The sequence below is a fragment of the Pseudophryne corroboree genome, chromosome 1 (assembly GCF_028390025.1).
Source record: "Pseudophryne corroboree isolate aPseCor3 chromosome 1, aPseCor3.hap2, whole genome shotgun sequence".
In the NCBI taxonomy this organism is placed as follows: domain Eukaryota; kingdom Metazoa; phylum Chordata; class Amphibia; order Anura; family Myobatrachidae; genus Pseudophryne; species Pseudophryne corroboree.
This window is the reverse complement of record NC_086444.1, coordinates 357,567,662-357,711,840: the sequence shown is the minus strand read 5'-3', so window position 1 is coordinate 357,711,840 and position 144,179 is coordinate 357,567,662. Positions and strand designations below refer to the sequence as shown.

Sequence of the window (144,179 nt, the reverse complement as noted above, 5' to 3'; positions counted from 1 at the left end):
CGCACACAGGACGGCTTTGAGCCGTGTGTAATGCTGTGCGCATGCGCAGCATCAGACACGGCTTGAGAAAAAAACGTTGTGTGTGAAAGCTCCCCTTCACACACACGGTTCACTGGCTGCAAAGACGGCCCGGCGACCGCCCGGCCGCCGGACCTTCCAGTGGTGAGACCCGGCTGCAACCCGGCAGCCGGGCCGGGGCCGTGCAGTGTGAAGGGACCCTAGCCCTCACACTGTTAACTACAATGCCGGCACGGGAAAAAGCCGTCCGGCTTTTCCCGGCCGCCGGACCTTCCAGTGGTGAGACCCGGCTGCAACCCGGCAGCCGGGCCGGGGCCGTGCAGTGTGAAGGGACCCTAGCCCTCACACTGTTAACTACAATGCCGGCACGTGAAAAAGCCGTCCGGCTTTTTCCCGGCCGGCAAAAACCGGGTAGTGTGTTTTAGCCCTTAGAAGACAGAGCTTCAATCAAGAAAGTGACGCCTAAAGGTACCGCGCGGCTGGCGGGAGCACAGCGCGCCATGTTGCCCACACATACACAGGCACTGCAGGGCGCGGGGGTGTGTGCCCTGGGCAGCATGAAACCTATGGAAACTGGCATAAATAAGGGGCATAAGTTGCTGAGGCACAGTCCTACCCCCGCCAGTATAAAAAATTACCTCATAAAAGCTAAGGAGAAACACACCATTGAAGAGTGGAGCTTCCTCCTCAGTCAACAAGCACACTGCTCAGCGCCATTTTCTCTCTCTCCTCAGGCTGCAGAGACAACGCTGGTCCTCCTCCACTACTGAACAAGTATCAGGGTGCAAAACAGGGGGGGCCACAGTGAATTTGGTGCTATATAATTGTGTGATTAGCATTATAAAAGCGCTGCATGTCAGTGGGCATTTTGTGTTCACAGACATTGTCTTACTGGTGCTGGGTTGTGAACTGGCAAATCCTATCTGTGTCCCTCTGACAGATTTTACTGTGGGTCTGTCCCCTATAAGTCCCGGAGTGTCTGTGGTGTGGTTGTGCACGTGTGTGACATGTCTGTAGCAGGGAACTCTTTCTGCGTGGGAGCCATGTTAGAAACACAGAGGTGTAATATGACACCAAGAGCATGACTGAGTGAAAGGTTACATGATAGTGTGAATCCTATCAGTAAGAGGTTGGATTGAATCTCATACAGAAAACTGAATAATCTGTTTAAGATGTGATTTTTAATAGTTCTGCCTTTCATCCACAGAGACCCCTCTGGGTCACATACAAACAAGTAGTACAAACTAATACCAACACGGACTCTGATTCCTGTGTCGACACTAGCGATTCCAGGGGAATAGGTCCTAAGTTAGCAAAAAGCATTCAAAACATGTTTTAGCTATAAAGGAGGTGTTAGAAGTTACGAAGCCCCCTCTTTTACCTCAAGGAGAGGGTTTACTTTAGTAAAGAAGTAATGTAATTTTCCCTCCACTTCAGGAGTTGAACAGTCTCTTGGAGGGAGTCTGATTTAACCTGAAAATAAATTTCAAATTCCCAAAAGGAATTCAGGCAGCTTACCTTTTTTCCAAAAAAGGTGGGAGTCGCCCCGCATTTTAGACAGGGCCCTGTCATAAGAGAAAAGGTGTTTCTCCCTGTGCCTGGAATGGCTTCACTTAAGGAGCCGACAGACCGCAAGTGAGTGAGGTGATCTATTGATGTGGCCAATGGGACACTACTCAGGCCTACCATTGTCTGTGAGTGGGTGAGTAGTGCTATTGAAAAGTGGTCAGAAAACTTGTCATTAGACATTGACACAATAGATGGAGACGAGATACTCCTAACATTAGGTCATATCAAAGACGCTGCTGCGTACGTACTAGAAACCATGAAATATATTGGTTTCTTGGGATCAAGGACCGCTACCATGGCAGTATCGGCTCGGAGGGCGTTGTGGATTCGCCAGTGGAATGCTGATGCAGATTCCAAAAGAAATATGGAGGCTCTCCCGTATAAAGGTGAGGCCTTGTTTGGTGATGGGCTGGATGCGTTAGTCTCGGCGGCTACCGCAGGTAAGTCGACATTCTTGCCTTATGCTCCTACACCGGCGAAAAAAGACACATCACTCTCGCATACAGTCCTTTCGGCCCAACAAATACAAAAAGGCCAAAGGTTCCCCCCTTTTTTTGCAGGTAGGGGAAGGAGAAAAGGAAAGAAATCTGCAGCGTCTCCCGCGCAGGAGCAGAAGTCCACCACTGCTTCTGCCAAATCTGCAGCATAACGCTGGGGCTCCCTTGCGGGAGTCCGATCAGGTGGGAGTACGTGTGAAACTTTTCAGACAAATATGGATTCAATCTGGCCTGGACCAATGGGTCTTACAAATAGTGTCCCATGGGTACAAACTAGAGTTTCAAGACGTCCCCCCATGCCGATTTTTCAAATCGACCTTGCCAGCTTCTCTTCCGGGAAGAGAGGCAGTAACAAAGGCAATTCAAAAATTATGTCAGGATCAGGTCATTGTCCTGGTACCCTTGGAACAGTAAGGAGAAGTTTTATTCAAGCCTCTTCGTAGTTCCGAAGCCGGACGGCTCGGTCAGACCGATTTTAAACCTGAAAAATCTGAATCTCTACCTGAAAAGGTTCAAGTTCAAGATGGAATCCCTGAGGGTAGTGATTTCCAGTCTGGAAGAGGGGGACTTCATGGTGTCAGTAGACATAAAAGATGCTTACTTGCATGTTCCCATTTATCCTCCTCACCAAGCTTATCTGAGATTCGCAGTACAGGATTGCCATTACCAGTTTCAGACGTTGCTGTTCGGATTCTCAATGAGGTAGAGAAGGCTGTTTTCACCTTAGCAGCTTCTGTTAACGGAATGTTCCAATAACCTTTTGTCAAATCAAGTGTAGTGAGATGTTGACTATTGGCTACATTTTCTACCAACTCATCAACCCGGGGTATAGGGTAAGAATCAAACCGGGACACTTGATTTAATTTATGGAAGTCATTGCAGAACCGTAAGGTACCTGAAGGCTTCGGTACCAGGACAATTGGATTATTCCACTCACTGGTGGATTCCTCTATCACCCCTAGACGTAACATCTCTTCCACCTCCTGCTTTACCGATGCCCGCTTCGCTTCGGGTATGTGATATGGCCTGTTTAATTACCACCCCGGGTGGAGTCACAACATCATGTTGGATGATCTGTATCTTTCCCAGAATGGCAGAAAACACATCTTGGTAGCGTTTCGTCAAGTTCACCACTTCCCATTTCTGTTCAGGAGTAAGCGTGACTTCCATGGGTACCTGGCATTCTGAAATCTTCTTAGCTACCAAAGTGGACTGATTGGCAGTTCCTTCCAGGGTTTTAATAGGTTTACATGGTAGACTTGTACCTCCCTCCTTCTACCCTCTTGTCGGACCCTGTAATTGACCGGTCCCACTGCCTCGATGATCTCATAGGAGCCTCACCATTGTGCATATATCTTGCTTTCTGTGGTGGGCACCAGCACTAACACTGTATCTCCCGGATTAAAGGACCAGTTAACTGAGGTGACGTCATACCTCTGTTTCTGATGTTGTTGTGCCCTTTCCATGTGTTCGTTCAGTAGTGGCGCAATCTCCCTTAGTCGGCCGTATAACTGGGCCACAAACTGCACGACGTTAGGGTCCTGGCATTATTGTTCTTCCCACCCTTCTTTTAAGAGATCTAGAATTCCTCTGGGCTGTCTCCCATAGAGGAGCTCAAAGGGACTAAACCCTGTAGAGGATTGGGGTACCTCTCTGACCGCAAACATCAAGGTAGGAGCAGATCCCAATCTCGTTTTTCTTGTGACATTGCCTTCTTTACCATTTGCTTAAGGGTTTTATTAAATCTTTCTACCAGGCCATCTGTCTACAGGTGGTACACCGAGGTGGTAATCCTGTCTACGTTTAGCAACCGACATAAATCTTTCATGAGTTTAGACACGAAAGGTGTACCTTGATCCGTTAGGACCTCTTTCTGTATTCCTAACCGGGTATACAGTACATGGTTAGTAGTTCTCTGGCAATAGTGCTAGATTTCATATTGCGCAGGGGTATAGCCTCTGGGTACCTGGTAGCATAATCAACTACCACCAATATGTATTGGTGCCCTCTAGCAGATTTTACCACTGGCCCTATCAGATCCATACCAATCCGCTCAAAAGGTACGGAAATGATAGGGAGGGGTACCAGTGGAGCTCTAAACTCTGGCCGAGGGGCTGTCCTCTGGCAGACTGGGCATTCCTGACAATACCTCCTAACAGAAGCATAGATTCCGGGCCAAAAGAACCTTAACTGGATGCATTGGAGTGTTTTCTCTTCCCCTAGATGGCCACCCCACAAATGCGTATGGGCAGCTTCTAACACCAACCGCTCCAGTTTTCAGGGAACCAAGAGCTGATCTACCGGTTCCCCTTGTAAAGTAGCAACACGATACAGCAAATCATTTTTCAACACAAAATATGGTACACCCTCTGATGGTAAAGCATCAACTACAACTACCCTGCCGTTAACTACTTCAACAGTCTCAAAGGCGTGTGCCAAATTGCTGTCATCACGTTGATCTCTCCCAAAGTCCTGCAGTGATATTTTCTCACTGACTGGGTTCCGATGGGTCTCGGACTCAGTCTCTCGGTCTCTTGGGGTGGTATGGGACCGGCAGCCTCTCTCCCAGATGCTAAACTTTGGAAGTCTCTGGTCTCTGGCTTCTGAGTTGTTTCGGTGGTTGATGGTTTGTGGGTAGTATGCCAGGTAACCAGCTCCTGCAGCAATGGAAAGTCCCGGCCCAGGATCAGCGGATTCGGGGGTCTGTAGGTCACTGCCGCCACCACCTTTAATGACCAACCTTGAATGACCAGAGGTAAGTAGACACGTGGGCACTCCTCCACATCACAATTGATGCACAACACCCTGACAGGAGGCTGGACCTTGTCAGCTCCCAGGGGAACCACACTGGCCGCGACAATGGTGAGCTCACTGCCGGGATCCACCAGGGCCCAAATATTCCGGTTTCCAACCTGTACCTGCACCCGGAACAGGGAGGACTCTGCTTGGGATACCCCCGGCGCCGCCATGCTGACCAACGGCCAAGCCGTTTTCCCCACACTGCAATCCATCAGCTCGCCTTGTTTCAGGCAGTCCCGCCGTACATGACCAGGCTTGCCGCACTCAAAGCACACCAAGGGAGGTGGAGCCTTTGGTTTAACTACTGGGACCTGAGTCCTGGGTTTAGGTGTTTGCCCGTATCCTGACCTGGCTTTATTCAGCTTTCCCAGGTCAGGTGCTGCTCAATCACATCCGCCTACATCTTCAAATGTCTAGGGGTCAGCTTGAAGGGCCCACTGCTGCACCGAGCGGTCTAACAGTCGCATAGCCTGGTACAGTGCAACTACTTCCTCAATCTGTACTGCAGAGTTTTTATCCGGCTTCAACCAGGCCCTTGTCAGTCAGGCTAGTCTGGCCAGCTGATTCCTGGGAGGCTCAGAGCCCTCCAGCTGCCAGTCATGGAATTCGTGGGCTTTGCTGGGCCCCATCACTCCAATCCTATCCAGTATAGCCTTTTTCAGGCCAGGATAGGAGGGTGCCTCATAGTGATGAGCGAGTTCGGTTTCTCGGAATCCGAACCCGCCGAACTTCAGCTTTTTTTACACGGGGCCGAGCTGGCTCGGATCCTCCCGCCTTGCTCGGTTAACCCGAGCGCGCCCGAACGTCATCATCCCGCTGTCGGATTCTCGCGAGGCTCGGATTCTATCGCGAGACTCGGATTCTATATAAGGAGCCGCGCGTCGCCGCCATTTTCACACGTGCATTGAGATTGATAGGGAGAGGACGTGGCTGGCGTCCTCTCCGTTTATAAAGAAGAGAGTAGAGAGTTAGAGACACTATTTACTAATTTTGGGGAGCATATTAGGACTGGAGTACTACTACTTGCTGATAGTGTGACCAGTGACCATTGACCACCAGTTTAATTAATCTGTTCTCTGCCTGAAAAAAAACGATACACAGTGTGACACAGTCACATACCATATCTGTGCTCAGCCTCAGTGTGCTGCATCATCATATGTATTGTAATACTGTATATCTGACTGTGCTGAGTGCTCACTGCTCACACAGCTTAATTGTGGGGGAGACTGGGGAGCAGTTAGAGCAGGAGTACATAAATAATATATTTTAAGTACAGTGCACACTTTTGCTGCCAGAGTGCCACACTGCCAGTGTGACTGACCAGTGACCACACTGACCACCAGTATATTGTGATTGTCTGCTTAGGACGGAGTACTACTTGCTGATAATGTGACCACCACCAGTTTAATTAATCCGTTCTCTGCCTGAAAAAAAACGATACACAGTGTGACACAGTCACATACCATATCTGTGCTCAGCCCAGTGTGCTGCATCATATGTAATACTGTATATCATTATCTGACTGTGCTGAGTGCTCACTGCTCACACAGCTTAATTGTGGGGGAGACTGGGGAGCAGTTATAGCAGGAGTACATATTTTAAGTACAGTGCACACTTTTGCTGCCAGAGTGCCACTGCCAGTGTGACTGACCAGTGACCACTGACCACCAGTATATTGTGATTGTCTGCTGACCACCAGTATATTGTGATTGTCTGCCTGAAAAAGTTAAACACTCGTCGTGTGGTGTTTTTATAAACGCATTCTGCAGACAGTGTCCAGCAGGTCCGTCATTACATAATATATACCTGTCCGGCTGCAGTACTAGTGTGATATATATATATTTTAATTTTATCTCATTATCATCCAGTCTATATTAGCAGCAGACACAGTACGGTAGTCCACGGCTGTAGCTACCTCTGTGTCGGCAGTCGCTCGTCCATCCATAATTGTATACCACCTACCCGTGGTTTTTTTTTTTCTATCTTCTTGATACTAGTAGCTTACTTTAGGAGTCTGCAGTGCTGACAGACAGTGTCCAGCAGGTCCGTCATTACATAATATATACCTGTCTGGCTGCAGTACTAGTGTGATATATATATATATATTTTAATTTTATCTCATTATCATCCAGTCTATATTAGCAGCAGACACAGTACGGTAGTCCACGGCTGTAGCTACCTCTGTGTCGGCAGTCGCTCGTCCATCCATAATTGTATACCACCTACCCGTGTTTTTTTTTTTTCTATCTTCTTGATACTAGTAGCTTACTTTAGGAGTCTGCAGTGCTGACAGACAGTGTCCAGCAGGTCCGTCATTACATAATATATACCTGTCCGGCTGCAGTACTAGTGTGATATATATATATTTTAATTTTATCTCATTATCATCCAGTCTATATTAGCAGCAGACACAGTACGGTAGTCCACGGCTGTAGCTACCTCTGTGTCGGCAGTCGCTCGTCATCCATAAGTATACTAGTATCCATCCATCTCCATTGTTTACCTGAGGTGCCTTTTAGTTGTGCCTATTAAAATATGGAGAACAAAAATGTTGAGGTTCCAAAAATAGGGAAAGATCAAGATCGACTTCCACCTCGTGCTGAAGCTGCTGCCACTAGTCATGGCCGAGACGATGAAATTCCATCAACGTCGTCTGCCAAGGCCGATGCCCAATGTCATAGTACAGAGCATGTAAAATCCAAAACACCAAATATCAGTAAAAAAAGGACTCAAAAATCTAAAATAAAATTGTTGGAGGAGAAGCGTAAACTTGCCAATATGCCATTTACCACACGGAGTGGCAAGGAACGGCTGAGGCCCTAGCCTATGTTCATGGCTAGTGGTTCAGCTTCACATGAGGATGGAAGCACTCAGCCTCTCGCTAGAAAAATGAAAAGACTCAACCTGGCAAAAGCACAGCAAAGAACTGTGCGTTCTTCGAAATCCCAAATCCACAAGGAGAGTCCAATTGTGTCGGTTGCGATGCCTGACCTTCCCAACACTGGACGTGAAGAGCATGCGCCTTCCACCATTTGCACGCCCCCTGCAAGTGCTGGAAGGAGCACCCGCAGTCCAGTTCCTGATAGTCAGATTGAAGATGTCAGTGTTGAAGTACACCAGGATGAGGAGGATATGGGTGTTGCTGGCGCTGGGGAGTAAATTGACAAGGAGGATTCTGATGGTGAGGTGGTTTGTTTAAGTCAGGCACCCGGGGAGACACCTGTTGTCCGTGGGAGGAATATGGCCATTGACATGCCTGGTGAAAATACCAAAAAAATCAGCTCTTCGGTGTGGAAGTATTTCAACAGAAATGCGGACAACATTTGTCAAGCCGTGTGTTGCCTTTGTCAAGCTGTAATAAGTAGGGGTAAGGACGTTAACCACCTCGGAACATCCTCCCTTATACGTCACCTGCAGCGCATTCATAATAAGTCAGTGACAAGTTCAAAAACTTTGGGCGACAGCGGAAGCAGTCCACTGACCAGTAAATCCCTTCCTCTTGTAACCAAGCTCACGCAAACCACCCCACCAACTCCCTCAGTGTCAATTTCCTCCTTCCCCAGGAATGCCAATAGTCCTGCAGGCCATGTCAATAGTCCTGCAGGCGATACCGAAAATGTACACAGACCTCAGAAAAAGAGTCACCAGTGTCCTAAAAAATGCAGCTGTACCCAATGTCCACTTAACCACGGACATGTGGACAAGTGGAGCAGAGCAGGGTCAGGACTATATGACTGTGACAGCCCACTGGGTAGATGTATGGACTCCCGCCGCAAGAACAGCAGCGGCGGCACCAGTAGCAGCATCTCGCAAACGCCAACTCTTTCCTAGGCAGGCTACGCTTTGTATCACCGGTTTCCAGAATACGCACACAGCTGAAAACCTCTTACGGCAACTGAGGAAGATCATCGCGGAATGGCTTACCCCAATTGGACTCTCCTGTGGATTTTTGGCATCGGACAACGCCAACAATATTGTGTGTGCATTAAATCTGGGCAAATTCCAGCACGTCCCATGTTTTGCACATACCTTGAATTTGGTGGTGCAGAATTATTTAAAAAACGACAGGGGCGTGCAAGAGATGTTGTCGGTGGCCAGAAGAATTGCGGGACACTTTCGGCGTACAGGCACCACGTACAGAAGACTGGAGCACCACCAAAAACGCCTGAACCTGCCCTGCCATCATCTGAAGCAAGAAGTGGTAACGAGGTGGAATTCAACCCTCTATATGCTTCAGAGGTTGGAGGAGCAGCAAAAGGCCATTCAAGCCTATACAACTGAGCACGATATAGGAGGTGGAATGCACCTGTCTCAAGCGCAGTGGAGAATGATTTCAACGTTGTGCAAGGTTCTGCTGCCCTTTGAACTTGCCACACGTGAAGTCAGTTCAGACACTGCCAGCCTGAGTCAGGTCATTCCCCTCATCAGGCTTTTGCAGAAGAAGCTGGAGACATTGAAGGAGGAGCTAAGACAGAGCGATTCCGCTAGGCATGTGGGACTTGTGGATGGAGCCCTTAATTCGCTTAACAAGGATTCACGGGTGGTCAATCTGTTGAAATCAGAGCACTACATTTTGGCCACCGTGCTCGATCCTAGATTTAAAACCTACCTTGGATCTCTCTTTCCGGCAGACACAAGTCTGCTGGGGTTCAAAGACCTGCTGGTGAGAAAATTGTCAAGTCAAGCGGAACGCGACCTGTCAACATCTCCTCCTTCACATTCTCCCGCAACTGGGGGTGCGAGGAAAAGGCTCAGAATTCCGAGCCCACCCGCTGGCGGTGATGCAGGGCAGTCTGGAGCGACTGCTGATGCTGACATCTGGTCCGGACTGAAGGACCTGACAACGATTATGGACATGTAGTCTACTGGCACTGCATATGATTCTCTCCCCATTGAAAGAATGGTGGAGGATTATATGAGTGACCGCATCCAAGTAGGCACGTCAGACAGTCCGTACTTATACTGGCAGGAAAAAGAGGCAATTTGGAGGCCATTGCACAAACTGGCTTTATTCTACCTAAGTTGCCCTCCCACAAGTGTGTACTCCGAAAGAGTGTTTAGTGCCGCCGCTCACCTTGTCAGCAATCGGCGTACGAGGTTACTTCCAGAAAATGTGGAGAAGATGATGTTCATTAAAATGAATTATAATCAATTCCTCCGTGGAGACATTGACCAGCAGCAATTGCCTCCACAAAGTACACAGGGAGCTGAGATGGTGAATTCCAGTGGGGACGAATTGATAATCTGTGAGGAGGGGGATGTACACGGTGATATATCGGAGGATGATGATGAGGTGGACATCTTGCCTCTGTAGAGCCAGTTTGTGCAAGGAGAGATTAATTGCTTCTTTTTTGGTGGGGGTCCAAACCAACCCGTCATTTCAGTCACAGTCGTGTGGCAGACCCTGTCACTGAAATGATGGGTTGGTTAAAGTGTGCATGTCCTGTTTATACAACATAAGGGTGGGTGGGAGGGCCCAAGGACAATTCCATCTTGCACCTCTTTTTTCTTTAATTTTTCTTTGCGTCATGTGCTGTTTGGGGAGTATTTTTTTGAAGGGCCATCCTGCGTGACACTGCAGTGCCACTCCTAGATGGGCCAGGTGTTTGTGTCAGCCACTAGGGTCGCTTAGCTTACTCACACAGCTACCTCATTGCGCCTCTTTTTTTCTTTGCGTCATGTGCTGTTTGGGGAGTAGTTTTTTGAAGGGCCAGCCTGCGTGACACTGCAGTGCCACTCCTAGATGGGCCAGGTGTTTGTGTCGGCCACTAGGGTCGCTTAGCTTACTCACACAGCTACCTCATTGTGCCTCTTTTTTTCTTTGCGTCATGTGCTGTTTGGGGGGTGTTTTTTGGAAGGGCCATCCTGCGTGACACTGCAGTGCCACTCCTAGATGGGCCAGGTGTTTGTGTCGGCCACTTGGGTCGTTGAGCTTAGTCACACAGCTACCTCATTGCGCCTCTTTTTTTCTTTGCATCATGTGCTGTTTGGGGAGTGTTTTTTGGAAGGGCCATCCTGCGTGACACTGCAGTGCCACTCCTAGATGGGCCAGGTGTTTGTGTCGGCCACTTGGGTCGTTGAGCTTAGTCACACAGCTACCTCATTGCGCCTCTTTTTTTCTTTGCGTCATGTGCTGTTTGGGGAGTGTTTTTTGGAAGGGCCATCCTGCGTGACACTGCAGTGCCACTCCTAGATGGGCCAGGTGTTTGTGTCGGCCACTTGGGTCGCTTAGCTTAGTCATCCAGCGACCTCGGTGCAAATTTTAGGACTAAAAATAATATTGTGAGGTGTGAGGTGTTCAGAATAGACTGAAAATGAGTGGAAATTATGGTTTTTGAGGTTAATAATACTTTGGGATCAAAATGACCCCCAAATTCTATGATTTAAGCTGTTTTTTAGGGTTTTTTAAAAAAAAACACCCGAATCCAAAACACACCCGAATCCGACAAAAAAAATTCGGTGAGGTTTTGCCAAAACGCGTTCGAACCCAAAACACGGCCGCGGAACCGAACCCAAAACCAAAACACAAAACCCGAAAAATTTCAAGTGCACATCCCTAGTGCCTCAGCTACAGTCATGTTCACATATGCCTGCTGTGCCTCCCCTGTTAAACAGGGAGACAGCCTGTCAGACCATTCCTCAGCAGGCCATCCCAAGTGCATGGCCATGCGCTCAAATATACAAAGGAATGCCTCTATATCATCTGCTGGGGTGAGCATTGGTAGCCTTTCCCGCTCTGGCTCAGATTTTTTAAGCGCTTTTAACTCATCACACAACATTTGAATTTGAGTTTGCTGTCTATCAGCCTGGGTTCGTTGCCCCTCATGTAACATTTGAATCTGGGTTTGTTGCCCAGCTGCAAGTTCAGCAAATTGTTTTAGTAACTCCTCCATATTGCCCTGCGTGGCCCTTTTAAGGACAAACCTTGGAGGTTTAATATAATGTGCCAGGCTTATCAAACAGTCCAAGCCAACACCCGCCTGTTTTGCTGGCTATTTAACACATAACAGCAAACAGTCTGCCTATAATGCTATGGTCCTTTAAGGCTGCTAGTTGCACTGCATAACCAGAGAGGAAAAAAAGAAAAAGGAAAAACTTGCAGTTTAAACACCGGTATGCTTACCGACAGTTTCTGCTGTACACCGTGTCCTTGCAGTGGCGGTTCTTGCCACGGGCAAGCAGTACTTTTGCCCGGGGCGCCGCCTTCCGGAGAGCGCCGGCGCCATCCGGATGGCGCCGCACCAGGGCAAGATCCGCCACTGTGCCCCCCGCAGTGCCCTGCTGTGCCCCCCCGCATTGAAGGGAACTAGACGCGTAGCGTCTAATTTCCCTTCATTGAGAGGACCTTAGTTGTGCGGTGCGCGATGACGTCATCGCGCACCGCACAGCAAAGGTCCTCTCCATGAAGGGAAACTAGACGCTTCGGTCTAGTTTCCCTTCGTCTAGAGGACCTTTGCTGTGCGATGCGCGATGACTTCATCGCGCACCGCACAGCATAGTGGCACAGACACTAGGGGTCAGAATTGACCTCTAGTGTCTATGCTGTTCTATGGGAGAGACGTAATAACGTCTCTCCCATAGATCGAAGAGAGGAGAGGAGAAGAGCGGCGGCGCCGCCGGCGGAGGGGGTCTGGATCAGGAACAGGGATGGTAAGTATACTTTTTATTTATTTTTATTTTTTCATTTAGCGTGTTGACCACGCCCCCAATTGAAGCCACGCCCCCATATTTTGCCCGGGGCGCCACAAATCTTAGAACCGGCCCTGTGTCCTTGCTCGCATTCCCCACCACTTGTGACAAGGATCACACACACGGGGACTTAGATGAACACTTTCGGTGTTTATTTTCCACAGCAGGTCACCACATAGCAAGTTGATTCCATACAGTCAGTATTACAGGCTGTAGCATACAGGTAATCACAGCATAGCAGACTCTTGATAGGCTCCAGTGGTCCCTAGTCTAGCCCACACAACCCAGCCTATCACTCGGGTAGCTATTCCATCATTGAGAGCAAGGTGTCTCTGTCCTGGAAACCCTAATATCAGAAAATCCCAGGTGCTGCTGATCCCACACCTGGGAGTCTGCTACTGCTTCTAAAACCTGGTCTGGATCCTCCACATTACTTTCACATGGAAAACTGCTGTCTCTGCCACAATATATATAAAACATTGGATAGGTTAATTCCTAAAAAATATCTAAAAATTAATTACAAAGTCACATATGTGTAGACCCACCGCTGGCAAACTAAATGAAGTACCCAGATGAGTTAACAGGTAACTGTATGGAGTCTCATATTAACAGGAGCTGAAGCTCTTGCGTTATGCTACCACCTTAACTCACCGCTCCGTGAAGCTTTCACATTAAGTTGCAGTCTATAGTGTTATAAGTTGTGTGGCTGCAGAGGGATGTATCCCATCGGTAAGCGTAAGGGAGGACGCAGCTGATACTGGCTTGATACAGCGGCTTCAAATAGCTGCTCTATAAAGCAGCTCCTTATACAGGCTGGCAGCTAATGTTAGCGGCTGATGGTGTCTCCTTATTGAGGCTCCTTAGAAAAGCTCCGTTTAACAGCTCCTATTGAGGGCTGGCTGTCCGGCACAATAGCAGCGTAGAGGCAGCGGCTGATGATGTCTCTTTACAGCGGCTTCTTTAAACGGCTATAATATTTATTTGATGGTTATTTGTATTTATTGCTAATAATAGCAAAAACAAAACAAAATAATCCTTTTATAACCATCTTTATATAAAGGATTAAAAACTTGTATTTCTGGATAGGGTAATCACCAGGTGGATCTCTAATTTAAGAGATCACACCTGTGTTACAATTAGTAGCTGTTTCATGATTGGATACTTGTTATTTAAATACCTGTCCTTGTGAACACTGAGAATGCCTTCTGAGGAAACCGCATATTTTTTTAGCAGAGAAACGCGTCAAGATTCTCCTACTCATCTATTTCTGATGTGCTGATCCTGACCGCTATACCCATTGCTGTGCTAAGCAAATACTAACTTTACAGCCGACAACGGAGCTCCACCACAGTTTGTGAGTCTTTCACTACCCAAGCACTGCACTGGTTCTGAGTAGCCCGTCTCACACAGGAGCCGGTCAAACAGAGCCATTTAAAGAAGCTGCTGTAAGGAGCCATCATCAGCTGCTGCCTCTACGCTGCTATTGTGCCGGACAGCCAGCCCTCAATAGGAGCTGTTAAATGGAGCTTTTCTAAGGAGCCTCAATAAGGAGATACCATCAGCCGCTAACATCAGCTGCCAGCCCGTATAAGGAGCCGCTGTATCAAGCCAGTATCAGCTGCGTCCTCCCTTACTCTCACAGACGGGATTGCAACTTAACGTGAAAGCTTCACGGAGCGGTAAGTTAAGGTGGTAGCATAACGCAAGAGCTTCAGCTCCTGTTAATATGAGACTCCATACAGTTACCTGTTAACTCATCTGGGTACTTCATTTATATCGCCAGCGGTGGATCTACACAGCTGTGACTTTTTAATTAATTTTTAGATATTTTTTAGGAATTCACTCTTCCAATGTTTTATATATGTGCCATTATAATAGTAACTGTTGCTACGAATACATTTCTATCTATATATGACAAAATAGCGCTCTCTATGTATTATATTTTTGTCTAATTTAAATAATTGCAGATTATTTTGTTGGGAGCAGCTTTACTTGTCCTTTATAGAGAAATATTCCTTATCCAGAATATTATAATATAATACTATATTGCGCCTGATTGGTTCTCTAAAAAATTGCTTTTTAGAGTTACTATATATATTTATCTGTCAAATTATCTCAATCTTTTATCCACTATTAAAACAGAGATATTGTCTTGGAATGAACAATTCATATATTGGATTAGGCAAGAAAACGTCATTAAAATGAAAGTCCTTCAAAGATATCCATATTCCTTTCAAGCCCATACAGTTTGAGTTTCCCCCCAAACCTTCAAATATTTTCAACATATTAACTCTGTACTTATTTGGGTGTCACACTCCGGAGTGTTAAAGCTGTTTTTTTATCACTGCGGTGTCTGTCATGGCTGGCGCTGAGGTCTGGGTGCGCTGCTTCCACACATCGCTCCCGGTTTATGCAGCGGTCCGTTGGGGCTATGCCCACATGACGCCTCCAGCAGCTTGCTGCTGACTCTGAATCTAATGCTGCACAGAACTTGCTGCCGCTGCCCACTGTCTCAGGATTGATCCTCCATAGTGCTCCGCCATCTTGGTCTCAGACAGCTGACTCTCCACTGACCAATCCTGGAGCTTCTCTAACCCAGCTGTCCACAGCTTCAAATTGCTAAGTACTCTGTGCTATAAAGATGACTTCCTGCTGACACCAAATGGCCAATACAACTGTCACTTCCGCTGAAGTTACAGCTCTGTGCTGAGCGCACAGGTACTATGTGCTTGTACAGTTCCGCTCCGTCCAATCCAGTTCCAGTCTGGTGTAATCCAAGTCTCTTCTAGCTTCAAGTGCTTTTAGTTATTTCTCCAGGGGACTTCACAGTGTCATCATTCTGGATCCAGCCCGGTCAGCACTTCAGCTCCCATCAGTGTTATCATTCAGGGTCTAGTCTGGTCAGCACTTCAGCTCCCATCAGTGTTATCATTCAGGATCCAGCGTGGTCAGCACTTCAGGTTCATTCAGAACTATTATTCTGGTTCCAGTCCGGCCAGTATTGCGGTTCCAGTCCTGTCAGCACTCCGGTTAGCATTCCAGTTCTAGTAAGGGCAGCATTACAGTTCCAGTCCAGTTATCATACAGTTCCAGTTCTCAATCAGTTATCCACAGTTCGAGATCTCAAACTGTTATCAACAGTGCCAGTTCTCAAATAGTTATCCACAGTTCCAATTCTCAGTTATCCACAGTTACAGTTCTCAAGCAGTATTCCGTTCCAGTACAGCAAAGTTATTTCTTTTTCTTTCATGCCTTTGGGCTAGCTACTGCTAGAGCACCAATGGTTCTTCACAAAGTCCAATACCCACAGTTCCTATCCTCCCTGCTAATTTCTTTCTTATATGAGAAGAAGCTGGAGCAAGCCTCCTCGCCTTGTTTAATCCTCCCCCTCCTCTGCTCCACCCACACATGCCTACCCAAGCCTAACCCAATCCTTAGGTGTGACAGTGGGCCAACAAATATACTAGGGGTATATTTACTAAAGTGCAGGTTTATAAAAGTGCAGATGTTGCCCATAGCAACCAATCAGATTCTAGCTGTTATCTTCTAAAAGGTGTTATTTAAATAAGTTTAATCTAATTGGTTGCTATGGGCAACATCACCACTTCTATAAACCCTGCACTTTAGTAAATATACCCTCTAGAGACCTTCTTAAGATCTTGTGGAGAGGGGGGAGACCAGCGAGGATACAGGGGACAGCCGCGGGCAGACGGGGGATAGCAGCGCTGCAGGAGGAGGTGGCACAGCCGCCAGACCTCACAGCAACGTCCACTTGGCTCCAGCAAGCGGGACCTCACTTGCTGTAGCCAGGTGGACGCTGCAGTGAGTGGCAGCTGTGCCACATCCTCCTGCAGCGCAGTGCTGTAGCGCTGCTGTCCCCTGTCTGTCCGCGGCTCTCCCCCCTCTCCTCCTCCTCTCAGGTCCCTCATCTCAGTCCGACTTTTTTTATTTATTTTTATTTATTTCTTTTTTTATTGAAGCAATGCATATATTAGCAAACATAATACAAGTATCATTAGTGAAGTTGTACATTTTACATGTTTATCACAATAAACTATTAACCATTAGTACCGTCAAGTTGATTGTTGTTTGTATAGTCTGAGATCAGAGACAAATAAATACAAACACTACAGATATTGTACTTAAACTCCGTAGCACAGTAGAGTGTCAACACAACAGTACAGTAAAACAATAATGTCCATAAAATAACTGGATTACCCAAAATATAAAACAATCCATAAGAAAAAAGGAATAAAAATCAGAAAAAATAACGTCTGCACCAGTCCCCCAACCCCCCAGGACCGAGAACGAAGGGTAGTCCGACTTTTTTTAAAGTCGGACTGAGATGGTCGGAAACGGGGCCAAAACCGGTTGAATTTGGCCCCGTTTCCCTCAGAAGCACGTGAATCGGCAGCTATACCGCTGATTTACGTACTATTCGACAAGTTGAATTCCCCGACTTGTCAAATAAAAAAGCTGGGGACTGAATAGGTCAGAACCCCTTCCGACCTGAAAAGGTCAGAAACTGCCGTCTTTTCGACAAGACGGCAGTTTCGACCTTAACTGAATATACCCCCATATCTCCCTGCACATGTTATATCTTCCCCACCTGCAGTGCACATGGTATTGCCCATTGGAGGAAAATTTTGTTTTGCAATCAACCTCAGTGGCGCACCCAGGGGGGGTTTCCGAGTACCCAGAAACCCCCCTCCACAAAAAAAAAAAAAAAAATTTTTTTTTTTTTTTTTTTTTTTTGCTGCAGTCCTCTGCAGCCTGCTTTCTTCCTGGTGGCACTTGCAAGTGCAATAAAAGTTTACTTTATTTTAATTATAGTACATATATATATCCATGTGCATACATATATACACATGTATATACATACATACATATAAACACACACACACATATGATATATATATACATGTGTATATATATATGTGTACTGTATGTGTGTGTACATATATATATATATATATATATATATATGCATGTTTAATTACCCAAAATGCCTACACCAATCCTGTATTATGCTTTCTGTGTGCTTAAGGTTTTCTTTTATGTCTGTGTGGCTTATCTATTGCTGTATTGCTTAAGTCCTCTGTATCATGTGTATTGTTTTTGATGTCTGTAAAGCGCCTTGAGTCCTGTTGGAGAAAGAGCGCTATATAAATAAAATTATTATTATTATTATTAATATGCTATGTATATGTGTATATGTATGTGTGTGTGTGTGTGTGTGTGTGTATGTATATATATATATATATATATATATATATATATGTGTATATATATATATATATATATATATATGTGTGTGTAGATATGTGTGTGTGTGTATATATATATATATGTATATATATATATATATATACACACACAGACACACTAGTTTTACGGACCCAGCATATACTGGGTCATCTCAGTCCCCACCCCCGTGATTGGCTCCGCCCAGTTCTGGAAACCCCCCCATGCAAATCCTGCGTTTGCCACTGAACCTTGAATTAGGCCCTATGTCACATAAAGACTTGGGGGTAAATTTACTAAGATCGGAGTTCTATTTAAGATAGGATGTTGCCAATAGCAACCAATCAGATTTCAGGTATTACCTTTTAGAAGGTGCTATTTAAATGAGAAGTAAAATCTGATTGGTTGCTAAGGGCAACATCCCATCTTAAATAGAACTCCCATCTTAGTAAATTTACCCCCTGGTTTCCAAATACCCAACCTCTGGCATTTGCTTACATATCTGGAGGGCTTGTCTGAAACTGGATATTGGTCAGCCTTGACATACCTGATACTGTCCACCATACTTGTAATAAATCTTTTAAATACTATTGCTGCCCCTGAAACCACCAGATAGGACTAAACACCAACTAAACTTATTCATCACATAAAACTAACTGACACCTGTCTATAGCATACTGGAAATCTCAAAACTCCCTTGTATTATGGTTGTTAATTTGTTGACTATGGTACTATACTTCTACTGTATGGAACACGTACAGCAAATTGACAAAGGCATTTACTAAGACCTGGGAACCATAGGGAATGTACTATAATGTTTCCCTGCCTTTCTTGCCTAAAGCTGGGTACACAATCATAGGTCTGCAAACTCGGTCCTCATTACCCCACACAGTGCATATTTTGCAGGTAACCCAGCAGGTGCACAGGTGTATTAATTACTCACAGACACATTTTAAAAAGGTCCACAGGTGGAGCTAATTATTTCACTTGTGATTCTGTGAGGAGACCTGCAAAACATGCACTGTGTGGGGTCCTGAGGACCGAGTTTGAGAAACTGTGCACTAGATGATATATCACTCAATCCCGTGGATCGGAGCAACATATCGGGTACATTGTCTAGTGTGTACCCATGATATGTATGCTCCCATCGGTCAACATTGACATCCCCATCAACCCTGCAGCAGGGCCGACGGTGGATATTGCTAACGTTGATGTGGCTACCCCTGTCGGACCCAGCATGTACCTAGCTGATCTGATGGGCGATGGGACCTGGCATGCAGCAATTGCATACACACTTACCACATGCCGGGTTCCATCGCCCATCGGATCGGCTAGGTACACACACATCTAGTGTGTACCCAGCTTTAATCTCTTCAAACCTCTTGTTCATTTCACCACTACTAAACTAATGAAGGAGGTGGTCTTAAAACATATGTAGATGCGGCATGATAATAAGGGGTGGGGTCTTTGATGACACAAATCTCCATGAACTAGTCCATCCATTCCCCCAGCTCACGTCACTTGGGAAGTGGTCTGGAGTCAGGAGGGTTCCCTGCTATCTTGGAGTCAGGAAAAACTCCCCGAAATTCAGGCGTATCTTAGACATTTAAAGAGAGGAAATATAGTCCACCCTCAGGCAGTAGCGGAACTAGCGAGCGGTGGGCCCAGGTGCGACAAAATGCTTTGCCCCCCCACCCCCCTTCCCCCCATCCCATCCAAGTCCACCCCCTCACCCCTGGAAAGGATCTGGTGAGGGGGACCTGCTCAGGGCCAGAGAAATGGATACCTAGCAACAGTGCCGTAACTAGACATTTTAGCACTGTGTGCAAGAAACGGCATCGGAGCCCCACCCCTGCATGCAAAACAGGGGCAGTGCGCGCCGTAGGAGCGCGCAAAAATACATAGTGGCGTGGCTTCGTGGGGAAGGGGTGTGGCCACAAAATAATACCAATTCATAAAGCGGTGCACAGTAGTCTCCATTATTTAAATTACGCCGCACAGTAGCACCACTACACCAGGTAGAGACCCTTTTACACCTTACGGCGGACAGATTCCTCTTTTTACACATTACGGCAGACAGCGTCCCCTTTTTACACATTACGGCAGACAGCGTCCCCTTTTTACACATTACGGCAGACAGCGTGCACTTTTTACACATAACGGCAGACAGCGTGCCCTTGTTACACATAGCGGCAGACAGCGTACACTTTTTACACATAACAGCAGATAGTGTCCCCTTTTTACACATTACGGCAGAGAGCGTGCCCTTGTTACACATTACGGCAGACAGCGTCCCCCTTTTTACACCTCACGTCAGGCAGATTCCTCCTTTTTACACATTGCGGCAAAGATTCCCCCTTTTTACACATTACGGCAAAGATTCCCCCTTTTTACACATTACATCAGGCAGATTCCCCATTTTTACACATTGCGGCAGGCAGATTCCCCCTATTTACACATTGCGGCAGGCAGATTCCCCCTTTTTACACATTGCGGCAAGCAGATTCCCCATTTTTACACATTGCGGCAGGCAGATTCCCCATTTTTACACATTGCGGCAGGCATATTCCCCATTTTTACACATTGCGGCAGGCAGATTCCCCCTTTTTACACATTGCGGCAGGCAGATTCCCCATTTTTACACATTGCGGCAGGCAGATTCCCCATTTTTACACATTGCGGCAGGCAGATTCACCCTTTTTGCACATTGCGGCAGACAGTCGAAAGAAAGAAAGAAAGAATTATACTTACCCTCTCCGCTGGCTCAGGCTCTTCGGTGCAGCTTCTGACGATTCCCGGGCAGGAGAGAAGGAGGAGGACGGAGGTGAAGGAGGGAGCCGCAGCAGCGCTGTGTCATTGGTGGAGGAGCTGCTGCTGCTGCCCCTCTACTTCACTATAGGCTGTTCTCGGAAGACAGCCTATAGTAAAGCAGAGGGACGGCAGCAGCAGCGCCTCAACCAGTAACAAAGCGCTGCTGCGGCTCCCTCCTCCTCCTTCTCCCCCGTGCCGCTGCAGTGCGCTCCTCTCCTCTCTGGGCGGCTGTGTGCTGCGTGCAGCGGTTGCCCGCAGCACACAGAGGCATGTAATTAGTCAGTTTGACTCATTACATGCTTTGGGCCCCTGGACAGAGGCGGGCCCCAGTGCAACGCACTGGTTGCACTGGCGGTAGTTCCGCCTCTGCTCTCAGGGCTTTTTCATAGGAACATTCTTAAAACCTTGTAAATGCTGATAGTCCATTCAACTATATTATTCTTGGGACTATCTGTTAAGTGTTCTTTTTTGGTTTGCTTTCACAGCGCAACAATGTGGTACACTGACTGATTCATGTTTGTAAGTAAAGCAACAAGCAAGCAGCTGGGCAAAACCATGTTGCACTGCAGGTGGGGCAGATGTAACGTGCAGAGAGAGTTAGATAATAGATTTGGGTGGGTGTGTTCTAACTGAAATTTAAATTGCAGTGCAAAAATAAAGCAGCCAGTATGTACCCTGCACAGAAAAAATATATAAATGTTTTTGACCCCCTTGGATGGCAACATGGTTATTTCTAGATACAAAGTTACTTGCTTTTCTGCTTTACTTACAAACATGAATAATGCCCACTGTACTGGATGCTACACAGAGGCATTGAGAACATGCAATAAATGCTCTGTTAAAAGTCTGAACAAATTCTTGCTTTTAATAGGCCTTGTTTTTCTATACTAATGTCTATAAAATCCTTAGACTATGCTCAGATAGATGCTTCTTTACTTGTGGTTTGAAAATATCAAACCCTGGCATCCCACAGTGCATGCCTCATTTACAAATGCAAGAGAAATGTGGTACCACATGTATGTGAGTTGTTGTTTTTTCCAAGCCAGTGTTGGAGCTTGGAAAATTATGCAGCCATGGTGTTCCATTCTCTAATGTGGCATCGGAAACAGTAGTCAAAACCACAAAAGCACATTTATACAGTGCTTTCCTATGGGAAGTAAAACCTTTACATGAAACATTCCTTGCAGGAAAATGAAGAATGTATGTGTACAAAAAAAAGCTCATAAGTGTAAATGTCATTTGTAACAATGTGACAGGACACAGTAAATATGCAGATTATTTTATTGAGAAGTGTAGAATGTTAATGTAACCGAAAAAAAAACTTTTTAGACTCCGCTTTAACCAGACTGGAGGTTTTTTTTTTCCTTCCCTCTAGAACCAAACCAATCAGTAAAGGGTAGCTTTACAAAGAAGAAGAGGGTTGTCAGAACAGCTGATCATCAGTGGCTTTGGCTGATAGTTTTAAAACAGCGATAGAAATAAATGCTAAACAAGAGTGGTTTAGCTTTTATTCATATTAGCGTTTAAAAACTAACGGTTAAAGCCACTGATGATTGGCATCTTTGATAATCCACACCTTAATAAATCTACCCGCAAGTGTGATTCTGTAGCAGGCAGACAAACCTTTCTGGAGCAAATTAACAATTGTGTTCAGTTAAGAATGTACTGTACATCAGAATACAGAGCTAACAGTTATGGAAAGAGAAGGAAAGACTTTAATAAAGCTACTGGAGACATTTATGAGAGCCATTTTAAAGAACTTGTGAAGAAAAGCTGATGGGTGCTGTACAGTAACTCACAGTAGGGTTGTCCATCAAGGCACACTCCATCAAAAGTCAATTTTTTTTTTACCTAAGGCAGAAAATAATCAATGATGGAACCATTGATGGCTGGACCTCATGGATGCAAACACCTCAGCCGCGTATGCAAACACCTCTGCCATTGGACCTAAGCCGCTGATGTGCAACATCGAATGTCCCCCATTGATGCGAAACCATTCATCATCAGCCAATAACAATTGATGGTCACTGACCAACCCTAACTCATAGTAAATAGATATTTGCTTTTGTCTTCTAAACTATACTAGAAATGTTAAAATCTGATTGGGAAGTGCAGTTGGCGTAGTGGTTAGAAGTTCTGCCTCACAGCACTCATTCTTTGGATTTGATTCCCACAAATGCCATATCTGTGTAGAGTTTGTATCCCCCCATATTTGCATGGGTTTCTCCTGGATACTCCTGTTTCCTGCTAAAATCCAAAAACATAATGGTATATTAATTGGTTTCTGACCATAAAATAGCCCTAGAGCTATAAAGACTGTAAACTCCACTGAGGCATGGGCAAAATATTTAATGAATATGTGTGCTATATAAATAACTGTTAATTAATAAATAAATCATTGGCAACTTCACAATCATACACACAAAATATAGTTATTTCTGGCTAAACCAACGCAGGAAGAAAACACAAAAATACTGTTGATCAGTATGGTGCTAACTGCATCTCTAGCCATTAAGGAAATAAAACTACTTTTGTGTGTATGATTGTGAAGTTGCCAATGATTTATTTATTAATTAACAGATATTTATATAGCACACATATTCATTAAAATATTTTGCCCATGCCTCAGTGGAGCTTACAGTCTTTATAGCTCTGGGGCTCTTCAAAATGATACAGCCATACACTCTACGCTGTGGTACAGCATCTATGGGGGGAGCCCGAAACTCCCAACCTGATCTCATCTCCCAGCGCCACCTCTCCCCTCCGATGCCGGTTCCGCCCCCCCCCCCCCCCTGCCTGCGATGGCAAGCGATGTAAGGGTCCAATACCGGGTCCCACCCAGGATGGACCCATTTCAAATTCCCGGGTTGGACCTGGGATTGTGATCTGAGAGCGATATTAGTGATTTTTTCCCCACTAGAAATATGGCTTTTAACCTACTAACTAACTAACTAACTAACCAACCTACAATTAAACTATCAGCCAAAAGGGGTAATTTTTAAACAGGGTCATTTATAGATACATTCATAGATCTTTACCTGCATACTGTGCATAGCAACACATAGGCCCTCATTCCGAGTTGTTCGCTCGCTAGCTGCTTTTAGCAGCATTGCACACGCTAGGCCGCCGCCCTCTGGGAGTGTATCTTAGCTTAGCAGAATTGCGAATAGAAATTTCTTAGCAGTTTCTGAGTAGCTCCAGACTTACTCCTACATTGCGATCAGTTCAGTCAGTTTCGTTCCTGGTTTGATGTCACAAACACACCCAGCGTTCGCCCAGACACTCCCCCGTTTCTTCAGACACTCCCGCGTTTTTCCCAGAAACGCCAGCGTTTTTTCGCACACTCCCAGAAAACGGCCAGTTTCCGCCCAGAAACACCCACTTCCTGTCAATCACAGTACGATCACCAGAACGATGAAAAAGCTTTGGTATGCCGTGAGTAAAATACCTAACTTTTGTGTAAAATAACTAAGCGCATGCGCTCTGCGAACCTTGCGCATGCGCAGTAAGCGACTAATCGCAGTATAGCGAAAATCGGCAACGAGCGAACAACTCGGAATGACCCCCATAGCTCCTCTCCTCAGCAACTACAATTGCTCAGAGGGCAGGTATGCTAGTAACATGTTTTTTTTTTTTGTGGGGGGGGGGGGGGGGGTAATGAACTTATACTGTATGCTATTGCCCTGTAGCTATGATTAGATATGGCTGTGTGTGATTCTTTGTCAGGTTCGGCCACAGCAGCCCCTTGCCCTTTGTCTCCACCCTTGTTCGGCACATCTAACTGTTAATACACTGTTCATGGAGCCCTAAAATGCTGCCCCACTGTATATGTTTTACATACTGGCTGTCTGACATATTGAGCAGAAACAATTAAAGTACACAATAATTATGATCATTGTCTACCCACCCATCAGTAATAATATAATAGTCTTGGGACGAGGCTGAAGTTAGCTTCTTATTCGGCCAGCTTCTTATTCACTTCTTATTCGGCTCCAGCTTCTTATTCACTTCTTATTCGGCTCCAGCTTCTTATTCAGAAATTATTATATTAAAATAATTTAAATAAGGATAGATCACTAAGTTAACATTGAATAAACTTCAAATAGTGTCCCTTACACCAATTTACATGACATTTTGCAATAAACAAAAATGATTTAGGCATGAAAATGGTGGTAAAGCGGGCACAGACACCAGATTTCATCATTTTGAATAAGAAGCTGTAGCTGTGCAAGGGTTAAACAGCGTTGGTCAAAAGATTTGATACTTGAAACTCACACAGGGTGGTCACTTACATATCACCCACTTGCAAGTTGCCTTGACCAATAAGCATTTGGGCATGAAAATGGTGGTAAAGCGGGCACAGACACCAGATTTCATCATTTTGAATAAGAAGCTGTAGCTGTGCAAGGGTTAAACAGCGTTGGTCAAAAGATTTGACACTTGAACCTCACACAGGGTGGTCACTTACATATCACCCACTTGCAGTTTGTCTTGACCAACAAGCATTTGGGCATGAAAATGGTGGTAAAGCGGGCACAGACACCAGATTTCATCATTTTGAATTAGAAGCTGTAGTTGTGCAAGGGTTAAACAGCGTTGGTCAAAAGATTTGACACTTGAAACTCACACAGGGTGGTCACTTACATATCACCCACTTGCAGTTTGTCTTGACCAACAAGCATTTGGGCATGAAAATGGTGGTAAAGCGGGCACAGACACCAGATTTCATCATTTTGAATAAGAAGCTGTAGCTGTGCAAGGGTTAAACAGCATTGGTCAAAAGATTTGATACTTGAAACTCACACAGGGTGGTCACTTACATATCACCCACTTGCAATTTGCCTTGACCAACAAGCATTTGGGCATGAAAATGGTGGCAAGGCGGGCACAGACACCAGATTTCATCATTTTGAATAAGAAGCTGTAGTTGTGCAAGGGTTAAACAGCGTTGGTCAACAGATTTGACACTTGAAACTCACACAGGGTGGTCACTTACATATCACCCACTTGCAGTTTGTCTTGACCAACAAGCATTTGGGCATGAAAATGGTGGTAAAGCGGGCACAGACACCAGATTTCATCATTTTGAATAAGAAGCTGTAGCTGTGCAAGGGTTAAACAGCGTTGGTCAAAAGATTTGATACTTGAAACTCACACAGGGTGGTCACTTACATATCACCCACTTGTAATTTGCCTTGACCAACAAGAATTTGGGCATGAAAATGGTGGTAAAGCGGGCACAAACACCAGATTCATCATTTTGAATAAGAAGCTGAAGTTGTGCAAGGGTTAAACAGCGTTGGTCAACAGATTTGACACTTGAAACTCACACAGGGTGGTCACTTACATATCACCCACTTGCAATTTGCCTTGACCAACAAGCATTTGGGCATGAAAATGGTGGTAAAGCGGGCAAAGACACCAGATTTCATCATTTTGAATAAGAAGCTGTAGCTGTGCAAGGGTTAAACAGCATTGGTCAAAAGATTTGACACTTGAAACTCACACAGGGTGGTCACTTACATATCACCCAATTGCAGTTTGTCTTGACCAACAAGCATTTGGGCATGAAAATGGTGGTAAAGCGGGCACAGACACCAGATTTCATCATTTTGAATAAGAAGCTGTAGCTGTGCAAGGGTTAAATAGCGTTGGTCAACAGATTTGATACTTGAAACTCACACAGGGTGGTCACTTACATATCACCCACTTGCAGTTTGTCTTGACCAACAAGCATTTGGGCATGAAAATGGTGGTAAAGCGGGCACAGACACCAGATTTCATCATTTTGAATAAGAAGCTGTAGCTGTGCAAGGGTTAAACAGCGTTGGTCAAAAGATTTGACACTTGAACCTCACACAGGGTGGTCACTTACATATCACCCACTTGCAGTTTGTCTTGACCAACAAGCATTTGGGCATGAAAATGGTGGTAAAGCGGGCACAGACACCAGATTTCATCATTTTGAATAAGTAGCTGTAGCTGTGCAAGGGTTAAACAGCATTGGTCAAAAGATTTGACACTTGAACCTCACACAGGGTGGTCACTTACATATCACCCACTTGCAGTTTGTCTTGACCAACAAGCATTTGGGCATGAAAATGGTGGTAAAGCGGGCACAGACACCAGATTTCATCATTTTGAATTAGAAGCTGTAGTTGTGCAAGGGTTAAACAGCGTTGGTCAAAAGATTTGACACTTGAAACTCACACAGGGTGGTCACTTACATATCACCCACTTGCAGTTTGTCTTGACCAACAAGCATTTGGGCATGAAAATGGTGGTAAAGCGGGCACAGACACCAGATTTCATCATTTTGAATAAGAAGCTGTAGCTGTGCAAGGGTTAAACAGCATTGGTCAAAAGATTTGACACTTGAAACTCACACAGGGTGGTCACTTACATATCACCCACTTGCAATTTGCCTTGACCAACAAGCATTTGGGCATGAAAATGGTGGCAAGGCGGGCACAGACACCAGATTTCATCATTTTGAATAAGAAGCTGTAGTTGTGCAAGGGTTAAACAGCGTTGGTCAACAGATTTGACACTTGAAACTCACACAGGGTGGTCACTTACATATCACCCACTTGCAGTTTGTCTTGACCAACAAGCATTTGGGCATGAAAATGGTGGTAAAGCGGGCACAGACACCAGATTTCATCATTTTGAATAAGAAGCTGTAGCTGTGCAAGGGTTAAACAGCATTGGTCAAAAGATTTGACACTTGAACCTCACACAGGGTGGTCACTTACATATCACCCACTTGCAAGTTGCCTTGACCAACAAGCATTTGGGCATGAAAATGGTGGTAAAGCGGGCAAAGACACCAGATTTCATCATTTTGAATAAGAAGCTGTGACTGTGCAAGGGTTAAACAGCATTGGTCAAAAGATTTGACACTTGAAACTCACACAGGGTGGTCACTTACATATCACCCACTTGCAATTTGCCTTGACCAACAAGCATTTGGGCATGAAAATGGTGGTAAAGCGGGCACAGACACCAGATTTCATCATTTTGAATAAGAAGCTGTAGTTGTGCAAGGGTTAAACAGCGTTGGTCAACAGATTTGACACTTGAAACTCACACAGGGTGGTCACTTACATATCACCCACTTGCAGTTTGTCTTGACCAACAAGCATTTGGGCATGAAAATGGTGGTAAAGTGGGCACAGACACCAGATTTCATCATTTTGAATAAGAAGCTGTAGCTGTGCAAGGGTTAAACAGCGTTGGTCAAAAGATTTGATACTTGAAACTCACACAGGGTGGTCACTTACATATCACCCACTTGCAATTTGCCTTGACCAACAAGCATTTGGGCATGAAAATGGTGGTAAAGCGGGCACAGACACCAGATTCATCATTTTGAATAAGAAGCTGAAGTTGTGCAAGGGTTAAACAGCGTTGGTCAACAGATTTGACACTTGAAACTCACACAGGGTGGTCACTTACATATCAACCACTTGCAGTTTGTCTTGACCAACAAGCATTTGGGCATGAAAATGGTGGTAAAGCGGGCACAGACACCAGATTTCATCATTTTGAATAAGAAGCTGTAGTTGTGCAAGGGTTAAACAGCATTGGTCAACAGATTTAACACTTGAAAATCACACAGGGTGGTCACTTACATATCACCCACTTGCAGTTTGTCTTGACCAACAAGCATTTGGGCATGAAAATGGTGGTAAAGCGGGCACAGACACCAGATTTCATCATTTTGAATAAGAAGCTGTAGCTGTGCAAGGGTTAAACAGAGTTGGTCAAAAGATTTGACACTTGAACCTCACACAGGGTGGTCACTTACATATCACCCAATTGCAGTTTGTCTTGACCAACAAGCATTTGGGCATGAAAATGGTGGTAAAGCGGGCACAGACACCAGATTTCATCATTTTAAATAAGAAGCTGTAGCTGTGCAAGGGTTAAACAGCGTTGATCAAAAGATTTGATACTTGAAACTCACACAGGGTGGTCACTTACATATCACCCACTTGCAGTTTGTCTTGACCAACAAGCATTTGGGCATGAAAATGGTGGTAAAGCGGGCACAGACACCAGATTTCATCATTTTGAATAAGAAGCTGTAGCTGTGCAAGGGTTAAACAGCGTTGGTCAAAAGATTTGACACTTGAACCTCACACAGGGTGGTCACTTACATATCACCCAATTGCAGTTTGTCTTGACCAACAAGCATTTGGGCATGAAAATGGTGGTAAAGCGGGCACAGACACCAGATTTCATCATTTTGAATAAGAAGCTGTAGCTGTGCAAGGGTTAAACTGCGTTGGTCAACAGATTTGATACTTGAAACTCACACAGGGTGGTCACTTACATATCACACACTTGCAGTTTGTCTTGACCAACAAGCATTTGGGCATGAAAATGGTGGTAAAGCGGGCACAGACACCAGATTTCATCATTTTGAATAAGAAGCTGTAGCTGTGCAAGGGTTAAACAGCGTTGGTCAAAAGATTTGACACTTGAACCTCACACAGGGTGGTCACTTACATATCACCCACTTGCAGTTTGTCTTGACCAACAAGCATTTGGGCATGAAAATGGTGGTAAAGCGGGCACAGACACCAGATTTCATCATTTTGAATAAGTAGCTGTAGCTGTGCAAGGGTTAAACAGCGTTGGTCAAAAGATTTGACACTTGAACCTCACACAGGGTGGTCACTTACATATCACCCACTTGCAGTTTGTCTTGACCAACAAGCATTTGGGCATGAAAATGGTGGTAAAGCGGGCACAGACACCAGATTTCATCATTTTGAATTAGAAGCTGTAGTTGTGCAAGGGTTAAACAGCGTTGGTCAAAAGATTTGACACTTGAAACTCACACAGGGTGGTCACTTACATATCACCCACTTGCAGTTTGTCTTGACCAACAAGCATTTGGGCATGAAAATGGTGGTAAAGCGGGCACAGACACCAGATTTCATAATTTTGAATAAGAAGCTGTAGCTGTGCAAGGGTTAAACAGCGTTGGTCAAAAGATTTGATACTTGAAACTCACACAGGGTGGTCACTTACATATCACCCACTTGTAATTTGCCTTGACCAACAAGAATTTGGGCATGAAAATGGTGGTAAAGCGGGCACAAACACCAGATTCATCATTTTGAATAAGAAGCTGAAGTTGTGCAAGGGTTAAACAGCGTTGGTCAACAGATTTGACACTTGAAACTCACACAGGGTGGTCACTTACATATCACCCACTTGCAATTTGCCTTGACCAACAAGCATTTGGGCATGAAAATGGTGGTAAAGCGGGCAAAGACACCAGATTTCATCATTTTGAATAAGAAGCTGTAGCTGTGCAAGGGTTAAACAGCATTGGTCAAAAGATTTGACACTTGAAACTCACACAGGGTGGTCACTTACATATCACCCAATTGCAGTTTGTCTTGACCAACAAGCATTTGGGCATGAAAATGGTGGTAAAGCGGGCACAGACACCAGATTTCATCATTTTGAATAAGAAGCTGTAGCTGTGCAAGGGTTAAATAGCGTTGGTCAACAGATTTGATACTTGAAACTCACACAGGGTGGTCACTTACATATCACCCACTTGCAGTTTGTCTTGACCAACAAGCATTTGGGCATGAAAATGGTGGTAAAGCGGGCACAGACACCAGATTTCATCATTTTGAATAAGAAGCTGTAGCTGTGCAAGGGTTAAACAGCGTTGGTCAAAAGATTTGACACTTGAACCTCACACAGGGTGGTCACTTACATATCACCCACTTGCAGTTTGTCTTGACCAACAAGCATTTGGGCATGAAAATGGTGGTAAAGCGGGCACAGACACCAGATTTCATCATTTTGAATAAGTAGCTGTAGCTGTGCAAGGCTTAAACAGCATTGGTCAAAAGATTTGACACTTGAACCTCACACAGGGTGGTCACTTACATATCACCCACTTGCAGTTTGTCTTGACCAACAAGCATTTGGGCATGAAAATGGTGGTAAAGCGGGCACAGACACCAGATTTCATCATTTTGAATTAGAAGCTGTAGTTGTGCAAGGGTTAAACAGCGTTGGTCAAAAGATTTGACACTTGAAACTCACACAGGGTGGTCACTTACATATCACCCACTTGCAGTTTGTCTTGACCAACAAGCATTTGGGCATGAAAATGGTGGTAAAGCGGGCACAGACACCAGATTTCATCATTTTGAATAAGAAGCTGTAGCTGTGCAAGGGTTAAACAGCATTGGTCAAAAGATTTGACACTTGAAACTCACACAGGGTGGTCACTTACATATCACCCACTTGCAATTTGCCTTGACCAACAAGCATTTGGGCATGAAAATGGTGGCAAGGCGGGCACAGACACCAGATTTCATCATTTTGAATAAGAAGCTGTAGTTGTGCAAGGGTTAAACAGCGTTGGTCAACAGATTTGACACTTGAAACTCACACAGGGTGGTCACTTACATATCACCCACTTGCAGTTTGTCTTGACCAACAAGCATTTGGGCATGAAAATGGTGGTAAAGCGGGCACAGACACCAGATTTCATCATTTTGAATAAGAAGCTGTAGCTGTGCAAGGGTTAAACAGCATTGGTCAAAAGATTTGACACTTGAACCTCACACAGGGTGGTCACTTACATATCACCCACTTGCAAGTTGCCTTGACCAACAAGCATTTGGGCATGAAAATGGTGGTAAAGCGGGCAAAGACACCAGATTTCATCATTTTGAATAAGAAGCTGTGACTGTGCAAGGGTTAAACAGCATTGGTCAAAAGATTTGACACTTGAAACTCACACAGGGTGGTCACTTACATATCACCCACTTGCAATTTGCCTTGACCAACAAGCATTTGGGCATGAAAATGGTGGTAAAGCGGGCACAGACACCAGATTTCATCATTTTGAATAAGAAGCTGTAGTTGTGCAAGGGTTAAACAGCGTTGGTCAACAGATTTGACACTTGAAACTCACACAGGGTGGTCACTTACATATCACCCACTTGCAGTTTGTCTTGACCAACAAGCATTTGGGCATGAAAATGGTGGTAAAGTGGGCACAGACACCAGATTTCATCATTTTGAATAAGAAGCTGTAGCTGTGCAAGGGTTAAACAGCGTTGGTCAAAAGATTTGATACTTGAAACTCACACAGGGTGGTCACTTACATATCACCCACTTGCAATTTGCCTTGACCAACAAGCATTTGGGCATGAAAATGGTGGTAAAGCGGGCACAGACACCAGATTCATCATTTTGAATAAGAAGCTGAAGTTGTGCAAGGGTTAAACAGCGTTGGTCAACAGATTTGACACTTGAAACTCACACAGGGTGGTCACTTACATATCAACCACTTGCAGTTTGTCTTGACCAACAAGCATTTGGGCATGAAAATGGTGGTAAAGCGGGCACAGACACCAGATTTCATCATTTTGAATAAGAAGCTGTAGTTGTGCAAGGGTTAAACAGCATTGGTCAACAGATTTAACACTTGAAAATCACACAGGGTGGTCACTTACATATCACCCACTTGCAGTTTGTCTTGACCAACAAGCATTTGGGCATGAAAATGGTGGTAAAGCGGGCACAGACACCAGATTTCATCATTTTGAATAAGAAGCTGTAGCTGTGCAAGGGTTAAACAGAGTTGGTCAAAAGATTTGACACTTGAACCTCACACAGGGTGGTCACTTACATATCACCCAATTGCAGTTTGTCTTGACCAACAAGCATTTGGGCATGAAAATGGTGGTAAAGCGGGCACAGACACCAGATTTCATCATTTTGAATAAGAAGCTGTAGCTGTGCAAGGGTTAAACAGCGTTGATCAAAAGATTTGATACTTGAAACTCACACAGGGTGGTCACTTACATATCACCCACTTGCAGTTTGTCTTGACCAACAAGCATTTGGGCATGAAAATGGTGGTAAAGCGGGCACAGACACCAGATTTCATCATTTTGAATAAGAAGCTGTAGCTGTGCAAGGGTTAAACAGCGTTGGTCAAAAGATTTGACACTTGAACCTCACACAGGGTGGTCACTTACATATCACCCAATTGCAGTTTGTCTTGACCAACAAGCATTTGGGCATGAAAATGGTGGTAAAGCGGGCACAGACACCAGATTTCATCATTTTGAATAAGAAGCTGTAGCTGTGCAAGGGTTAAACTGCGTTGGTCAACAGATTTGATACTTGAAACTCACACAGGGTGGTCACTTACATATCACACACTTGCAGTTTGTCTTGACCAACAAGCATTTGGGCATGAAAATGGTGGTAAAGCGGGCACAGACACCAGATTTCATCATTTTGAATAAGAAGCTGTAGCTGTGCAAGGGTTAAACAGCGTTGGTCAAAAGATTTGACACTTGAACCTCACACAGGGTGGTCACTTACATATCACCCACTTGCAGTTTGTCTTGACCAACAAGCATTTGGGCATGAAAATGGTGGTAAAGCGGGCACAGACACCAGATTTCATCATTTTGAATAAGTAGCTGTAGCTGTGCAAGGGTTAAACAGCGTTGGTCAAAAGATTTGACACTTGAACCTCACACAGGGTGGTCACTTACATATCACCCACTTGCAGTTTGTCTTGACCAACAAGCATTTGGGCATGAAAATGGTGGTAAAGCGGGCACAGACACCAGATTTCATCATTTTGAATTAGAAGCTGTAGTTGTGCAAGGGTTAAACAGCGTTGGTCAAAAGATTTGACACTTGAAACTCACACAGGGTGGTCACTTACATATCACCCACTTGCAGTTTGTCTTGACCAACAAGCATTTGGGCATGAAAATGGTGGTAAAGCGGGCACAGACACCAGATTTCATCATTTTGAATAAGAAGCTGTAGCTGTGCAAGGGTTAAACAGCATTGGTCAAAAGATTTGATACTTGAAACTCACACAGGGTGGTCACTTACATATCACCCACTTGCAATTTGCCTTGACCAGCAAGCATTTGGGCATGAAAATGGTGGCAAGGCGGGCACAGACACCAGATTTCATCATTTTGAATAAGAAGCTGTAGTTGTGCAAGGGTTAAACAGCGTTGGTCAACAGATTTGACACTTGAAACTCACACAGGGTGGTCACTTACATATCACCCACTTGCAGTTTGTCTTGACCAACAAGCATTTGGGCATGAAAATGGTGGTAAAGCGGGCACAGACACCAGATTTCATCATTTTGAATAAGAAGCTGTAGCTGTGCAAGGGTTAAACAGCGTTGATCAAAAGATTTGACACTTGAACCTCACACAGGGTGGTCACTTACATATCACCCACTTGCAGTTTGTCTTGACCAACAAGCATTTGGGCATGAAAATGGTGGTAAAGCGGGCACAGACACCAGATTTCATCATTTTGAATAAGAAGCTGTAGTTGTGCAAGGGTTAAACAGCGTTGGTCAAAATATTTGACACTTGAAACTCACACAGGGTGGTCACTTACATATCACCCACTTGCAGTTTGTCTTGACCAACAAGCATTTGGGCATGAAAATGGTGGTAAAGCGGGCACAGACACCAGATTTCATAATTTTGAATAAGAAGCTGTAGCTGTGCAAGGGTTAAACAGCGTTGGTCAAAAGATTTGATACTTGAAACTCACACAGGGTGGTCACTTACATATCACACACTTGTAATTTGCCTTGACCAACAAGAATTTGGGCATGAAAATGGTGGTAAAGCGGGCACAAACACCAGATTCATCATTTTGAATAAGAAGCTGAAGTTGTGCAAGGGTTAAACAGCGTTGGTCAACAGATTTGACACTTGAAACTCACACAGGGTGGTCACTTACATATCACCCACTTGCAATTTGCCTTGACCAACAAGCATTTGGGCATGAAAATGGTGGTAAAGCGGGCAAAGACACCAGATTTCATCATTTTGAATAAGAAGCTGTAGCTGTGCAAGGGTTAAACAGCATTGGTCAAAAGATTTGACACTTGAAACTCACACAGGGTGGTCACTTACATATCACCCAATTGCAGTTTGTCTTGACCAACAAGCATTTGGGCATGAAAATGGTGGTAAAGCGGGCACAGACACCAGATTTCATCATTTTGAATAAGAAGCTGTAGCTGTGCAAGGGTTAAATAGCGTTGGTCAACAGATTTGATACTTGAAACTCACACAGGGTGGTCACTTACATATCACCCACTTGCAGTTTGTCTTGACCAACAAGCATTTGGGCATGAAAATGGTGGTAAAGCGGGCACAGACACCAGATTTCATCATTTTGAATAAGAAGCTGTAGCTGTGCAAGGGTTAAACAGCGTTGGTCAAAAGATTTGACACTTGAACCTCACACAGGGTGGTCACTTACATATCACCCACTTGCAGTTTGTCTTGACCAACAAGCATTTGGGCATGAAAATGGTGGTAAAGCGGGCACAGACACCAGATTTCATCATTTTGAATAAGTAGCTGTAGCTGTGCAAGGGTTAAACAGCATTGGTCAAAAGATTTGACACTTGAACCTCACACAGGGTGGTCACTTACATATCACCCACTTGCAGTTTGTCTTGACCAACAAGCATTTGGGCATGAAAATGGTGGTAAAGCGGGCACAGACACCAGATTTCATCATTTTGAATTAGAAGCTGTAGTTGTGCAAGGGTTAAACAGCGTTGGTCAAAAGATTTGACACTTGAAACTCACACAGGGTGGTCACTTACATATCACCCACTTGCAGTTTGTCTTGACCAACAAGCATTTGGGCATGAAAATGGTGGTAAAGCGGGCACAGACACCAGATTTCATCATTTTGAATAAGAAGCTGTAGCTGTGCAAGGGTTAAACAGCATTGGTCAAAAGATTTGATACTTGAAACTCACACAGGGTGGTCACTTACATATCACCCACTTGCAATTTGCCTTGACCAACAAGCATTTGGGCATGAAAATGGTGGCAAGGCGGGCACAGACACCAGATTTCATCATTTTGAATAAGAAGCTGTAGTTGTGCAAGGGTTAAACAGCGTTGGTCAACAGATTTGACACTTGAAACTCACACAGGGTGGTCACTTACATATCACCCACTTGCAGTTTGTCTTGACCAACAAGCATTTGGGCATGAAAATGGTGGTAAAGCGGGCACAGACACCAGATTTCATCATTTTGAATAAGAAGCTGTAGCTGTGCAAGGGTTAAACAGCATTGGTCAAAAGATTTGACACTTGAACCTCACACAGGGTGGTCACTTACATATCACCCACTTGCAAGTTGCCTTGACCAACAAGCATTTGGGCATGAAAATGGTGGTAAAGCGGGCAAAGACACCAGATTTCATCATTTTGAATAAGAAGCTGTGACTGTGCAAGGGTTAAACAGCATTGGTCAAAAGATTTGACACTTGAAACTCACACAGGGTGGTCACTTACATATCACCCACTTGCAATTTGCCTTGACCAACAAGCATTTGGGCATGAAAATGGTGGTAAAGCGGGCACAGACACCAGATTTCATCATTTTGAATAAGAAGCTGTAGTTGTGCAAGGGTTAAACAGCGTTGGTCAACAGATTTGACACTTGAAACTCACACAGGGTGGTCACTTACATATCACCCACTTGCAGTTTGTCTTGACCAACAAGCATTTGGGCATGAAAATGGTGGTAAAGTGGGCACAGACACCAGATTTCATAATTTTGAATAAGAAGCTGTAGCTGTGCAAGGGTTAAACAGCGTTGGTCAAAAGATTTGATACTTGAAACTCACACAGGGTGGTCACTTACATATCACCCACTTGCAATTTGCCTTGACCAACAAGCATTTGGGCATGAAAATGGTGGTAAAGCGGGCACAGACACCAGATTCATCATTTTGAATAAGAAGCTGAAGTTGTGCAAGGGTTAAACAGCGTTGGTCAACAGATTTGACACTTGAAACTCACACAGGGTGGTCACTTACATATCAACCACTTGCAGTTTGTCTTGACCAACAAGCATTTGGGCATGAAAATGGTGGTAAAGCGGGCACAGACACCAGATTTCATCATTTTGAATAAGAAGCTGTAGTTGTGCAAGGGTTAAACAGCATTGGTCAACAGATTTAACACTTGAAAATCACACAGGGTGGTCACTTACATATCACCCACTTGCAGTTTGTCTTGACCAACAAGCATTTGGGCATGAAAATGGTGGTAAAGCGGGCACAGACACCAGATTTCATCATTTTGAATAAGAAGCTGTAGCTGTGCAAGGGTTAAACAGAGTTGGTCAAAAGATTTGACACTTGAACCTCACACAGGGTGGTCACTTACATATCACCCAATTGCAGTTTGTCTTGACCAACAAGCATTTGGGCATGAAAATGGTGGTAAAGCGGGCACAGACACCAGATTTCATCATTTTGAATAAGAAGCTGTAGCTGTGCAAGGGTTAAACAGCGTTGATCAAAAGATTTGATACTTGAAACTCACACAGGGTGGTCACTTACATATCACCCACTTGCAGTTTGTCTTGACCAACAAGCATTTGGGCATGAAAATGGTGGTAAAGCGGGCACAGACACCAGATTTCATCATTTTGAATAAGAAGCTGTAGCTGTGCAAGGGTTAAACAGCGTAGGTCAAAAGATTTGACACTTGAACCTCACACAGGGTGGTCACTTACATATCACCCAATTGCAGTTTGTCTTGACCAACAAGCATTTGGGCATGAAAATGGTGGTAAAGCGGGCACAGACACCAGATTTCATCATTTTGAATAAGAAGCTGTAGCTGTGCAAGGGTTAAACTGCGTTGGTCAACAGATTTGATACTTGAAACTCACACAGGGTGGTCACTTACATATCACACACTTGCAGTTTGTCTTGACCAACAAGCATTTGGGCATGAAAATGGTGGTAAAGCGGGCACAGACACCAGATTTCATCATTTTGAATAAGAAGCTGTAGCTGTGCAAGGGTTAAACAGCGTTGGTCAAAAGATTTGACACTTGAACCTCACACAGGGTGGTCACTTACATATCACCCACTTGCAGTTTGTCTTGACCAACAAGCATTTGGGCATGAAAATGGTGGTAAAGCGGGCACAGACACCAGATTTCATCATTTTGAATAAGTAGCTGTAGCTGTGCAAGGGTTAAACAGCGTTGGTCAAAAGATTTGACACTTGAACCTCACACAGGGTGGTCACTTACATATCACCCACTTGCAGTTTGTCTTGACCAACAAGCATTTGGGCATGAAAATGGTGGTAAAGCGGGCACAGACACCAGATTTCATCATTTTGAATTAGAAGCTGTAGTTGTGCAAGGGTTAAACAGCGTTGGTCAACAGATTTGACACTTGAAACTCACACAGGGTGGTCACTTACATATCACCCACTTGCAGTTTGTCTTGACCAACAAGCATTTGGGCATGAAAATGGTGGTAAAGCGGGCACAGACACCAGATTTCATCATTTTGAATAAGAAGCTGTAGCTGTGCAAGGGTTAAACAGCATTGGTCAAAAGATTTGATACTTGAAACTCACACAGGGTGGTCACTTACATATCACCCACTTGCAATTTGCCTTGACCAACAAGCATTTGGGCATGAAAATGGTGGCAAGGCGGGCACAGACACCAGATTTCATCATTTTGAATAAGAAGCTGTAGTTGTGCAAGGGTTAAACAGCGTTGGTCAACAGATTTGACACTTGAAACTCACACAGGGTGGTCACTTACATATCACCCACTTGCAGTTTGTCTTGACCAACAAGCATTTGGGCATGAAAATGGTGGTAAAGCGGGCACAGACACCAGATTTCATAATTTTGAATAAGAAGCTGTAGCTGTGCAAGGGTTAAACAGCGTTGATCAAAAGATTTGACACTTGAACCTCACACAGGGTGGTCACTTACATATCACCCACTTGCAGTTTGTCTTGACCAACAAGCATTTGGGCATGAAAATGGTGGTAAAGCGGGCACAGACACCAGATTTCATCATTTTGAATAAGAAGCTGTAGTTGTGCAAGGGTTAAACAGCGTTGGTCAAAAGATTTGACACTTGAAACTCACACAGGGTGGTCACTTACATATCACCCACTTGCAGTTTGTCTTGACCAACAAGCATTTGGGCATGAAAATGGTGGTAAAGCGGGCACAGACACCAGATTTCATAATTTTGAATAAGTAGCTGTAGCTGTGCAAGGGTTAAACAGCATTGGTCAAAAGATTTGACACTTGAAACTCACACAGGGTGGTCACTTACATATCACCCACTTGCAGTTTGTCTTGACCAACAAGCATTTGGGCATGAAAATGGTGGTAAAGCGGGCACAGACACCAGATTTCATCATTTTGAATTAGAAGCTGTAGTTGTGCAAGGGTTAAACAGCGTTGGTCAAAAGATTTGACACTTGAAACTCACACAGGGTGGTCACTTACATATCACCCACTTGCAGTTTGTCTTGACCAACAAGCATTTGGGCATGAAAATGGTGGTAAAGCGGGCACAGACACCAGATTTCATCATTTTGAATAAGAAGCTGTAGCTGTGCAAGGGTTAAACAGCATTGGTCAAAAGATTTGATACTTGAAACTCACACAGGGTGGTCACTTACATATCACCCACTTGCAATTTGCCTTGACCAACAAGCATTTGGGCATGAAAATGGTGGCAAGGCGGGCACAGACACCAGATTTCATCATTTTGAATAAGAAGCTGTAGTTGTGCAAGGGTTAAACAGCGTTGGTCAACAGATTTGACACTTGAAACTCACACAGGGTGGTCACTTACATATCACCCACTTGCAGTTTGTCTTGACCAACAAGCATTTGGGCATGAAAATGGTGGTAAAGCGGGCACAGACACCAGATTTCATCATTTTGAATAAGAAGCTGTAGCTGTGCAAGGGTTAAACAGCGTTAGTCAAAAGATTTGACACTTGAACCTCACACAGGGTGGTCACTTACATATCACCCACTTGCAAGTTGCCTTGACCAACAAGCATTTGGGCATGAAAATGGTGGTAAAGCGGGCAAAGACACCAGATTTCATCATTTTGAATAAGAAGCTGTGACTGTGCAAGGGTTAAACAGCATTGGTCAAAAGATTTGACACTTGAAACTCACACAGGGTGGTCACTTACATATCACCCACTTGCAATTTGCCTTGACCAACAAGCATTTGGGCATGAAAATGGTGGTAAAGCGGGCACAGACACCAGATTTCATCATTTTGAATAAGAAGCTGTAGTTGTGCAAGGGTTAAACAGCGTTGGTCAACAGATTTGACACTTGAAACTCACACAGGGTGGTCACTTACATATCACCCAATTGCAGTTTGTCTTGACCAACAAGCATTTGGGCATGAAAATGGTGGTAAAGTGGGCACAGACACCAGATTTCATCATTTTGAATAAGAAGCTGTAGCTGTGCAAGGGTTAAACAGCGTTGGTCAAAAGATTTGATACTTGAAACTCACACAGGGTGGTCACTTACATATCACCCACTTGCAATTTGCCTTGACCAACAAGCATTTGGGCATGAAAATGGTGGTAAAGCGGGCACAGACACCAGATTCATCATTTTGAATAAGAAGCTGAAGTTGTGCAAGGGTTAAACAGCGTTGGTCAACAGATTTGACACTTGAAACTCACACAGGGTGGTCACTTACATATCAACCACTTGCAGTTTGTCTTGACCAACAAGCATTTGGGCATGAAAATGGTGGTAAAGCGGGCACAGACACCAGATTTCATCATTTTGAATAAGAAGCTGTAGTTGTGCAAGGGTTAAACAGCATTGGTCAACAGATTTAACACTTGAAAATCACACAGGGTGGTCACTTACATATCACCCACTTGCAGTTTGTCTTGACCAACAAGCATTTGGGCATGAAAATGGTGGTAAAGCGGGCACAGACACCAGATTTCATCATTTTGAATAAGAAGCTGTAGTTGTGCAAGGGTTAAACAGCGTTGGTCAAAAGATTTGACACTTGAAACTCACACAGGGTGGTCACTTACATATCACCCACTTGCAGTTTGTCTTGACCAACAAGCATTTGGGCATGAAAATGGTGGTAAAGCGGGCACAGACACCAGATTTCATCATTTTGAATAAGAAGCTGTAGCTGTGCAAGGGTTAAACAGCGTTGGTCAAAAGATTTGATACTTGAAACTCACACAGGGTGGTCACTCACATATCACCCACTTGCAATTTGCCTTGACCAACAAGCATTTGGGCATGAAAATGGTGGCAAGGCGGGCACAGACACCAGATTTCATCATTTTGAATAAGAAGCTGTAGTTGTGCAAGGGTTAAACAACGTTGGTCAACAGATTTGACACTTGAAACTCACACAGGGTGGTCACTTACATATCAACCACTTGCAGTTTGTCTTGACCAACAAGCATTTGGGCTTGAAAATGGTGGTAAAGCGGGCACAGACACCAGATTTCATCATTTTGAATATGAAGCTGTAGTTGTGCAAGGGTTAAACAGCATTGGTCAACAGATTTAACACTTGAAAATCACACAGGGTGGTCACTTACATATCACCCACTTGCAGTTTGTCTTGACCAACAAGCATTTGGGCATGAAAATGGTGGTAAAGCGGGCACAGACACCAGATTTCATCATTTTGAATAAGAAGCTGTAGTTGTGCAAGGGTTAAACAGCGTTGGTCAAAAGATTTGACACTTGAAACTCACACAGGGTGGTCACTTACATATCACCCACTTGCAGTTTGTCTTGACCAACAAGCATTTGGGCATGAAAATGGTGGTAAAGCGGGCACAGACACCAGATTTCATCATTTTGAATAAGAAGCTGTAGCTGTGCAAGGGTTAAACAGCGTTGGTCAAAAGATTTGATACTTGAAACTCACACAAGGTGGTCACTCACATACCACCCACTTGCAATTTGCCTTGACCAACAAGCATTTGGGCATGAAAATGGTGGCAAGGCGGGCACAGACACCAGATTTCATCATTTTGAATAAGAAGCTGTAGTTGTGCAAGGGTTAAACAACGTTGGTCAACAGATTTGACACTTGAAACTCACACAGGGTGGTCACTTACATATCACCCACTTGCAGTTTGTCTTGACCAACAAGCATTTGGGCATGAAAATGGTGGTAAAGCGGGCACAGACACCAGATTTCATCATTTTGAATAAGAAGCTGTAGCTGTGCAAGGGTTAAACAGCGTTGGTCAAAAGATTTGACACTTGAACCTCACACAGGGTGGTCACTTACATATCACCCACTTGCAAGTTGCCTTGACCAACAAGCATTTGGGCATGAAAATGGTGGTAAAGCGGGCAAAGACACCAGATTTCATCATTTTGAATAAGAAGCTGTAGCTGTGCAAGGGTTAAACAGCGTTGGTCAAAAGATTTGACACTTGAAACTCACACAGGGTGGTCACTTACATATCACCCTCTTGCAATTTGCCTTGACCAACAAGCATTTGGGCATGAAAATGGTGGCAAGGCGGGCACAGACACCAGATTTCATCATTTTGAATAAGAAGCTGTAGCTGTACAAGGGTTAAACAGCGTTGGTCAACAGATTTGACACTTGAAACTCACACAGGGTGGTCACTTACATATCACCCACTTGCAATTTGCCTTTACCAACAAGCATTTGGGCATGAAAATAGTGGTAAAGCGGGCACAGATACCAGATTTCATAATTTTGAGTAAGAAGCTGTAGCTGTGCAAGGGTTAAACAGCGTTGGTCAAAACATTTGACACTTGAAACTCACACAGGGTGGTCACTTACATATCACCCACTTGCAAGTTGCCTTGACCAACAAGCATTTGGGCATGAAAATGGTGGTAAAGCGGGCACAGACACCAGATTTCATCATTTTGAATAAGAAGCTGTAGCTGTGCAAGGGTTAAACAGCGTTGGTCAACAGATTTGACACTTGAAACTCACACAGGGTGGTCACTTACATATAACCCACTTGCAATTTGCCTTGACCAACAACCATTTTGGCATGAAAATGGTGGTAAAGCGGGCACAGACACCAGATTTCATCATTTTGAATAAGAAGCTGTAGTTGTCACTACAGCTTCTTATTCAAAATGATGAAATCTGGTGTCTGTGCCCGCTTTACCCCTATTTTCATGCCCAAAAAAACAAATGGAAAAGCGCTAGAAATCTGTAGTAGATATATTTTGTTTTTTATTTAAAAGAAAAACATTTTTATATCACATATAACAAACCATTTGATACTGGCCAGCACCATTCACACATATAAAATATGCTCCATAGTCTAAAAATTATCTCCTATATAATAGCCCAGATCTGTGACTTTGTGACTCATTTGCTAACGCTGGGCGGAGTCACAACACTGGGCGGAGTTAGTCAAATGAGTCACAGATCTGGGCAAATCTATAGGAGACTAGGAGCAGAAGCAGATGGTATGGGCATGGCACAGGCAGGGGTGCATACCTCCCAGCTTTTCTCAGGCAGAAGGAGGGACACACAGCCAGCGAAAAGGGGGCGTGGCCAACGAAAAGGGGAGTGGCTTCACGGGAGGGCCCCCGTTTTCGTCAGTGAGGGGGCATGCCCAGCGCTCTGTGAGCTGCTGGCATGCCTCCAGGGGCGGATTATGAGTCCGGGGAGCCCAGGGCACTTGAGACGGGGGCCCTATCTCAATGCTGTGACTGCAGGGGGTTTGGGGGCGTGGCCTAATCGCGCCCCGCGTGGCCACGCCCCTTATGCAAATTCCGGAAAGATTTTTTTTTTTTTTTTTTTATGGGATTTTGGCCTCTCAACTAGGGGTAAATCCAGAGGGGCTGGTCACTCCCCCGTACACACCCGCACAGGCAGAAGAAAGCAGGGAGGCTGCTGCCTCCCTGCACCACCACAGACCTGCCAACACGCAGCAGAGTGTGCTGACTGTAGCACAATGCTGCTGCTGGCAGGACGGGGAGCTTCAGAGCTGGGACAGAGCTACTCCATCCAGGGAGGCCCCTAAAACTGTGGGGCCCACGGTACATACCCCCTGTCCCCCCCCTTAATCTGGCTCTGCTGCCGGATCCCCCCTTAATCCGTACCCACTGATGCCCCCTCTCCCACTGTCTCCACTAAATAGACGCTGTGCGCATGCGCACAGCTTCTATTCACCGCAGCTCTGCTAAGCAGAACAGCGAGTTCAGGAGCTTCCCAACTGCCCCCCCACCGGTGGACACTGCGGCCCACGGGTGGGACAGCGGGACAGACCCAAAAAATGATACTGTCCCGCGAAAATCAGGACAGTTGGGAGGTATGGGGGTGTGTGAGGGGGTATGCCATACAGACAGATTGGGCACCGGCTCACTGTGTGCTTGACCCCCCACATCAGCATACTCAGCAGGGGCTCTCTGGCGCGGAGGAGCGTCACTTTCTGGCACACTCCACGCTTCTTAGCTGCAGTTTTGTGGGGCACCTGCCGCTGTGCAGGTTCCGTACTGCCTCTGTTATCTCCAGCCCCGGCAACCCCACCGCTAGCTGCAGCGCTGCCACCCGCAGTGAGGTGCGCCCAGCTCCTTCACACACTTTAGCCGGCGGGTAGCGCTGCAGAAGTCAGCGCTGCTTGCAGGCTCCGACCCCCTCCTCCCTCCAGCCGCAGCGTCTCCTGGGAGCTAACCAGTCACTCCCAGTCTCCCCTTTCCACAGTGCCCGGCAGCCGCGAGGTCCGCGCCGCGTGCATGCTATGATCCCCTCCTCCCTCCAGCCGCAGCGTCTCCTGGGGGATAACCAGTCACTCCCAGTCTCCCCTTACCACAGTGCCCGGCAGCTGCGCGAGGTCTGCGGTGTGTAACTGAGGAGGGGGGGAGGGATGCGGACAGGCAGAGGAAGCAGGACTCCAGCCTGAGAGAGTCAGCCATGCCAAGTCTCCACCAGCAGCAGATCCCAACAGGTTGGAGTGGAACAGCAGCAGCCAGCAGCAGTGACTCCGGTAAGACACATCTGTCTGTCACCACTGTTCTGTCCCTAATACCAATCTCTCCCGTGCCCTGTGTTCTGTCATGTCCCTGTCACCCCTGGCCTTGCCCTGTCACCCTTATCCTGGCCCTTTCACCCTTATCCTGGCCCTGTCACCCTTATCCTGGCCCTGTCACCCCTATCCTGGCCCTATCACCCCTGTGCTTGCCCTGTCAATCCTATACTGGCCCTGTCACCCCTGTCCTGGTCCTGCCGCCCCTACCCGGGCCATGTCACCCCTATAATGTCCCTGTCATTTCTGTCCTGGCCCCGTCGCCCCTGTCCTGGCCCCGTCACCCATGTCCTTGCCCCGTCACCCCTGTCCTGGCCCCATCACCCCTGTTCTGACCCTGTCACCCCTCACCTGGCCCTGTCACCCCTGTCCTGGCCCTGTCACCCCTGTTCTGACCCTGTCACCCCTGTCCTGGCCCTGTTACTGCATACCCTCCAACTACCTTTTTGGCAGGTACAGTACCCGCAGCGCCTCCAGACCCCTCCCCAATGCACCACACCTCCGTACTTTCCCCTCCACCACATGCGACACTCCACCCCTCCCCCACACGCTGTGCCTCCAGACCCCCTACATTACCCGCGGCTCCCACTCCCCCGCCCCTCCACCACCCACAGCACCTCCAGGCCCCCTCCACCATCCACCCCCCATATATGTCTCCCCTCACACCTGCCCCCCCTCCACCCGCAGCATCTGCAGACACCCTCCTCAATCCGTGGTCCCCCCCTCACCCACCCCTCCCCCACCCACGGTACCCCCACACCTGCCCCTCCACCACCTGCAGCGCCTCGAGACCCATCCCATCCGCCGCACCACCTGTACCTGCCCCTCCCCCACCCATGGTGCCTCCAGACCCCCTACCCCACCCCCGGCACCCCGGCCCCTTCCCATCCCACAGCACCTCTGGAACCCTTCACCCATCCGCAACATCCCCGCACCTGCCCCTCTCCCACCCATGGCACCCCTGCCCCTCCCCCACCTGCAGTGCCTCCGGACCCCTCCCCCATCTGCAGCCCCCACTCCTCTGCCCCTCCCCCATCTGCAGCACCTCGCGACCCTTACCCATCAGGGCCCCTCCCGCTTCTGCCCCCCCTCCACCCGCAGCATCTACAGACACCCTCCCCCATCCTCAGTCCCCCCCCCGCACCCGCTACATTCTGTACATCATGCCCTGCAGGTGCTGTTCACGCCGTCGCAAGGGGCTGCGCCTCCTTCAACATCGCACGCACTTTCATTGTGCAATATTTAACCACTAACAAAGGAATGCAGGTAATACTCCATATAATACAAATATTGAACCCCAGAAACGCATGCAAGGGTTAAGGGGGCGTAGCCCCTTACGACGATGTGAAGAGCGCCCGTAGGGCACGATGAAGCACCTAGTTAGATATATAAATGACAAAATGTACCACCACAGAGCAAAATACTGCAAGACTATTCTGCAACAAAGTCTCTTTATCTTATACTGCTGTGGGACTATGTATCACCTGGAATAGGCTGCAGAATTTATCTGTAACAAAGTCTCCTTTGCTTAAGTCTCAATAACACTAGGTAGCACCTAAAGTGTTTAATATCCAGCACCTGAGAGTTGTTAGCTGTTAGAGTTGTTAATTAGCCTTTAGGCGTCCTTCAGCTTTATAATTATACTTCGCTGAAAACTCTCGCTGAGTTAATAGACACAGTTCATGCGTATTCATGCAGTATTAGTAGACATCATGCAAATGCTCATATCAGGTTAGTTTACCATATATGCCAATATGGAAATTGGAATAACCTCAGTTAATCAGCGGAGTTGATGGTATTCCTCCCGGCTGGAGCTCCTCCCGGCAGCTTTATCTGGAGTACATATACATTGCCTTTATAGCACTCCGTCCCCCTTATAATGGCTTTGTGGGGTCTGCAACATGCTGGCCAACGGATGTGGTATTTGAAAGCTGTATCCCATGTGTTTTGGAGACGTACAGATGCGTTTCCCCGCCTTCAGTAGCTCGGCGGCTTCATCAAATGCTTGTTGGTCAAGGCAAATTGCAAGTGGGTGATATGTAAGTGACCACCCTCTGTGAGTTTCAAGTGTCAAATCTGTTGACCAATGCTGTTTAACCCTTGCACAACTACAGCTTCTTATTCAAAATGATGAAATCTGGTTTCTGTGCCCGCCTTGCCACCATTTTCATGCCCAAATGCTTGTTGGTCAAGGCAAATTGCAAGTGGGTGATATGTAAGTGACCACCCTGTGTGAGTTTCAAGTATCAAATCTTTTGACCAACGCTGTTTAACCCTTGCACAGCTACAGCTTCTTATTCAAAATGATGAAATCTGGTGTCTGTGCCCGCTTTACTGCCATTTTCATGCACAAATGCTTGTTGGTCAAGACAAACTGCAAGTGGGTGATATGTAAGTGACCACCCTGTGTGAGGTTCAAGTGTCAAATCTTTTGACCAATGCTGTTTAACCCTTGCACAGCTACAGCTTCTTATTCAATATGATGAAATCTGGTGTCTGTGCCCGCTTTACCACCATTTTCATGCCCAAATGCTTGTTGGTCAAGACAAACTGCAAGTGGGTGATATGTAAGTGACCACCCTGTGTGAGTTTCAAGTGTCAAATCTGTTGACCAACGCTGTTTAACCCTTGCACAGTCACAGCTTCTTATTCAGAATGATGAAAACTGGTGTCTGTGCCCGCTTTACCACCATTTTCATGCCCAAATGCTTGTTGGTCAAGGCAAATTGCAAATGGGTGATATGTAAGTGACCACCCTGTGTGAGTTTCAAGTGTCAAATCTGTTGAACAACGCTGTTTAACCCTTGTACAGCTACAGCTTCTTATTCAAAATGATGAAATCTGGTGTCTGTGCCCGCCTTGCCACCATTTTCATGCCCAAATGCTTGTTGGTCAAGGCAAATTGCAAGTGGGTGATATGTAAGTGACCACCCTGTGTGAGTTTTAAGTGTCAAATCTTTTGACCAACGCTGTTTAACCCTTGCACAGCTACAGCTTCTTATTCAAAATGATGAAATCTGGTATCTGTGCCCGCTTTACCACCATTTTCATGCCCAAATGCTTGTTGGTCAAGGCAAATTGCAAGTGGTTGATATGTAAGTGACCACCCTGTATGAGTTTCAAGTGTTAAATCTGTTGACCAATGCTGTTTAACCCTTGCACAACTACAGCTTCTTATTCAAAATGATGAAATCTGGTGCCTGTACCCGCTTTACCATCATTTTCATGCCCAAATGCTTGTTGGTCAAGGCAAATTGCAAGTGGGTGATATGTATGTGACCACCCTGTGTGAGTTTCAAGTGTCAAATGTTTTGACCAATGCTGTTTAACCCTTGCACAGCTACAGCTTCTTATTCAAAATGATGAAATCTGGTGCCTGTGCCCGCTTTACCACCATTTTCATGCCCAAATGCTTGTTGGTGAAGACAAACTGCAAGTGGGTGATATGTAAGTGACCACCCTGTGTGAGTTTCAAGTGTCAAATCTGTTGACCAATGCTGTTTAACCCTTGCACAACTACAGCTTCTTATTCAAAATTATGAAATCTGGTGTCTGTGCCCGCTTTACCACCATTTTCATGCCCAAATGCTTTTGGTTAAGGCAACTTGCAAGTGGGTGATATGTAAGTGACCACCCTGTGTGAGTTTCAAGTGTCAAATGTTTTGACCAACGCTGTTTAACCCTTGCACAGCTACAGCTTCTTATTCAAAATGATGAAATCTGGTGTCTGTGCCCGCTTTACCACCATTTTCATGCCCAAATGCTTGTTGGTCAAGGCAACTTGCAAGTGGGTGATATGTAAGTGACCACCCTGTGTGAGTTTAAAGTTTCAAATCTTTTGACCAACGCTGTTTAACCCTTGCACAGCTACAGCTTCTTATTCAAAATGATGAAATCTGGTGCCTGTGCCCGCTTTACCACCATTTTCATGCCCAAATGCTTGTTGGTAAAGGCAACTTGCAAGTGGGTGATATGTAAGTGACCACCCTGTGTGAGTTTCAAGTGTCAAATCTTTTGACCAACGCTGTTTAACCCTTGCACAGCTACAGCTTCTTATTCAAAATGATGAAATCTGGTATCTGTGCCCGCTTTACCACCATTTTCATGCCCAAATGCTTGTTGGTCAAGGCAAATTGCAAGTGGTTGATATGTAAGTGACCACCCTGTGTGAGTTTCAAGTGTTAAATCTGTTGACCAATGCTGTTAACCCTTGCACAACTACAGCTTCTTATTCAAAATGATGAAATCTGGTGCCTGTGCCCGCTTTACCATCATTTTCATGCCCAAATGCTTGTTGGTCAAGGCAAATTGCAAGTGGGTGATATGTAAGTGACCACCCTGTGTGAGTTTCAAGTGTCAAATCTGTTGACCAATGCTGTTTAACCCTTGCACAGCTACAGCTTCTTATTCAAAATGATGAAATCTGGTATCTGTGCCCGCTTTACCACTATTTTCATGCCCAAATGCTTGTTGGTCAAGGCAAATTGCAAGTGGGTGATATGTAAGTGACCACCCTGTGTGAGTTTCAAGTATCAAATCTTTTGACCAACGCTGTTTAACCCTTGCACAGCTACAGCTTCTTTTTCAAAATGATGAAATCTGGTGTCTGTGCCTGCTTTACCACCATTTTCATGCCCAAATGCTTGTTGGTCAAGACAAACTGCAAGTGGGTGATATGTAAGTGACCACCCTGTGTGAGGTTCAAGTGTCAAATCTTTTGACCAACGCTGTTTAACCCTTGCACAGCTACAGCTTCTTATTCAAAATGATGAAATCTGGTGTCTGTGCCCGCTTTACCACCATTTTCATGCCCAAATGCTTGTTGGTCAAGACAAACTGCAAGTGGGTGATATGTAAGTGACCACCCTGTGTGAGTTTCAAGTATCAAATCTTTTGACCAACGCTGTTTAACCCTTGCACAGCTACAGCTTCTTATTCAAAATGATGAAATCTGGTTTCTGTGCCCGCTTTACCACCATTTTCATGCCCAAATGCTTGTTGGTCAAGGCAACTTGCAAGTGGGTGATATGTAAGTTACCACTCTGTGTGAGTTTCAAGTTTCAAATCTTTTGACCAACGCTGTTTAACCCTTGCACAGCTACAGCTTCTTATTCAAAATGATGAAATCTGGTGTCTGTGCCCGCTTTACCACCATTTTCATGCCCAAATGCTTGTTGGTCAAGGCAACTTGCATGTGGTTGATATGTAAGTGACCACCCTGTGTGAGTTTCAAGTGTCAAATCTGTTGACCAATGCTGTTTAACCCTTGCACAACTACAGCTTCTTATTCAAAATTGTGAAATCTGGTGTCTGTGCCCGCTTTACCACCATTTTCATGCCCAAATGCTTGTTGGTCAAGGCAACTTGCAAGTATGTGATATGTAAGTGACCACCCTGAGTGAGGTTCAAGTGTCAAATGTTTTGACCAACGCTGTTTAACCCTTGCACAGCTACAGCTTCTTATTCAAAATGATGAAATCTGGTGTCTGTGCCCGCTTTACCACCATTTTCATGCCCAAATGCTTGTTGGTCAAGGCAACTTGCAAGTGGGTGATATGTAAGTGACCACCCTGTGTGAGTTTAAAGTTTCAAATCTTTTGACCAACGCTGTTTAACCCTTGCACAGCTACAGCTTCTTATTCAAAATGATGAAATCTGGTGTCTGTGCCCGCTTTACCACCATTTTCATGCCCAAATGCTTGTTGGTCAAGGCAACTTGCAAGTGGGTGATATGTAAGTGACCACCCTGTGTGAGTTTCAAGTGTCAAATGTTTTGACCAACGCTGTTTAACCCTTGCACAGCTACAGCTTCTTATTCAAAATGATGAAATCTGGTATCTGTGCCCGCTTTACCACCATTTTCATGCCCAAATGCTTGTTGGTCAAGGCAACTTGCAAGTGGTTGATATGTAAGTGACCACCCTGTGTGAGTTTCAAGTGTTAAATCTGTTGACCAAAGCTGTTTAACCCTTGCACAACTACAGCTTCTTATTCAAAATGATGAAATCTGGTGCCTGTGCCCGCTTTACCATCATTTTCATGCCCAAATGCTTGTTGGTCAAGGCAAATTGCAAGTGGGTGATATGTAAGTGACCACCCTGTGTGAGTTTCAAGTGTCAAATCTGTTGACCAACGCTGTTTAACCCTTGCACAGCTACAGCTTCTTATTCAAAATGATGAAATCTGGTATTTGTGCCCGCTTTACCACTATTTTCATGCCCAAATGCTTGTTGGTCAAGGCAAATTGCAAGTGGGTGATATGTAAGTGACCACCCTGTGTGAGTTTCAAGTGTCAAATCTGTTGACCAACGCTGTTTAACCCTTGCACAGCTACAGCTTCTTATTCAAAATGATGAAATCTGGTGTCTGTGCCCGCCTTGCCACCATTTTCATGCCCAAATGCTTGTTGGTCAAGGCAAACTGCAAGTGGGTGATATGTAAGTGACCACCCTGTGTGAGTTTCAAGTATCAAATCTTTTGACCAACGCTGTTTAACCCTTGCACAGCTACAGCTTCTTATTCAAAATGATGAAATCTGGTATCTGTGCCCGCTTTACCACCATTTTCATGCCCAAATGCTTGTTGGTCAAGGCAAATTGCAAGTGGTTGATATGTAAGTGACCACCCTGTGTGAGTTTCAAGTGTTAAATCTGTTGACCAATGCTGTTTAACCCTTGCACAACTACAGCTTCTTATTCAAAATGATGAAATCTGGTGCCTGTGCCCGCTTTACCATCATTTTCATGCCCAAATGCTTGTTGGTCAAGACAAACTGCAAGTGGGTGATATGTAAGTGACCACCCTGTGTGAGTTTCAAGTGTCAAATCTGTTGACCAACGCTGTTTAACCCTTGCACAACTACAGCTTCTTATTCAAAATGATGAAATCTGGTGTCTGTGCCCGCTTTACCACCATTTTCATGCCCAAATGCTTGTTGGTCAAGGCAACTGTAAGTGACCACCCTGTGTGAGTTTCAAGTGTCAAATCTGTTGACCAATGCTGTTTAACCCTTGCACAACTACAGCTTCTTATTCAAAATTATGAAATCTGGTGTCTGTGCCCGCTTTACCACCATTTTCATGCCCAAATGCTTGTTGGTCAAGGCAACTTGCAAGTGGGTGATATGTAAGTGACCACCCTGTGTGAGTTTCAAGTGTCAAATGTTTTGACCAACGCTGTTTAACCCTTGCACAGCTACAGCTTCTTATTCAAAATGATGAAATCTGGTGTCTGTGCCCGCTTTACCACCATTTTCATGCCCAAATGCTTGTTGGTCAAGGCAACTTGCAAGTGGGTGATATGTAAGTGACCACCCTGTGTGAGGTTCAAGTGTCAAATCTTTTGACCAACGCTGTTTAACCCTTGAACAGCTACAGCTTCTTATTCAAAATGATGAAATCTGGTGTCTGTGCCCGCTTTACCACCATTTTCATGCCCAAATGCTTGTTGGTAAAGAGAAACTGCAAGTGGGTGATATGTAAGTGACCACCTTGTGTGAGTTTCAAGTGTCAAATCTGTTGACCAACGCTGTTTAACCCTTGCACAACTACAGCTTCTTATTCAAAATGATGAAATCTGGTATCTGTGCCCGCTTTACCACCATTTTCATGCCCAAATGCTTGTTGGTCAAGGCAAATTGCAAGTGGTTGATATGTAAGTGACCACCCTGTGTGAGTTTCAAGTGTTAAATCTGTTGACCAATGCTGTTTAACCCTTGCACAACTACAGCTTCTTATTCAAAATGATGAAATCTGGTGCCTGTGCCCGCTTTACCATCATTTTCATGCCCAAATGCTTGTTGGTCAAGGCAAATTGCAAGTGGGTGATATGTAAGTGACCACCCTGTGTGAGTTTCAAGTGTCAAATCTGTTGACCAACGCTGTTTAACCCTTGCACAGCTACAGCTTCTTATTCAAAATGATGAAATCTGGTATCTGTGCCCGCTTTACCACTATTTTCATGCCCAAATGCTTGTTGGTCAAGGCAAATTGCAAGTGGGTGATATGTAAGTGACCACCCTGTGTGAGTTTCAAGTGTCAAATCTGTTGACCAACGCTGTTTAACCCTTGTACAGCTACAGCTTCTTATTCAAAATGATGAAATCTGGTGTCTGTGCCCGCCTTGCCACCATTTTTATGCTCAAATGCTTGTTGGTCAAGACAAACTGCAAGTGGGTGATATGTAAGTGACCACCCTGTGTGAGTTTCAAGTGTCAAATCTGTTGACCAACGCTGTTTAACCCTTGCACAACTACAGCTTCTTATTCAAAATGATGAAATCTGGTGTCTGTGCCCGCCTTGCCACCATTTTCATGCCCAAATGCTTGTTGGTCAAGGCAAATTGCAAGTGGGTGATATGTAAGTGACCACCCTGTGTGAGTTTCAAGTATCAAATCTTTTGACCAACGCTGTTTAACCCTTGCACAGCTACAGCTTCTTATTCAAAATGATGAAATCTGGTGTCTGTGCCCGCTTTACCACCATTTTCATGCCCAAATGCTTGTTGGTGAAGACAAACTGCAAGTGGGTGATATGTAAGTGACCACCCTGTGTGAGTTTCAAGTGTCAAATCTGTTGACCAATGCTGTTTAACCCTTGCACAACTACAGCTTCTTATTCAAAATTATGAAATCTGGTGTCTGTGCCCGCTTTACCACCATTTTCATGCCCAAATGCTTTTGGTTAAGGCAACTTGCAAGTGGGTGATATGTAAGTGACCACCCTGTGTGAGTTTCAAGTGTCAAATGTTTTGACCAACGCTGTTTAACCCTTGCACAGCTACAGCTTCTTATTCAAAATGATGAAATCTGGTGTCTGTGCCCGCTTTACCACCATTTTCATGCCCAAATGCTTGTTGGTCAAGGCAACTTGCAAGTGGGTGATATGTAAGTGACCACCCTGTGTGAGTTTAAAGTTTCAAATCTTTTGACCAACGCTGTTTAACCCTTGCACAGCTACAGCTTCTTATTCAAAATGATGAAATCTGGTGCCTGTGCCCGCTTTACCACCATTTTCATGCCCAAATGCTTGTTGGTAAAGGCAACTTGCAAGTGGGTGATATGTAAGTGACCACCCTGTGTGAGTTTCAAGTGTCAAATCTTTTGACCAACGCTGTTTAACCCTTGCACAGCTACAGCTTCTTATTCAAAATGATGAAATCTGGTATCTGTGCCCGCTTTACCACCATTTTCATGCCCAAATGCTTGTTGGTCAAGGCAAATTGCAAGTGGTTGATATGTAAGTGACCACCCTGTGTGAGTTTCAAGTGTTAAATCTGTTGACCAATGCTGTTAACCCTTGCACAACTACAGCTTCTTATTCAAAATGATGAAATCTGGTGCCTGTGCCCGCTTTACCATCATTTTCATGCCCAAATGCTTGTTGGTCAAGGCAAATTGCAAGTGGGTGATATGTAAGTGACCACCCTGTGTGAGTTTCAAGTGTCAAATCTGTTGACCAACGCTGTTTAACCCTTGCACAGCTACAGCTTCTTATTCAAAATGATGAAATCTGGTATCTGTGCCCGCTTTACCACTATTTTCATGCCCAAATGCTTGTTGGTCAAGGCAAATTGCAAGTGGGTGATATGTAAGTGACCACCCTGTGTGAGTTTCAAGTATCAAATCTTTTGACCAACGCTGTTTAACCCTTGCACAGCTACAGCTTCTTTTTCAAAATGATGAAATCTGGTGTCTGTGCCTGCTTTACCACCATTTTCATGCCCAAATGCTTGTTGGTCAAGACAAACTGCAAGTGGGTGATATGTAAGTGACCACCCTGTGTGAGGTTCAAGTGTCAAATCTTTTGACCAACGCTGTTTAACCCTTGCACAGCTACAGCTTCTTATTCAAAATGATGAAATCTGGTGTCTGTGCCCGCTGTACCACCATTTTCATGCCCAAATGCTTGTTGGTCAAGACAAACTGCAAGTGGGTGATATGTAAGTGACCACCCTGTGTGAGTTTCAAGTATCAAATCTTTTGACCAACGCTGTTTAACCCTTGCACAGCTACAGCTTCTTATTCAAAATGATGAAATCTGGTTTCTGTGCCCGCTTTACCACCATTTTCATGCCCAAATGCTTGTTGGTCAAGGCAACTTGCAAGTGGGTGATATGTAAGTTACCACTCTGTGTGAGTTTCAAGTTTCAAATCTTTTGACCAACGCTGTTTAACCCTTGCACAGCTACAGCTTCTTATTCAAAATGATGAAATCTGGTGTCTGTGCCCGCTTTACCACCATTTTCATGCCCAAATGCTTGTTGGTCAAGGCAACTTGCATGTGGTTGATATGTAAGTGACCACCCTGTGTGAGTTTCAAGTGTCAAATCTGTTGACCAATGCTGTTTAACCCTTGCACAACTACAGCTTCTTATTCAAAATTATGAAATCTGGTGTCTGTGCCCGCTTTACCACCATTTTCATGCCCAAATGCTTGTTGGTCAAGGCAACTTGCAAGTATGTGATATGTAAGTGACCACCCTGAGTGAGGTTCAAGTGTCAAATGTTTTGACCAACGCTGTTTAACCCTTGCACAGCTACAGCTTCTTATTCAAAATGATGAAATCTGGTGTCTGTGCCCGCTTTACCACCATTTTCATGCCCAAATGCTTGTTGGTCAAGGCAACTTGCAAGTGGGTGATATGTAAGTGACCACCCTGTGTGAGTTTAAAGTTTCAAATCTTTTGACCAACGCTGTTTAACCCTTGCACAGCTACAGCTTCTTATTCAAAATGATGAAATCTGGTGTCTGTGCCCGCTTTACCACCATTTTCATGCCCAAATGCTTGTTGGTCAAGGCAACTTGCAAGTGGGTGATATGTAAGTGACCACCCTGTGTGAGTTTCAAGTGTCAAATGTTTTGACCAACGCTGTTTAACCCTTGCACAGCTACAGCTTCTTATTCAAAATGATGAAATCTGGTATCTGTGCCCGCTTTACCACCATTTTCATGCCCAAATGCTTGTTGGTCAAGGCAACTTGCAAGTGGTTGATATGTAAGTGACCACCCTGTGTGAGTTTCAAGTGTTAAATCTGTTGACCAAAGCTGTTTAACCCTTGCACAACTACAGCTTCTTATTCAAAATGATGAAATCTGGTATTTGTGCCCTCTTTACCACTATTTTCATGCCCAAATGCTTGTTGGTCAAGGCAAATTGCAAGTGGGTGATATGTAAGTGACCACCCTGTGTGAGTTTCAAGTGTCAAATCTGTTGACCAACGCTGTTTAACCCTTGCACAGCTACAGCTTCTTATTCAAAATGATGAAATCTGGTGTCTGTGCCCGCCTTGCCACCATTTTCATGCCCAAATGCTTGTTGGTCAAGACAAACTGCAAGTGGGTGATATGTAAGTGACCACCCTGTGTGAGTTTCAAGTATCAAATCTTTTGACCAACGCTGTTTAACCCTTGCACAGCTACAGCTTCTTATTCAAAATGATGAAATCTGGTATCTGTGCCCGCTTTACCACCATTTTCATGCCCAAATGCTTGTTGGTCAAGGCAAATTGCAAGTGGTTGATATGTAAGTGACCACCCTGTGTGAGTTTCAAGTGTTAAATCTGTTGACCAATGCTGTTTAACCCTTGCACAACTACAGCTTCTTATTCAAAATGATGAAATCTGGTGCCTGTGCCCGCTTTACCATCATTTTCATGCCCAAATGCTTGTTGGTCAAGACAAACTGCAAGTGGGTGATATGTAAGTGACCACCCTGTGTGAGTTTCAAGTGTCAAATCTGTTGACCAACGCTGTTTAACCCTTGCACAACTACAGCTTCTTATTCAAAATGATGAAATCTGGTGTCTGTGCCCGCTTTACCACCATTTTCATGCCCAAATGCTTGTTGGTCAAGGCAACTGTAAGTGACCACCCTGTGTGAGTTTCAAGTGTCAAATCTGTTGACCAATGCTGTTTAACCCTTGCACAACTACAGCTTCTTATTCAAAATTATGAAATCTGGTGTCTGTGCCCGCTTTACCACCATTTTTATGCCCAAATGCTTGTTGGTCAAGGCAACTTGCAAGTGGGTGATATGTAAGTGACCACCCTGTGTGAGTTTCAAGTGTCAAATGTTTTGACCAACGCTGTTTAACCCTTGCACAGCTACAGCTTCTTATTCAAAATGATGAAATCTGGTGTCTGTGCCCGCTTTACCACCATTTTCATGCCCAAATGCTTGTTGGTCAAGGCAACTTGCAAGTGGGTGATATGTAAGTGACCACCCTGTGTGAGGTTCAAGTGTCAAATCTTTTGACCAACGCTGTTTAACCCTTGAACAGCTACAGCTTCTTATTCAAAATGATGAAATCTGGTGTCTGTGCCCGCTTTACCACCATTTTCATGCCCAAATGCTTGTTGGTAAAGAGAAACTGCAAGTGGGTGATATGTAAGTGACCACCTTGTGTGAGTTTCAAGTGTCAAATCTGTTGACCAACGCTGTTTAACCCTTGCACAACTACAGCTTCTTATTCAAAATGATGAAATCTGGTATCTGTGCCCGCTTTACCACCATTTTCATGCCCAAATGCTTGTTGGTCAAGGCAAATTGCAAGTGGTTGATATGTAAGTGACCACCCTGTGTGAGTTTCAAGTGTTAAATCTGTTGACCAATGCTGTTTAACCCTTGCACAACTACAGCTTCTTATTCAAAATGATGAAATCTGGTGCCTGTGCCCGCTTTACCATCATTTTCATGCCCAAATGCTTGTTGGTCAAGGCAAATTGCAAGCGGGTGATATGTAAGTGACCACCCTGTGTGAGTTTCAAGTGTCAAATCTGTTGACCAACGCTGTTTAACCCTTGCACAGCTACAGCTTCTTATTCAAAATGATGAAATCTGGTATCTGTGCCCGCTTTACCACTATTTTCATGCCCAAATGCTTGTTGGTCAAGGCAAATTGCAAGTGGGTGATATGTAAGTGACCACCCTGTGTGAGTTTCAAGTGTCAAATCTGTTGACCAACGCTGTTTAACCCTTGTACAGCTACAGCTTCTTATTCAAAATGATGAAATCTGGTGTCTGTGCCCGCCTTGCCACCATTTTTATGCTCAAATGCTTGTTGGTCAAGACAAACTGCAAGTGGGTGATATGTAAGTGACCACCCTGTGTGAGTTTCAAGTGTCAAATCTGTTGACCAACGCTGTTTAACCCTTGCACAACTACAGCTTCTTATTCAAAATGATGAAATCTGGTGTCTGTGCCCGCCTTGCCACCATTTTCATGCCCAAATGCTTGTTGGTCAAGGCAAATTGCAAGTGGGTGATATGTAAGTGACCACCCTGTGTGAGTTTCAAGTATCAAATCTTTTGACCAACGCTGTTTAACCCTTGCACAGCTACAGCTTCTTATTCAAAATGATGAAATCTGGTGTCTGTGCCCGCTTTACCACCATTTTCATGCCCAAATGCTTGTTGGTCAAGACAAACTGCAAGTGGGTGATATGTAAGTGACCACCCTGTGTGAGTTTCAAGTATCAAATTTTTTGACCAACGCTGTTTAACCCTTGCACAGCTACAGCTTCTTATTCAAAATGATGAAATCTGGTATCTGTGCCCGCTTTACCACCATTTTCATGCCCAAATGCTTGTTGGTCAAGGCAAATTGCAAGTGTTGATATGTAAGTGACCACCCTGTGTGAGTTTCAAGTGTTAAATCTGTTGACCAATGCTGTTTAACCCTTGCACAGCTACAGCTTCTTATTCAAAATGATGAAATCTGGTGTCTGTGCCCGCTTTACCACCATTTTCATGCCCAAATGCTTGTTGGTCAAGACAAACTGCAAGTGGGTGATATGTAAGTGACCACCCTGTGTGAGTTTCAAGTGTCAAATCTGTTGACCAACGCTGTTTAACCCTTGCACAACTACAGCTTCTTATTCAAAATGATGAAATCTGGTGTCTGTGCCCGCCTTGCCACCATTTTCATGCCCAAATGCTTGTTGGTCAAGGCAAATTGCAAGTGGTTGATATGTAAGTGACCACCCTGTGTGAGTTTCAAGTATCAAATCTTTTGACCAATGCTGTTTAACCCTTGCACAGCTACAGCTTCTTATTCAAAATGATGAAATCTGGTGTCTGTGCCCGCTTTACCACCATTTTCATGCCCAAATGCTTGTTGGTCAAGACAAACTGCAAGTGGGTGATATGTAAGTGACCACCCTGTGTGAGTTTCAAGTGTCAAATCTTTTGACCAACGCTGTTTAACCCTTGCACAACTACAGCTTCTAATTCAAAATGATGAAATCTGGTGTCTGTGCCCGCTTTACCACCATTTTCATGCCCAAATGCTTGTTGGTCAAGACAAACTGCAAGTGGGTGATATGTAAGTGACCACCCTGTGTGAGGTTCAAGTGTCAAATCTTTTGACCAACGCTGTTTAACCCTTGCACAGCTACAGCTACTTATTCAAAATGATGAAATCTGGTGTCTGTGCCCGCTTTACCACCATTTTCATGCCCAAATGCTTGTTGGTCAAGACAAACTGCAAGTGGGTGATATGTAAGTGACCACCCTGTGTGAGGTTCAAGTGTCAAATCTTTTGACCAACGCTGTTTAACCCTTGCACAGCTACAGCTTCTTATTCAAAATGATGAAATCTGGTGTCTGTGCCCGCTTTACCACCATTTTCATGCCCAAATGCTTGTTGGTCAAGACAAACTGCAAGTGTGTGATATGTAAGTGACCACCCTGTGTGAGTTTCAAGTATCAAATCTGTTGACCAACGCAGTTTAACCCTTGCACAGCTACAGCTTCTTATTCAAAATGATGAAATCTGGTGTCTGTGCCCGCTTTACCACCATTTTCATGCCCAAATGCTTGTTGGTCAAGACAAACTGCAATTGGGTGATATGTAAGTGACCACCCTGTGTGAGGTTCAAGTGTCAAATCTTTTGACCAACGCTGTTTAACCCTTGCACAGCTACAGCTTCTTATTCAAAATGATGAAATCTGGTGTCTGTGCCCGCTTTACCACCATTTTCATGCCCAAATGCTTGTTGGTCAAGACAAACTGCAAGTGGGTGATATGTAAGTGACCACCCTGTGTGAGTTTCAAGTATCAAATCTTTTGATCAACGCTGTTTAACCCTTGCACAGCTACAGCTTCTTATTCAAAATGATGAAATCTGGTGTCTGTGCCCGCTTTACCACCATTTTCATGCCCAAATGCTTGTTGGTCAAGACAAACTGCAATTGGGTGATATGTAAGTGACCACCCTGTGTGAGGTTCAAGTGTCAAATCTTTTGACCAACGCTGTTTAACCCTTGCACAGCTACAGCTTCTTATTCAAAATGATGAAATCTGGTGTCTGTGCCCGCTTTACCACCATTTTCATGCCCAAATGCTTGTTGGTCAAGACAAACTGCAAGTGGGTGATATGTAAGTGACCACCCTGTGTGATTTTCAAGTGTTAAATCTGTTGACCAATGCTGTTTAACCCTTGCACAACTACAGCTTCTTATTCAAAATGATGAAATCTGGTGTCTGTGCCCGCTTTACCACCATTTTCATGCCCAAATGCTTGTTGGTCAAGACAAACTGCAAGTGGGTGATATGTAAGTGACCACCCTGTGTGAGGTTCAAGTGTCAAATCTTTTGACCAACGCTGTTTAACCCTTGCACAGCTACAGCTTCTTATTCAAAATGATGAAATCTGGTGTCTGTGCCCGCTTTACCACCATTTTCATGCCCAAATGCTTGTTGGTCAAGACAAACTGCAAGTGGGTGATATGTAAGTGACCACCCTGTGTGAGTTTCAAGTATCAAATCTTTTGATCAACGCTGTTTAACCCTTGCACAGCTACAGCTTCTTATTCAAAATGATGAAATCTGGTGTCTGTGCCCGCTTTACCACCATTTTCATGCCCAAATGCTTGTTGGTCAAGACAAACTGCAATTGGGTGATATGTAAGTGACCACCCTGTGTGAGGTTCAAGTGTCAAATCTTTTGACCAACGCTGTTTAACCCTTGCACAGCTACAGCTTCTTATTCAAAATGATGAAATCTGGTGTCTGTGCCCGCTTTACCACCATTTTCATGCCCAAATGCTTGTTGGTCAAGACAAACTGCAAGTGGGTGATATGTAAGTGACCACCCTGTGTGATTTTCAAGTGTTAAATCTGTTGACCAATGCTGTTTAACCCTTGCACAACTACAGCTTCTTATTCAAAATGATGAAATCTGGTGTCTGTGCCCGCTTTACCACCATTTTCATGCCCAAATGCTTGTTGGTCAAGACAAACTGCAAGTGGGTGATATGTAAGTGACCACCCTGTGTGAGTTTCAAGTGTCAAATCTGTTGACCAACGCTGTTTAACCCTTGCACAACTTCAGCTTCTTATTCAAAATGATGAATCGGGTGTCTGTGCCCGCTTTACCACCATTTTCATGCCCAAATGCTTGTTGGTCAAGGCAAATTGCAAGTGGGTGATATGTAAGTGACCACCCTGTGTGAGTTTCAAGTATCAAATCTTTTGGCCAACGCTGTTTAACCCTTGCACAGCTACAGCTTCTTATTCAAAATGATGAAATCTGGTGTCTGTGCCCACTTTACCACCATTTTCATGCCCAAATGCTTGTTGGTCAAGACAAACTGCAATTGGGTGATATGTACGTGACCACCCTGTGTGAGTTTCAAGTGTCAAATCTGTTGACCAACGCTGTTTAACCCTTGCACAACTACAGCTTCTTATTCAAAATGATGAAATCTGGTGTCTGTGCCCGCTTTACCACCATTTTCATGCCCAAATGCTTGTTGGTCAAGGCAAATTGCAAGTGGGTGATATGTAAGTGACCACCCTGTGTGAGTTTCAAGTGTCAAATCTTTTGACCAATGCTGTTTAACCCTTGCACAGTCACAGCTTCTTATTCAAAATGATGAAATCTGGTGTCTTTGCCCGCTTTACCACAATTTTCATGCCCAAATGCTTGTTGGTCAAGGCAACTTGCAAGTGGGTGATATGTAAGTGACCACCCTGTGTGAGGTTCAAGTGTCAAATCTTTTGACCAACGCTGTTTAACCCTTGCACAGCTACAGCTTCTTTTTCAAAATGATGAAATCTGGTGTCTGTGCCCGCTTTACCACCATTTTCATGCCCAAATGCTTGTTGGTCAAGACAAACTGCAAGTGGGTGATATGTAAGTGACCACCCTGTGTGAGTTTCAAGTGTCAAATCTGTTGACCAACGCTGTTTAACCCTTGCACAACTACAGCTTCTTATTCAAAATGATGAAATCTGGTGTCTGTGCCCGCCTTGCCACCATTTTCATGCCCAAATGCTTGTTGGTCAAGGCAAATTGCAAGTGGGTGATATGTAAGTGACCACCCTGTGTGAGTTTCAAGTATCAAATCTTTTGACCAATGCTGTTTAACCCTTGCACAGCTACAGCTTCTTATTCAAAATGATGAAATCTGGTGTCTGTGCCCGCTTTACCACCATTTTCATGCCCAAATGCTTGTTGGTCAAGACAAACTGCAAGTGGGTGATATGTAAGTGACCACCCTGTGTGAGTTTCAAGTGTCAAATCTTTTGACCAACGCTGTTTAACCATTGCACAGCTACAGCTACTTATTCAAAATGATGAAATCTGGTGTCTGTGCCCGCTTTACCACCATTTTCATGCCCAAATGCTTGTTGGTCAAGACAAACTGCAAGTGGGTGATATGTAAGTGACCACCCTGTGTGAGGTTCAAGTGTCAAATCTTTTGACCAACGCTGTTTAACCCTTGCACAGCTACAGCTTCTTATTCAAAATGATGAAATCTGGTGTCTGTGCCCGCTTTACCACCATTTTCATGCCCAAATGCTTGTTGGTCAAGACAAACTGCAAGTGGGTGATATGTAAGTGACCACCCTGTGTGAGTTTCAAGTATCAAATCTGTTGACCAACGCTATTTAACCCTTGCACAGCTACAGCTTCTTATTCAAAATGATGAAATCTGGTGTCTGTGCCCGCTTTACCACCATTTTCATGCCCAAATGCTTGTTGGTCAAGACAAACTGCAATTGGGTGATATGTAAGTGACCACCCTGTGTGAGTTTCAAGTGTCAAATCTTTTGACCAATGCTGTTTAACCCTTGCACAGCTACAGCTTCTTATTCAAAATGATGAAATCTGGTGTCTTTGCCCGCTTTACCACCATTTTCATGCCCAAATGCTTGTTGGTCAAGGCAAATTGCAAGTGGGTGATATGTAAGTGACCACCCTGTGTGAGTTTCAAGTGTCAAATCTGTTGACCAACGCTGTTTAACCCTTGCACAACTTCAGCTTCTTATTCAAAATGATGAATCTGGTGTTTGTGCCCGCTTTACCACCATTTTCATGCCCAAATTCTTGTTGGTCAAGGCAAATTACAAGTGGGTGATATGTAAGTGACCACCCTGTGTGAGTTTCAAGTATCAAATCTTTTGACCAACGCTGTTTAACCCTTGCACAGCTACAGCTTCTTATTCAAAATTATGAAATCTGGTGTCTGTGCCCGCTTTACCACCATTTTCATGCCCAAATGCTTGTTGGTCAAGACAAACTGCAAGTGGGTGATATGTAAGTGACCACCCTGTGTGAGTTTCAAGTGTCAAATCTTTTGACCAACGCTGTTTAACCCTTGCACAACTACAGCTTCTTATTCAAAATGATGAAATCTGGTGTCTGTGCCCGCTTTACCACCATTTTCATGCCCAAATGCTTGTTGGTCAAGACAAACTGCAAATGGGTGATATGTAAGTGACCACCCTGTGTGAGGTTCAAGTGTCAAATCTTTTGATCAACGCTGTTTAACCCTTGCACAGCTACAGCTTCTTATTCAAAATGTTGAAATCTGGTGTCTGTGCCCGCTTTACCACCATTTTCATGCCCAAATGCTTGTTGGTCAAGACAAACTGCAAGTGGGTGATATGTAAGTGACCACCCTGTGTGAGTTTCAAGTGTCAAATCTGTTGACCAACGCTGTTTAACCCTTGCACAACTACAGCTTCTTATTCAAAATGATGAAATCTGGTGTCTGTGCCCGCCTTGCCACCATTTTCATGCCCAAATGCTTGTTGGTCAAGGCAAATTGCAAGTGGGTGATATGTAAGTGACCACCCTGTGTGAGTTTCAAGTATCAAATCTTTTGACCAATGCTGTTTAACCCTTGCACAGCTACAGCTTCTTATTCAAAATGATGAAATCTGGTGTCTGTGCCCGCTTTACCACCATTTTCATGCCCAAATGCTTGTTGGTCAAGACAAACTGCAAGTGGGTGACATGTAAGTGACCACCCTGTGTGAGTTTCAAGTGTCAAATCTGTTGACCAACGCTGTTTAACCCTTGTACAGCTACAGCTTCTTATTCAAAATGATGAAATCTGGTGTCTGTGCCCGCCTTGCCACCATTTTCATGCCCAAATGCTTGTTGGTCAAGACAAACTGCAAGTGGGTGATATGTAAGTGACCACCCTGTGTGAGTTTCAAGTATCAAATCTTTTGACCAACGCTGTTTAACCCTTGCACAGCTACAGCTTCTTATTCAAAATGATGAAATCTGGTATCTGTGCCCGCTTTACCACCATTTTCATGCCCAAATGCTTGTTGGTCAAGGCAAATTGCAAGTGGTTGATATGTAAGTGACCACCCTGTGTGAGTTTCAAGTGTTAAATCTGTTGACCAATGCTGTTTAACCCTTGCACAACTACAGCTTCTTATTCAAAATGATGAAATCTGGTGCCTGTGCCCGCTTTACCATCATTTTCATGCCCAAATGCTTGTTGGTCAAGACAAACTGCAAGTGGGTGATATGTAAGTGACCACCCTGTGTGAGTTTCAAGTGTTAAATCTGTTGACCAATGCTGTTTAACCCTTGCACAACTACAGCTTCTTATTCAAAATGATGAAATCTGGTGTCTGTGCCCACTTTACCACCATTTTCATGCCCAAATGCTTGTTGGTCAAGGCAACTGTAAGTGACCACCCTGTGTGAGTTTCAAGTGTCAAATCTGTTGACCAATGCTGTTTAACCCTTGCACAACTACAGCTTCTTATTCAAAATTATGAAATCTGGTGTCTGTGCCCGCTTTACCACCATTTTCATGCCCAAATGCTTGTTGGTCAAGGCAACTTGCAAGTGGGTGATATGTAAGTGACCACCCTGTGTGAGTTTCAAGTGTCAAATGTTTTGACCAACGCTGTTTAACCCTTGCACAGCTACAGCTTCTTATTCAAAATGATGAAATCTGGTGTCTGTGCCCGCTTTACCACCATTTTCATGCCCAAATGCTTGTTGGTCAAGGCAACTTGCAAGTGGGTGATATGTAAGTGACCACCCTGTGTGAGGTTCAAGTGTCAAATCTTTTGACCAACGCTGTTTAACCCTTGAACAGCTACAGCTTCTTATTCAAAATGATGAAATCTGGTGTCTGTGCCCGCTTTACCACCATTTTCATGCCCAAATGCTTGTTGGTAAAGAGAAACTGCAAGCGGGTGATATGTAAGTGACCACCTTGTGTGAGTTTCAAGTGTCAAATCTGTTGACCAACGCTGTTTAACCCTTGCACAGCTACAGCTTCTTATTCAAAATGATGAAATCTGGTATCTGTGCCCGCTTTACCACTATTTTCATGCCCAAATGCTTGTTGGTCAAGGCAAATTGCAAGTGGGTGATATGTAAGTGACCACCCTGTGTGAGTTTCAAGTGTCAAATCTGTTGACCAACGCTGTTTAACCCTTGTACAGCTACAGCTTCTTATTCAAAATGATGAAATCTGGTGTCTGTGCCCGCCTTGCCACCATTTTTATGCTCAAATGCTTGTTGGTCAAGACAAACTGCAAGTGGGTGATATGTAAGTGACCACCCTGTGTGAGTTTCAAGTGTCAAATCTGTTGACCAACGCTGTTTAACCCTTGCACAACTACAGCTTCTTATTCAAAATGATGAAATCTGGTGTCTGTGCCCGCCTTGCCACCATTTTCATGCCCAAATGCTTGTTGGTCAAGGCAAATTGCAAGTGGGTGATATGTAAGTGACCACCCTGTGTGAGTTTCAAGTATCAAATCTTTTGACCAACGCTGTTTAACCCTTGCACAGCTACAGCTTCTTATTCAAAATGATGAAATCTGGTGTCTGTGCCCGCTTTACCACCATTTTCATGCCCAAATGCTTGTTGGTCAAGACAAACTGCAAGTGGGTGATATGTAAGTGACCACCCTGTGTGAGTTTCAAGTATCAAATTTTTTGACCAACGCTGTTTAACCCTTGCACAGCTACAGCTTCTTATTCAAAATGATGAAATCTGGTATCTGTGCCCGCTTTACCACCATTTTCATGCCCAAATGCTTGTTGGTCAAGGCAAATTGCAAGTGGTTGATATGTAAGTGACCACCCTGTGTGAGTTTCAAGTGTTAAATCTGTTGACCAATGCTGTTTAACCCTTGCACAGCTACAGCTTCTTATTCAAAATGATGAAATCTGGTGTCTGTGCCCGCTTTACCACCATTTTCATGCCCAAATGCTTGTTGGTCAAGACAAACTGCAAGTGGGTGATATGTAAGTGACCACCCTGTGTGAGTTTCAAGTGTCAAATCTGTTGACCAACGCTGTTTAACCCTTGCACAACTACAGCTTCTTATTCAAAATGATGAAATCTGGTGTCTGTGCCCGCCTTGCCACCATTTTCATGCCCAAATGCTTGTTGGTCAAGGCAAATTGCAAGTGGGTGATATGTAAGTGACCACCCTGTGTGAGTTTCAAGTATCAAATCTTTTGACCAATGCTGTTTAACCCTTGCACAGCTACAGCTTCTTATTCAAAATGATGAAATCTGGTGTCTGTGCCCGCTTTACCACCATTTTCATGCCCAAATGCTTGTTGGTCAAGACAAACTGCAAGTGGGTGATATGTAAGTGACCACCCTGTGTGAGTTTCAAGTGTCAAATCTTTTGACCAACGCTGTTTAACCCTTGCACAACTACAGCTTCTAATTCAAAATGATGAAATCTGGTGTCTGTGCCCGCTTTACCACCATTTTCATGCCCAAATGCTTGTTGGTCAAGACAAACTGCAAGTGGGTGATATGTAAGTGACCACCCTGTGTGAGGTTCAAGTGTCAAATCTTTTGACCAACGCTGTTTAACCCTTGCACAGCTACAGCTACTTATTCAAAATGATGAAATCTGGTGTCTGTGCCCGCTTTACCACCATTTTCATGCCCAAATGCTTGTTGGTCAAGACAAACTGCAAGTGGGTGATATGTAAGTGACCACCCTGTGTGAGGTTCAAGTGTCAAATCTTTTGACCAACGCTGTTTAACCCTTGCACAGCTACAGCTTCTTATTCAAAATGATGAAATCGGGTGTCTGTGCCCGCTTTACCACCATTTTCATGCCCAAATGCTTGTTGGTCAAGACAAACTGCAAGTGTGTGATATGTAAGTGACCACCCTGTGTGAGTTTCAAGTATCAAATCTGTTGACCAACGCAGTTTAACCCTTGCACAGCTACAGCTTCTTATTCAAAATGATGAAATCTGGTGTCTGTGCCCGCTTTACCACCATTTTCATGCCCAAATGCTTGTTGGTCAAGACAAACTGCAATTGGGTGATATGTAAGTGACCACCCTGTGTGAGGTTCAAGTGTCAAATCTTTTGACCAACGCTGTTTAACCCTTGCACAGCTACAGCTTCTTATTCAAAATGATGAAATCTGGTGTCTGTGCCCGCTTTACCACCATTTTCATGCCCAAATGCTTGTTGGTCAAGACAAACTGCAAGTGGGTGATATGTAAGTGACCACCCTGTGTGAGTTTCAAGTATCAAATCTTTTGATCAACGCTGTTTAACCCTTGCACAGCTACAGCTTCTTATTCAAAATGATGAAATCTGGTGTCTGTGCCCGCTTTACCACCATTTTCATGCCCAAATGCTTGTTGGTCAAGACAAACTGCAAGTGGTTGATATGTAAGTGACCACCCTGTGTGAGTTTCAAGTGTCAAATCTGTTGACCAACGCTGTTTAACCCTTGCACAACTTCAGCTTCTTATTCAAAATGATGAATCGGGTGTCTGTGCCCGCTTTACCACCATTTTCATGCCCAAATGCTTGTTGGTCAAGGCAAATTGCAAGTGGGTGATATGTAAGTGACCACCCTGTGTGAGTTTCAAGTATCAAATCTTTTGACCAACGCTGTTTAACCCTTGCACAGCTACAGCTTCTTATTCAAAATGATGAAATCTGGTGTCTGTGCCCACTTTACCACCATTTTCATGCCCAAATGCTTGTTGGTCAAGACAAACTGCAATTGGGTGATATGTACGTGACCACCCTGTGTGAGTTTCAAGTGTCAAATCTGTTGACCAACGCTGTTTAACCCTTGCACAACTACAGCTTCTTATTCAAAATGATGAAATCTGGTGTCTGTGCCCGCTTTACCACCATTTTCATGCCCAAATGCTTGTTGGTCAAGGCAAATTGCAAGTGGGTGATATGTAAGTGACCACCCTGTGTGAGTTTCAAGTGTCAAATCTTTTGACCAATGCTGTTTAACCCTTGCACAGTCACAGCTTCTTATTCAAAATGATGAAATCTGGTGTCTTTGCCCGCTTTACCACCATTTTCATGCCCAAATGCTTGTTGGTCAAGGCAACTTGCAAGTGGGTGATATGTAAGTGACCACCCTGTGTGAGGTTCAAGTGTCAAATCTTTTGACCAACGCTGTTTAACCCTTGCACAGCTACAGCTTCTTATTCAAAATGATGAAATCTGGTGTCTGTGCCCGCTTTACCACCATTTTCATGCCCAAATGCTTGTTGGTCAAGACAAACTGCAAGTGGGTGATATGTAAGTGACCACCCTGTGTGAGTTTCAAGTGTCAAATCTGTTGACCAACGCTGTTTAACCCTTGCACAACTACAGCTTCTTATTCAAAATGATGAAATCTGGTGTCTGTGCCCGCCTTGCCACCATTTTCATGCCCAAATGCTTGTTGGTCAAGGCAAATTGCAAGTGGGTGATATGTAAGTGACCACCCTGTGTGAGTTTCAAGTATCAAATCTTTTGACCAATGCTGTTTAACCCTTGCACAGCTACAGCTTCTTATTCAAAATGATGAAATCTGGTGTCTGTGCCCGCTTTACCACCATTTTCATGCCCAAATGCTTGTTGGTCAAGACAAACTGCAAGTGGGTGATATGTAAGTGACCACCCTGTGTGAGTTTCAAGTGTCAAATCTTTTGACCAACGCTGTTTAACCCTTGCACAACTACAGCTTCTAATTCAAAATGATGAAATCTGGTGTCTGTGCCCGCTTTACCACCATTTTCATGCCCAAATGCTTGTTGGTCAAGACAAACTGCAAGTGGGTGATATGTAAGTGACCACCCTGTGTGAGGTTCAAGTGTCAAATCTTTTGACCAATGCTGTTTAACCCTTGCACAGCTACAGCTACTTATTCAAAATGATGAAATCTGGTGTCTGTGCCCGCTTTACCACCATTTTCATGCCCAAATGCTTGTTGGTCAAGACAAACTGCAAGTGGGTGATATGTAAGTGACCACCCTTTGTGAGGTTCAAGTGTCAAATCTTTTGACCAACGCTGTTTAACCCTTGCACAGCTACAGCTTCTTATTCAAAATGATGAAATCTGGTGTCTGTGCCCGCTTTACCACCATTTTCATGCCCAAATGCTTGTTGGTCAAGACAAACTGCAAGTGGGTGATATGTAAGTGACCACCCTGTGTGAGTTTCAAGTATCAAATCTGTTGACCAACGCTATTTAACCCTTGCACAGCTACAGCTTCTTATTCAAAATGATGAAATCTGGTGTCTGTGCCCGCTTTACCACCATTTTCATGCCCAAATGCTTGTTGGTCAAGACAAACTGCAATTGGGTGATATGTAAGTGACCACCCTGTGTGAGGTTCAAGTGTCAAATCTTTTGACCAATGCTGTTTAACCCTTGCACAGCTACAGCTTCTTATTCAAAATGATGAAATCTGGTGTCTTTGCCCGCTTTACCACCATTTTCATGCCCAAATGCTTGTTGGTCAAGGCAAATTGCAAGTGGGTGATATGTAAGTGACCACCCTGTGTGAGTTTCAAGTGTCAAATCTGTTGACCAACGCTGTTTAACCCTTGCACAACTTCAGCTTCTTATTCAAAATGATGAATCTGGTGTTTGTGCCCGCTTTACCACCATTTTCATGCCCAAATTCTTGTTGGTCAAGGCAAATTACAAGTGGGTGATATGTAAGTGACCACCCTGTGTGAGTTTCAAGTATCAAATCTTTTGACCAACGCTGTTTAACCCTTGCACAGCTACAGCTTCTTATTCAAAATTATGAAATCTGGTGTCTGTGCCCGCTTTACCACCATTTTCATGCCCAAATGCTTGTTGGTCAAGACAAACTGCAAGTGGGTGATATGTAAGTGACCACCCTGTGTGAGTTTCAAGTGTCAAATCTTTTGACCAACGCTGTTTAACCCTTGCACAACTACAGCTTCTTATTCAAAATGATGAAATCTGGTGTCTGTGCCCGCTTTACCACCATTTTCATGCCCAAATGCTTGCTGGTCAAGACAAACTGCAAGTGGGTGATATGTAAGTGACCACCCTGTGTGAGGTTCAAGTGTCAAATCTTTTGATCAACGCTGTTTAACCCTTGCACAGCTACAGCTTCTTATTCAAAATGATGAAATCTGGTGTCTGTGCCCGCTTTACCACCATTTTCATGCCCAAATGCTTGTTGGTCAAGACAAACTGCAAGTGGGTGATATGTAAGTGACCACCCTGTGTGAGTTTCAAGTGTCAAATCTGTTGACCAACGCTGTTTAACCCTTGCACAACTACAGCTTCTTATTCAAAATGATGAAATCTGGTGTCTGTGCCCGCCTTGCCACCATTTTCATGCCCAAATGCTTGTTGGTCAAGGCAAATTGCAAGTGGGTGATATGTAAGTGACCACCCTGTGTGAGTTTCAAGTATCAAATCTTTTGACCAATGCTGTTTAACCCTTGCACAGCTACAGCTTCTTATTCAAAATGATGAAATCTGGTGTCTGTGCCCGCTTTACCACCATTTTCATGCCCAAATGCTTGTTGGTCAAGACAAACTGCAAGTGGGTGATATGTAAGTGACCACCCTGTGTGAGTTTCAAGTGTCAAATCTTTTGACCAACGCTGTTTAACCCTTGCACAACTACAGCTTCTAATTCAAAATGATGAAATCTGGTGTCTGTGCCCGCTTTACCACCATTTTCATGCCCAAATGCTTGTTGGTCAAGACAAACTGCAAGTGGGTGATATGTAAGTGACCACCCTGTGTGAGGTTCAAGTGTCACATCTTTTGACCAACGCTGTTTAACCCTTGCACAGCTACAGCTACTTATTCAAAATGATGAAATCTGGTGTCTGTGCCCGCTTTACCACCATTTTCATGCCCAAATGCTTGTTGGTCAAGACAAACTGCAAGTGGGTGATATGTAAGTGACCACCCTGTGTGAGGTTCAAGTGTCAAATCTTTTGACCAACGCTGTTTAACCCTTGCACAGCTACAGCTTCTTATTCAAAATGATGAAATCTGGTGTCTGTGCCCGCTTTACCACCATTTTCATGCCCAAATGCTTGTTGGTCAAGACAAACTGCAAGTGTGTGATATGTAAGTGACCACCCTGTGTGAGTTTCAAGTATCAAATCTGTTGACCAACGCAGTTTAACCCTTGCACAGCTACAGCTTCTTATTCAAAATGATGAAATCTGGTGTCTGTGCCCACTTTACCACCATTTTCATGCCCAAATGCTTGTTGGTCAAGACAAACTGCAATTGGGTGATATGTAAGTGACCACCCTGTGTGAGGTTCAAGTGTCAAATCTTTTGACCAACGCTGTTTAACCCTTGCACAGCTACAGCTTCTTATTCAAAATGATGAAATCTGGTGTCTGTGCCCGCTTTACCACCATTTTCATGCCCAAATGCTTGTTGGTCAAGACAAACTGCAAGTGGGTGATATGTAAGTGACCACCCTGTGTGAGTTTCAAGTATCAAATCTTTTGATCAACGCTGTTTAACCCTTGCACAGCTACAGCTTCTTATTCAAAATGATGAAATCTGGTGTCTGTGCCCGCTTTACCACCATTTTCATGCCCAAATGCTTGTTGGTCAAGACAAACTGCAATTGGGTGATATGTAAGTGACCACCCTGTGTGAGGTTCAAGTGTCAAATCTTTTGACCAACGCTGTTTAACCCTTGCACAGCTACAGCTTCTTATTCAAAATGATGAAATCTGGTGTCTGTGCCCGCTTTACCACCATTTTCATGCCCAAATGCTTGTTGGTCAAGACAAACTGCAAGTGGGTGATATGTAAGTGACCACCCTGTGTGAGTTTCAAGTATCAAATCTTTTGATCAACGCTGTTTAACCCTTGCACAGCTACAGCTTCTTATTCAAAATGATGAAATCTGGTGTCTGTGCCCGCTTTACCACCATTTTCATGCCTAAATCATTTTTGTTTATTGCAAAATGTCATGTAAATTGGTGTAAGGGACATTATTTGAAGTTTATGCAATGTTAACTTAGTGATCTATCCTTATTTAATTTATTTTAATATAATAATTTCTGAATAAGAAGCTGGAGCCGAATAAGAAGTGAATAAGAAGCTGGAGCCGAATAAGAAGTGAATAAGAAGCTGGAGCCGAATAAGAAGTGAATAAGAAGCTGGAGCCGAATAAGAAGTGAATAAGAAGCTGGCCGAATAAGAAGCTAACTTCAGCCTCGTAGTCTTGGGCCATATGTAATAGGCTGTGAGATGCAGACACTGGCGTGATTCTCATTCCGGTGAGTTAACCCATATTTTTAAAGTGCCACTAAAAAAAGCAAAACCAGGTTGGGTTTGCCTTTTAAATTATTGCCATCTTAAAAATATGGGCTAACTAACTGGAATTGCCCCTGCACATGCCTCTCACAGGTTATTACATAAGGCCCTAGGAGAAAAAAATGAGAATGTTTAAAATAGTGCATCATAGAGCCAGCTGCTTATTTCCCAGCCCTCCACCTGTTGGTGGCTGTCCTAAAAAGTTGACATTCTAGTCTCCTCAGTTGCTTATCTCTTTACACCAAATAAACTATAAACAGGAATGTATTTAGCACTGCAGTATTGCGTTGAGTAAGCTCTTTTCTGGGAACAGAGAGAATCAGCTGAGATGATTCTTCAATGCCTGGAATATGGACGGACACGTGCACACAAAACTCCTCAGCGGCAGGGGTCGCTGCAGAGAGCGGTTCTCGTCCGGCGTTCCGGAATCTGGTCCGGTCCGGCTTTCACCGAATCCCTGGAATATGTGCACTGAGGAATCCAGAGTCCAGAATAAGGATTTCCATCGGAAACCAATGGTTGTCAGCAATCAATGTTTCTGATACGATGGAGTCGGAGATGCTTTGTCCACATGATAATGGGACTGAGATGATTACCACCATCCTATGCTTCTTTCCGATAGCTGCTGACACAATCATGCTGCAAACACCAGGAAGGAGAACCTATCTCTCCATAGAACGCCTTTGTGCATGAACTTCAACAGCTGTCCATTGCAATGGTTATGCCATTGAATAGTTTTATAGACAATGGTTACTTGCTATTGAAATGTATGTTGTTATGGTGACCTGATGGCCATCCATAGTCCAGGGAGGGGAGGGGAGGGGAGGGGAGGAGAGAGGGAAGAATGTAACCCCATATAAATGAATTGTCCATTGACTTTCGTGGAAGAATCCAGCACAAAGCTGGTGTAACCCCTCTTCTTAACCACTTTGTTATATTTTCACATACTGCAACGCTTAATCAGCTGGTGCCAGCAATGAGCTGTGTGCCCTGCATACTGATACCCTGAGCTAAGCTATATGACGGCACATAGGGGCCGATTCACGGCTGTGTCATTTCCATATAGTAACCACCCGTATACCGCCAGCCAGTCACAGCATCGTCTCATTCACAGCGAGGGAGCTGCTGCTGTGACTGGTTGCTATGGGTTACAGGTGACAGCAGCACTAGTAGCCGCCGTGTACGCCTCTTTCCTTCTCAAACAGGGACCAGCCCCCAAGAGCTGTCAGTCTGCCCCGCCCTTATTGGGTGGTCTGTACCTAGACTGTACCACTGCTCATGGGGGGCCTTGCGGGCTGGGCCGGGCAGAATAACTCTATATAGTATGAGATTAAGAAGTGACGTTTAACACCCATACCGCCCGGTCTCTGGACTCCCCCACCCCGGCGTGTGCGCCCCCGGGGGTCTGGTGTGTTGGCGCTCCCAGGCCACCGCCCCTCCCGGCCTCCCCCGCGCCAGCAATTCCTCGCACACGTGCAGCCCCGCGCTGCTTCCGGGTTCCCGCAGAGTGAGCTGCTCTGCGGCCGGCGGCGGTGGCATACCATGGCGGAGGATGAGGAGGCGGCGGCCCGGAATCTGCTGGCGGCTGTGATACGTGACCTCGCCGGGCCAGAGGGGCAGCCGAGGCCACAGAACCGGAGCGTGAGCCGTGACGAGGCCGAGGGGGAGCTGTCCGAGGCCGCTCTGCGGCTGGTGGGGGGCAGGTGAGAGGGGCGGTGGCAGATGGGCAGCACGGGCGCAGTGATGATGGGGACACGGGGCTAGGGCTGCGCCTCCTTGTGTGTAATGTGTGACTCTCCAGCTCCTGTAACACTACAAGTTCCAGCAGTCCCTCATTTCTGGAACGTGTAGTTTCCGAAAAGAGGGATCAGCAGGCTGCCTGGAGCCGTCACTTTGCATAACAAGGTCCCTAATATTCCCAGGGTCTGTAATGTGATGGTAGACTGGTGGCTGGGTGTACATAGTGATACTGCAGCAGCAGCAGCATCTATAGAGGTAATTAGCCTACACTGCGAGTACCACTGTCAAAATAAATATATATATATATATATATATATATATATGGGTCTGGGACTCAGGGTCGACAGCACAAAGGTCGACGCCAATTGGTCGACAGGGTCAAAAGGTCGACAGGGTCAAAAGGTCGACAACAACAAGGTCGACATGGAAAAAGGTCGACATGAGTTTTTTATGTTTTTTTGGTGTCGTTTTCTTCGTAGAGTGACCGGGAACCCGAATTAGTGCACCGCGTCCCCTCGCATGGCTCGCTTCGCTCGCCATGCTTCGGGCATGGTGCCTTCGCTCCGCTCCGCTTCGCTCGGCACACTTTACCGTTCCAATCGTAGTCCACGTGGATCGTTAAGTATGAAAAGGTTCAAAAAAAGAAAAAAATCGTGAAAAACTCATGTCGACCTTTTGACCCTGTCGACCTTGTTCCTGTCGACCTTGTTCCTGTCGACCTTGTTCCTGTCGACCTTGTTCCTGTCGACCTTGTTCCTGTCGACCTTGTTCCTGTCGACCTTTTGACCCTGTCGACCTAATGTGTGTCGACCAATTGGCGGCGACCTAAAGTGTGTCGACCTTTGTGCTGTCGACCTGGAGTCCGGATACCATATATATATATATATATATATATATATATATATAAAAAAAATCCGTTGTGTTGCTTCATAACTTAACATCAGACTTGTATTAATTTAAGATCCATAGGGTGCAGGTATCAAGCAGTGATAACAGCTTTGTGTTGTTAAAGTGTCCTAAATGGCTCAGACTCAGCAAATGACATGTGGCACAGGCATTTCTGTGAAATACAGGGGCACACTCGGAATGTGTCAGCTGTGAGCAGCTCAGCAATGTCAGAGCAGGCCCACACTTCATACCTGACATACCAGCCAAGCCATGCATTGTTCTCACACAGCCACAGCATTCATGCAAGTTATTCAGTGTGTATTTGGTGCTGCCATTTTAAAACTGAAAGCAATGTTTGATAATGTCATAGGAAATCTTCTTACTTTTTGGTAACATACAATAATTTATGGCACCAATTTAAACTTATTCTTTTAATGTAGTCTGAATATGAAAAGCGGTATTCCTATCCAAATGTCCGGTGTGAAAGTATCTTCTTAAAATAGTCTTATTCTTTGCTTTCCTCATTCCTTGAACATCTGTTTTGCTTACATCCTGCCATCAGGTTACCTCCCACTTGCTTGCACCTCATGTCATCTGTCTGTCACCCCTTCCCACTAGATTGTAAGATCTTCAGAGCAGGACCCTCTTTCCTCTTGTTGTCAAAACCCTCTTCTCAACATATTTCACTCACAGTCCTCTCCTACTCAGCGACCATCTTTACCCGCTTTTCTCTGACGTCCTAAGTGGATGCTGGGGACTCCGTCAGGACCATGGGGATTAGCGGCTCCGCAGGAGACAGGGCACAAAAGTAAAAGCTTTAGGATCAGGTGGTGTGCACTGGCTCCTCCCCCTATGACCCTCCTCCAAGCCTCAGTTAGATTTTTGTGCCCGGCCGAGAAGGGTGCAATCTAGGTGGCTCTCCTAAAGAGCTGCTTAGAGTAAAAGTTTTGTTAGGTTTTTTATTTTCAGTGAGTCCTGCTGGCAACAGGCTCACTGCATCGAGGGACTTAGGGGAGAGAAGTGAACTCACCTGCGTGCAGGATGGATTGGCTTCTTAGGCTACTGGACACCATTAGCTCCAGAGGGAGTCGGAACACAGGTCTCACCCTGGGGTTCGTCCCGGAGCCGCGCCGCCGACCCCCTTGCAGATGCCGAAAAGTGAAGAGGTCCAGAAACCGGCGGCAGAAGACTTTTCAGTCTTCATAAGGTAGCGCACAGCACTGCAGCTGTGCGCCATTGTTGTCAGCACACTTCATAGCAGCGGTCACTGAGGGTGCAGGGCGCTGGGGGGGGGCGCCCTGGGCAGCAATGATAGTACCTTATTCTGGCTAAAAATACATCACATATAGCCCCTGGGGGCTATATGGATGTATTTAACCCCTGCCAGGTCTCAGAAAAACGGGAGAAGAAGCCCGCCGAAAAGGGGGCGGGGCCTATTCTCCTCAGCACACAGCGCCATTTTCCCTCACAGAAATGCTGGTGGGAAGGCTCCCAGGCTCTCCCCTGCACTGCACTACAGAAACAGGGTTAAAACAGAGAGGGGGGGCACTTATTTGGCGATATGACTATATATATTAAAATGCTATAAGGGAAAAACACTTATATAAAGGTTGTCCCTGTATAATTATAGCGTTTTTGGTGTGTGCTGGCAAACTCTCCCTCTGTCTCCCCAAAGGGCTAGTGGGGTCCTGTCCTCTATCAGAGCATTCCCTGTGTGTGTGCTGTGTGTCGGTACGTGTGTGTCGACATGTATGAGGACGATGTTGGTGAGGAGGCGGAGCAATTGCCTGTAATGGTGATGTCACTCTCTAGGGAGTCGACACCGGAATGGATGGCTTATTCAAGGAATTACGTGATAATGTCAACAGAGACGGCCGGCAAACAAAATAGTACCTGTCCAGGCGTCTCAAACACCGTCAGGGGCTTTAAAACGCCCATTTACCTCAGTCGGTCGACACAGACACAGACACTGATTTCAGTGTCGACGGTGAAGAAACAAACGTATTTTCCTTTAGGGCCACACGTTACTTGTTAAGGGCAATGAAGGAGGTGTTACATATTTCTGATACTACAAGTACCACAAAAAAGGGTATTATGTGGGGTGTGAAAAAACTACCTGTAGTTTTTCCTGAATCAGATAAATTAAATGAAGTGTGTGATGATGCGTGGGTTTCCCCCGATAGAAAATTATTGGCGGTATACCCTTTCCCACCAGAAGTTAGGGCGCGTTGGGAAACACCCCTTAGGGTGGATAAGGCGCTCACACGCTTATCAAAACAAGTGGCGGTACCGTCTCCAGATAGGGCCGTCCTCAAGGAGCCAACTGATAGGAGGCTGGAAAATATCCTAAGAAGTATATACACACATACTGGTGTTATACTGCGACCAGCGATCGCCTCAGCCTGGATGTGCAGAGCTGGGGTGGCTTGGTCGGATTCCCTGACTAAAAATATTGATACCCTTGACAGGGACAGTATTTTATTGACTATAGAGCATTTAAAGGATGCATTTCTATATATACGAGATGCACAGAGGGGATATTTGCACTCTGGCATCAAGAGTAAGTGCGATGTCCATATCTGCCAGAAGATGTTTATGGACACGACAGTGGTCAGGTGATGCAGATTCCAAACGGCACAAAGAAGTATTGCCGTATAAAGGGGAGGAGTTATTTGGGGTCGGTCCATCGGACCTGGTGGCCACGGCAACTGCTGGAAAATCCACCGTTTTTACCCTAAGTCACATCTCTGCAGAAAAAGACACCGTCTTTTCAGCCTCAGTCCTTTCGTCCCCATAAGAGTCATATCTGCCCAGGGATAGAGGAAAGGGAAGAAGACTGCAGCAGGCAGCCCATTCCCAGGAACAGAAGCCTCCACCGCTTCTGCCAAGTTTCTCAGCATGACGCTGGGGCCGTACAGGACCCCTGGATCCTACAAGTAGGATCCCAGGGGTACAGATTGGAAAGTCGAGACGTTTCCCCCTCGCAGGTTCCTGAAGTCTGCTTTACCAACGTCTCCCTCCGACAGGGAGGCAGTATTGGAAACAATTCACAAGCTGTATTCCCAGCAGGTGATAATCAAAGTACCCCTCCTACAACAAGGAAAGGGGTATTATTCCACACTATGTTGTGGTACTGAAGCCAGAAGGCTCGGTGAGACCTATTCTAAATCTGAAATATGTGAACACTTACAAAGGTTCAAATCAAGATGGAGTCACTCAGAGCAGTGATAGCGAACCAGGAAGAAGGGGACTATAGGGTGTCCCGGGACATCAGGGATACTTACCTCCATGTCCCGATTTGCCCTTCTCACCAAGGGTACCTCAGGTTCGTGGTACAGAACTGTCACTATCAGTTTCAGACGCTGCCGTTTGGATTGTCCACGGCACCCCGGGTCTTTACCAAGGTAATGGCCGAAATGATGATTCTTCTTCAAAGAAAATGGACGACCTCCTGATAAGAGCAAGGTCCAGAGAACAGTTGGAGGTCGGAGTAGCACTATCTCAAGTAGTTCTACGACAGCACGGGTGGATTCTAAATATTCCAAAACCGCAGTTGTTTCCGACGACACATCGGCTGTTCCTAGGGATGATTCTGGACACAGTCCAGAAAAGGGTGTTTCTCCCGGAGAAGAAAGCCAGTGAGTTATCCGAGCTAGTCAGGAACCTCCTAAAACCAGGAAAAGTGTCAGTGCATCATTGCACAAGGGTCCTGGGAAAAATGGTGGCTTCTTTACGAAGCGATTCCATTCGGCAGTTTTCACGCAAGAACTTTTCAGTGGGATCTGCTGGAAAAATGGTCCGGATCGCATCTTCAGATGCATCAGCGGATAACCCTGTCTCCAAGGACAAGGGTGTTTATTCTGCGGTGGCTGCAAAGTACTCATCTACTAATGGGCCGCAGATTCGGCATTCAGGAAGGGTCCTGGTGACCAGGGATGCCAGCCTGAGAGGCTGGGGAGCAGTCACACAAGGAAAAAAAAAATAAAAAAAAATTTCCAGGGAGTGTGATCAAGTCTGGAGAATTCTCTCCACATAAATATACTGGAGCTAAGGGCAAGTTACAATGCTCTAAGCTTAGCAAGACCTCTGCTTCAAGGTCAGCCGGTATTGATCCAGTGGGACAACATCACGGCAGTCGCCCACGTAAACAGACAGGGCGGCACAAGAAGCAGAAGGGCAATAGCAGAAACGACGCCCGGGAGAGTGGGGATTTCATCGGGAAGTCTTCCACATGATTGTGAACCATTGGGAAAGACCAAAGGTGGACATGATGGCGTCCCGCCTGAACAAAAAACTGGACAGGTATTGCGCCAGGTCAAGAGACCCTCAGGCGATAGCTGTGGACGCTCTGGTAACACCGTGGGTGTACCAGTCAGTGTATGTGTTCCCTCCTCTGCTTCTCATACCCAAGGTACTGAGAATTATAAGACGTAGAGGAGTAAGAACTATACTCGTGGCTCCGGATTGGCCAAGAAGGACTTGGTACCTGGAACTTCAAGAGATGCTCACAGAAGACTCATGGCCTCTGCCGCTAAGAAGGGACTTGCTTCAGCAAGTACCATGTCTGTTCCAAGACTTACCGCGGCTGCGTTTGACGGCATGGCGGTTGAACGCCGGATCCTAAGGGAAAAAGGCATTCCGGAAGAGGTCATTCCTACCCTGGTCAAAGCCAGGAAGGAGGTGACCGCACAACATTATCACCACATGTGGCGAAAATATGTTGCGTGGTGTGAGGCCAGGAAGGCCCCACGAAGAAATTTCAACTCTGTCGATTCCTGCATTTCCTGCAAACAGGAGTGTCTATGGGCCTCAAATTGGGGTCCATTAAGGTTCAAATTTCGGCCCTGTCGATTTTCTTCCAGAAAGAATTGGCTTCAGTTCCTGAAGTCCAGAAGTTTGTCAAGGGAGTACTGCATATACAACCCCCTTTTGTGCCTCCAGTGGCACTGTGGGATCTCAACGTAGTTCTGGGATTCCTCAAATCACATTGGTTTAAACTGCTCAAATCTGTGGATTTGAAATATCTCACATGGAAAGTGACCATGCTGTTGGCCCTGGCCTCGGCCAGACGAGTGTCAGAATTGGCGTCTTTGTCTCACAAAAGCCCATATCTGATTGTCCATTCGGACAGGGCAGAGCTGCGGACTCGTCCCCAGTTTCTCCCTAAGGTGGTGTCAGTGTTTCACCTGAACCAGCTTATTGTGGTACCTGCGGCTACTAGGGACTTGGAGGACTCCAAGTTGCTAGATGTTGTCAGGGCCCTGAAAATATAGGTTTCCAGGACGGCTGGAGTCGGGAAAACTGACTTGCTGTTATCCTGTATGCACCCAATAAACTGGGTGCTCTTGCTTCTAAGCAGACGATTGCTAGTTGGATGTGTAGTACAATTCAGCTTGCACATGCTGTGGCAGGCCTGCCACAGCCAAAATATGTAAATGCCCATTCCACAAGGAAGGTGGGCTCATCTTGGGCGGCTGCCCGAGGGGTCTCGGCTTTACAACTTTGCCGAGCAGCTACTTGGTCAGGGGCACACCCTGACTGAGGAGGACCTGGAGTTCTCTCATTCGGTGCTGCAGAGTCATCCGCACTCTCCCGCCCGTTTGGGAGCTTTGGTATAATCCCCATGGTCCTGACGGAGTCCCCAGCATCCACTTAGGACGTCAGAGAAAATAAGAATTTACTTACCGATAATTCTATTTCTCGTAGTCCGTAGTGGATGCTGGGCGCCCATCCCAAGTGCGGATTGTCTGCAATACTTGTACATAGTTATTGTTACAAAAATCGGGTTATTGTTGTGAGCCATCTTTTCAGAGGCTCCGCTGTTATCATGCTGTTAACTGGGTTCAGATCACAGGTTGTACAGTGTGATTGGTGTGGCTGGTATGAGTCTTACCCGGGATTCAAAATCCTTCCTTATTGTGTACGCTCGTCCGGGCACAGTATCCTAACTGAGGCTTGGAGGAGGGTCATAGGGGGAGGAGCCAGTGCACACCACCTGATCCTAAAGCTTTTACTTTTGTGCCCTGTCTCCTGCGGAGCCGCTAATCCCCATGGTCCTGACGGAGTCCCCAGCATCCACTACGGACTACGAGAAATAGAATTATCGGTAAGTAAATTCTTATTTTTCTCCTGCTGGTCAAGGCTCATCTCCATCTATGGCCAGCAGCTCCTAGTAGTACGCTGATCACTCACTCGCTACTTACATCTTTAGCTGTATTATGTTTTGAGAATTGTGGTGCTCTTTGTTACATGTACTCTATTTTTGTTATTTATTTACTGTAATGCTAAGTTTTGTCTCCCTGTACTGTCCTTGTACGGCGCTGTGAAACACTTGTGGCGCTTTATAAATAAAATGTAATAATAATTGTGATGTTTTTGCAGAGATTCCCAAGCTTTGTAGGGATGCTGCCCCCTCAGTTCCATAAATTTCTTCCAGCACCCTCCACCCATTTTACATCATTACTCAAGTCAGATTATTCAAGATACTGATTTAAGTTTTTATGTAATAACATAACCGTATCTATTAATAATGGAATTACAATCTTTCACAAAATGCGATTTTGACAGATGGGCATTTACACCATCCATGGCAACGCTTTCAAGTCTGTAAATCTTAGATCCCTTTCTTGTATATGCAACCACAACTGCTACTCCGAACATCTGCTTCTGGGATACCTGCTGAGACTTGTGGTCACACAAACCTGATAAGTCACAACCAATGCTTTGTTTTCTATGGGAAAAAAAGGTGACTGTACTCACCTGAAATGCTGACTGTCCTGTAGGCTAGGGATCGTGTCTCTTTGGTCTATGAAGTAATTGATATGGACTTGTCTGGTTGTAAAGTATACTAGCAATGAGGGTAGATGGACTTTCTGTTTTCAGAAGAAAAGGTGCTAGTACTTGGTACCATTGAATACCATCACAATAAAAACATGCTTTACCATAAACCCCAGTCTATTATACCTATACCCCCCTCCCCCTGATATTTCTAGACTGGCTCTCCAAGATCCTGCTCCATTCTTTCACTTCTCTACAGCTTAGCTGCGAATATGTCACAGATGTATATTCTGTCGCCTTACTAAAGCACCTTGATTTGCACACACTTAGCCGCCCTGGCTTATTTATCTCCATAATAGAGGGAAAGTGATGATTACACACCAGCTCCCTCCTGTGTATTTCCAGGTTGTTGCCACTCAGAAAGGCTCGTAGTGCGAAGGAAAGGCAGTCTTGCTGCAGCTTGTCAGACACAGGGGCCGGCACAACCCCTACATTGGAGAAAAGAAAAGCAGATGCTTTCACATTCTCCTTATCTTTTCACTGTACTCCCTAGCTGCTGCCTTAACCTCTCAGCGTTCACTGTCCTAGAATAATCCATTGCCCCCCCACAGTGCAGTACCACACACTTTTGGAATCACTGTTTTATACTAATGGCAGATTCCATACATCGGTTTGTTTATTTTATCTTTTGGTAGAAATTGTCTGACTTTTTTATTTTTTATTTTTTCAATCACAAGATAGACTTACAAGGGCCATGTATCAGCGCTGCGATTCTCCAATCTACCTTTCAAAAATGCCATCTTCGATCGGTCAGAGAACATCTGCATGTTAAAACCCCCAGATTCACTGATTTAGATTCTTATTCTTATTATTATTATTATTATTATTATTTTTATTTTTTTTGGGAATAGGCAAATCTGAGAAATCTAACATGTAGAATTTCCCCTACCCTGCTGTTTACAGATCCCGGATACATGAGAGCCATTACACTCTTGATATGTGGTTGCAAAGTGAAATAGACCTGGTAACATCAAATTCTTTGTTCCATGCTTTCAAAAATAGAAGTGGTAATAGTTTTATTTCTATCCGTTAACAAAATGCAAAGTTAATCAACAGAAGAGATAGTTAAATCAAATTAGTATTTGGTGTGACCACCCTTTGCCTTCAAATCAGCACTAATTCTTCTAGATATACTTAAACAGTTTTTGAAGGAACTCGGCAGGGAGGTTGTTTCAAACGTTATGTGGTTAACGTACCACCCGTCGGGATCCCGGCTGTCTCAATACCGACTCTGGCATCCCGACGGGGGTACCATACCACTGCCGGAATACTGGCGAGGTGGGCGATATCCACTCTAAGGGTGTCCATGACACCCATAGAGGGAGAAAGAACCTGTGGTGAGCTAAGTTTGCCACCGAACCCGCAGCATTGCGAGCGCAGCGAGCAAGCAAGGGGCTACATTGCACTCGCCCCCCCCAGCTGGCATTCTAGCGCCCAGGGTGCCGATGTCGGCATACTGACATTTGGCATCCTGTGCGGCAGGATCACATACCGATCCTGTTTCAATCATCTTGGAGAACTAACCACAGATCTTCTGTGGATGTAGGCTTACTCAAATCCTTCTTTTTCTTTATGTAATCCCAGACCGACTCTAATGTTGAGATCAGAGTTCTGTGATGGCCATATCATCACTTCCAGGACTCTTTTTGTTCTTCTTTACAGTGAAGATAGTTCTTAATAATAATAATGACATTATGTTTGGGGTCATTGTCCTGCTGCAGAATAAATTCGAAGCCAATCAGATGCCTCCCTGATTCAATTGTTGCTCAGATCGGTCACCCATTTTTAAGCAACAAAAAGCACCAGATTTACCCTGGAAAAAGTAGTGCTGGTAACACGAAAAGTCCAGTTTGGGCACCCATATAGGATACTTTTTGCACATTTCTGCTCATAGCCTTCTGAGGAGAACTCAATGCACCAATGTTAATTGTGCCCGAACGGCAGAACAACTGAATTGCTGCCGTGAGGCACCATCTAGTGGCGGGCTCCTAAAAGACAATTGAATCTCTGTCTCCTTGAAAGCCATGGGACACGTTAAACACCTGGAAAATATTATATCACCAACAATTTTATTATAAGTGCTAAGAAGTACGACACTACCCTTGTAACAATATTGCTATGTAATTGCGAAATATGATCATATAATGGTGGTTTTGTCCAATCTGGTCATGTGTGTGGTTTTTTTTTTTTTAGTTTTATTATTAAGGATCAGTTAAAGAATAAATTGGCTTTACCTTAAGAAAATGTGGTGGTTTACACAATCCAAAATAGTGAGTTCATGTGTATATGTAGTGCACTTGGGACCACTAATCACCAGTACATTAAACCTTAAGAAATATTATTTAAATAAAAAAAAAACCACACACTTTTTTGATTCATTAATTTTAGGAGAGAAAATGTTTATTTATCATACATCCTAGAGGATGCTGGGGACACTTCAAGAACCATGGGGTATAGACTGGATCCGCAGGAGACATGGGCACTTTAAGACTTTGAAGGGGTGTGAACTGGCTCCTCCCTCTATGCCCCTCCTCCAGACTCCAGTTTTAGAATTGTGCCCAGGCAGACTGGATGCACTTGGAGGAGCTCTACTGAGTTTCTCTGAAAAGACTTTGTTAGGTTTTTTATTTTCAGGGAGGACTGCTGGCACCAGTCTCCCTGCATCGTGGGACTTAGGGAAGAGAAGTCAGACCTACTTCTAGTGAGTTTAAAGGCTCTGCTTCTTGGCTACAGGACACCATTAGCTCCTGAGGGTTTGGAACACTAGGTACGCCTAGGGGTTCACTCCCAGAGCCCGCCGTCACCCCCATTGCAGAGCCAGAAGTCGGAAGACAGGCGAATAGAAGAAGAAAAGACTGCAGTGACGGCTTCTGAGGTACCGCACAGCGATCGCGCTGCGCGCCATGCTCCCACACACAGTGGCACTACAGGGTGCAGGGGGGTGAGGGGCGCCCTGGGCAGCATAAAACTCATTAAGGCTGGCAAAGTGGAAATTAAGTGCTTAGACACAAAATTCTAACTCCCGCCAGTGTGATTATATTAAAAAAATAGCGGGGCTGAAGCGCGCCATTAAGGGAGCGGGGCTTAGCCCTCACAGCTCTCCTCAGCGCCATTTTCTCTTCACTGAGCTGCAGAGACGCTGGACCTTCATCAACACTGCTGTACAAGTAACAGGGTGCAAAACGAGGGGGGTGGGGGGCACAGTTGATTTGGTGCAAATATAAGTATTATAAAAGCGCTACAGGTCTGAAGTTTTATATTAACGTTTCAGAACCGGGATTGAGCGCTGGGTTGTGAGCTGGCAAACTCCCTCTGTGTTTCTCTGACAGGCTTTACTGTGGGTCTGTCCCCTTTTTGCCCAGTGTGTCTGTGGGTGTCGGTACGCGTGTATCGGCATGTCTGAGGCGGAGTGCTCTTCCCAGGAGGAGACTGTGTTAGGGACAGAAAAGGCTGTGGGAGTGACCCTGTCGGCACCGCTGACTCCTGATTGGGTAAACGTCTTGAATGCTAATGTGGCTCTTATTAATAAGAGATTAGATAGATCTGATTCTCAGAACCAGGCATGGAATAAATCTGTGGAGGATGTGTTATCACAGGTTCAGACTCCCTCGGGTTCACAAACGTTTGTTTGCTCAATTGGCAGACACAGATACCGACACGGACACGGACTCCAGTGTCGACTATAGTGATGCCAGATTAGACCTAAAATTACCAAAGAACATTCAGTACATGATTGTGGCAATAAAAGATGTGTTGCATATCACTGAAGACCCTGCGGTTCCTGATACTAGGGTTTGTATGTTTAAGGGAAAGAAACATGAGGTAACGTTTACTCCCTCTCATGAACTGAATACTCTGTTTGAAAAAATGTGGGAAAATCCTGACCAAAAAGTTTCTGATTCCCAAAAGGATTCAGGTGGCGTAGCCGTTCCCCTCTGGGGATAGATAAAAGTGGGAGTCATCCCCCATTGTGGACAAGGCTCTATCACGGTTGTCTAAAAAGGTGGCTTTACCATCTCCTGACACGGCAGCCCTTAAGGATCCTGCGGATCGTAGACAGGAAAATACGTTAAAATCCATTTACATCACCACAGGTACACTGCTCAGACCAACCATCGCATCTGCATGGGTGAGTAGTGCTATCGAAAAGTGGGCAGAGAACTAGTCATCTGATATAGATACCCTAGATAAGGATAGCATCCTGTTAATTCTGAGTTATATCAGGGACGCTGCGGCCTACCTAAAGGAGGCGGCGAGAGATATTGTCATTTTGGGATCAAAAGCCAATGCCATGGCGATTTCAGCTAGGAGGGCATTGTGGATTCATCAATGGAATGCTGATGCTGACTCTAAGAAAGCTATGCAGTCTCTTCCATATAAAGGTAGTGTCTTGTTTGGTGAGGGTCTCACTGATCTGGTATCTACGGCTACCGCGGGTAAGTCGTCATTTTTGCCTTATGTTCCTCCACAACAAAAAAAAAGCTCACCACTTTCAGATGCAGTCCTTTCGGCCAAATAACTACAAAAAAGGCCGAGGTTATTCCTTCCTTACTAATAGGGGAAGGGGAAAAGGTAAAAGATCTCTGGCCGTGTCAGGTCCCCAGGAGCAGAAGTCCTCCCCGGCTTCTGCCAAATCCACCGCATGACGCTGGGGCTCCTCTGCGGGAGTCCGCACCGGTGGGGGCACGTCTCAAGCTCTTCTGTCAATTCTGGGCTCGTTCGGCCCTGGACCCATGGGTTTTAGAGACAGTGTCCCAGGGGGTACAAACTGGAGTTTCAAGACGTTCCCCCTCACCGATATTTCAAATCGGCCTTACCAGCTTCTCTTCCGGACAGGAAGGTTGTATGCGATGTGTCTAAATCAAGTCGTTATCAGGGTTCCCCCGTCACAACAGGGAGAAGGCTTTTATTCAAGCTTGTTTGTGGTCCCGAAACCGGACGGCTCGGTCAGACCAATTCTGAACCTAAAGTCCCTCAATCTTTACCTAAGAAAATTAAAATTCAAGATGGAATCTCTCCGAGCAGTGATCTCCAGTCTGGAGGAAGGGGATTTCATGGTGTCGGTCAACATAAAGGATGCCTACTTACACGTCCCCATATATCCTCTGCATCAGGCTTACCTGATGTTTGCTATTCAGGATTGTCATTTCCAATTTCAGACGTTGCCGTTTGGTCTGTCCATGGCTCCGAGGATTTTCACCAAGGTAATGGCGGAAATGATGGTTTCTACTTCGCAAACAAGGAGTCACAATTATCTCTAACTTGGACGATCTCCTGATAAAGGCGAGATCAAAAGACAAGCTGGAGCAGGACATTGCGCTCTCCCTGACACTTCTGCAGCAACATGGTTGGCTCCTGAACTTGCCGAAGTCACAGCTAAATCCGACGAAACGGTTGTCGTTTTTGTGAATGATTCTGGACACGGAATTACAGAGAGTTTTTCTTCCAGAAGAGAAGGCTCTGGAAATTCAGAGTTTGGTCAAACAAATTTTGAAACCAGCGGGAGTATCAATCCATCAATGCACTCGATTGCTGGGGAAGATGGTGGCGGCCTACGAGGCCATTCAATTTGGCAGATTCCATGCCAGAGTGTTTCAGTGGGTCCTATTGGACAAGTGGTCCGGATCCCATCTGCACATGCACCGGAAAATAATCTTGTCCTCCAAGACCAGAATCTCACTCCTGTGGTGGCTGCACAGCTCTCACCTCTTAGAGGGACGCAGGTTCGGGATCCAGGACTGGAACCTAGTAACCACGGATGCAAGTCTCCGAGGCTGGGGAGCAGTCACACAGGGGGAAACCTTCCAGGGAAAATGGTCAAGCCAGGAAGTTTGTTTACACATAAAGAGTTAAGGGCCATTTACAACGGCTTTCTACAAGCGGAACGTCTTCTTCGCAATCGGCCCATCCGAATACAGTCGGACAACATAACAGCAGTAGCGCACATAAACCGCCAGGGCGGAACAAAGAGCAGGGCGGCAATGGCAGAGGCTACAAAAGTTCTCTGCTGGGCGGAAAGACATACAAGCGCTCTGTCAGCAATCTTCATTCCAGGAGTGGACAATTGGGAAGCAGACTTCCTCAGCAGACACGATCTCCATCCAGGAGAGTGGGGTCTTCATCAAGAGGTCTTCACAGAAGTGACAAGTCTTTGGGGAATTCCTCAAATAGACATGATGGCGTCTCGCCTCAACAAGAAGCTTCAGAGCTATTGTTCCAGGGCGAGGGACCCTCAAGCAATAGCCATGGACGCACTGGTGACACCATGGGTGTTTCAGTCGGTGTACGTGTTCTCTCCGCTTCCACTCATTCCAAAGGTGCTAAAGATCATAAGAAGAACAAAGGTTCAGGTGATCATCATTGTTCCGAACTGGCTAAGGAGGGCTTGGTATCCAGATCTTCAGGAATTACTCATAAGAGATCCCTGGCCTCTTCCACTACGAGAGGATGTGTTACAGCAGGGGCCGTGCGTATATCACGACTTACCGCGGCTATGTTTGGCGGCTTGGTTGAACGCCGGATCCTAGCCCGAAAGGGTATTCCCAGTGAAGTTATTCCCACACTTCTACAGGCTAGAAAAGGAGTAACGTCTAAACATTATCACCGTATTTGGAGAAAATATGTGGCTTGGTGCGAATCCAAGAAGGCTCCTACGGAAGAATTTCAGCTAGGGCGCTTTCTCCATTTCCTGCAAGCAGGTGTGGATGCGGGCCTAAAGTTAGGCTCGATTAAAGTACAAATTTCGGCCTCATCGGTTTTCTTTCAAAAACAATTGGCCTCCCTTCCAGAAGTTCAGACTTTCGTGAAAGGAGTTTTGCACATCCAACCTCCCTTTGTGCCCCCAGTGTCACCATGTGTTCTTAACGTGGTGTTGCATGTCCTTCAGTCACATTGGTTTGAACCTTTACAGAAGGTAGAGTTGAAATTTCTCACTTGGAAAGTGGTCAAGCAGTTGGCCTTAGCATCCGCAAGGCGGGTGTCTGAGTTAGCGGCTTTGTCTCACAAGAGTCCTTATTTAATCTTCCATTAAGATAGAGCGGAGTTGAGGACTCGTCAACAATTTCTGCCGAAGGTGGTTTCATCGTTCCACATGAACCAGCCTATTGTGGTACCGGTGGCTACTGACGCCTTCGCGGAGTCAAAATCTCTTGATGTTGTCAGGGCCTTAAAGATTTATATCACCAGAACGGCTCAACTTAGGAAAACGGAAACTCTGTTTGTCCTGTACGCTGCCAACAAGATTGGGACGCCTGTTTCCAAGCAGACTATTGCGCGCTGGATCTGTAATACGAATCAGCATGCTCATTCTACGGCTGGATTGCCGTTACGAAATCAGTGAAGGCCCACTCTACCAGGAAGGTGGGCTCATCTTGGGCGGCTGCCCGGGGGGTCTCAGCTACTTGGTCGGGTTCAAACACTTTTGCAAATTTTTACAAGTTTGATACCCTGGCTGATGAGGACCACATGTTTGGTCAATCGGTGCTGCAGAGTCATCCACACTCTCCCGCCCGTTCAAGAACCATTGGGTTTATACCAAAGCTCTAGAAGTGTCCCCAGCATCCTCTAGGACGTATGAGAAAATAGGATTTTAATACCTACCGGTAAATCCTTTTCTCTTAGTCCGTAGAGGATGCTGGGCGCCCGTCCCAGTGCGGACTCTATCTGCAGTTATTAGTTATGTTTACACACAGGTTGTGTTTCTGTTATAGTCAGCCTGTTGCTGACATGGTTCATGCCGTTGACTGGAGTTCTGTTAAATGCCATGTTAGGCGTGTTTGTGGTGTGAGCTGGTATGTATCTCACCTTAGTTTAACAATAAATCCTTTTCCTCGAAATGTCCGTCTCCCTGGGCACAGTTCCTAAAACTGGAGTCTGGAGGAGGGGCATAGAGGGAGGAGCCAGTTCACACCCCTTCAAAGTCTTAAAGTGCCCATTTTTATTTTTCCCCCTAACATTAATGGGGGGGGGGGGGGGGGTGATTTAAAAATATTTTCCCACTGATAGTGTATCTACTGATGATCTTTATTTATCAAGCTCTATTCAGTTGCTTAAAGCCTCCTGTTTGGATGTTTGGCACTTTGGAGACTGTTACAGTATTTACTGATTTTTGCTGTTATATAAATATTAGTTTTCTTATAAGGTTTGCCACTATAACTTCTTTAGCTTTTGTAGTTTATAATTTGAGATCAGATAGGCTGTTACAGTATATCAGTGATCACCTTCATTATTCTTTCCACATCATAACACATATATTGTATAACACTATTTTACAAAATTTACATTTAGCCACAGGCCAGAACTGCTGACTGATGTCAAAGCATTTTAGTGCTGCAAAACAAATATTTCAACATTGCATTTAATAATATCAGTCTGTTTTTACATCCTATTTATTACAGTTTAGCAGAATAATAGTACAAACTGCATGCATCATATGGGTGTCCCAAACTTGCACAATGTTTACTTTTTCCCGTATACAACTGTATGAATTCTTTGTGATTTTCTCTGATCTTCCCTCCATTAGATACTATGGTTACTATCTCTCAGTTTATTGTTATTGGCGAGCTTCCCCTTAATCACAATTGCTGTCTGCTCTCAGCCGACTTCCTCCTGTGACATTTCCTCTTGTACTTCCTTTCTCTAGCAGCATTTCCTGGCATGAAACTTACAGGGAGTGTTTGGTCATCAGAAGTGCATAATTATATGTATTTCTGGCCAGTAGGCTAATTCTAGGAAAAACTTGTATGGTTTGTAGCATGGAGAAGTGGCAGTAATAAACGTTTTTAGTAATTAATTTCCCTGCCTCATATTAATCATTGCAGTGTTAGAGAAAATTCAAACAATAAAAGTTAGATTTCATTAGATTTTAGACTTACTAATAATACGGTATATACATAAGGTATGTTTAGTAAAAAAAAAAAAGTATATCTGTTAATGTATGTGTACAGAGCTACATGAAGACTTGGTTCAGTATTTTAACCCTGCTTATGTTATAAACAGTACATACGTACACAACTATAAATACAATCCAATCCAAATGTTAGCATTCCTACTGTCTCCCTTATGGGTCCTACACACTGATAGAGCCGCTGCTGTATACGGCCGACAGGCGACCCGGCGGCATGGGGGCAATGACAGGGGGTGTGAAGTTTCTTCACTCCCCCCGTCACCCGGCTCCATAGCAGTGCAGGCAAATATGTACGATCTCGTCCATATTGGCCTGCATGCACAAGCGCCGGGGAACCAGCGATGAACGATCGCGGGGCCGCGCATCGCATCGCTGGTGCCTCCACACTGAAAGATATGAACGGTATCTTGTTAATGCACGAGATCGTTCATATCTTTCAGTATTATCTGCCAGTGTGTAGGACCCATTACATCTTTTATTCTCCTCTCTCTCTACCCCCTGTCCCTACCCTTGGTATTTTTTGTTGGTCTCCCATAGTCTTTCCCATACTTCAAGTGTCGTTGACTGAACATAGACATAACTTAATCCATTGTTATGTCTATCCATTACTGCAGCCACTGGAAGTGAATTTCTAAATACATATGTATAAACTGTTTGAGACTTGTTAGTATTCTGCTTGCTTTGGATGTTTATGGACTTATCATTACTTCTCTCTGTTTACACAGGGGTGGTCCAGCTTGGCTGGCTGCTTCTCTAGTCAGGGCTGCCGTCCACCAGACACTGCAGAGTGGCTTGGCCTCTTTTGTGGAAAGGGATCAGGACCTTGTTGAGGGAACGCAAGATGATCCAGGGAATACAGATCGTGAGTATGTTTTGCAGAATAGAAATGACCAATCAATGGGTACACACATAATTAATTTTTATTCAATTTTCACAAGACTTAATTGTGACCGGGGAGACTTATGGTTCCCTTTGCACTAGAATACAGGGATCTTAAAATATGGGAGGCAGTCAATTGGCCGCCTGTCGGGATCCCGGCGGTCAAGATACCGACGCCAGAATCCCGACACCAGCTGCTATACCGGCGTTCAGAGTCCTGACCGCCGGCTGGTTACCCCTGTTGATTTGTGCCCACTGGGCCCGAAGCGTGGTGAGCGGACACGCTGCGTTCTCCGCTGGCATCCTGGCTGTCAGGCTCCCGGCGTCGGTCTCCTGACCGCCGGGATATTGTACTGATCCCTAAAATACAGCCTGCTTACACATAGATGCTTTGTTTCCACCTGTGGTCTAATAATCTGTTAGTTAGTTGACTGTGGGCTACATTTATCAAAGCTTGGAGAGCTTTGTCATTTTATAGGCTGTGTTTGAAAAATGACAGGAGCTGATTGGTTAATACTTTATCTCTCCACTTTCTCTCTCCAAGCTGTGATAAATCTCCCCCAGTGGATAAAGCTAAAACTCTTCTCAAAATAGGAAACATTAAATAAACATATGCTAGTCTGTTTAAACCACTGATCTACAACGTGGCATGTACATGGAGCATTGTCGTTTCCATATCAACTTATTTTTTGCAGGGATCATTGCTCACTGTTTTCAGGAACTGTCCATTTACTGTAGATGATTCCTTTGTTCTTTTTCTACACAGCGCTATTTAATGAGCGATTTACGGAGCAATTCAATTTTTCAAGGTGCCGATTAATTATCACAATTGTCGCACCCAATTAGACCGGGTTTTGACGCATATAGCAGTTAAACTGCTGTGGATCCCATGAGGTGCAATATAAATAAAGGATGATGATGATGATTATAATAATAATAAAAAACCACTGTTTAGGGCACCCAAATCTCTTGAGTTTTTGCACATCTTTGCCAGCCACCTCAGGAGGTGAGTGCCCCCAACCCATGCCATGAACAGTGCAACAATTGAATTTCTCCATCGGGCGCCCACTAGTGGCAGGTGTCGGGGAGAACAATTGAATCTCCTCCACTGAATGTACTTTAGATATCTGAAATGAATCACAGACAAAAGAAGCTGTCTGTTGGTATACACATTCCTTTATATGCATATGTAATCAGTAACGTTTGAAAAAGTGCGGTGTAGCCCTCTGCAGGATGAGTGATTTTCATGTCACACAAACTTTTAACATCACATATATCCTAAAGTCTGTTTGTATGTATATTTGAAGATTACAATTGTTTTTTCTCTTGCGTCCTAAAGGGTACTGGGGTCCATTTAGTACTATGGGGTATAGACGGGTCCACTAGGAGCCCTGGACACTTTAAGAATTTGATAGTGTGCGCTGGCTACTCCCTCTATGCCCCTCCTACCAGACTCGGTTTAGAAAATGTGCCCGGAAGAGCAGGTCACGCTTAGGGAAACTCCTGAAGAGTTTTCTGCATTAATTTTTCTATTTGTTATTTTTGGGCAGGTCTGGTTGGCACCAGTCTGCCTGCTTCGTGGGCCTTAGGGGGACGGAACGGAACGGCCCAACCTCCTATAGGGTTAATGGTCCCGTTACCCGCTGACAGGACATTGAGCTCCTGGGGAAACCATTTGCAAGCCCCACCATGGCGAGCGTGCATTCCCGCAGCACGCCACCACCCCTAACAGAGCCAGAAGAAAGAAGAGTGGTGAGTGTCCCGGTTAGCAGGTCGCCGGCTATTATGGTGGCATGAGGGTACGGAGCGCAACGCTGAGGAGCAGGCTGCGTCTCCAGGCTCAGATCAGCACAGGCTGCACCGTTATGAGGGGCGAGCTGAGTCATTCTATACAGTACCCACACTGGCAAATATGCTTACGGTGGCTATGTCCCACTGTTTAGGCATCTAAAACACCTCAGCCAGTTTAAAATGAAACCGGGAAGACTGCGCGCCATTAAGGGGGCGGGGTTTCACTATGAGCGGCTCACCAGCGCCATTTTCCCTCTGCAGTTCTACACAGACAGACTGGCAGGGAAGCACAGCTTCTCCAGAAGGACTCCAGCTTACCTCAGTGGTACCAGGGGGTCATAGTAAGGGGGGGGGGGGGCCTTATTAGAGTACTAAGCCCCTATCAGGGTACTTAGTCTGCGACCCAGCGATGCTTGGCTGGCTCATATATACTGTGTCTCCCTGGAAGGGCTCTGTGTGGGTTAACTGTGTTTTAACCTTTCCTGTGTGTGTGCTTCACATTTACAATGTCGGGCAAGGAGTGTGTTTCATGCACGGCAGAGTGTCTTTCTTCCTCGGGGGGGGGGGATCACTACAGTGTACTCAGGAAAGTACACATTCTGAGGCTAGTGGGTCCGAACCAGCATGGTTGGATTCCCTTAAAAGGATGTTCTCAAATATTTCGAATAAATTATCCCATAATGAAAGAGAGACGCAGTACTTAAGGCAGTCTGTGGATGACCTGATGAATAGCAATTCAGTTCCCATACGGGCATCTCAGACCCCTACCATTTGTCTGCATAAGCGTACACTGGACCAGATCCTGCAGGCTGACAGTGATGACGTATCAGACGCGGATGAGGATAAGGTGGACTCTGTCGCGAGGAATACAGGCCCTGATAGAAGCTATTAGAGACGTCCTGCACATTGCTGATGAGGTGACAGAGGAGGATGAGGAAATAGTAGGCAGTAACTGGGAGCTGGCACTTTAAAACTCTAACACTGTGGCTAGCTCCTCCCCTACTATGTTCCCCCTACAAGCCAGTCTTTGTTTTGTGCCCAAGTGACTGGTTCACTCTTGGGACTTCTCTGAAGAATTTTTCTTTTTCTTTCTTACACTCACAGACTGGCAGCCTTGCCACTGCCAGTCTGCACCGCGGGAGCTGCCGGCGGGGTCCCATCGCAGCTGCGTGCGGCTCGGGATGGGCCCCAGGTGAAGGAGACACTGGTTCTCCGGAGCTGGCCGGACACCACTGCGTGCGGCGCGTGTCGGGGCTGCTCCGTCGGCATAAGATTCCGGCAGCATGGCAGCAGTAAGTATATGTGGCCGGACGCCGCTGCGTGCGGCGCGTGTCGGGGCCACTCCATCAAGCAACAGCAGCAGCAGCGGTGAGTAGAAAACTTTAGTTTGATCTCTAATGCTGAGCCAGGAGAAGTGATCCCTGTAGCCTAGTGGGCTAATGCTGCATATCACAGCCGTCGGAGACCTGGGTGCAGAACACACTCTGACCCAGCTCTGGTCTCCGGCGGCTCACATCAGCTCCCCGCGCTCAGTTTCTTTACAGCGGGATCCCCGCTTAGCACGGCTCACAGAGTTGGTGCGGGGATGTTCAGAAGCGCTCTGCAGTTTTAAATCTGGCGCCATTACAGGGGGGGCGGAGCTTAATCCCGCTCTGTACTGCAGGGATCAGCGTGCTGGCAGCCAGGTTACAATGCTGCAGCGCGGAGAAGGGGACAATCAGAGGACACAGTGAGCTTTTTCAGTGGGGCAGGGGGCAAACTAGAGTGGCATAGTTTGTATATAGTGTACTACCTCTGCACAGTAACGTGCAGGATACATATAGCTGCTGTGGCTACGCTTCTCCCCGCTCCCTCCCTCCCCTTCTGCCTATTGCTAAGCTAATCTTTTTGTTAGCACAGTGGTAAATATCCCTGTCTGTCATGAGACTGGGGTTTGATTCCCAAATGGGGAGGTTTACTTTAGTGTGTGTATGGGGGAGGGTGACAGGTGCTGCCATGAGCTCCAAGGCAGCACAGAAAATGTTACAATGCCACAAGTGTTCTGTAAAATTCACCCAGGGACAGTCTAATTATTCCCTTTTATGTGATGGGCTGTTTCCCTGGCGAAATCAGTGGAAGGGCTCTCTAGGGCTGTAATCCCTTCCCAAGCCCCGTCCTTTAGTTCCCCTCCACAGGCTTCTACAAAGAGATTGCTAGCCTCTGTTACACGAATCTGACGATGTTATGCCTCTATTAGATGAGGCGGTGGTAGATATACAGGATATAGTTATACAGGATACTGATGATCAGGTGTATGAGGACTCTGAACCAGTAGCTCAGGGTATAGAGGCTCTTATTACTGCTATTCGCTCAGTATTACAGGTGGAGGAGACGGAGCAGGACGCCTTACGCCCTTCAAGGTTTGGCACCAATCAATGCTTGCCGGTGACCTTTCCAGTTTCGGAGGAGCTAGATGCGCTCATAACAGCAGCCTGGAAACATCCAGACGCGAAGTTTCAGGTATCAAGGAAAATTTTGTCTTCCCATCCTTTTCCCGCAGATAGCAGGGAGCGTTATGAGACCTCTCCGATTGTGGATCCTTCGGTGTCTCCTCTGCCGGTTTCTGGAGCGACTTCGCTGAGGGAAGTGTCGGATAGGAAGTTGGAATCCACCTTGACGACTATTTACTCGGCGGCGGGGGTATTACATCGCCCGGCACAGGTAGGTTGTTGGGTCAACAAGGCGATGGAAGCTTGGGCGGAGCAATTGTCCTCTAAAATTCAGGATGATTTGACGGTGGATCAACTGATACAGTTGGCGGCACACATCCGTGAATCAGCCCTTTAACTTTGCGAGGCTTCCAAAGACATCTGTATTCTCGGAGCTAGGATTTCCGCTTTAGCAATTTCGGCCCGCAGAGCTCTCTGGCAGCGGCAGGCGGTTACGGAGTCCTAAAGGGCAGCAGAAGCGTTGCCCTTTACGGGAGAGGTCCTGTACGGTAAGGATCTGGATGCCTGGATTTCTCAGCCCACTGGAGGTAAGTCGACTTATCTTCCTTCTGCTGCTCCAGCCCCTCGCAGGCCATATAGGAGTCTCTCCTTTCGATCTTTTCGTGCCCGTTCCAGCAGGGGAGGAGTTTCCGCCTCCCGTGGCCATAGGGGTTGAGGCAGAGGTTCCACAGCCTTAACCCAGTCAGAGGTTAATTCCTCCACCGCTACTACCTCATGACTGGCTTCCCTCCCACCTGGGAGACCGCAGGGTGGGAGCTCGTCTGTGGGACTTCAGGGCAACAGAGGAGTTGCCTTGCAGGCAGCGGTCCAGAAGTTTCTTTCCACAAAGGTACTGATCCCTGTTCCCTCTCATCATCAGAAACGGGGCTATTACTCAAGCCTGTTTCTCGTACTGAAGCCGGACGGTTCGGTCAGGCCAATCCTGAACTTGAAGGATCTCAATCCGTATTTGAGGGTATTCAAGATCAGGATGGAGTCCCTCAAGTCTGTTATTGCGGGGTTGGAGCAGAATGAGTTTCTGGCGTCCTTGGACATCAAGGATGCATACTTACATGTTCCCCTTTAGCCTCCTCATCAGGCTTTTCTCCGGATCGCGATACAGGATGCTCATTTCCAGTTCCAGACCCTTCCGTTCGGTCTCTCGTGTGCTCCCAGAGTGTTCACAAAGGTCATGGCGGTCACGATGGCCCTATTTCGGAAGCAGGGTGTGACGATTGTTCCCTATCTGGACGATCTGTTACTACAGAATATCCGGATAACACAGAAGCTTCTGATTCGGCATGGGTGGATCCTGAACTTCCCGAAGTCTCACTTATGCCCCTCATAACGGTTGCTGTTTTTGGGGATGATTCTCGTCACGGCCCGTCAGAAGGCTTTCATTCCTCAGGACAAGATCCTGTCTCTGCAGACGCTGTTAAGGTCGGTACTTTGACACCGTTGGGTGTTAGTGTATCTGTGCATTCGCCCTCTGGGAAAGATGGTAGCGGTGTTCGAAGCTCTCCCGTACAGTCGCTTCCGCTCTCGACCGTTCCAGCTGCGTCTTCTACATCAGTGATCAGGATCTCATCTATTCCTTCATCAGCGGGTGACGCTATCTCCAAAGGCACGATCGTCGCTTCTCTGGTGGCTCCAGTCGGCGCATCTGTTGGAAGGAAGGCGGTTCGGCGTTGGGATTGAACTCTCCTCACCACGGATGCAAGTCTGCGAGACTGGGGGATAGTGACCCTCGAACATCGGTTTCAGGGGCGCTGGTCGATTCACAAATTCTCTCTCCCCATAAACATTCTCGAACTACGGGCGGTATACAACGCCCTACTTTAGGCACATCACCTGCTGCGTGGTCGAGCGGTCAGAGTTCAGTCCGACAACGCCGCGATGGTAGCGTACATCAACCATCAGGGCGGCACTTGCAGCTGTGCGGCGATGAGAGAGGTCACCAACATCCTTCTCTGAGCGGAGGAGTATGCTCTGTCCTTCTCGGCGATATTCATCCCCGGAGTGGACAATTGGGAAACCGATTACCTCAGCCGACAGGACATGCACCCGGGAGAGTGGTCACTCCATCCCCAGGTGTTTTGTCAGCTGGTCCTCCGGTGGGGAAAACCACAGATTGACCTCATGGCGTCCCGCCTAAACCATCAGCTGCCTCTGTATTACTCTCGAAAGAGGGACCCGGCGGCGGTGGCCATGGATGCCCTCACGGCTCCTTGGAATTTCCAGTTCGTTTACCTCTTTCCTCCTTTCCCGTTGTTGCCTCGGGTTCTGCAACGCATCAAGAGAGCCAACGTTCTGGTCCTCCTGGTGGCTCCAGATTGGCCACGCAGGGCTTGGTACTCAAACCTACACCTGTTGTCAGTAGCCGAGCCTTGGCCCCTGCCACTACGGGACAGTCTACTACAACAGGGTCCTTTTCTTTATCCAGACTTACGCAGGCTACGTTTGACGGCGTGGCTGTTAAAAAGGCCATCTTGAAAAGGAAGGGGTTTCCTCGTACGGTTATACCTGCTATGCTTCAGGCTAGAAAGTCAGTCACATCGTCTCACTACTACCGCATTTGGAAGACTTAGGTAGCCTGGGGTGAACGTCGACAGTTTCTCCTTCAGTTTTTCGCTTGGCCCGCCTTCTCAGTTTTTTGCAGGCGGGTTTCTCGGCAGGCTTAAGACTGGGTTCACTAAAGGTACAGGTCTCTGCTCTTTTGGTTTTCTTCCAGAAAAAGTCAGTCTTGCTGCCGGAAGCTCAGACTTTCTTTCAGGGTGTTTCTACGGATACAGCCTTCTTTTCGCCCTCCAACAGCACCATGGGACCTCAATCTGGTCCTCCTTCTTTTTTTTTTTTTTTTTTTTTTTCTGCAGTCTTCGTTGTTTGAGCCTCTGGAATCGGTGGAGATGAAATATCTCACCTGGAAGGTGGTCCTTCTCCTGGCTCTGGCTGCGGCCAGACGGGTGTCGGAACTTGGGGCTCTCTTTCTTGTCGACCTCCTTACCTGGTGTTTCATGCTGATAGGGCCGAGCTCCGTACTCGCATGTCTTTTCTACCTAAGGTGGTGTCTGATTTTCATATCCATCAGCCTCTTGTGGTTCCGGACCTCTCGGTGGACTCTCCGGATTCGAGATCGTTGGACGTTGTCAGGGCGCTCAAGATCTATGTGGATAGGTCGTTGGACATTCTGAAGTCGGACTCTTTATGTGTTCTATACGATGCTGCCCGCCGTGGTTGACCTGTTTTCTAAGCAGACTTTGTCCCGATGGAGTCGGCTGACCATCAGACAGGGTTAATTGGCAGCTTATCGGAAATCTCCGTCTTCACTTTCGAAGCATGCTGCGCGCTCTCCACGGGGTCTCCATGACTACTTTGTCGGGCGGCTACTTGGTCGGGCCGACATACGTTTGTCAAATTTTACAGGTTTGACACTTTTGCGGCCTCTGCATCGCAGTTTGGCCGAGCGGTTTTACAGGACTCTCATCGCTCTCCCACCCGTTTTGGGAGCTCTGGGACATCCCCATTGTAACTGCGCTCCAGTGGCCCCTAGTGGATGAAGGAGAAATCAGGATTTTGGTACTTACCGATAAATCCCTTTCTCCGATTCCACAGGTGCCACTGGACGCCCACCCAGCGCTGTTTCCTCCTTTTTTGTTTAACTGTTTGCAGATCACTATGTGTCTGCTTGTTTGGTTCAGATTAACCTTTTGTTTGGTTAGGTTTCCAGCTGTGTTTCGTGTTATCCTGGTTTACATGGCGGCGTTAACCTCCTTTACTTTAACGTTTGTTTATTCCAGCTCTCCTCGGGCACAGTTTTACGTAGACTGGCTTGGAGGGGGAACATAGTAGGGGAGGAGCTAGCCACAGTGTTAGAGTTTTAAAGTGCCAGCTCCCACTTACTGCCTACTATTTCCCCATTGTAACTGCGCTCCAGTGGCCCCTGTGGAATCGGAGAAAGGGATTTATCGGTAAGTACCAAAATCCTGATTTTAATGTAAAAAAGAAATCCTCTGCTACTTTGCCTGCATCAAAAGAGTTGAATTCCCTATTTGAAGAGCCTTGGGTTAATCCTGATAAGAAGTTTCAGATCCCTAAAAGGGTACTCACAACCTTCCCTTTTCCTCAGGATGATAGGAAGAAATGGGAAAATCCACCGATTGTTGATGCATCGGTATCTAGGTTATCACATAAGATAATCTAACCTGTCCCCGGGGCAGCCTTCTTAAAGGACTCGGCTGACCGCAAAATTGAGACCACACTCAAATCTGTATATACAGCTGCTGGGGTGGCCCAAAGACCCCACTGTTCCTTGTGCATGGATCACTAGGGCCATTGTAAAATGGTCAGGTAACCTAGCTGAGGGATTAGATTCCTTATCCGGGGGGGAGGTAGTTTTACTCCTACAACATATACAGGACTCTGCAAATGTTATGGTGGAGGCCATAAAAGAAATAGGCTTGCTCAACGCATGTACCACTGCCATAACAGTGTCAGCACGCAGGGGCTTATGGCTACGCCAGTGGACTGCGGATGCGAATTCCAAGAAGGGCGTAGAAAGCCTACCATTCACAGGTGAGGCCCTATTTGGAGATGAACTGGATACGTGGATATCCAAGGCTACGGCGGGTAAGTCAACATATCTTCCTTCTGCAGCCCCCCTTTTAGGAAGACCTACTCTGCTCCAACTTTGCAGTCCTTTTGGACAGCCAAATTTAAAAATAAAACCAGAGGTTCTTCTACAGCCTCCGGAGGCAATAGAGGTAAACCCAGAAAACCAGCAACTGCAGGTTCACTGGTTCTGTTTCCTCAAAGCCTTCAGCATGACGGTGGACCGCACTCCCTGGAAGACAGGCAGGTGGGAGCCTGATTAAGAGATTTCATACCTGGGTCAAAGATCTTATCACCCAGGGGTACAGGCTGGAGTTTCAGGAACTCCCACCTCACAGATTCTTCAGATCAGACTTACCAGCTTCTCAGGAAGCAATTATGACTTTACAGGAAGCAGTTCAAAAACTGGTACAGACTCGGGTCATTGTTCCAGTTCCACCTCATCTGCGCAACAAAGGTTATTAGTCCAACCCTTTTGTGGTACCGAAGCCGTACGGTTCGGTAAGACCCATTTTAAACCTCAAGTCACTGAACCCGTACTTACAGGTGTTCAAATTCAAGATGGAGTCTATGAGAGTGGTAATCTCAGGTCTGAAGGAGGGGGAATTCCTGGTGTCTCTGGATATTAAGGATGCGTGCCTTCATATTCCAATCTGGCCGCCTAATCAGGCTTATCTAAGGTTTGCATTACAGGACTGTCGCTACCAGTTCCAGGCCCTGCCATTTGGCCTCTCCACGGCACCGAGGGTGTTTACCAAGGTAATGGCAGAGATTATGTTTCTCCTCCGCAAACGGAGTGAACATAATTCCGTACCTGGACGATCTGCTGATAAAGGCACCATCCAGGGAGAGGTTGTTGGACAACATTGCCCTCTCACCTCGTCTATTCTGGGATCACGGGTTCTGAACCTACCAAAATCTCACCTGGAACCAACACGGAGGCTTCAGTTTCTGGGGATGATACTAGATACATAGGCACAGAAAGTATTCCTTCCATTGGAAATGGCTTTGGTAATCCAGTTGATGGTGCGGGATGTTCTGAAACCAACCCGGATATCTGTGCATCTATGCATTCGCCTTCTGGGGAAGATGGTAGCCGCTTACGAGGCACTGCAGTACGAAAGGTTTCACGCCAGGCCCTTCCAGCTGGATCTGTTGGACAAATGGTCCGGATGCATCTCCACATGCACCAGAAGATACGTCTATCGCCAAGAACCAGGATTTCTCTTCTGTGGTGGCTTCAGACTTCTCACCTGACAGAGGGCCGAAGGTTCGGGATTCAAAATTGGATTCTGCTAACCTGACGCAAGCCTCAGGTTTGGGAGCAGTCACCCAAGGGGAACAGTTCCAAGGAAAATGGTCAAGTCAGGAAACCATTCTTCCAATCAACATTCTGGAACTAAGGACCATATACAACGCCCTTCTGCAGGCATCACATCTTCTTCAAGATCAAGCCATTCAGGTTCAGTCGGATAATGTGACGGCAGTAACGTACATAAACTGGCAGGGCGGAATCAAGAGCAGAGCAGCAATGTCATAGGTAACAAGGATTCTCCTCTGGGCAGAAAGACACGCTGTGGCGTTGTTGTCAATCTTAATTCCGGGAGTGGACAACTGGGAAGCAGACTTCCTCAGCAGACCTCCACCCAGGACAGCGGGGCTTTCACCCGGAGGTGTTTGGGTGCTTGACATGTCGGTGGGGGGTTCCTCAAATCAATATGATGGCCTCTCGTCTCAACAAGAAGCTCAAGCGGTATTGTTCCAGGTCGAGAGACCCACAGGCTATGGCGGACGCTCTGGTGACACCATGGGTTTACCAGATGGTGTACGTGTTGCCACCACTTCCATTGATCCCAAGAATTCTCAAAAGAATTAAGAGAGAAGATTCAAGCAATACTCATTGCTCTGGACTGGCCAAGAAGGTCCTGGTACGCGGATCTACTGGAGATGCTCTTAGAGGACCTGGGGCCTCTACCTCTTCGAGGATCTTCTGCAACAAGGGCCGTTCGTCTATCAAGACTTACCACGGCTACGTTTGATGGCATGGAAGTTGAGCAATCAAATTCTAGCTCTGAAAGGGATCCCGGACAGGGTTATTCCAACTTTGATCCAAGCCAGAAAGGTGGTAACGTTTAAACATTACCACCGTATTTGGAAAAAATATGTCTCTCGGTGTGAAAACAGGGAATTTCCTGCTGTGGAATTTCAAAAGGGACGTTTTCTCCTTTTTCTGCAGGCAGGGGTGGATTTGGGCCTATGCTTGGGCTCCATAAAAGGCCATATTTTGGCCTTGTCCATTTTCTTCCAGAAACAATTGGCTTCAGACGTTCTTGAAGGGTGTTCTGCACATCCAACCGCTCTTTATGCCTCCCACGGCACCTTGGGATCTCAACGTCGTGGTGCAGTTTCTACAATCAGAATTTGAGCCTTTACAGGAGTTTGACGTGAAGTTTCTTACGTGGAAAACAGTCACACTGTTGGCCTTAGCTTCAGCAAGGCGTGTGTCGGAACTGGGGTCGTTATCTAATAAAAGCCCCTATTTGATTTTTCGTGAAGATGGAGCTGAACTCGGGACTCGTCAGCAATTTCTTCCTAAGGTGGTGTCTGCGTTTCATATCAACCAACCTATTGTGGTTCAGGTGGTTACCGACAGCTCTGCTACTTCAAAGTCCTTGGATGTTGTGAGGGTTTGAAGATCTACGTGAAGCGGACAGCTCGTCACAAAAAATCAGACTCGCTGTTTGTTCTCTATGATCCCAATAAAATTGGGTGTCCTGCTTCAAAGCAGTCTATTGCTCGCTGGATCAGGCTCACTATCCAGCATGCTTATTCTATGGCAGGTTTGCCGGTTTCAAAATCTGCAGCTGCCCGTGGTGTCTCGGCTTTACAGCTCTGCTGAGCAGCTACTTGGTCAGGTTTGAACATGTTTGCCAAGTTCTACAAGTTCGATACTTTGACCAAACTGAAGGTCCTCAGAGGCCAATCAGTTCTGCAGGAACCTCAGCACTCTCCCACCCGGTTTGGGAGCTTTGATACATCCCCATGGTACTAAATGGACCCCAGTATCCAATAGGACGTAAGAGAAAATAGGCTTTTAAATAGCTACCGGTAAATCCTTTTCTCGTAGTCCGTAGAGGATACTGGGCGCCCACCCAGTGCTTCGTGTTTTCCTGCACTGTCACTTGTTAAGTACTGTTATTGGTTCAGCTGGTGCTGGTTCGAATCTCACCACTGTCCTTTAAATCCTACTCTCAAGGTATGTCCGTCTCCTCGGGCACAGTTTCCTAGAATGCCTGGTAGGAGGGGCATAGAGAAAGGAGTCAGCGCGCACAATCAAATTCTTAGTGCCCAAGGCTCCTAGTGGACCAGTCTATACCCCATGGTACTAAATGGACCCTAGTATCCTCTACGGACTATGAGAAAAGGATTTACCGGTAGGTAATTAAAATACTATTTTTAGCTCTGTTATGCATTAGAGTTATGTTGTTCATTTGACATTTAGTAGTAGGTGAGCTCCCTCTGTCTGGGAGAGGTGGCATAGCATTAAGCTTTTTAAATGTCAGATATACATTGTTTGCAAGCTTTTCAGTACTATTTAATAATATTAGTAGTATTATTATTATTATTATTATTATTATTATTATTATTCTTTTAATGGTGCCACAATGGTTCTGCAGTGCCTTACAAAGTACATAAATAATGAGCAACAAGAACACCAAAACAAGAAGAAAAAACAATGCAGGGCAAGGACATGGTGTATAAACATTTCTGCAGCAGCGATCATAACACTCAGATAAGAATCAGGGAGGCAGAAACCGAGGGTTAGGTGCCGTTAAAGGGAATATAGAGTAGATGATAGTAAAGGAAGGAGAAGCACAAGAGTGAAGAGGACACTGCATGTAAGAGCTTCCATTCTAAAGGGGTGGTAATACAGATGCATACCTCCCAACTGTCCCGATTTTCGCGTTTAAAGTCCTGTTTTCCTGTGACTGTACCAACTGCCGGCCGGAGTGTCCCGCAGTGGGAGGGAGTTGCGATTCCGATTGTCACTTGTGAGAATAGATGCAAGAAGCAGTAGAGCGGGACTGAAGGCATACCAGCCACTCTTGCATGGCTGGGCATGCCCCCATAGTGACAGAGTGGCGCAGCTTGCAGTCTCCATTCCCACGAAGCCATGCCCCCTTTTGCTGAGGCTACATCCCCTTCTCGAGCACGCACACTGTTGTCTGGCTCAGTAGTTACGGGTCAAGCACTCCTGATGTTGGGAGTAGCTACTATGGGTGCCAAGAGTGTGCTTTCTACAGGGCCTGGACTGCCTCTGGAGCCTGCCTTCTCTCTGCGCCCAGTGACATTGCAGAGTAAAGCCCCCACTGCCTGTCTCCTTCCTTTTAACAAATCACACTGTAGAGAGGCCCTTGATTGTTCGTCCTCCTTCCTCCAGCCAAACACGCTGCAGAGAGGTCCTCGCTCCCTGTCCTGAAGGGATAGATGGGGTGGTCTGAGTGTGCACAGGAGGACCACCCTTTAGGAAGAAGAACAAGGACAAGAATGACTGGTGAAATCGTCAACACTGCTCTCTGTAGTGCACGGCAGTATTACTGTGGGCAGTCTGCACGTGACCAGCACATAAGCTGCATGTGAGGCAGCATCAACCATCAACTAACTTTTTAATTTAATTATGAACGAACAGTTCACTACTACCTTTGCTCTCTGGTGACCCTTCCTCCCCAAAATACAGTAACAGTCGAGACCCCCTTCCTACTTCCCAGATCCTGGTGGTCACACTGCGTGTGTGCATTGAGCAGCACACTGAGGGCTGACAGGCAAGTGACCCTTTGCAGGGATTGATGTAGTGAAGTGAGCCAGTTTTAACCACCACCTCCCAGCACACACTAATATGTTGCATTATTATTTCAGAAGAACTGTACCATACTATATGAGGAGGGCATAGTACAGCTCCCAACACATACTGACATGTGGTATTATTGTATAGGGGAGAGGGGACTGTACAGTGATATACAAAGAGGAATACCAGTTCCTCGGAGTACACACTGGTAAACCACTTTAGCATATGTAGGCATGTTTTTGCAGGAGAGGGATCTTCCAGTCGCCTTCCTGCAGCCACCATCCAGCTCGGGACACTGACACTGTACGCATGTGCAGTGTCATATTGCCCCAGGGCAGTCTTATCACAAATGTGTAAGACTCTACCAAAATGCCAGGGAAGTAAGTCGCAGGGATAGCCGTTACTGCTACCGCTGTCCCTACAGTACGTGTTACACTTTGGACATAATGGGGACATTTTAATTAAAACTGAAAATAACAGCCTGTATATGATCAGTTAGTAATCTTTGTACAGTTTCTGTGAATACCGGGTATCAGACATACAGTATACATAGGCTGAAGACTGACATTGGCTTGAATACAATTTGAGAGCAGTGATCGCGCTCAGCAAATAAATTGGGTCCAAGGGACCCCATACTTTATAAAATTGGGGTCCTAGGCCACTTTTCTGGGTCCCATCACATATTATTGGGAGGTGAGGGCAGGCAGCAGTTGGGACAATGCTGGGGGAAAAGGAGGGGTGTGTGTATGTGTGTGTGTGTGTGTGTGTGTGTGTGTGTATATGTATGTATATATATATACACACAATCACACACACACACACACACACACACACACACACACACACACACACACACGTATATATGTATGTGTGTGTATATATATATATATATATATATATATATATATATATATATATATATAATGTATATAATGTATGTATGTATATATGTATAATGTATGTGTGTGTGTATTTATATATTAAATTTTCTCTCCAGAATTTTCTCCAGTCGGGTGGCATAAGAAACCGCCGGGTGGGGGCCTTTGCACATTTTTTTAAACCGTGCCCAGATTGCTCTGTGGACACTTGTGTTTTTAAAGAGCTCACAGATACTGCCCAGTTGCTTTGTGGATGCAAATATTTTTTTTTTAACAGCTCCCAGATACTGCCCCCACTTGCTAGCTACACAGAATGCCCCCCAGTAACAAACACTCGACGTGTCTGAAAAACACGTCGTGCTGACGTCAGTGTGGTGCAGCTTTCGGACGCGTCTCTGTGCTAGGAGGGTTGAGGGAAAGCCGTTAAAATACCGCTAGTTGGGATCCCGGTGGTCACAAAGCAGACACTAGTATCCCGACTAGCGATGAAATGCTGCCGCCGGAATTACGGCGAAGTAGGTGATACTCCCTCTGAGTGTACACGACACCCATAGAAGGAGAATATAACCTGTGGCAAGCGTAGCAAGCCACCCGGCCTGCATCGTGGCGAGCCTGCAATGGACTTTCTAGCGCTCGCCCCGCTGTCTGCATACTGTTGGTCGGAATGCCGCTGTCTGTATACTGACTGCCCTGGCATCCCGGCCGCCAGTCATTCATACTGAACCCGGGGTGAGTGCCGGTGACAGGCAGCAGGGGATTTTTGCTGGGCTGACTGCCAGAAAAATACAGCCCGGGGAGAACTCTGTATTGTACCTGGTGACCCCTACCCACAGGCCTGTAATACAGCTCTGACAGCACCCCTCAATCTGTCATATTGCCCTCACAGAACTCCTCTCCCACCCATTTGTCTCTGTAAATCCCCCCCACACACAAGTCTGTCATACTGCTGCCCTTCCCCGTTACTCCTGGGCCCTGACCTTACCGGCTGCCTGCAGAATCTGCCTCCTCAGCCTCCCCTGTACTTGATCAGCTCCTCCATGCTCCACTCACAGTGCTGCTGATACCCAACAAACTTCTGCAGCGCCTTCTCCAGCTTCCGCTCCACCGTCACACATTGCTCCATGTCCACGGATGGCGGGGCTGGGGAGTCCAGGGGCCCTCCTCAGGCAAAAGCAGCTCCTCAACTGGGGCCAAATCCTCCACTGCCAATGTAACTTGTGCTGGGCTGGGGCGGCCTCTCCGCCAGTACAGGTTTCTGGCTCTCTGCGCTCGGGTCTCCTCTGTGCACTCCCCGGGTAACTCCGGCTGTACGCGGCCGCACCACTCTGAGGGCAGGGTCAGCCAGATGCTGCTCAAGTTATCATTGGAGCAGCACACTGGCGGGCAGGAAGGAGGGATGTCCCGGAAGGCATCTCGATGGGGATTGGTTGAGGTGGGACTCAGAGCCGAGCGCGTCCTGCAGGACCCGCACATTTTTTAAAAATGAGTCCTTTGCCGCCCATAGTGCGTAAAAACGCGCTATATTGCTTTTTTGCGATCACTGTGAGTATAAATGTGGAGAGCTATTGTCTCGGCTAATCTTTCTTTAAATAAGCAAGCATCAAGTAGTTCACTTACAGACACCTTTAAAATTTACTCTTAACTTCTAGCGAAAATGTCAAGGTTCCAACTTAGTACTATAAGTATTATTATTCTGTTTACTCAAAGTAATTTATTGTCAATAAACAAATTATATCCAAAGCACTTCTCACTCGTTGGCAATATGAAAACATGAAATTTTGTTTTGTTTTTTATTCTGTGTAACGTTATGTCTCATGGTACATGTAGGCTGCAAATCACACACATCACATACCAACCAGTCATGTTTTAGGTTTTAATTTCCTACATTGGACAATGGATGGTAAACCGTAAAGCCCCCTACACACTCGGTGACCTGCGGGTGACAAGGGGAGTGAAAGTTTTTCTTTTGCTCCCCACGTCACCCGGCCCCATTCGATCTGCATGTTCAAACGACAGGAGACCAACGATGAACAAGCGCGGGGACGCGCATCATTCGTCGTTGGTGGCTCCACACTGAACGATAAATCGCTCAAAATGTAAATGATATAGTCCATATTTCTCACTATATTGTCCAGTGTGTAGAGGGCTTTACTTTGTTTTCTGCGTGAGCTTTTTCATTTACTAGTATTGCCTCTTTACAAAGCAACTGGTTTATTTTCCAAAATTTGGTAAATACAAGGGGCGTGTAATAAGTTTCTGGATGCACAAGTATTCGGCAGAGGAATTTATGCAAAGTTGCATGCACTCATTTCATTGGGGGGGGGGGGGGCGGTTTGGGGGTTTCAATTAAGCGCAAGGTTTAGCCCACAAAATAAACTTGCGGACACTGCTCCCAATCTTGGATTACCGCAGGTATGCACTTTCCCAAAACTTGTGGTGTCCAGTGAAAAAGAAAAATGCTGAAAACCTTGCTGCAAATGAAGAAATAAATATACTCGCCAGTAGGTGGTCTCCCCTCCATCTTTGCACTGTGGAGGAGGCTATTTGGAAGAGAGGTTGCTGCTGGGAGATGTAGTTCTCCCAGGTGCTGCCTCTGGGGGTCACATATACAAACTCCTACACACATACATTACACTCACGCTGCAGTTCGTATAACGATACTGGAGGAGAAGACAACGCTTCGGAAGCCGCGTTACTGACTACTTAAGCTAATTGGAAACTCATCGCCACTGATGATCTCCCAGTGACCACCATCAAACCTGGCCAGCATGTTGCAGCACCAAGGCCCTAATTCAGATCTGATTGTAGATGTGCTACGTTTAGCACATCTACAACCAGTTTCTCAGACATGCAGGGGGATGCCCAGCACAGGGATTGTCCGCCCCGCATGTCTGGCAACCTTCCCTCCCCCGCAAGGGTACAAAAGCATCGCAGTGCGGTGATGCTTTTGCACCAGGTGAGTAGCTCCCTGCCAGCGCAGCTCCTGTGTGCTGGCAGGCGGCTACCAGCCGCGTTCCGGGTTACAGCGGCTGCATGTGACGTCACGCAGCCTCCACGGCCTGCCCCCGCAGTGGTCCGGACACGCCTGCATTGTCCAGATCACGCCCCACCAATAGGCAGCGATCCAGTCTGAATTACCTCCCAAGTCACTTGAGCCTCCTTCTGCTCTTGAGTCAGCTGATTGGAAAGCCAGCATGCAGAAACCTTGCTCAGGCCAAGCTTTGTGGAGTATCAAGCTGATGGATCACGATAAGATGCCTATCCCCTTCTCTAATGGTCACCCTGGCGTCCACCTTAACTATGGCAAGCACAGGAGCAGCGTTGTCCTCTATTAAGGCGGACACAGGTCACACCTAGTCTTCCAGGGACCGTCTCTCTTGCTGACATTCTGCAAACCACTCAAACACAGTGGTTTGGGATGGAGCTTCATCCCCAGAAGCAGCTCTACGTCTGTCAACTCTACTGCTGTCGCAGTTCACGCTTGTAGTCATAGACGATCATGGCTCTCCAGCGGCCTCTGTTGAGCTCCATAACGAGTTCATGAAAGAAGTCAACATGCTCACTTCTGTGTGCAGTGCTGCTTATATACGATTCTGTGCCTAGGCATCTCACAAAAACTTTAGTCAGATCTTACAGTTCACAACCACACAGATTGTGTCTACGCCACCCAGGCCCAGCGCTACCCGCTCAGCGAAGGGTTGCAGTGCAGGGAGGCGCTGGGACGGAGAGGCACTCCCCCTGCTCTGCATTCCTTCCCTGCTGCGCCGTCCTGTCCCCCATGCTGCTGCTGCTGTGCCTGTCACTGTATGACAGACACTGGTAGCGGCGCCTGCAACATGAAAATCCTCCTCCCCTCACCTGTGTGACAGGACAGCGCTGTGTACGGGACAGAAGGGGGCGGGGATAAACGGGACAGAAGGGAACGGAGCTACACGGACCAGGCTGCTGTAGTGTAGGGAGACTGGCTTAGGTAAGTGAAGTGTGAGAGGGAAATGTGTGTGTGAATTGTGTCTGTGTGTGGTATGTCTGTGTGCGTTTATGTGTGCTTTAAGGACGCTACTACTACAGGGGGGCATTACGTGTAACAACGCTACTAATGGGGGGGCCATTGCGTGTAACGACGCTACTACTGGGGGGTCATTACATATAAGGACGATACTACTACTTGGGGGCATTATGTATAGGACGCTACTATTACTGGGGGGGGGCATTACGTATAACAATACTACTACTGGGGGAGGGAATTACGTATAAGGATGCTACTACTGGGGGGGGGGGGCATTATGTATAGGGACAGTACTACTACTACTGGGGGCGCATTACGTATAAGGATGCTTCCACTACTGGGGGTGCACTACGTATAAGGACGCTACTACAAGTGGAGGGGGCATTACGTATAAGGACGCTACTACTACTAGAGGGAATTACGTATAAGGACGCTTCTACTGGGGGTGCACTACGTATAAGGACGCTACTACTACTGGGGGGGCATTATGTATAAGGATGCTACTACTACTGGGGGGTTCATTATGTATAAGGACGCTACTGATACTGGGGGGGCATTATGTATAAGGATGCTACTACTACTGGGGGGGGGGCATTCTGTATAAGGACGGTACTACTACTACTGGGGGCGCATTACGTATAAGGACGCTTCTACTACTGGGGGTGCACTATGTATAAGGACGCTACTACAACTGGAGGAGGCATTACGTATAAGGACGCTACTACTACTAGGGGGAATTACGTGTAAGGACGCTTCTACTACTGGGGGTGCACTACGTATAAGGACGCTACTACTACTAGGGGGGCATTATGTATAAGAATGCTACTACTACTGGGGGGTTCATTATGTATAAGGACGCTACTATTACTGGGGGGGCATTACGCATAAGGATTCTACTACTACTGGGGGGGCATTATGTATAAGGATGCTACTATTACTGGGGGGGCATTATGCATAAGGATGCTACTCCTACTGGGGGGGCATTATGTATAAGGATGCTACTACTTCTGGGGGGCATTATGCATAAGGATGCTACTACTACTGGGGGGGCATTATGCATAAGGATGCTACTACTACTACTGGGGGGCATTATGTATAAGGATGCTACTACTACTGGGGGGGCATTATGCATAAGGATGCTACTACTACTGGGGGGGCATTATGCATAAGGATGCTACTACTGGGGGGGCATTATGCATAAGGATGCTACTACTACTGGGGGGGCATTATGCATAAGGATGCTACTACTACTGGGGGGGCATTATGCATAAGGATGCTACTACTACCGGGGGGGATTATGTATAAGGATGCTACTACTACTGGGGGGCATTATGTATAAGCATGCTACTACTACTGGGGGGGCATTATGTATAAGGACGCTACTACTACTGGGGGGGCATTATGCATAAGGATGCTACTACTACTGGGGGGGCATTATGCATAAGGATGCTACTACTTCTGGGGGGGCGTTATGCACAAGGATGCTACTACTACTGGGGGGCATTATGTATAAGCATGCTACTACTACTGGGGGGGCATTATGTATAAGGACGCTACTACTGGAGGTGCACTATGTATAAGGACGCTACTACTACTGGGGGCGCATTATGCATAGGGATGCTACTACTGGGGTGCATTACATATAAGGACGCTACTACTACGGGTGGGGCATTACGTATAAGATGAATAAGATTGTGCCACATTGTGGCGTAATTTTGAATGGGGGTACTGTTGTGTGGCTATGCCCCTTGTGAGACCACACCCCTTTTCCCGGCGCGCGACAAAGGAATATGGGAGGGCGCAAATTTATAGTTTGCAGGGGGGCGCCGAACACCCTAGCACCGGCCCTGACGCCACCTATGCACTGCACATTTGGAAACTTGTTGCACATCCTTCATATTGTCAGGAACAGGACAGAGTAATGAATAATTTTCTGCAACCTACATTAATCCCTCTAAAGGATCTTTAATGAGCATTGTGAAGAAATTATTAGACAATAGTGAAAATGCAATATACCAAAACCAATTAATAAAATCATTATCACCTGTACTGCATGGAATATAGCAACATTATAGCTAAAATATTTATAACTGTATATTATCGTAGCTCACAAGGCTTACCCTGCCAGTCGGTTACGTGCAATGTCTGCGAAATGTGTTCCAGAATGTATCCAGCAACATTGCGAGTATATTTCTTCACATCGTATAAACGTGCACGGGAGAACTTGTGATGTTGCAGCTACTTTATATGGCAAATATGTGTGCAGTACACCGCCTGTAATTGCATTGCACCATTCGGGTCATGAATATCACTATAAATATGCAAAAGAGGCCAGCCAAATCCATTCACCATAACAGGTTATTAGTCCATCTTTAAACAAAATTTTTTTTACCACTACAAGTGTTTGCGATCTGAGGTTTTAATCCACCAGCATGTTTTCTCATACAGGGGCAGATTTATTAAGGCTGGTGAAGTGATAAAGTAGAAGGTGATAACGCACCAGCCAATCAGCTCCTAACTTCCATGTTTAAGGCTGGGTTTGAAAAATGACAGGAGCTGACTGGCTGGTGTGTTATCACCTTCTACTTTATCACTTCACCAGGCTTAATAAATCTGCCAGTCAGTATTGCACACACCATCCCATGATCGCAGCTACATGGGCATAGGGAGGTTCATTTGATTTCAAAACAAGGTATTTCTTGTTCTCCATAACGCTACCTTTTTTTCTGTAGTCCTCAGTTTAGATGTCCTATTACAACACTGCCTTAAGTGTTTGCATGACATCAGCAGCCAGTGGCAGAAACGGCTGCCTTCAACACCAACCACTAAGCGCCAGACCTACATATCTATTCATGCAATTCGCAACACACGAAGGAAAATGGAAGATCGCCACGTTTCACTTCTGGAGTTCAACCAGCTTTTCGGCATTACGGTAAATGTATAACGTCTGCCTTTTTTTTTTTTTTTTTCCTGACAAAAGTTCCTAGTTGATTACTAGTGGTTATTTAACAGTGCGGTTATTGCAGGACTTGATAAGCACCAATTTTTAGGTCACTTCATCTGGTTTATAATTTCAGAGTTGAAAACATTATTTTCAGGGATTATTTGTGTTGGCAGGGTCCATAACACAAAAAATCAGTAACCGTATTTCCCGCCCCTTCCCGCTGACGCACATACTGTGCTAGCATTTACCTTGTTACACATTGCTAGTCTCTGTGCCTGGACACTTTTGTTGTGAGCTTGTGCCTATACTGGTATTGTTGAATGGCTCCTCCCCCATTCCAGTACAGTTTACATTCCCAGGGATTAAAACTCACCTGCACTTCATTATGCATTGAAAATGCATTGTTACAATACCTAGAGTGGATTGTTTTAGGAAAACCCGTATTGCCCTTATTTAAATGATTGCCACATTAAAATACGGACATACTCGCCAGAATTCCTGCACAGCCTTTATCTCACAGGCTATTACATAAGCCCCCATGTTGGATCTGAAAGCCCCAACAAATTATTTATACACTAGGAATTCAAGTTGTAGTCTCTGCATTTGCTATTTCAGGCCAGGTGGAAAGAGAGAGCAAGTGGAATCCTTGAAAATTAAGGCATCCTGCAGCTATATTTGAAAAAGGCAGAAATAGTCACTGGCTCTGTCAATTGACACTATGAAACACTGTCAAACAGTCCCAGAAACACAGTGTGTTCCCTCACCAGAATAAGTTTGACTCTTTGGAGCTAATCTAATCACTTCTGTCAAACCTGTACTGTTTACTTTAATTGATTAGGGCTAGAGGGTTATAGGGAGAAGGAACATTCAGTTCTTTTTACACTGCCACTTAGGTAGTGACACAACTACAGTAAATACAAAATCTCCTTTGTGTTTACAATACGTTTGTTCATAAAAATGCAGCTAATTTACATGAAATAGGTAACTAAGCACTATTGAAACCTCCATTATCTTGACTTGCTGAAATAGCTAATTTAAATATATACTTCAATACAAAGGTATTTCCTTTTCCTATAAATATATAAAAATACAAAATAATATGGCAAGCCCATATATTGAAAGTCCTGTATAATTGGGTTAATATGTTCTTTAACACAGTGGGGATGGTGTAATGGTTCACATTACTGCCTCACAGCATGGTTCGATTCCCACCGTGGCCCTAACTGTGTGGAGTTTGTATATTCTCCCATGCATGTGTGGGTTTCCTCCTGGTACTCCGGTCTCCTCCCACACTCCAAAAATATATTGGTAGGTTAATTAGCTCCCAACAAAAAATTAACCCTAACGTGTAAATGTTCAGGGCAGACTAGTGTTACTTATCTGCTGTCAAATTCTGTGTTTGTAATGCAATATCTATATTTGTAGAGCCAAGAAAGTGTTATGAAAGCTCCCACTCAGAATGATTGCTCTCCGTATATATTGAATATTTATTTAAAAAACAAAAACAAGAAACACACTGGACATTGACTTTCTCCATAGAGCTTCTTTCTCCGGCAGGGTCCACAGGTTATCCACAGGATGACAATAGGATATGATGAAGCGACAGTGGATTTGCACCAATCGGTCAAAGCTTTCCGGCCTCCCAGCATGCAACGGGCCTGTCCATATATCCCCGCCTCCTTGCTCAGGCAAAACAGTTTTTTGTTTGGTGCGGCAGGAGCCGGACCATGGTCAGAGGGCCGCTGGTTTTTAGCAGCCCTAAGCTTTCTTATTTTATTTTTATAGTCTTACTAATTTTATGAGCAAGTTTTCTAAACATTGTCTTATTCGTACCTTAGAAAGAGTCGCTCTAACAACTCTCAGCCGGGTCGCGACAATACTTACCCACGAGTACAGTGCTGTTTCGACAGGCGTCTGTGTCGGATATACTAGCAGGTCCAGCAGACGTTACCAGGCTGTGGCCGGAGCACGGGAAGAAGGTAAGGCATTGTTTCCGCTTAAAAGGGGAGTACGGACACAGCCGCACTGTTTTGGGACGAGACTACCAAACAGTTGCTGACGCGGCTGCCACCTCGGGTGCACCAACTCTAGGCCTTAGGGATCTTATGCTCCAGGAATAGTATGAGGCCTTGATCCCTAGGGTTGATGTCTGCAGTGGGGAGTCATACGCTCGCTTGGTCACCCCTCCCCCTGGTTCATGACCAGTTTCCTCCGAGTCTCCAGCCATGAACTGTTTCCCACTTCCGTCTCAGACGCTCCTACACGAAGGGGACCCAGTCGCCAGGGCCGGCTCCAGGCATGTTCCAATAGAGCGGCCGAACAGGGCGCCACACTTTATGGGCGCCGCTAGCTCTGGCCGCCATATTGGAGCCTGGAGCCGTCGCTACAGCTGCAGTCCGCTCCCCTCCCCGCTAACTGGCGCCGGCCCGTGAGCCAACCACAGCTCGCGGTCCGGCAGCTGAGGCTGATTGGCTGCCGGACCGCGAGCTTTGATTGGCTTGCGGACCGGCGCCTAGTTGAACCTGTACACCGCCGCCGGAGATTGAGGGCTCCTAGGAGAGGCGCACACTGCGCTCTCCTCCCTGCCCTCAGCCAAAGAGCAGCACCTAGCAGCAGCCTCGGCAACCATCGCGGTGACCGGTGAGCAGCACGGGGGCAGGTGAGGGGGGGGGATATCTGGCACTGGGAACATGTCTGTCACTGGGGGCATGAGACATGTGTATCTGGCATTGGGGGGCATATCTGGCACTGTGGGGGCATTTTTATATCTGGCACTGTGGGGACATATCTGGCACTGTGTGGGCATTTTTATATCTGGCACTGTGGGGACATAACTGGCACTGTGGGCATTTATGCATCTGGCACTGGGGGCATTTATGTATCTGGCCCTGTGGGGGGGGGGGGGGGGGGGGCATGGGCATGGGACATGTGTATCTGGCATTGGGGCCATATCTGGCACTATGGGGGCATTTTTATATCTGGCACTGTGGGGACATATCTGGCACTGTGTGGGCATTTTTACATCTGGCACTGTGGGCATTTATGCATCTGGCACTGGGGGCATTTATGCATCTGGCACTGGGGGCATTTATGTATCTGGCACTGTGGGGGCATTTTTATATCTGGCACTGTGGGGACATATCTGGCACTGTGGGCACTTATGTATCTGGCACTGTGGGGGCATTTTTATATCTGGCACTGGGGACATATCTGGCACTGGGGGCATTTATGTATCTGGCACTGGGGGCATTTATGTATCTGGCCCTGTGGGGGCATATCTGGCACTGTGGGGGCATTTTTATATCTGGCACTGTGGGGACATATCTGGCACTGTGGGCACTTATGTATCTGGCACTGTGGGGGCACTTATGTATCTGGCACTGTGGGGGCACTTATGTATCTGGCACTGTGGGGGCACTTATGTATCTGGCACTGTGGGGGCATTTATGTATCTGGCACTGTGGGGGCATTTATGTATCTGGCACTGTGGGGGGCATATCTGCACTGTGGGGGCATTTATGTATCTGGCACTTTGGGGGCATTTATGTATCTGAACTGTGGGTGCATATCTGGCACTGTGTGGCCATTTATGTAGCTGGCACTGCTGGGGGGCATGTCACGTGTAGCTGGCACTGCTGGGGGGCATGTCACGTGTAGCTGGCACTGCTGGGGGGCATGTCATGTAGTGTTCCCGCTAGGCGTCTGTGGCTAGGCAATGTGTCTCAGTGCTCTCCCTGGTGCAATGTGTCTCAGTGCTGTGCCTGGCGCAAAGTGTATAGGAGGTTCTACCTGGTGCAGTGTGTATTAGCTGCACTACTGTGTGGTGTAATGCAAATTGCCACTATTATGTGGCCACGTACCTTCCCCACGAAGTAACTCCCCTTAATTTTTGCTGCGCGCCTTCGGCGCGCACTGTCCATGCTTTAGCATATAGGTATGGGAACAACAAGCATTACAGTATGTACATCATTTTGCCCTCCTAACTTAAAAATGTGCCCTCCCTGTGATCAGCACCATGCCCTAAAAAGTGAACACTATCATGTGTAGCTGGGGGGCATGTCATGTGTAGCTGGCACTGCTGTGGGGCATGTCATGTGTAGCTGGCACTGCTGCGGGGCATGTCATGTGTAGCTGGCACTGCTGCGGGACATGTCATGTCTAGCTGGCACTGCTGCGGGGCATGTCATGTGTAGCTGGCACTGCTAGGGGGCATGTCATGACTATCTGGCACTGCACATTATGTGTATCTGGCACTATACTGGAGACATTGTGTGTAAGGAACACTACTGTGGCTATGTGTAAGGCTGCTAATTGTGTGAAAATATATTTATAGTTTGATATGAAGTTACGAGGCCACGCCCACTTTTCCAGAGGCCACACCCACTTTGGGGGGTGGGGGGGGGGGGCTTTTACATTTTCTCACTAAGGGTGCTAGTAGGCCTGGAGCCGGCCCTGCCAGTCGCAGCATAGTCGGCTGTGTGACTGGTGCGTCTGTGTTCACTATAGGTTCATGGAGCGGCAGTGTACACTAGTAGCGTCTGGATCCACTCTGCGTTCGCTAACGTATTGATCGGTCCTGGAAGCGATGTGAGTCTCCCTGTATCCCTGTTGTTTCTTTCGCAATGCGTCTGAATACGGTAGATCTGTTTAAACATGATTCAGTAATATGTTCTCCTACATACTTGAAATGTAGTTGATGATGTGCTCATATTGCTTATTATACTAATGTACAGTGGGGCGAAAAAGTATTTGGACAGCCACCGATTGTGCAAGTTGACCCACTTAAAAAGATGAGAGGTCTGTAATTTCCATCATAGGTACACTTCAATTGTGCGAGACAGAATCTGAAGAAGAAAAAAAACTGGCAAATCACATTGTATGATTTTTAAACCATTTATTTGTATATTCTTGCGGAAAATAAATATTTGGACAATCAAAAAGTTTAACTCAATACTTTGTAATATAACCTCGGTTGGCAATTACAGAGGTCAAACGTTTCCTGTACTTCTTGACCAGGTTTGCACACACTGTAGCAGGTATTTTGGCCCACTCTGCCATGCAACTCTTCTCTAGATCTGTCATGTTTTGGGGCTGTCGCCGGCCAACACGGACTTTCAACTCCCTCCACAGATTTTCTATTGGGTTGAGGTCTGGAGACTGGCTAAGCCACTCCAGGACCTTGAAATGCTTCTTACGGAGCCGCTCCTTAGTTGTCCGGGCAGTGTGTTTGGGGTCATTGTCATGCTGGAAGACCCAGCCACGTTGCTTCTTCAATGCTCTTACTGATGGAAGGAGGTTTTTGCCCAAAATCTCACGATACATGCCCCATTCAGCCTCCCCTTAATACGGATCAGTCGTCCTGTCCCCTTTGCAGAAAAGCAGCCCCAAAGCATGATGTTTCCACCCCCATGCTTCACAGTGGGTATGGTGTTCTTGGGATGCCATTCATCATTCTTCTCCCTCCATACACGGCGAGTAGAGTTTATACCAAAAAGTTCGATTTTGCTCTCATCTGACCACATTACATTCTCCCAATCTTCCTCTGGATCATCCAGATGGTCACTGGCAAACTTTAGACGGGCCTGGACATGTGCTGGCTTAAGCAGGAGGACCTTTCAGGCGCTGCAGGATTTCAATACATGATGACGTAGTGTGTTACTAATGGTAAACTTTGTGAATGTGGTCCCAGCTCTCTTGAGGTCATTGACCAGGTCCCCCCGTGTAGTTCTGGGCTGATTCCTCACCGTTCTCAAGATTATTGATACCCCACGAGGTCATATCTTGCATGGAGCTCCAGGTCGAGGGAGATTGTCAGTGATCTTGTATTTCTTCCATTTTTTAATAATTGCGCCAACAGTTGATCTCTTCTCACCAAGCTGCTTGCCTATTGTCGAGTAGCTCATCCCAGCCTTGTGCAGCTCTACAATTTTGTCCCTGGTGTCCTTAGACAGCTCTCTGGTCTTGGCCATGGTGGAGAGGTAGCAGTCTGACTGTTTGAGGGTGTGGACAGGTGTCTTTTATACAGATAACCAGTTCAAACAGGTGCCATTAATACAGGTAACGAGTGGAGGATAGAAGAGCTTCTTAAAGAAGAAGTAACAGGTCTGTGAGAGCCAGAAATCTTGCTGCTTGGTAGGTGTCCAAATATTTATTTTCCACAAGAATATACAAGTAAATTGTGTAAAAATCATACAATGTGATTTCCTGTTTATTTTTTCAGATTCTGTCTCTCACAGTTGAAGTGTACCTATGATGGAAATTACAGACCCCTCTCATCTTTTTAAGTGGGTCAACTTGCACAATCGGTGGCTGTCCAAATACTTTTATGCCCCACTGTATAACGTGACTGCTAGTGTGATTGCTGACTTTACTATATTGTGTCAGTTTTGTTCTATTCCAATCCTCAATGCTGGTGCATGGGTAGGGTCGGATTGTAGGTCACTTTAAAAAGCTTAAAGTGATTACAGTCACAAATTGTGTAGTACACTGTGGAAGTGTTGACTATTTATCATGTCTAAGAGTGGCAACGGTGAGGAAGATACTCTCACAGCAACACCAACACTCATATCATGTTTGTCTTGCAAAGCTGTGTTATCCTCTCAGGATCTGGTTCAGGATGGTTTGTGTGTAAATTGTTTTAGCTTTCACCAGGGGTTCTTGAAAAATACAAGGCAGATTCAGGTGCAGGTTGATCCGCCTTGGGCTATATTTGCACAGACTTCATCCAGTATAGCGGAAAGGATAATTCCTCCAACTCCTGTACCGGGAAAAGTTTACACAAGTAACCCTTACATGCAGCTTCCCACCTGTGGTTTATCACTTCCAGCAGCTGCCTCTCAAAAGAAACAGGCTGATAAGCCGGTGATAAGTAAATCTTAATTCTCACAGGCTACACTTGGTTCAGATGAGGATTCATCTGAGGTTGAAAGCTCAATTAATTCTACTTAGGCATATAAAGAGGAGGAGGAAGATCTCAGCTCAGTGGATATAGCGGAGTTAATTAAAGCAATGAAAGCCATTCTAGCCTTAGAGGATTCAGCGGTCCCCACGGGTTCTATTCCCACTCTATGGGTGTCGTGGACACCCACGAGTGGAAATAGTCCCTGTTTGTCGGCATGTCGACCTTCGGGATAGTGAGGGGTCGGGATGCTGGAGGAGGTCATGTGACTGTCGGTCTCCCGACCGCCTTTCACATGAATACCACCCGTGTTTAACCGTCCCAAAACAGTTAAGACTGAGTTTCCAGGATCAGATCAGCTGACGGAAATCATGGAAGAGGCTTGGGCTACGCCTAATAAGAAGTTTAGAATTCCTAAGAAATGGAATTTCAATTATCCTCTTCCAGCTGGGGATTGTTTAAAAAGGGTGGTGGCTCCTAAAGTAGATACGCATGTGATTCGATTAATGCGAAAATCTACATTACCTTTGCCTTCAATTCATGCCTTTGCCTTTATTAAATGATGTCACGGATAGGAGAGTGGATAGTTTTCTAAAAACCATTTTTTCCCTGTCTGGGGCAGTCATAAGGCCAGCCATGGTTTCAGCGTGGATGGCAAAGCCAGTGGCTGCCTGGGCTGATGCATTGGAGGGTGATTTTTTCAATAGCATCTAGAGAGCAAAAATCCCATATAGCACATATAAAACAGGCTGCAATGTTCTTGGAAGAAGCAGCATTGGATATGGGTACTATTGCCTCCAGGGCATCAGCTTCAACAATAGATGCTCGTAGAGCAGTTTGGCTACGTATGTGGAAAGCTGATTCAGAATCTTAGAAGGTTTTTTAATCTTTGCCCTTTTCTGGAGATATTCTTTTTGGTAAAGAATTGACAAATATTTTGGAGTCGGAAGCAGACTCCAAGAAAGTAAAGTTTCCTTCCACATACAATTTCAAACCTAAAGTTCCGGCTTTCCGGCCCTTTCAGTCTAAAGAAAAAGCTAACGGTAAAAGTGATAGCAGGCAGTCCCAATACAACAAGTCTGGTAAGAGTAAAAAGCATTGTGCTACCAGAAGACCAGTTGGTAAGACAGATAAGCCCTCAGCCTGATGGTGCGGGCCTCCACCTGGGGGATCCCAGGGTGGGTGGCCGACTTCTTCAGTTTGCACAGATCTGGCAGCAGTCTACAACAGATGCCTGGGTGCAGGAAGCGGTATCTCTAGGTTATGCTTTTGCCTTCAAGATGCACCCTTCTCAATGGTTTTTTTGTACCAGCCCGTCTCGGGTAGAGACGAAGGCCAGGGCTTTGCAAGAGGCAGTTCAGAAATTGCTTCAGTCAGGAGTAGTCATTCCAGTTCCTCATGTACAGCGAGGACAGGGGTTTTACTCCAACCAGCTTTTAGTTCAGAAGCCAAATGGGTAATTTCGGCCCATTCTCGATCTCAAAGTGCTGAACAAATACATTTGGGTACCTCTGTTTCACATGGAGACTTTACATTCCATCATTTTGGCAATGGAGCCAGGGGATTATATGGTATCCCTGGATATACAGGATGCTTACCTACATGTTCCTATAGCACTGTCCCATCAGTGCTATCTCAGGTTTGCTATCCTCCAACAGCATTTTCAGTTCCAGGCCCTACCTTTTGGGTTAGCCACTACCCCCAGAGTATTTACCAAGATTATGGTTGTAATGGCAGCTTATCTCCGCCAGCAGGGGATAAGAATTTTTCCATACCTCGACGATCTTTTAATCCTTGCACAGTCACAGGAATTGCTCCTATGTCATCTGCAACAGACAATAACGTGTCTGCAGAAGCATGGGTGGCTCATAAATTGGCAAAATCGTCTCTGGTTCCTTCACAGCGGATGACTCACTGTACTGGATTCAAGTCTTCATAGCGTAATGTTACCTCTGAACAAGATATCCAAGGTCCAGTCAAGGATTCAGGACTTGCTACACAGTCAAAAGGTATCCATTCACGCAGCAATGCGTTTGATGGTGTTAACATTCAACATGGTGGATTATGCATAATTCCACTCGAGGACTTTGCAGCGTTTGATTCTTGCCAAATGGAATGGGACGATAAAAACACAGACTATGGTTCTTACGATAGAATTAAGAAGGTCATTAGCCTGGTGGCTATAGACATCCCATCTGGACAAGGGTAGACCCTTTTGGATATCAGATTGGGAAATTCTGACGACAGATGCCAGTCTCCAGGGCTGGGCTGCAGTGTCAGGAAGGTTGTGTTTGCAGGGGCAATGGACCAAGGAAGAAGATAGCCTGCCAATAAATATATTGGAACTTCGGGCCATATACATGGCACGGATTCAGGCAAAATACATTCTTCGGGAAAAACCAGTCCAGATCCGCTCGGACAATGAGATGGCAGTAGCGTACCTCACCCATCAGGGAGGAACTCGCAGGCGAAAAGCGTTGAAGGAGGTAAGTCACATACTAAAGTGGGCAGAACTTCATCATCCAGCCTTGTCCGCAGTGTTCGTTCCGGGAGTCCAAAACTGGGAAGCAGACTTTCTCAGTCGACACGCAATTCAGACAAGCGAATGGGCTCTACACCTGGAGGTCTTCCAGACTCTAGTAGACAAGTGGGGGTTGCCAGAGATAGATCTTATGGCGTCCCGTCTGAACAACAAAGTTCTCGCATACGGGTCAAGAACAAAGGATCCCAGAGCGATCTTTGTGGATGCCCTGTCGGTGAGATGGGACTCTCATCTGGCTTATGTGTTTCCTCCAATCACCCTATTACCCAGGGTGGTGAGAAAGATAAAGCAAGGGAAAGGTGCCATGATACTAATAGCTCCGGCTTGGCCCAGAAGGCAATGGTACACAGATCTGCAGAGAATGTCGATGGATGCTCCACTTCTGCTCCCTCAACGTCCAGATCTACTGATGCAGGGTCCTTGTTATCACAGAATCTGGATCGACTGTCTTTGACGGCGTGGCTCTTGAAACCTCTATCCTGAAGACAAGAGGATTCTTACAACAAGTAATTCAAACTATGCTCAGAGCAAGGAAACCTTCCTCAGCTCGCATTTATCACCGAATATGGCGAACCTATATTCATTGGTGCAGTGAACGGAAAATGGACCCTAAGTCTTTCAGAGTATCCACGGTCTTAGCATTCCTTCAGGCATGGATAGGATAAAGGTTTGAAGGTGGCTTCCTTGAGAGTGCAAGTGTCAGCATTGACTCACTGTATGGTTCCAAAAGAAAATTGCCTACTTACAGGATGTGCATACTTTTTCCAGGGAATGCTGCGCATTCAACCTCCTTTTGTTCCTCCTACAGTGCCTTGGGACTTAAGTCTAGTCCTGAAAGCCCTTCAAGTTGCCCCATTTGAACCACTTAATAAAGTGAATCTTAAATGGTTGACAGCTAAAGTTCTCTTTCTACTGGCTATGGCGTCGGCTAGAAGAGTGTCAGATTCAGGGGCATTATCATGTCGTTCCCCATATCTGATTTTTTTAATCCAGATAAAGTAGTTATCAGAACTTGATCTGGATATCTTCTGAAGGTGGTGTCTAAATTCCACCTTATTGAAGAAATTGTAGTCCTGGCTTTCCAGGTACCAGGCCTTTCTGCGAGAGATGCATCGCTGGATGTGGTCCGTACATTAAGGATCTACGTGGATCGTACCAATGCCATCAGAAAGACAGATTCTCTTTTCATTCTCTACGGATTTTACAAGAGAGGATGGCCTGCTGATACTGGCAAGATGGCTTCTGATTACTATTTCAGAAGCATATTCTCAAGCTGATCTCCCTGTTCCGGCTAATGTCTCTGCTCACTCTACTCGTAAGGTAGGTCCATCATGGGCAGCACAACGTGGTGCTTCAGCAGAACAGATATGTAAGGCAGCCACATGGTCTTCCATTAACACTTTTATTAGACATTATGCCATGGATACCTTTGCCTCTCATGACGCTGAATTCGGGTGAAGGATTCTCCTGTCCAATCAGGAGCGTCCCCACCACTATAAATTGTTTTGGGAAATCCCATTTTTAGCCTGTGGACACTGCCGGAGAAATATACGTTCTATTAAGAACTTACCATTCATAACGGTTTTTCTCCTAAGTCCACAGGATCCACAGGGATCCCACCCTGACGCACCTGATTTGGGGATCATTTTACTCACTAACCTCTTCCTTCTTGTACGGAAGAGTGTGCATGTGTGTTATTATCGCCTGATTAGGGCTATCTATGATGCTCCTGCCCTGAGCTTTGGATTACAACTGATTTGCCTGAGCCAGGAGGTGGGGATATATGGACGGGGCACGTTGCATGCTGGGAGGCCGGAAAGCTTTGACGATTGGTGAAAATCCGCTGTCGCTTCATCATATCCCATTGCTATCCTGTGGCCTTAGGAGAAATACTGTTATCAACGGTAAGTTCTTACCATAACGTATATATTTTTTTAAAATTTAAGCTGCATATGAAAAAATCAAAGATTCTAATGATCAAGTTTATTGCTTTTAGGATGGTGTGGAGCGATCATTCTTTGCTGTTTTTGATGGGCACGGTGGGTTGGATGCTGCCAATTATGCTGCTACCCATGTCCATGTGATGGTGGCTCATCATGAAGCATTGCCATCAGACCCAGCTCGAGCCCTGAAGGAAGCTTTTCAACGCACAGATGCTATGTTCTTGAAGAGAGCAAAAAGAATGGTAAATACGTTAAAGCCAGTCATCAATTAAGAACTTAAGTTCCTATTTTCCTACAGTATATTGACAAAGCTATCCTATCTCCTTAAATAAGTCCTGTCCAGCTTGTGGCTCGGCAGAGTACAGTCACCACAGTGTAAAGCCATGCTGTCTCAGTGTCCACTTGGCAGCACTAGACTATTACCACAGCAAGTTAGTTGTCTGTATCTATGACTTAACTTTGTGGAATTGGTGAGGTTCCTTTGTTCACTAGACAGAAGCCCTTTTATATCATTGGATGAAACTGTGGGCTTTTACTTTTTGTAGGCTTTTCACAACACTAGCCCTTTATCATCCCTGCTCATCTGCAGAGTTCACGGATTGCCAACAAGAGATGCGGTAATAACGTAGAAGACATGATGTCACTGGTAGATTTTTATCCAGTATAGAATTGTTGAATTTGTGAAAGCAAACTATGAAATAATTAGTTTTGGTATATGCACTTATATTTTTCTCTAAACTATGGACCAATGCCGTTGTCAAATTATGTTGAGTTTGTTACTGTAAAACAAATGATATTTAGAGATCATTTCAGAATGTTTGCTGTGCTGCATTGTAATCAAATTAAAAATTCCAGCAAGAAAGTAGAATTAACAGGTGCACGCTGGGAGCTCACTGATTGGCATGAAGGGTCTTAAATTATTTAATTGTGTTAGACAAAGTTAAGGTATCTGGGATATATCAAGAACATGTGGTAGTATGAAGATTAATAGGCAGTTTGAGTCCTTTAGCGCAGAGATTCTCAAATCCAGTTATTGTGACACTATAAGGGGATTTTTGTGCACTCACTTTTTAATCTTTTTTTTTTTTTTCTGAATCCATCTGGGGAGACTGCTATCATGGGTTTCTGGTGGGACCACAGGAGCTGGCACTTAAATATAGCGCTATAGCTAAAAATAGAAGCTCCATCCCTCTGCAAACCCGAGAAGACCAGTACAAATTGAAGAGTGACTGCAAAGGAGGAGCAGTAACCCAGTGAAACATCTGGAAACACCAACCAAACAATAGCAGGGAAAAGACTGTAACAAAAACCCTCAAGACTGAGTATGAGGGAGGGAATGCAGTGTCCCACAGATGTTTCCAGAGAAAAGGATTCAATTTTGAGTACACAACCATTTCCTTTTCTCCTTCATCCATGCTGGGGGACACTGCTACCATGAAATGTTCAACAGCCTCTCCCAAGGGAGGGATCACTCAGGCAGTCTAACTGGAGAACCATATGCTTTAAGCTGGCGCCTCCAGAGGCAAACACCTGAAAACTAGAATTTCATGAGTGTGGACAGAGAAACCAGTAGCAGTCTAGCACAGCTGCTCAGGTGAAGCCCCGTGCCGCCCGTCCTGGTTTCGTGAAGCTGATGGACAGAATACCAGAGAGACAGTTTATTGGTTTAAATGAAAAGAGGAAACAACCTTTGGTTGGAACTAAGGTATGGTATGCAAAACCGCCCTGTTCTCATGAAATATGAGGAAAGGTCACTTGCAAGGCAATGCACCTGACTTGGAAACACACAAGCTGACGCAATGGCCATGAGGGAGGTCCTCTTCCAAGTAACAAATTTAAGTTCAACAGAATCCACTAGCTCAAAGGGAACCTTCTGAGGATGCAAAAAATAGATTTACACCTGGCGCCAATTGGTAGCTAATTAACTGCAACTTTCAATGGGGCTTACCAAACCCTGAATATGTAAACAAGGAAAAAGAGAGAGAGAGCAGGAATTTATTAAAAGTTAAAAAGTTACTTTCTTTTAAAAATAAATATATATATATATATATATATATATATATATATACTGAATACCCATGCTTCGCTACGGAATTTCAAGTATTTTCACAAAGAGATGAAAAGCGCTGGTATTTAAGCAAATGTAATAGTGCTTTTAAATTTTTTTACAAATATCTTTGTCAGACCGCACCTCCGGGCAGGCCTTCCACGGATTGATGCTGTCAAAAGGCCGGCGCTGAGGAGAAAAATCCGCTTCCTTCTCTGCCCTGTCTCATCTCTGATGCTGCCCTGCTCAGTGCTGTAAATGCTGGGACGACAGGCCAAGCTCCACCTGATGTATGTTAAATATGTAAGGTTTGCAGGGATAGACTGACTCTATTCCAAAGGGCCATAGGTCTCCTTGCTTAGCTACTTGTTCTCCTTGGGGCTCCTCCTTTGAGGTAAAGATTTTCGCACAACACTTAAGGTCACTGGGAGAGCTGTTGGTACCCTTTACACAGCAGATAATCGGATACTATCAAACTTTCCTTTAATGCATTTAAGAGTCAAAATATCTCTCTCCTTTCCTCTGATTGCTCTCTGAGAGGTTTGGCAATGTTTAGTTCAAGTAACAGATTAACTTCTGATAATTGAGACACTATCCTCTCCTGACTGGGTTGGTTAAGTACTTATATATGAAATCTATATGGCAGTTGCAGAGCAGTCCATTATTCAAATAGGGGAGCCACACCCAGCGATGTTTGACAGTGTTTATGGGTGGCAGTTGATGTGGCTCCCCTATTTGAATAATGGACTGCTCTGCATATATACTCTTGTCTTCACCGAATCATTATTCTAATATCTTTATTAATCTGTATTAAAATTGGTTTAGCACAGTCATATAAGATAGATAGTTGTCTATACTACCATAGGGAGTTTGTGGTCTGGTCCAGTTGCCTCCTGTTTCTTCCTATGTGCAGTCCTTATCTGGAGGATAGATGTTATTTGCGATCATCAACAGATATTCCACTTAGAAGCTGTGCTTTATTCCAAAAAGGAAAATAATGTGTCTGGATACAGACACTTCTCAGCAGCGTGTCTGTGCAGCATTAGAGAGAGTTCCTTAGATGAATGCGATGTGAGATGTATAAACCTCATGTCCACACAGCAATTAACTTTCCTATGCGGCGTAGCCATGTACAATTACTTGTTTCCCCGCCTCTTATCTCGTATCAGCGGCTTCCCCAACATTGCTGACAAGGCACCAGCTGTGACTTCTTGATATTCAGAATCCATCAGAGTTCCTGAAGGACCCACTTTGTGTGGTCTAGGTGCGTCTGCTACAACGGAGCTAAGTCGGTCTTTGAGAAGATCGTCCAAGTAAGGTATAACTGTTTTTACCCAGTGTTCACTGCCGTGATATTTGTGAAAATGCTTGGTGCCATGGCCAGACCAAACAGCAAAGCCTGGAACGGATAATGAGTCTATCTGACCGTAAACCTGAGGAGAGAATTATTTCTGGCCCAAATCGTAATGCAAAGGTACACATACATTATGTTGATGGATGCTAAAAATTAATTGGCCTCCATGCTACAGATTACGAATTTGACGGACTCCATTTGAAAATTATACACCCAAAGTCTGGTATTCAGGGCTCGAAGATTACAAATCGGCTAGAAGGACATATCTGGCTTTTAGACAAGTGATAAGTTGGAGTAAAATCCTTTCTTTCCTTCACCAGTACCGGAGCAGTCACACTTTCTGAAAGTAGGGAGTCAATAGCCTGGTTTAATGCCACCCTCTTCTGCGTTTCCCAGGGAAGAGCATTGATGAAAAAAATGTTGGTGGCGTTCCCCTGAGGTCAATTAGATAATCTCTGGATATGATGCCTAACACCCAGACAGAAGACTGCACCCACTTGTCCCTGTATGGGAGAAGGTGACTTCCTTTTCTCGACTGGAATGGTGGTAGGAGACCCTGTCAGACGCTAGGTTTCTCGGGAGCATCTGATGACCCTGTAAATCTGCCTCTTGGTGCTGAGCCTGCGCCAGAAAAGACACTGCCTCTGGCAGCCGCACCCTCCAATAGGAAGAGCGACAGGTGCAAAAACTCGGACCCCACTGCGCAGACACAGGCAGAAATGTACTTTTGCCACCCGTGGCCTGAGCAATCACCACACCTGACTCTGGCCTAAAGAGAACACCCCCACCAAACCTGAAGTGCTTCCAGAGAGCATTTGGATTTTGAATCTGCTTCCCATGAACTAAACCAGAAGGCCTGCCTAGTAGTGATGGCAGTAGCCGATAATGTGGACGCTTCCTAGGCAGCCTCACACACATATTCCACCACACCACGGAGTTGTTTTGCTAAATCCATCAAGGAGTCTCTGAGGAATCTGTCTGGAGCACCCACACCAGATAACAACCCAAAGCCCATAAAAATAAACTTAAGGCGACCTTCAAGTTTTTTGTACAAAAGAATGCTGAGCCCTGAATTACAAATGCAGTTGTCTTGGCCAAGCGCACCACTGAGGCAACCTCCTTGGGAGATTGTTCCCACTTAGACACAAACTCTGCTAGAAGCGAATAAAGATACACAATTTTCTGAGGGACAAGAGTCAACCTGGCACCCCCTAAAAGGTGACCGCAATTGCTAGTCCTCAGGTGGTCTCCATGGAGACCAAAGTACATCCCAGAGAGCAAAACCTCTGTTCAGCTTCTCCCGTGGTAAAACAGCAAGCCAGTCCAGTTCACAGTAGTTGCCGCATTCCCGTAGTTTGTGAGAAATCCACACTGAAATGTTCTGGAATGTAAATTCATGCCGTGTATATTTCAACTTATAAAATACTGAACTTTTTTATTTTATTTTTTTTCTTCACTGATTTTGTATAACACTGCTCTTTTCATTCTGTTAATCATTCTGAGTTAAATTGCTACTGTTAGATATTAGGCTGAATTCATACCAACTCCTTTTCTTTCTGCAGAGATTGCGTAGTGGTACCACTGGGGTGTGTGCCCTACTGGAGGGTGATCGGCTACATGTGGCTTGGTTAGGAGACTCCCAAGCTTTTCTTGTACAACAAGGGAATCCAGTAACACTCATGGAGCCCCACAAGCCAGAGAGAGAGGTGAGCTGGGGTGTACACTTCTAGGCTTCTTTATATTTCTAACTTGTACTACAAACACTGGGATGCTTTCTTGTAGGTAACTTCTACATAGTAATGTATTATCGCAAGAGAGAATGCTAGGAGTAGATCATTATTCGATATCAGTCATTTTGAGGCCACACATGCTGAAATATCGGGCCCCTTTCCCAACTTAGCCCATAAAACCTCAGCTCCAGCCATCATTAGTGCATCAAATTGGAAGTATTGTTGTTCCACATGTGCTACTGGTGGAAATCTGCAAAACAATCACTATATTTTTGAGAGCAACCAATTTAAACTCTGTGGAGGCAGGTACAGGTTGAGTATCCCTTATCCAAAATGCTTGGGACCAGAGGTATTTTGGATATCGGATTTTTCTGTGTTTTGGAATAATTGCATACCATAATGAGAGATCATGGTGATGGGACCTAAATCTAAGCACAGAATGCATTTATGTTACATATACACCTTATACACACAGCCTGAGGTCATTTTAGCCAATATTTTTTATAACTGTGCATTAAACAAAGTGTGTGTACATTCACACAATTCATTTATGTTTCATATACACCTTATACACACAGCTTAAAGGTCATTTAATACAATATTTTTAATAACTTTGTGTATTAAACAAAGTTTGTGTACAGTGAGCCATCAGAAAACAAAGGTTTCACTATCTCATTCTCACTCAAAAAAGTCTGTATTTCTGAATATTCCGTATTTCGGAATATTTGGATATGGGATACTCAACCTGTATTAGAAATAAGTTTTTGTTTTATTTGAGGAACATTATGTACATGTATATAGCATTACATTATACAAATAATGTTAATAGAATTGATCTAGTGTTAAAATAGCATATAGACTGCCCTATGTTCATTTATTAATTATAATAAGAATTGTACACATGGGGAATGTACGTATTATGAATATAAAAGTTCTGCATTGCTTGAAATGAGTAAGGTACACTTTTATCTCCCTGCTGTGTAATGTTGCCTCCAGATCAAGGAGAGATGGTGGCAGTTAGTGGACCCTTGTAGCTAGTTACATACTTTCTTCGGTAAGCAGAAATTATATTTTGTGGTAGGGGAGCTTGAGCTTTAGTTATTTTGGTCCAAGTGGAAAAATTTTATATACTGATCAGAATGATGGTGCCTTTTATGTTTCTCTAGTGTTTACTACATGGCAATCTTTGACCATTTGCTTTGAACACATTTCTTTCATAGGATGAACGTGAAAGAATAGAGTCTCTGGGCGGCTGCGTTACTTTTATGGGATGCTGGCGAGTTAACGGGACCCTTGCTGTATCCAGAGCCATCGGTGAGTAAATGACTTGAGCTTGTCTACTTTTAATTCTTTAAGTGTAGTAGTGCAATTCCAGGGCTGCCCTCCAATGTAACACCCTATGGATAGTCGGCTATAGATTATAACAGTTCAGACACATCTTTTAATGCTGCTTGTTTGCATTCTAGCGAACTACAAGGGTTCCCCAACCTGCACAGAAAGTCTAAGGGGTATATTCAATTGAAGTCGTAACAATTCCGACATTCATTTGTCGGAATGGATCCGACCTGGGCTATTCAAATGACATCTCAATTCGACTTTTAAAAAAGTCAAATTGAGGTGCGGGACGCTGTGGCGCTGCTCTCCCCCCAGTCTCTCTGCCTCTCCAGTCCTGTCGGTTTTGGCCACGTTTTCGAAACAAGCACGTGGATCGGCAGCTATTCCGCCGATCCACGTGCTTTTTGACAAGTCGAATTCCTCGACTTGTCGAAAAATTTGGGGTTTGATTGAATAGGTCAAATCACGATTCGACCTTAAAAAGTCGAAAACTGACGTCTTTTTCGACAGACGGCAGCTTTCGACTTCAATTGAATATACCCCTAAGGCTACTGGCACACTAGTACGTTGTGCACACTATAGGGATGATTCACATTTGCACACAAGTTAACAGCAATAACACAATAAAAATACAAGAGCAGATATTAAATTTGCAAAAAGGTCTTGGTTTTAAAATTTGCCCAAAACAAAAATACTATAAGTAATTACTTCAGTAGTGATATGCCACAAAACATGCACTGCGTCATCATAAAATCTAAAAAGATATCAAACGTTTCTTTAGTGCGCACTGGTTGCTGCCTTTGAATTAGATGCCAATTTTTGGGCTTTCCCAATGCCCTGGAGTTACAACGTGCTAGAGTGTTTGGCACAAAGCTCAAATGGCGCTTCCAGGTCCAGATATAACACTAGTTACTGACCACATACATAAAAGACATTAGAATTTTTATATTTATACGTTCCCTTTTATCCAGTGATTCTCAGGGAGTAGATATTGTGTAGTCCACAGATATAGATGGATATCCCCTGTTAGATCACATGGGTCCTCATGATTTATATAAAAGATCACATGAAAATATACATAGTGTAATACTATTTAATAGTCCATACACACAAAAATTACATAAAATTTACACACATTGTTAAAAACATTTAAAAACAAATATAGCACAATGGTCTGGATATGACAAACTTTCTTCCGTGTCTAAAATATCGACACTTCCTATTAGTATTGTGCTCTGCCAGCACACATAGGATTAAGGCAGTATCCCAAGAGTAGATGGAGGCTGTAATTACCAAATGGCTTGAGAACTGGCAACGGACAGGTTTCAAGCAAGTTGTATCTCGGTGGAATCCTGTGTCCTCCCGAGTAAGGCACCACGGATCCTCTCCTCTATGATTAGATTACACACTCAACAGAACTCATATGGGGGCCACCTGTAGAACACTGACGCGTTTCAACCCTTGCTTGGGTCTTTTTCAAGGCGAGGGAATGTGTAAGTATAAAATTCTAATGTCTTTTATGTATGTGGTCAGTAACTAGTGTTATATCTGGACCTGGAAGTGCCATTTGAGCTTTGTGCCAAACACTCTAGCATGCACTGCTTCATCACCTACTGTTTATCGGAGGCCTTCGCCTTGTGACTGTATTGTTCTTAACTAGAGCAGATCAAACTTTTTTTTTTTTTTTTTATTGTGTAAACAATATGCTAGGAGTTTTGTCTGTTTTCTAGCTGGATGAGAAGTTATTGCCCCTATTTGGAGTTGATACTTTTTTCAGTCGAGCAATGGATGAGTTTTAGATCCTATCTAGAATTCAGTTTTTTCACACATTCTGTTTATCGCAGTTATTTTAAACCAATGATCAATTCTAATTATGTGCAGTGTTGAACATATGGAAATCCCCAATGCATGCTTTATCCAGATTGACTGACTGATTTTATCTATAGATAAAGATTGTGTATCATAATTGACTGCTCCCGATAAAATCTACACATCTTTTTGCGGGAAACGATTGTCTAGTTCCTAACATATTTTCATTTTGGTGGTACAATAGACAGTAATATTAGGCCACAGCAGTTTGTTTGGATTGCCTGCTGAGCCCTTCCCATTTTCTTGGTCTGTGTGGTGTAGGTGTGTTCTTTCCTATGTAACTTGATTTGATAATGTTCTTGTCCTATTTTCAGGTGACATTGACCAAAAGCCATACGTGTCTGGAGAAGGTGATGTAACTTCCCACCACCTAAGTGGTTTAGAGGACTTTTTGGTCTTGGCTTGCGATGGTTTTTACGATGCTGTGTCGCCATCTGAGGCACCTGGCCTTGTTCTAGGCCACCTTCGGGAGAATGGTGGAGATTGGCAACACGTCGCGCAGAGGCTTGTCACAGCTGCTAAAGAGGGTGGCTCTAGTGACAATATCACAGTGCTGGTGGTCTTCCTACAGGAACCGGCAAAAATCCTAGAGGATTTTTTGGCACATGGTAATAGGGATGATGAACCATTGTTTGATTTTGGAGGTGGGGGAGTAGAGGTTGTGTCAGACAATGCTGGTTGATGAATCCTTTTTTGCTGATGTGAAAATCTCAGGATATTTTGTAAGGGAAAGCGGTAGAGTATTTCACCATCCAACCCCTCACATGAGGTCATGCCTCAACTGTTCAATCTAGAACATTCTAAATTCTTAGCCAAGAATTGTCCTTAACCAGCTTTTCAATGTTAAAACAATCGGGGGTAAAGTTACTAAGATGGGAGTTCTATTTAAGATGGGATGTTGCCTATAGCAAACTATCGGGTTCCAGGTATTATCTTCTAGAAGGCGCTAGATAAATGAGAAGTAGATTCTGATTGGTTGCCATGGGCAACATCCCATCTTAAATAGGACTCCCTACTTAGTAAATTTACTCCTCAGAGAGGTATCCCTATTATACTGAAGGAGTTTAAAGGGACAACAATTTAAGACAATTACTACACTACAATTTTAGAAAAAGGAAATACTGGATATAGTTAATCATGATATTATGCTGGTTTAGTCGTTGCTATGACTGAATCTTCTGTTCATGTTTACAGCATTACATTTGCTGTATGAAGTTCTCGGACTGCACAGTGATGATCTACAGTTAGTCAGTGCTATTTGTAATATCACTGACTAATCGCTACTTTAATTTTACTGTATGTCATGTTCTTTTTTGGGGTTTGCAGCTCTAAAATAAGTGTTCCAGATGTTTAAGAGTGCCTAATACAACATGAAAATGATTTCATTTTATTATTTCATGCATTGAAAAAAAAAAAAATCAAAGCACAAAAAGTGTCTCTAGCACATAAAAACCTACATTAAATAGAGGATAATCTCCTCCTTGTGCCAGTCTGACGCATTTTCTGGACAAGGTCCAATTTAGTCTTAACGTTTCAATAGGGTGCTCCTGATGCAAACATACAGAAGTCTAAAGGTGCATACACACTAGGCGACGTCGCTCTATGAGCGACATCGCCTAGTGTTTGCCCCAGCCGGGCAGTGGTGGCAGTGCATACACACTGAGCAATATGACGACCATATCGCCCAGTGACGTCACGCCGCGGCAGGGCCATGCAGACAGCTCTTGGGCGACGACCCAAATTGAGCAAGCATGCACCACAGACACCGTGGGTCGTTAATGACCCATGGTGCCGCGCATCGGTTGTCGTCGCCAGCATACACACTTGCCTAGAAAGTGAACGACGTTGCTCAGGAAGGGTGAAAATGAACGACGTTATTTATTTTTTCGGCAAGTGCGTATGCACCTTTAGTGGTGTCCGTATATGCAGACAATGAAAGGCATTATTAATGAAAGTTATAATTCCTTTTAATTGTGACTGCTGTGTAGTTGTTGGCCAGCTTCAATGCTTTTAACAGATACAAATGAGTTTTATTCTGATAGCCAATTCAAACTTACAGAATTTTGTATCTTTTCCAGTACTTTACTGAGTTATCTGCACAGTCACTACACATTTCACTGGTGTGTGAACAGAGCTGTACTGATGATGAAATCCTGCTTGCATGCAACTTTCTTATAGCAACTAAACTATAACTAGCACCTTTTTTTCCACCTTTTTTTTAATGTGGAACAAGGTGAATTTGAAGGCGCTGCATCTTATGCTTATTGTGGCAACAGCATTGCTGTAAAACAAAACCTATATCTCATTCCTTTGGTAAATTGCATACAAACCTTACAGGGTCACTCCATGAAAATGGTCTTTTTATGTAACGTTTGTTACCATGACAAGCTTTGCATCAAAATGAAAGCATATCATGTGCCACACAAACAACATTTACTTTGCATAAAATATTCAAAACACATGGTCAAAAAAATATATTTCACATGAAATATATTTCAAAATATAACGTTTGTTACCATGGAATGACCGTACAGAGCTTCATCCTTGCATCCAGTAATTACTGCAGCTCTTGCGCCTGACCATTACCCACAGCAATGCTGACATGATTTACTAATGTTTTGCTTCTATTTATAAATAAGTAACTTTTATGGTGTGGTTCTTTACAGTATTACTCTCCTACGGGCCCCTGCACACACCTTATTTTTATTCATATGTGGCCCACTTCACTTACCATCAAATGATAAATACAGCTGTTTATTTTCATCATAAAGGGAGTGCCTATCGCTCTATAAATAGTTTTATTGTTGTGAATCTTGTCTGTTGTGTCTATTTAAACATGTTTTTGAATTTACAGTGTTAATGTTTTATACAGGTAAAGCTACAATTTTATTTTGTAATATTCCGTTCTCTGCATTGACATTTGCCTGTCTCAGGACTTACTAGTTGTCTGTGAGTTGGAGGGATATGAGTTCCAGAAAGAGACAATTGTTATTGATAAAGCTACATATTCGGTTCAGTATTGTAATCCGCCTTTTGTATACCCTCTATGTACCCATAAGTTTTGTACAAATAAATGTTTTTTTATATCTGTAAGCATATGGCGACTGTGTCAATCATTTCATCATCTTTAAGCATGCTGTGTGGTGTTTAGAAAATGTAAAATAAATAAATATTGTGTTTGTTTTTTGGGTGGTGGGTCAAATATTTTGATAGCATAGTGCAGTGGATCCCAAACTCTATCCTCAAGGCACCCTAAAGCCTCATACACACTAGACGAGAAAGTAAAAGATCTTGCTCAGAAGGGCCAATCTGAGCGAGATCTTCTACAAACTCGTCCAGTGTGTACACTCAATGTCGTTACGATGTGCGCTCCCGTGCATCGTTAATGACCCACCCTCCCTCGTCTGAACATGTACAGAGGGAGGTCCTCGTTAACGACAACCGTCCCATTCCGTCGTAGCCCCCACTGTCCCCCTCCGCCGCCGCTGCTTTCCCCGCTGGCATTGGCAAGTAGGTATGCACTTGCCGATGCCGGCACCCCACTGGGTCTCTGCTACTGCCCATGTTGGCAGGGACGCGTTTAGTGTGTATGGGGCCTAACAGTCCAGATTTTAAGGCTATCCATGGTTGTGCACAGATGGATTAATTAAAATAAATGAGGTACTAATTAAGTCGCCTGTGCTGAATCATGGATATCCTTAAAACCTGATCCGTAAAGGTGCCCTGAAAACAGAGTTTGGTAACCACTGGCATAGTGGCATCAGTTTTGGCCGCTTTGTAATTATGGGATGCTCAGGTTTCAAGCAGTGGTGTATGTATTCATCCACAGTGGCAAAAGCAGGATTTCTAGAGAGGGGTTTCCAAATGCAATCCACAATCTCCCACTGTGCGGAACATGGAATACAGTATTAATATTTAACATTATAGATGGTCTACATAATAGAACCAGTACTGCACTTTCTAAGCATACATTCTCCCACCTCATGGTAAGGCTCCTGTCTCCTCTTCCTGGTAACAACTCTCCGGTCCAGTGCACTGATTGAGGACGGAGATCTACACACACAGCAAACTTTTCAGAAGAAGCTGCTTCCACTGGGCATGTGCAGCAGCTCTGCTCTGTCCCTTACACTGCATGATGTGGCGGCAGCTCTAGTAATCATATTATACCATTGCTTTGTTATCATAATTTGAGCCACTTGCCAAGAGGAGGGTGGTTTCGTGCAACCGGAAACCCCCGCTGCGTTTGCCTATGATCCATAAGGATGTAATCAATGTCCCTATTGTGCTGTCTCAGGATTTTCTGCGCTCAGTGAGTACCTGCTCCCCCAACCAAACTAACCAGCTCTCACCCTCAGTAAGTTATGACTTATCACTTCCCTGTTCAGCCTGTGGCACCTCTATATCAGGTGGAACAGTTTGTTTGCTCAGTCCAATTGCTGCCCCTCAGATATATTTATATGTATCCGTTGTAGGTAGGAAGGGTTGAGAAGTGGTGCAGGAGAGCTTTCTGTTCTGTGTATCGTCCTACAGCAACCAGTGGATGTGTCGGAGGTTATTTTGGGTACTAATGTATGCTATAATCTATGGACACAGTGCATGTGGTTTTGCCCATTAACTAATAAATTTGCTGCTGCAATCAGATCTGAATAATTATGCCCACAGTCTGGCCATGTCAGAGAGAAGATCCATTGTGATGAACTGATGTGTCACATTCCTTAACCTTTTTAAGCAGAGGTTTTTGTTCTTCCTATCATTTCTCATATGGGGGTAAATGTATGAAGCAGTGATAAGAGTGGAGAAGTTGCCCATGGCAACTAATCAGCATTTATAATTTGCATTCTATAAAATTATACAGAGCCTCTGATTGGTTGCCATGGGCAACTTCTCCACTGGCTTATTTGTGTATAGGGCAGAGATGGGGAATCTTTGCCCCTCCAGCTGTTGTTGAACTACCCATACCAGCATGCCCTGCTACAGTTTTGCTATTTGCCCATGCTAAAACTGTTGCATTGAATGCTGGGATGTATAGTTCAACAATAGATGGAGAGCCACATGTTCCCCACCCCTGGTACAGGGTAATGTTCATCACTGAGATTTTTTGGGGGGGAGTTCGATAGATCAGACTTATACTTGCAAATAGCTTAGAAATAAAACTGCCTGTCTACAGATCTAGATAAATAGTTACCAGCCCGTCAAAATGACTGAACAACATAAACGTAATGTCAGCGTAGATGGTTGTGCGCATCCGGAAGGAGCAACATTTGAAGTGCTCTATTGGGCGCCATCTAGCGGTCACTGGTGCGCGAAACAGGTGAGGAGCAGCATTAGCATCTATTATATGGGATAAACATGCAGTGTGGTGTGGACATTGCCTCCTAAGGCTCATAAACAGCCGTTCCACTGCTGAAATGATACTGTTCTGGGAGAAAATAAGTGTCTGTGTATAAAGATGAGGGGGGGGTTGAGGAAAACTCCCCTTATGTATAATAGTATCATTCACTGTATACTGTAGATTTTATTTAAAATCAGTGACTTATTGCAGTAGCTAAATTACCTGGTTCTAAAGACCTACCCTGTCTGTCTTATATGGAGCAGGGCAATGTGGCCTCTTGTGACGTGTAAAGGGCTCTAGCACATTAATTTCTGTTTGAACAATAGGCAGTCTTTCCCGTAACATGACTGAGGGGCCTGACTCATGTCTAGGCACATGGAAGGAGCAGAGACTTGTTCAGTGTGTCATACCTCTGGCTGTAAGCACTGACTGCTCCCAGTGGAGCCTTTTCTGACCGTACTGAAATGTGGATACTTGTGTGTGTTAGGAAAGGGACAAGCGCACAAATGGTTAGATTATTTTGTTTGTGACACGGACTAGTCACCCCTAAATATACAGTTGTTCCATTAACTCTTTTTACTGGGGGGCATACACACAACAGATCCCTGCTTGAAATCTAAGCAATCTAGTCAGATTGCTTAGATTTTAAACACTGATCTCTCCGTGTGTACCCCCCTTAAGGATGGATTTATACTGAATAATTGTGCTCAGCAGCCGACCCTCCCTGTTACTTATCTCCGTTCCATAGCAACAAGCCTTCACATCTCATGATGAGTTCCTGTCCATTGTGATATATGGTGACCGTTATTCACCCTGTGTGAGGCCTGCCTGGCCATGCAGCAACATGCACTGTGGCTTATCATAGATTGTAAATGTTAGAAAATACTGTTTATACCTAGACCAAAGGTATACATCTTGTTCATAAGTAATTTATTTTGTTCTTGTATCAGCCATTAAACTTGCACTTTAATATATTTCTGCTGCGGGGTACACTGGGCTCCACAAGGATTAACATCGGGGTGTAGAGTAGGATCTTGATCTGAGGCACCAACAGGCTCAAAGCTTTGACCTTCCCAAGATGCATAGCGCCGCCTCCTATATCACCCCGCCTCCATGCACAGGAGCTCAGTGTGTAAGTTGGTGCGTTGCAGTATGCAGGCACTTTACAGGTGGCTGCCTTAAGCAGCATTTTTCAAAGTTATTTTAAAGACTCAACAGAAGAATCTGTTTGAAGACTTCAAGGGCTGCTGCTGGTAAAGTCTTAGAGACTTTCCAGCGTGCAGCGTCATCACCCCCAGCGTCACTGTATACTCCCGCGCCATGGTTGTCGGGTCACTGCAGCGGAGACGAAGGCTTCTTACTAACTGTGAGTCGCACACATGCCGCCGTCTCCAGGATTGCGGGGCCGCAGACAAGGGGGAGGTAAGGGGCTTCTGTGCCGCACTTTACCGCGATCCAGCGCGGCCGTAGGAGGTGGGCCGCGCGCGTGCTGGCACTGATTACTGGGCAGCTTGCTCCACTAGCCACCAGGGTATTAATTTGGGCACAGGTCAGGGGGTTTTAGTACAATTCCCCCGTTTTGTATTCTGCCCGCACACCCGGTGGGGATGCTAGCAGGGGGAGCAGACCGGACCTGAGGCCCCTCCCCCCCAGCCCCAGGGCGTAATTTCTACAATGTTCCCGCCCTGGAGCTGCTTCCTTCTCCTTCACTCCTGGTCAGCGGCCATTACAGATTGACCCTTGCTGTTCCTGGGATTGCTGGGGCAAATCCTCCTCTGTGGAACCGCCTGACTGCCAGTGCTGTGCTTCCTACAGGACACTTGAGTATTCTACCTGTCACTGGGACTGTGTTCGTTAAGAAAGAGTGTGTACATTCAGGGTTGTGTGGAACACACCCTGTGATATACATCCAGTGCTTACTGTGTTTATTATAACTATAGTTATCACATATAGCCATACTGAGTATTACTCTGTATTGCTAGTCCAGTGCAGTTTATGGTACATAATTTCTGCATGGTACACTTGTGACTATATATGTGTGTGCATGTAGCTGCTGCGTGGTTGCCTTATTGCAGGGTATTTCACTCCGCGTGCTACTCCTATATTTCTATACCTGAAGGGGCAAAGTGTTTCAGGTGTTTTTCTATTTTCAATGTAGGATTGTATCACAAGATATACTGTCGGGGTACTTTTGCTTGTGATTTATAGTCACCATATATTCTATATCTATTTAACCTCCGGTCTGAGAGTTCTTGCTAGGTATAGTGCTGCTACACCTTGTACCGGGTTGCCCATTATTGTGCACATAGTTATGTCTGCTACACGTGGCAACGACATTGGGGCCTCTCCCACACTGCGTGGTAGTGAGGCCGCTGACGCAATGGAGGATAATTTAGCAGCTGAGAGTTCAGGTTCAGGGGGTTCATTGCCCCCCAGTGGGTCAGTAGCGCTTGAGGCATCACAGTATCCGCCTTGGGCTACATTCTCCACATTGCTAAGCACTAAATTGACGCCCCCTGTGGGACCACCTGTGCCACTGCAGCAGTTTATGGTCCCTGCTGTGAACCCGCCATGGGCAGATCAGCTTTCCACGCAGCTGCAGCATTTGAACCGATCTATGTCTAAATCCTAAGTCTCACTCTTGCCCACCAAAGACTAAGTCGTCTTCTAAACGGGCCATTACCTCCTCCCATTCCACGGCTTTAACAGACACGTACTCTGAGGAGGATGATGCATATACTGATCCCACAGACCCTGACACTGATGTTTCTGTTGGGGAAGGGAAGTAATTGGTGGATGTCCCGGATTTAGGCAATCAGGCTCGTTCTTCAGGTGTCTGATGAGCCTGAGACTGTCTCCAAGAAACCGGATAGGTTTAAACGTAAGAAGGTGGTTAAACAAGTTTTACCTCATTCTGAACACCTGGTTGACATACGTCAGGAATCCTGGGAAAATCCTGGGACAAAATTCACACCGAATAAGAGACTGTTGGCTCGCTATCCTCTCTCTGCGGAGGTATGCAAATATTGGGAAACCCCTCCGCCTGTAGATTCTCATGTGGCGCGTATAGTTGTTTCCTCTGCTCTGCCAGTAACTACCGTCACCTCTCTGTAGGAACCGACTGATTGACGTGAGGAGGGCTGTTTAAAAGCGATTTATACCCTAACAGGGGCTGTGCATAGGCCAACAATTGCAGAGACTTGGGCTGCTAAAGCTGTTGAGGCGTGGGCTCAGGAGCTTGAGGCGGAACTGCCTTCCAACGCATCTGAGCATGCTCGACAATGTCTCTCGTATATTACCACAGCTTCTCTGTACCTTAAGGAGGCGTCCTCCGATGCCGGGGTGCTCGCCGCCAATGCTGCTACTACGTCCGTCTTGGCCAGACGTATTCTTTGGTTGAGATCCTGGTCGGTGGATATGGATTCCAAGAAAACCCTGGAGGTACTTCCTTTCAAGGGAGACATTCTCTTTGGAGAAGACCTCAATAAGATTGTGGCTGATCTGGCTACTGCTAAAACAGCTTGCCTACCTAGTACGGCTCCTTCAGCACAGAAGGCTAAAAGTACTTTCCCTTTGCCCTTTCGTCCTCCAGGAAAAGCAAAAGGTCAGGCGTACCCAAAGCAGGCTCGTGCTTCCAGACCTGCCAAGCCCAGACCGAAGCGTGCCTGGGCCGCCCGTCAGCCAGCTTCCAAAACTGACAAGCCTGCCGCATGACGGGGCGGTGCTCCCTCTGGGGGATCTCAGGGTGGAGAGCCAACTTCTAGGTTTTGCCCAGGAATGGTTGAAGACCACTTCAGATACCTGGGTGAGGGAAGTTGTCGCTCGAGGTTACGCCATACCCTTCAAGAATCGTCCCCTGCAGCAATTTTGCCTTACAGACGTGCCACTGGATCCGGCAAAAGCAAACACATTGCACTCGGTGGTACATTCCCTCTTGACCACAGTAGTGGTAGTACAGGTACCTCTGGCTCAGAGAGGCAAGGGGTACTATTCACCGCGGTCCATTCTCAATCTGAAGTCCTTGAACAAGCATGTGCGGATCTCCAAGTTTCGTATGGAAACGCTGCGCTCTATTGTTCTGGCCATGGAGCCTGGGGACTATATGGTCTGCCTGGACATACTGGATGCCTACCTACATATTCCTATTGCCGTATCTCATCAGCAGTACCTGCGGTTTGCGGTGGGCAACCTTCATTACCAATTTTGGGCGTTACCCTTTGGTTTGACAACGGCTCCCCGTGTTTTCACCAAAGTAATGGCGGTCATGACGGCTACACTCCGTCGTCAAGGGGTCAGGATCCTAACGTACTTGGACGATTTGTTGATCCTGGCAAAGTCCCCAGAACTTCTCCTGTGTCATCTCGATCTGGCGGTCCAGTGCATGGCAGCCCACGGGTGGCTGATCAACTGGAAGAAGTCCTCCCTGGTTCCTGCTCGGAGCATGGTACACATGGGAGCATTATTGGACACTCACAACCAACGGTTGTTCCTGTCTCAGGACAGGATTCGATGCTTCCGTCCGCGAGTGTCGATTCATTCGGCAATGCAAGTGCTAGGTCTCATGGTGGTGTATGCTCAGTTGCACTCTCGCCCTCTGCAGAAGTTAATTCTGACCAAGTGGGGCGGCCTGCCTCACCGGATAAGATCTCACATGATCTCCTTATCTCCGGAGGTCCGCCTGTCACTAAGCTGGTTGCTGCAGGACCATCAATTGAGCAGGGGCCGTCCGTTCTGGATATCCGACTGGGTCCTCCTGACAACTGATGCCAGTCTGAGAGGTTGGGGTGCGGTGTTGGAACAACACTCTCTTCAGGGTTGGTGGACCAAGTAGGAGAGTCTACTCCCGATAAATATTCTGGAACTGCAGGCAGTGTTCAATGCGTTTACACTGGCCTAGCATCTCATACAGAACAGACCTGTTCAGGTGCAAATCGAACAACACCGCCACGGTGGCGTACATAAATCATCAGGGCGGCACTCGAAGCCGCATGTCAACGAAGGAAGTATCAAGGATTCTTCAGTGGGCAGAACACCATCTGCCGGCCATATCAGCAGTGTTCATTCCGGGCGTTCTGAACTGGGAGGCGGACTATCTCAGTCGTCAGGACGTACACGCCGGAGAATGGAGCCTATATCCAGAGGTGTTTCAACTTCTCGTGGGTAAGTGGGGAATCCCAGATGTGGACCTGATGGCGTCTCAACACAATCACAAGGTTCCTGTCTTTGGAGCAAGGACAAGGGATCCTCAAGCTGCGTTCATAGACGCTCTGGCAATTCCATGAAACTTTCAGCTACAGTATGTGTTCCCTCCGGTGTCACTCCTGCTCAGAGTAATACAGAAGTTCAAGCAGGAAGGAGGACACCTGCTTCTGGTCGCTCCAGCGTGGTCCAGACGGCACTGGTTCTCCGATCTACTGGGTCTCTCGTGGGATCGTCCCCTTCTACTTCCACAACGACCAGACCTCCTCGTTCAGGGCCCTTGTATTTACCAGGATTTGACCCGTCTGGCTTTGATGGCATGGCCCTTGAGGCTTCTGTCCTGAGGGCCAAGGGTTTTTCTGAGGCGGTCGTTCAAACTATGTTGAAGGCCCGTAAGCCGGCTTCTGCGGATCTACCATAGGGTTTGGAATGCTTACTTTATTTGGTGTGCGTCTCCCAATCATGACGTTTTCAAGTTTAGTACGGCCAAACTATTGGCCTTTGTACAACAAGGCCTGGACTTAGGCCTGCATCTGGCCTCCCTCAAGGTTCACATCTCTGCCTTGTCGGTTTGGTTTCAGAGAAAAATTGCTACCCTACCTGATGTCCATACATTCACTCAGGGTGTGTTGCAGATTCAGCCTCCTTAGGTACCACCTGTGGCCCCTTGGGACTTGTCGTGGTTTTGGAGGCCTTGCAGGAGTCTCCGTTTGAGCCTCTAGCCTCTGCTGATCTTAAGAGGCTTTCCTTTAAGGTTC

The 144,179-nt window shown here is 45.6% G+C and overlaps 1 protein-coding gene across 2 annotated transcripts; it reads left to right on the top strand.

Moving 5' to 3' along the window:
• Window positions 1–73,664: 73,664 nt before the first annotated feature.
• On the top strand, window positions 73,665–135,983 carry PPM1F (protein phosphatase, Mg2+/Mn2+ dependent 1F). 2 transcript variants are annotated; one of them, XM_063964782.1, is made up of 7 exons: window positions 73,665–74,085; window positions 91,478–91,614; window positions 112,961–113,160; window positions 124,609–124,797; window positions 129,519–129,662; window positions 130,907–131,000; window positions 133,205–135,983. In XM_063964782.1, exons 1-7 carry the CDS (start codon window positions 73,925–73,927, stop codon window positions 133,570–133,572), a joined length of 1,293 nt encoding a protein of 430 aa, XP_063820852.1. In that variant the 5' UTR covers window positions 73,665–73,924; the 3' UTR covers window positions 133,573–135,983. The 2 variants fall into 2 exon arrangements, with proteins under 2 accessions (XP_063820852.1, XP_063820853.1); XM_063964783.1 differs by lacking the exon at window positions 73,665–74,085 and having other exon boundaries at window positions 91,495–91,618.
• Window positions 135,984–144,179: the final 8,196 nt, after the last annotated feature.

Coding starts and splice junctions, on each gene's coding strand:
- PPM1F (XM_063964782.1), top strand. CDS start 73,925: ATGGCGGAGGATGAGGAGGCGGCGGCCCGGAATCTGCTGGCGGCTGTG. Junction 91,615..112,960: donor TGATCCAGGGAATACAGATC/GTGAGTATGTTT, acceptor TTTTTTCTGTAG/TCCTCAGTTTAGATGTCCTA. Junction 113,161..124,608: donor ACCAGCTTTTCGGCATTACG/GTAAATGTATAA, acceptor TATTGCTTTTAG/GATGGTGTGGAGCGATCATT.